The sequence below is a fragment of the Siphateles boraxobius genome, unplaced genomic scaffold (assembly GCF_051911475.1).
Source record: "Siphateles boraxobius isolate OS27281-9 unplaced genomic scaffold, OSU_SipBor_1 8, whole genome shotgun sequence".
NCBI lineage: Eukaryota > Metazoa > Chordata > Actinopteri > Cypriniformes > Leuciscidae > Siphateles > Siphateles boraxobius.
In genome coordinates, this window is record NW_027509208.1 from 38,229,867 (window position 1) to 38,374,045 (window position 144,179).

Sequence of the window (144,179 nt, forward strand, 5' to 3'; positions counted from 1 at the left end):
ACATGAGGGTTTTTTAGTCCGATCGAGCCGTCAATCCATTATAAGTGTCCATGTGTCAATCATGGTGTCAACTCAACGTGGTCCGGAGAGGGTGTGTGAAACGGATAAAGAAATGAATGAACCATAGCAAGACTCATGTTTATGTTGTACTGTTCTATGGTTATTATGTTATTATGTTTTATAATTTATTTTATGTAGCCTACATTTTGTTCAAAATGTTTTCAATACCCTTTTGCACATTTTATTTATGTTCAGTAGCTCTTTCTAGCTCAAGCAAATCCACAATTAAATTATTGTTTATAAGGTCGTCTGTTGACTGTATGTATATATATATATATATATATATATATATATATATATATATATATATATATATATATATATATCCCCTTCAATATAGTTGTTGTTACCTCAGGGGAGGAGGGGAGTCAGCAAAAAAAAAAAAAAAAAAAAAAAAATTAATAACAAGAGTACCGGCACCTCTTTTGGGCCACTTAAAGCACTGTCTATGATTGATCCCTATCAACTTTTCTACCCCAGTTTCTCTTTTTGAAGTGTTTGTCTGGTTGGTTAGGTTACATTAACTCAACCATAAACACCATCATAGATGTTTTTTTCTACCCATGGTTCAGAAAAAAAAACGTTCTCTCATTATAACAATGAGACTATTTGAACCAAACTTGTCTGATATTAATGTTTTCCCTGAATTTCATGTGATCTGACCTCACATAAATAAAGAACAGTGTATAATACTATCTTTTATCAGTGAAAAATATCAAAACAGTGGCCTATAAAAAAATGCAGCCTTTTGAAAAAAAGCAAAAGCAAAAGCAGTCCATCCATCTTTGTTCAGTGCATTTTGAAGCAGACGTGACTATTTTAAACACAAACATATTGTACATAAATACTAGGTCAAAAAACGGCCTACTCGTTTAGTAGGCCTGTATGAGCGAAAATTAGTAAATCCTCACACATTTATGAACAGTATCTGTATAGAGTGCTGCAGTATATGTATTTGTTCCCTCAACAAAAACCCAATAGGACTTTTTTCCCTTGGCTTTTAAATCATTGCAGATAATAAGCTCTGTGGCTAAACAAAGGTTTATGATACTGTAGGATTACAAATTTATTAAAATGTTTTAATTTAGGTTCCAATACAATAGTATATAAACTGAGGCAGTTTCGTATACTGAATTCAGCATTTAAGGTTATGATGATGATGATGATGATGATGATGATGATGATGATGATGATGATGATGACATTTGCTGTGAAACAGTTTTCCAGCAAGAGAGTCCGGCAAAACCTGTTTTCTGTATCTGGCAGAATACTGCTCTCCCTATCTAACCGGCTATTCCTGTCTCTCTCTATTGTAAACAGATTACTGAAACTTTGGTAGTCTCACTGTTTGAATAGTTATGCTGATTGGATTGGAATTGGTAACACTTTCAGTATAGAACAGGCTCCTAAACCTGTATGCCTCATTTACATGGTTTTGTTTCAGAGTGTCTCACCCTTTATGTAACTCCTCCCCCTTAAAGGGTACATGAACTACTTTATACTGCTTTTAGTTGGACTTGGGTAAGATTTTGGATGAAGCAGACTACAGCAAATAAAGAATCCTGCTTAAAAGATACAACCCTGAGTCCCTGGTTTTCGCTTCTGAGTATCTACACTTAAGAAGAACAAGGTTTACAACAGATGGTGCCGTGACCCGGATGGAGAAACTGAAACTCAACAAAGAATTAACTTTTCAAAGCTCAAAGATCTCAACAAAGCTAACTGAGTTCCAGAACTGAATCTCAACAAAGATCTCAACAAAGCTGACTGAGTTCCAGAACTGAATCTCAACAAAGATCTCAACAAAGCTGACTGAGTTCCAGAACTGAATCTCAACAAAGATCTCAACAAAGCTAACTGAGTTCCAGAACTGAATCTCAACAAAGATCTCAACAAAGCTAACTGAGCTCCAGAACTGAATCTCAACAAAGATCTCAACAAAGCTGACTGAGTTCCAGAACCAAGCCCAACAAAGATCTCTGACTGAGTTTCCAGTCGGAATTTTTCCATACAACGAACGATTTGCTTCCTCCAGATTGAAAACTTCAAGCTGAACCAAGATTTCCAGGCGGAATCTTTCTATACAACAAAAATTTAGTGAGTTTCACTCCATTCAAAGAACCGTTAGTTCACCCAAAAATGAAAATTCTGTCAGTATTTATTCACCCTCATGTTGTTTCAACCCCTTAAGACCTTCGTTCATCTTCGGAACACGAATTAAGATATTTTTTGATGAAATCTGAGAGCTGGATCACTCCTCCATACTAGTCCATAGGCTTCTTCAGCGATTGAAACTTGCCAGCCCCGAAAAGTTATTAAAAACATCGTTAAAATAGTCCAAGTGACTAGAGTGGTTCAATCTTAAGTTTATCAAGCGACGAGAATACTTTTTGTGCGCAAAAACAAACAAAAATAACGACTTTATTTCAACTATTCATTTCCTTCTCTTTGGGCCTCTAGTCAGTTAACTTAGTGTGATTCTGTAGAGCTACGTCACACGTAGGCTCACTATTGGCCGACGCTGATCATGTGGGTGATGCGTGTGACGCATAAATGAATAGTTGAAATAAAGTAGTTCCCTTTCAAGGGAACTCGAGCTGCGTTGAGACGCGGTGGGAACGCTCTGCGTGATTGCGTCGTGAAGCACGTGTATAATCAGTCCAATGGAAGAACGAGACGTCACCGGCGGTGACGTCATAGACCAGGAAGCTATAAAGCACACCAGAAATCAGACCGCGACAGCTTCTGTTGCCTTCAGCAAGCGCTCTCTGTATACTGTCCTTGTCTATTTATTGTTGTCTGTCACAAGCACATTATCTATCTATCTATATATATATATATATATATATATATATATATATATATATATATATATATATTATGGCGAAACAAGAATTCAAGCGTTGTGTTGTCCCTTGCCCTCGTTTCATCACGGGTGGGGACACACATCAGCTTTGTGTTGCTTGTTTGGGAGTGGAGCATGCCCAGTCAGTTCTCGAGGGAGCTGACTGTGAGCATTGCGAGAAGCTGTCCGTGAGGACGCTCCGCTCTCGCCGGGCGTTCTTTGAGGAGGACGGTTCGGTTCGCGCTCCCCGGGGTGCGGGTCCCGCTGCTGCCGAGGCACAGCGAAGGCTTTCATCTTGGGGTTCGCATATGGATCTAGTAGCGGGGCTTGAGACGGGCCCAGCCCTTTCTCAACCCTTACCTGCTGGATCCAGTGCCTCTGCCCAGGAAGGAGCCCGCGCTGCGGCTTCTCCTTCCCAGGTTGGGGCACCATTGTTGCGGCTATCCAGTTCTGAGGATCTGGATGTCGTCAGTGTTGATATGGGGGATGTTGAGTTTTCGCCAGCTCATGCCTCCGATAATGATGAGGAGAGGTTTTATCTCGTGCTGTAGCTAGATTAAATATTGAATGGCCAGCCGATGATTCTTTGAGTGTTACTAGAAAAAGTTTATTAGATGAAAGATTTTTACCATCTAAAACACAGCCTCCACGTCGGGGACTCCCGTTTTTTCCCGATCTCCACAATGAGGTTTCGAGATCGTGGAATAAACCGGCGTCATTCAGACTATTTAACCCACAAACTTCCTGTTACAGTAATGTTTTGGGTGCATCTGATTATGGTTATGTTAAGGTGCCTCGGGCTGAAGAGACGCTCGCGAGCTATCTCTCTCCCGAGTCATCGTCATCATTAAAAACCCCGACGTTACCCACCAAGCCATTAAAATCTACATCTTCGCTGGTGGGTAAAGCTTATTCGGCAGCAGGTCAGGCTGCGTCATGTCTGCACACTATGTCTATACTGCAGGCATACCAGGCTGATCTGCTGAAGGATATCGATGAACGTGAGGAAGTCAGCGCTGACGCAATTCGAGAATTGCGTCGCGCAACAGACCTGTCTCTCCGGGCCACCAAGGAGACGGCCAAATCAGTGGGCCGTTCTATGGCAGCCCTGGTGGCCACGGAGCGGCATCTTTGGTTAAATCTGTCTGATATAAAGGATAAAGATAGGTCTGTTCTTCTGGACGCGCCACTGTCACCTTCAAGTTTGTTCGGCGACGCTATCAACTGTGTCGTCGATAGGTTTCAAGAAACGAAAAAACAATCGGCTGCGTTCCAGAGGTTTCTTCCTCGACGTTTCAATATCCCCGAGACTGCTGGGCGAAAAATGATTATTAAATCCGAGCAGTCTCATCCGAGTACAAGCTCCTCACAGCACAGAGTGCATCAAAAACAGAGCATCGCCACTCGGGCTCCTCCACAATCTGGGGAATCTGGGTGGCGGTCGCAGTCCAGGCCAGCTAGGGGTAGGCAAGATCTGAGGACTGTCATTCGAGGACTGCAACAGACCTGTCTCTCCGGGCCCAAGGCGTCAGGCTTCTGAGGGTGGTCCCCTCCGAGGAGGGACGATTTCGAGAAATCGTTCATCCTCGGCACCCTCTGGGGGGCGATTCTCTGAGGAGAGTCGCAGCGCTGCCACATCGGTTGTTCCCTGCCGGTTCGCCGCTTCAGGGCACCGAGGTGTCAGGGTCCCCATACGATTCTCCGAGGAGGATCGTAGAACGGTCAGTTCGGTTGTTCCCTGCCGGTTCGCCGCTTCAGGGCACCGAAATGTCCGTACAACCGAATCCCGAGGCCAGTCTCGAGAGACTGGTCCCCTTAGTAGAATTTCTGCAAACGTGGAAACTACTGCCAAATATTTCTGCATATTTCTGCATACTTCCTGCATATAATAGAAAAGGGTTACAGAATTCAGTTCGGTTCTCGTCCGCCCAGATTTCAAGGGGTCCTTCCCACAGTGGTGGACCCAAGGCAGGCTCGGGTCATGGAACTAGAAGTACTGACGCTTCTGCAAAAAGGGGCTATAGAAAGGGTTTCTCCTCCCAGCAGAGAGTCAGGGTTTTACAGCCGTTACTTCATCGTTTCCAAGAAGGATGGGGGGTTGCGTCCTATTCTAGATCTGCGTCAGTTAAACAGCAGAGTTCAGAAACTCAAGTTCAAGATGCTTACACTCAAACAGATTGTATCACAGATTCAGTCCGAGGACTGGTTTGTCACAATAGACTTGAAGGACGCTTACTTTCATGTATCCATTCATCCTCATCACAGGAAGTTCCTGAGGTTTGCTTTCGGGGGCGAAGCATACCAATATCGGGTCCTTCCATTCGGCCTAGGTTTATCACCCCGCACCTTTACGAAATGCGTGGATGCAGCGCTGGCTCCTCTGAGACTCCAGGGCATTCGCGTATTAAACTATATCGACGACTGGTTGATCCTCGCTCGTTCCGAGCAGTTGGCAGTTCGGCATCGAGATGTCGTTCTGTCTCACTTAAAAAGGTTGGGGTTGCGGCTAAACACCAAGAAGAGTGTGCTCCTCCCAGCCCAGAGGACCACTTTTTTAGGGGTGATGTGGGATTCGACAACTATGCAAGCACGATTGTCTCCAGCTCGTATTTCTGCGATTCTCACAGCCGTAAATATGGTAAAACTAGGCCAGTCACTCACTGTGAAACAGTTCCAGAGACTGGTGGGTCTCATGGCAGCTGCGTCCAACGTAGTTACTTTTGGCCTTCTGCACATGAGACCCCTGCAGTGGTGGCTCAGGACCAAGGGGTTTTCTCCGAGGGGAAATCCGTTTCGCACGATCAAGGTCACGCGGCTATGCCTACGTGCCTTGGTCATGTGGAAGAAACCTTGGTTCCTCGCCCAAGGCCCAGTATTGGGGGCTTCTTGTCGACGCGTAACGCTATCGACGGATGCTTCCCTCACAGGCTGGGGGTCGGTCATGAGTGGCCACTCGGCGACAGGTGTCTGGCAGGACCATCAGCTTTCGTGGCATATAAACCGACTAGAGATGATGGCGGTATTTCAGGCTCTCAAATACTTCCTGCCAGACCTGAGAGGCCATCATGTGCTCGTCCGCACAGACAACACATCGGTGGTCTCTTACATCAACCATCAGGGGGGTCTGGGTCCCTATTATTATGCAAACTGGCTCATCAGATCCTCCTATGGGCCCAGGGAAAATTACTGTCACTCAGGGCAGTTTATATTCCAGGGTATTTGAATGTGGGAGCAGATATCCTGTCAAGACAGGGGCTGAGGCCCGGGGAGTGGAGACTTCACCCCGAGGTGGTGGAGCTCCTATGGGAGAACTATGGTCAAGCTCAGATAGATCTTTTCGCATCTTACGATACAACCCATTGTCCGCTTTGGTTCTCCCTCACATATCCAGCTCCTCTCGGACTGGACGCTATGGTGCAGGAGTGGCCGAGGCTGCACCTGTACGCATTCCCCCCGATATCATTGCTTCCGGGAGTTCTGGAGAGGGTTCGCCGGGAGGGGGCTCATCTATTATTAGTAGCCCCGCACTGGCCGACCCGAGTGTGGTTCTCGGACCTAGTGTCCCTTCTGCACGGCTCTCCCATGGAGATTCCTGTCAGGGGGGACTTGTTATCTCAAGCAGGGGGCACGATATTTCACCCTCGCCCTGAGTTGTGGAAACTGTGGGCTTGGCCTCTGAGGGGGCCCAGCTCTTAGAATCCGGTCTCTCGACTGAGGTCGTTGAGACCATCCTTCAATCCAGAGCTCCTTCCACGAGAAAACTATATTCATTGAAATGGAAATTGTTCTCTATATGGTGTGGAGAACGTTTTTTAAATCCTGCTAACTGCCCGGTTGGTACAGTTCTCGATTTCCTTCAAGACCGTTTCTCTGCTGGATTATCTCCCTCCACCTTAAAGGTGTACGTAGCGGCTATATCTGCTTATCGCTCCCCTTTGGGGGCTTCTTCTCTTGGGAGAGATCCTCTTATTACTCGTTTTCTCCGTGGTACACTGAGGCTTAGGCCTGCATTGCACTCTAGAGCACCGGCTTGGGATTTGGCCATTGTACTTGAGGGTCTGGCCCTGGCTCCCTTCGAGCCTATTGGAGAGGTTTCAGAGAAGTTCCTTACACTAAAAACTCTATTTCTTCTCGCTATTTCTTCTATCAAGAGAATTGGAGATCTGCAAGCCCTGTCGGTGGCTCCTTCATGTTTGGAATTTGCACCTGGTATGGTGAAAGCATTTTTACACCCTAGGCCGGGTTACATTCCTAAGGTCCCCACTAATGTGGCGGGCCCTATTGTGCTGCAGGCTTTTTGCCCTCCACCTTTCGTTACCCCAGATCAGAAAGGTCTCAATCTGTTATGTCCCGTTAGGGCTTTGGATGCCTACGTTCACAGAGCTGGCCTGTGGCGTAGATCAGAGCAGTTATTTGTCTGCTTCGGTTCAACCAAGAAAGGTTGCCCTGCATCTAGACAGGTAATGAGCAAGTGGGTAGTTGAGGCTATCTCACTTGCTTATGAAGCGGCCGGACAGCTCTCACCTATGGCTGTCCGCGCCCATTCTACTAGGAGTATGGCTGCCTCTAAGGCTTTAATTTCAGGGGTTTCCCTGCAGGACGTTTGTAATGCGGCAGGCTGGTCCTCACCGCATACATTTGTCAGATTCTACGACCTAGACCTCTCCACTCCCGGGGCTAGGCTGCTTGTTTCTTAGTGTGCGCAAGGACTCCACACAGAACGGGCATTTCTCATTATGGCGTAGTGGACATGGGGTTCCCACCGCGTCTCAACGCAGCTCGAGTTCCCTTGAAAGGGAACGTCTCAGGTTACGTATGTAACCCTGGTTCCCTGAGAGGGAACGAGACACTGCGTTCTCCTGCCATACTTCCTGCATGCCCTGATCGACTTGCTTCAGGCCTTTTCAGAAGCTGTCGCGGTCTGATTTCTGGTGTGCTTTATAGCTTCCTGGTCTATGACGTCACCGCCGGTGACGTCTCGTTCTTCCATTGGACTGATTATACACGTGCTTCACGACGCAATCACGCAGAGCGTTCCCACCGCGTCTCAACGCAGCGTCTCGTTCCCTCTCAGGGAACCAGGGTTACATACGTAACCTGAGACGTTATTTTTGTTTTTTTGCGCACAAAAAAAATAAACTTGCGCATGATAAACTTAAGTTTGAGCCACTGTAGTCACTTGGACTATTTTAAAGATGTCTTTAATAACTTTTCGAGGCCGGCAAGTTCAATCCCTGAAGAAGCCTATGGAGGAGTATGGAGGAGTGATCCAGCTCTCAGATTTCATCAAAAATATCTTAATTCATGTTCTGAAGATGAACGAAGGTCTAACGGGGTTGGAACAACATGAGGGTGAGTAAATACTGATAGAATTTTCATTTTTGGGTGAACTATCCCTTTAATTGTGTTCTTGAGTACTGTGGGTGGCCACCTCTCTTATGTCAATTCCTTTATAAACAACAAGGGCTAGCTGCTGGGATTGGGAGAATTCACTTTATTTATTTATATTTTTGTTTGTTTATTGGGTGGGTTGTGATTTCGGTTATACATTTGTATGAAGGTGTGAATTGAGGTTTGTTTGAATTTGATTTATTTGGGGGTTGTTTTCTTTTCTTTTTTCTTTTTTTCTTTCTCCTTCCCAAATGCTGGCTTATCCTATGGGATATTGATATTGACTGTTCAAGATCCGATTTTTCTGGTGATCCCTTTTTCAGGATTCCTTTCTTTTTGTGTGAATGTTCTTGTATTTGTAACTTTGTAATAAATCGTATTTGTATTTTTTCTTAAAATGTTTGATTTGTATAATTATACTTTTACATCGCTTTGAGTGTCAAATAAAGATTGTACACATCTCTGCCTGTTCTTTCCATTTGTCTGGGAACCCTGTAGTTGGGAGCATTTATAAAACATATTCTACATCTTAGGTGTCATTGGCCTCCGCCCACATTCTGAATGTTATATTTTATTCTGGTGCGCTTAATGTTATCGCTACTGTGTAATAGTAGCCTATTCACCAACTAAACATATCATATTCAATGCGTTCACATTCTCTTTCACGGCCATCATTTGTACCCTTTTCACAAACTGATTGCTCAAGCGTAGCGTTTTTTGTATGTCATTATGTCAGTATCAGTATTTGCTTTCTACCATGCACAAATAAGTCACTGAACTTTAGCTGTGTAATTGTAACGATGATCACTCCAACACACCAAACCAACTAAAAACACAAACAAAAACTAATTTTGCACTAGTCTAAAAAAATTAATGCACTCGGCCGCCGCATGATTAACATTGCGCAACAACATCAGCAACACACGTGCACACGGAATGCACATGTAGGAAACCTCGTGAATTACGTCCGTTACACGTGGGCGAGAATGAAACGCCCCTTTCTTCAGAGCTGTCAGCCGAAGATCAAACTGTTCCGTCATAAGTTCTTCCTCGGTTCTGCTCAGCAGAATAAGAGTCCTCCGTTGCTGCAGCTGATGTGTGGATTCTTAACTCGTTTATTGCAACTACATTTCATATTTTGGTCTGCACACGCAAGGTCTCTCGCTCGCTTACCTCTGCCGTGCGCGCGGTTTGGAGCACAATATCTTTACTCTAGATTACGGGATATTTAACTAATTTGCGGTATAACTAGTCGATCGCGAGTGGCTCAACAGGTAGATATATAGATAAACTCATCTTTCAGGCATTTTACCTACCGGGTTGACACTTAAGCGTGAGAAATCGGGGGTGTGGCGTGAGAGCGTGAGAATTGGGTCAATTGCGTGTGTCTCACGCTCAATGCGTGAGAGTTGGCAGCCCTGAATCTAAATGTTGTCTTTCAAAAGTAGGCGCGCCAAGAAGGCTATTCGCTGTGTGTAGTCTACGCCAGAAATTTGTTCAAGGAGACAGAGACGTGCAAAAGCAGCGCATCATGTTGTTTTCTTTATTTTTCAAATGCATGACATTTTGTAGCCTAGTCATTTTGAATGTTCACAAATAAAAATATACATTTTACTGTTTTGAATGACAGAGTATTAAACGAGTATTAGCGCTCAACACATCATCAGTTCACTTCTGGTTCTGGCATTGCTGAATTGACATCGCAGCCTGTTCATAATTAAAATAAAACAGTCAACCAAACATATACAGTAGGTGAACAACCAGAATGCCTATTACCGCCGCGGCAAGCAGTCGCATTTCAAAGTCGTTCGCGAAATGACCACCAGGTGGCGCAAAGAGACATTTAGCGAATGCAAAACGTAATTATGTAAAAGTAGCCTATATTTAAAATAGAATATAGCAAACTTTTAGAGAAGAACATTTTATGAATCAAAAGTTAAAATAGGCCTATCTCGCAGTCAGTGAAAATAAATTGGGTGCACTCAATGACGCTAAACTATTGATGAATGAGAAGATTGAAGAGCGCTTCTCTCGCGCACGAGCACACTGACTGCTGAACAACCGAACTTCTGGGCATTTCTCAGTGAGAAAAGTTGTGGTCGAGTGGTAGAACTTAGGTTTCAATCATTTGGATGACACTGTTTAAAATCCCGAATAAACATGGTATTTATAAAATTACCATGCATTTCCATTTTACACTAAGGAACAAATCTCATCCAACAGATTGACTGAATTTACGTCTTCAAAAGTAGTTCAGTTAAAAAATAGAAAATAAAACTTCATGGGGTTCCATGCAGAAAGAATTTCTAAAAAACATAACTGCAAGGTGCGAATTGCCGGTGGGGGATTTCCCCCCTCCACAGTAATCAATGCTATCCCAGATAGCAATGAGTCGGCGGCGCTCCGGATGCAGTAGAAGCGTCAGAATGGCGTAATGGCAAACAGGTTTGACGGCGCACCGCCGGCGGCAGCCGCTTTTTAAAAGCGGCAGCCGCCTTCCTACCGCCTTCGTTCCGCGGCCGGCCCGCAGGCCAGCCGCCGTTCCGCCGCCGTTATACCGAAGGCAGACCTTCCGCGGCCCGTCGGAGGCAAACGCTATTTTCGAGCGAGCTGTCCCGCCGCTTATTGCACTTATATATATTTTTAATATTTATAGCATGCAGTTTATCAAGAATAATGATTGATCAAACCAGACAAATTTCCATTTGGCATTTTAATTCCACATTTCAAAGTACTGTAACCGTCATTAAAACAAGATGTCAGATCACTGAAATATAACAGAAAAATACAAATACATATATACATACACACACACACACACACACTAACATGCAGGTTTCCAATTAAATTTTGGTAAAAAAAAAACACTTGTAAAAAAACACAATTTTAACAATTACAATACTTGCTAATAATATAGGGGGTCAGCTCTGGGATGAAAAGAATTACCAGTAAACACAAGTAATGAGGATATTTGGTACCAAAGAAAGTGAAGGACACCAAATAATTTGAGGTATAACATCATATTTACAAGTGATTTCTAACAATAGGATAAGTGGTAATAATTTAGAGTAAAGCTCTGGAGTAGAATATACCATTATAACTGCAATGCTGACCTGTGGCACAAGTATTTACAAGCTATATTTAACAATAGAATAACAGTTAAGCACTGTGACGGAATGAAGTAGAATATTTGGTACCAGGTAATGTGCAATATCAAGTATCAGAGGTATGAAATAGTATTCCAAGCTTTTTTTAATAGAATAACAGTTAAGCACACTGATGGAATGAAGGTAGAATTTTTGGTACTAGTTAATGTGCAATATAAAATATCAGGCACGAAATAGGATTTACAAACTATAATAGAATCGTTAAGCACTGAGGGAATGAAATAAGCCAATACTGAAGTCACGGCAAGTAAAATATTTGATACCAAATAATGTGCAGATATCAAGTATTAGATGTATAATCTAGGATTTACAAGCTATATTTAAAAATAGAATAGTTAAGCACTGTAACAAGTCTTTTTTAGAGGTCTTGATGTTACTGACTGCAGGATAAAAAAAGGGTTCCAGTTGTCAGTGATGCTGGGGTGTCAGCCTAGGTTTAAGGGGTCAGCTGTGGGTCCCTCTCAGCTGTGCGGCGCCTTTTTCCACCTTCACGGTCAGATGCTCCATTCAGGTAACGCGTATCGTTAACCTGGATCGCTTCAACAGTGGCATCCTGGGTCGCCGGGTTCTTCCGGATGGCTCCTGTAGAAAATAAAGATCTGTCATTCCATTTGAATGGCATAAGGTCATACACATCTACTTAAATATAAAAAAAATATCCAACTTACTTTGAACAATGGCCTTCAGGAAAAGGTCTCTAAAACATGCTTTATCCCCTACACCAGTCCAGGTTGTATTGATGGAAAGGTGATTAGAGAAGATACTCTGAAGCATTCGCCACACGGTTTCTTTAGGTCCCTCCCACATGCGATTTTCAAAAACCGAAGCTGAAAATACAAAAAAACAAAAGTGTAACAAATTACATTTCTCTGAAGCTTCTCATAAATTTAAAATGTAACAGGCTGTGGATTCAGACTGTAGAATATGCAGTGTAGAATCTTAATTTTTAGAAGAAAAAAAAATGACTCTTTTTTTTTTTTTTACTGTGGCGTTATAAACGAAATCAGCACACTTACAAATTGTTCCTGGAGCTCTTTATCCTGCCTCATACTGTTGTCAAGTAACGCCAAATCTTCCTGGGTGTCCAGGGGGAGTAACAGATCCCCTGGCAGGGATAACTCTCCAACAGACACATTGGCACTGAAAATGTTGCAGCATAGTGTCCATTTTGTTGTCCATGTTGTCCACAACATCACCACACTCTCCAAGACGTTGCAGCATTGGGGTCTGATCTGCACCTACAGGGGTTCCCAGAATAAAAGAATAAAGTAGTCAGTCCTGGTCCCTCAATTACTAAACTATGACAGTTATATCTAGGTCTACTACATGTACAGGTGACCCCAGTGGGAATTAAACCAACAACCAACGCCTGCGTTGTTTGCAAGTTGTACCTGATTGCCCAGTGCGAGCAAACGTCTTCAACATTGTCCCAACTTGCTTAACCTGCTCTCGAAGTGAGCCGCTGTCATCTGAAGCTACAAAATGAAAGGCATATGGTAATTTTGGACCTACATCACACACAAAAAAAGTTAAATTTAAGAAAGTGTGCATGTTCTCACCTGCTGGTGCATTGCTTTCCCTCAGGGCTTGTTTTTCCATTCTGGAGTCTCTGGAAATCTACATTTAAAAAAATATACAACTAAAGGCACTATTTTCAATACTGTTAAAACACTGGACACTAAGACATAGGCCTAGAATATACCTTCATAGCAGAAAACTTCATGCTGTACACGAGGTGCCAGGGGGGTCCAAGGGCCAATAACTGAGCGATGACTTTCTCCTATTGTTTAATCAGGCACCCAATGAAGTTTTCAAATGGGAAGAATGAGATGTTATCAAGGACACCATACTTTTTGGCATCTTGTCTGAGGTGCACCAAACCAATCCATGCATGTTGTATGTCACATGTTCTATTCCATAAAGCTTGCTGCAGTGATCAAAGAGAACCAATATTAACCACTGTTGCTACATTGTGAACTGAACTAGCAGCATACTTGTTCGGACAAACAAAATAATTTACACAACTTATATACATTATTATGTTATGTTTTGTTAGAAAAAAACACAAGTTATACGTAGTCTTTCTAGATGTAAAGCTTTGGCTAACTACTGTAAGTAGCGAATTACATTTCTACATGTAACGTTACTAGCAACATTGCTTAACCTCAGTGTGTACAGTAACAAAGGCAAAACAGCATGTGTTAGCTAACACTTGCTAACGTTAGCTACTGGACTAGCAGCATACTGCAAGAACAAAGATTACTAACTTAGATATTTTAAAAAGATAAACTAAAAACAATGTAAACATAATACTGCGTTACACAAAAGGAAACATATACTTACTTAAACGATGGTAGTCGATAACTTTGCTAGCTAGCAAACTGTAGGCTGTAGTAACTTCGGCAATCTTCTTCTTCTCTTGATTAATGGCGGATTGTAAGTTGTAACCAACTTTTAGGTGCATACCGCCACCTACCGTACAGGAGTTTGTAACACCGTGCTATTTAAGTGTTCTAATCTAACTGCGGCAAACTGATGCAATGTGCTCTAGTCATATCCTTAGGAGAGGGGCCAGCCTGGGGGCCAAGATGGCGTCGTGGTTGGTGGAAGTGTAAAGTTGAGCTCTGGCGGTTGCGGTAGAAATGTGATCGATCAATCATTTTTATTCTCCATTTATATTTTGTGGTCTTCTATTTGAACTTTTTTTGTGTGTTGGCATTCGTTAAATGGGCAGAAGGAGACGAATTCTTCCGAAAGCTATGGATGTCGAGGTTGGCGCCGAAGTTGAGCTAATCTCTGATGCAGCTTGCCTGAGTAATAGGTTCGCTGTGCTCTCTGATCCTCCTGTGTCGGGTGATACTAAACAGGATTTAAATTTTTGTTTGGCAGCACCCTTTCCAGCGTCTCCTGCAAAAAGTCCTCCTTCTAAAAAATTGAAAAAGAAGTCGGAAACAAGCGGGGATTTCGTTGACATTTTGAATGCTATTCAAGCTTTGTCTGCGAAACAAGACGCTACCATTCAAGCATTGTCTGCAAAACAAGATGCTACTTTCCAAAAGCTAATCTCCATTGAGAACTCGACTGATGCTACGTCGAAAGCCGTTGACAACTTGTCTGTGGTAGTGCAGAAGCTTGCCTCTGATGTTAATGAGCACTCGGAGAAGTTGTGTAAAGTGGCCAGAGATATTACAGAGCTTCAATCTTCAGACAAGGATGCCCAATCACGGATTGAGCAGCTTGAGCGATATAGTCGGCGTTGGTGTTTAAAGTTGCACGGGGTTCCTGAAACCAAGAGTGAGGATATACGGTCGGTTGTTAAGAGCATTATCGAACACGTGGCACCTGACATCGCTGGTAAGCTTAACGACGCTCTTGACGTGATGCACCGAGTCGGGAGACGGGATCAGGATGACGCTCATCGAAACATCATCATACGATTTTCTACACGGTCATTCCGAGACCTCGTCTGGAAAGCGGCGAAGGATAACCCATACCTGAGGGAGTCTCGTCTGCGCATTTCGGAAGCTCTGATTCCTGCAGATGCTGCTGCGAGAGCAAAGTTATGGCCGCTTGTTAAAAAAGCAAGAGAGGAGGGTAAGAAGGCATCCTTTTCGGGGCCCTTTGCGTTCATTGATGGTCGGAAAATTGTGGCCTAACATTCTTCTGAGAAAAGGAGGGGAGAAAAAGGAAGGAAAAATGGAGAGGGAGAAGAGAAAAGAAAAGGGAAATTTAATTTGATTATTATTATTACTTTTTTTTTTTTTTTCTTTGTGTGTGTAATCAGATCTTCTGAGTCGAACTACTTTTATTATTATTATTCATAAAAACTATTTTTTTACGTGTCTCTTTCGCAATAATGCACCTTGAATGTTCTTTTGGTGCCATATAGAAGACATTTCTGATCGATCACCACCTACCCTGTTCAAGGGAAAGAAGTCAACTTCTTTAGCCAAAGTAAGTTAGGTTCTTGTGTTTACCAGTTGTTTAGCTGGTTTTGTTGCACTGCATTTGTTTTAATCTGTGTTCATGCATTCTTTTGAGTTTTCTTCTTTTAATTTAGTCTCTCTTAATGTTAGAGGTTTAAGAGATCATTCGAAAAGGAAAGCGTTATTTCTGTATTGTAAACGCTGTAATGCCGATTTTATTTTTGTTCAAGAAAGTCATTCTTGTGAATCAGACAACAATTTTTGGAAAACTCAGTGGGGAAATTCAATCTTTATGAGTCACGGGTCCAATCGTTCTGCTGGTACTCTAATTTTGATGCATAAATTTAGGGGAGACATTTTAGAAACTTTTTCATCCGATGAGGGTAGATGGATCATTTTGGTATGCAAGATCGAAAATGTGGTATTTATTTTATGTAATGTCTATGGGCACAATTCCCGAAATGCTAATGCATCCATGTTTAAAGAATTGGGAGCTAAGCTTACAAGTATACAAAATCGTTTTATTAATGCTTATTTTATTATAGCCGGAGATTTTAATGAAACCCCTGACGACACGCAAGATAGATTTCCTATAAGAACTAGGCCTACTTCTAATTCACCTGATAATATTATTTTATGGTTGTGTGAAAATCTTTCAGTGGCGGATGCTTGGCGTTTCTTTAACGATGGCTGTAGAGGCTTTACTTGGTCCAACAAAGCTGGATCGCTTAAAGCTAGAATTGATCTTTTTCTAATTTCTCACGCTATTTTGAAAGATGTACATTCTGTTAATCATCAATTTGCCCCGTTTACTGACCACATGTTAATTTCTTTGAATCTTGCTCAAGGCAGTAAGTTAAACAGAACAAGGGGTTTCTGGAAATTTAACTGTTGTCTTTTGGAAGATGACAAATTTAATGAAAGTGTAATTCAGCTAGCTAACGCTATGTTTAGTAATAATGAAAGCGACCCTGGCTCTAGCTGGGAGTTTTTTAAATTTAGGGTTAGAGCCATTGCTGTTAATAGAAGTAAGCAAATTAAAAGAGAAAAAAACATTAAAGAATTAGAACTGATTCAAAGATTAAGTGTGTTAATGCAGAAGGAAAAGCCCAGTGAAGAGGATGAGGTAGAATTGAGCACATGTCAGTTGCAAATTGAAGATATGTACACAGAGATTGTTAAAGGGGCTTTTATAAGCTCTAGAGCAAAATGGATCGAGAAGGGTGAAAAAAACACTAATTACTTTTTTGCTCTTGAAAAAAGAAATCGTAAAAAGACATCCCTCTCTGCCTTAAACATTGATAGTGTTGTATGTACAGATCCAGGATTGATTTCAACCTTTGTATATTCCTTTTATAAAAAATTGTATACTTCTCAGTTTTCTTACCTGAAATCGGACGACTTCCTTTTGAGTATTCATAAGATTTCGGGTATTAAGGAAGATTTTAAGCAACTTTGTGATTCTGATATTTCTATTGTTGAAATGGAGGATGCACTGAAATCTATGAAGAGGGGGAAATCTCCAGGTACTGATGGCTTGTCTGTTGAATTTTATTTACATTTCTGGGACATTTTAAAGCATCCTCTACATAGTTTGTTTAAAGACTGTATTAAAAAAGGAGAGATGACTCCCTCAATGAAGCAGGGTCTTATTTCCTTGATCCCCAAAACGGATAAGGACCCACTTTTAATTGAAAACTGGAGACCTATATCACTGTTAAATGTTGATTATAAATTACTTGCTTTAATTTTGGCAGTTCGCTTAAAATCTGGCCTTAATAGTATAATTGGCGAAACACAAAATGGATTTATGAAAAATAGGCATATTAGCTCCAACATAAGATTAGTTCTTGATCTTATTGATTATTCAGAGAATATTGATTCCGAAGCTATTATAATGTTTTTGGATTTTTATAAAGCATTTGACTCTTTAGAGCACCAATTTTTGCTTAAATCTCTTAGCCTTTTTGGTTTTGGAAGTAACTTTACCAACATGGTGAGCATGCTTTATAATGACATTAACTCTTCAGTGCTGGTTGGCTTTCAAACTACTAAACGTTTTAATTGCAATAGAGGAGTGCGCCAAGGTTGCCCCATTTCTCCATTTCTTTTTCTGTTAGCTGTTGAACTGTTATCAATTGTAATTTTACAAAATCCCAGTTTAGAAGGTATTTCTTTATTTGGTAAAGAATTTAAAATATCTCAATTGGCTGATGATACAACCATATTTCTTAAAGATCAAAGTCAAATTCCCTTGTGTATCAATATTATTCATTCTTTTTCTGCTGCCTCAGGCTTATATTTAAATGTTTCAAAGTGTGAATTATTCTGTCTTTACGACACTCAACAACCATTGATGCATGATATTCCGGTAAAAGACTGTGTCAAGTACCTGGGGATTTTCCTAACTAAAGATAGATTGCTCCGCCAACAACTTAATTTCTCACATAAAATACAGAAAACTAGAACCATATTTAATTGTTGGCTGCAACGAGATCTGTCAATCTATGGGAGAGTACTTATTTCTAAAGCAGAGGGTTTGTCTCGTTGTGTTTACCCTTCTTTATCTTTATTTGTTAGTGACAAAATCTGTGATGATATTGACAAAATCTTATTGAATTTTATTTGGAAGAACAGACTTCACAAATTTTGTCTAATAGACGTTCTGAGGGTGGACTGGAAGTTTTAAACTTTAAAGAATTAGTCAGCTCTTTTAGAATTAGTTGGTTGAAAAAATGTCTTTGCAGTAATGGCTCGATTTGGTACTATATCCCCAATGCCATATTTCGTAGATCAGGTGGTCTAGAATTTCTGTTGAAATGTAATTTCGCCCCTTCTAAATTACCCGTTTCTTTCTCCAAATTTCACCAACAGGCTTTACTTGCTTGGAAATTGTGTTATGTGCACAACTTTTCTCCCCATAAGGAAATTCTGTGGAATAATTTGAACATTTTAATCCGAAACAAATCATTTTTTATTGATAAGTGGTATGATAGAGGTATTGTTTTTGTTTTGGATTTATTTAAAAATGATGGCAGTATACTGGAATATGAAGAATTTATGACTTTGTATAATTTTCCTCTCCCTGCTAGAACTTTCAACTCTGTCATCAAAGCTTTGTCTCCGAGTTATGTGCATTTATTTAAAACACACCTTTTCTTTGATGAGAGAAAAACAATTATGCCCAAGCTTTTATTGGATGGAGTTAGTTTTATTGATAAAAAATGTAATGGTAAACTTATAAAACTATTTTTACATTACAAAGTTTACACATCCCCTCGATGTAAATTTTTCTGGAATAATTTGTTTGACAGTATTCAATGGAAAAGGGCGTGGTTACTCCCAGAGAAATATTGTATGTCTAATAAAATTAGAGAGGTTCAATTTAAGATTCTTCATAATGTTTACCCAACCAACTCACAAATTGCCTCTTTTGTTGATATCTCTGACCTGTGTGTATTTTGTAAGGTTGAGAAAGAAACTTTGCTTCATTTATTCTACCACTGCAATGTGATTAAACCTCTTTGGGAGCGCTTGGGTTGTTATCTTTCTTATTTTATCAAACGTGATTTAAACTTTTCATTGAAAGATATATTTTTTTATTTTTCTGGGAGTGACTATGCCATTGATAATGTTGTTAATTTCTTTGCGTTGCATTGTAAATTTTTTATTCACAAAAACAAATTTCTCAAGACTTTGCCTAGATTTGATGTATTTGTTGCTGAGATTTCCATTATAGTTAAATCTCTTAAACTCATTGATAACAGCAAGAACAATACGTTCCTTAAGAACTATGTACGTTTTTTTCTTACTTGTTGATGAACCTCTTTTTTTGTTTGTTTTACTAGTTTCTTTCTTAATAAATTTTTTTTTTTTTTTTTTTTTTGTTAATGTAATGCAGTGCTTTGTATCGTTTAAAAAAAAAAAAAGAGAGGGGCCAGCCTCAGTGGCTCCAGTGCGTCATCGAGCCACCGTTTTAGCCCCGCCCAAAAAATCCTGAACACAGCAATGGTGCAAAACTGTACGGTCTAACTCCACAATTCAGTACTTCACAGTTCACAGTCTTTGTAATGTGTTTTAGTAATACATTTTTAACATTTATATGTTATGTGTTTAGATTTTTTTAATTGCCTTTAAAAAAATAATCTGCTAAATTGTTCATACCATTAATTAAATATCTATTTTAAAACCTAATGAGAAAGATATTTTTTGCCAAGTAAGTTTTATTGCCAAATTATTTTTGGTTTATTGGTGCATGTCTCAAATGTGCATCAATCAAAGAAATGTAAATAATTTGTACCTGCATAAAATAATTAAATATATTTTACTGTATAATCTTCAGAGTTTCAAAGTAATTTAAATGTCATTTCCTAAACCTTATCATGGAATCAAGAGTCAAGAATCTGTTATAGCCTAAACCCTAATGGCTTTGGAGCAACAAAAAAAAAAAAAAAATAGCCATGGCTGGTCGATTTTGAGAGTAGAAATCCTTGTATTTCAAAGCGGCTTGCCGCCAGCCGGCCGCGGTCCATTAGACGGAGGCAACCGCCAGAGAAAATGTAGCAGTCGGCCCGCCAGCTATTCGCCGGCGGCATCTCGCAAAAAATGGGAGTGACGAATTCGGCGGCAAACGTTTCATCCCCGCCAGCGAGACGCACCTATAGCCGACAGCTTAGGGCCGGCGGCAAAAAGAAGCCGTGCGGATATTTTTTGCTATCTGGGATAATTAGCCTAAATAGACCATGTCAAATATATATATATATTTTTAAATATGCAACACGCACATTTAAACAACAATAAAATCTGAACCAGCGCTTCTGCTCCTGTATTGAGAAATAACATACAGCGCGTTTCAGTTACGATCCTGGTTCCAGTGGCCTTAATACATTGATTCGCGGCTTTTTAAAATGTCACATAGTGTTTTGAGGTGGTTTTGAACGAAATTTGAAGTTTATAATTAAATATTTTGACACACCACGCCGAGTGCGTATTCTAAAATCGGGTTTTATTCTGGCATTGAATTAGTGTTCGACAAACGCGGCGGCGCGTTCACTTGAATTAATTTTTCTCATAACAGCTAAAATAAAATCATCTTTTAAAACTGTAAAAGGTCTACTTTTTTCATGTAAACTAGGCCTACACTCACAATAGGCTAACGACAAAACGTTTTCTCGCTCATGTGAGCGAACACACACTCAAAAAACAAACGTTTGGGCATTTCTCAGTGAGTTAAGGCATGGCCGAGTGGTAGAACTTACGATTCGAACATCAAGATGACGAGGGTTCAAAGCCCGATCAAACATGGACTACTCTACTGTATTCAAATTTATATTAATGCAGAGAGATTTGTCTAGTTCTTAAACTCTGTTACACCATTTAGTTTTTTACTTATATTTATAAAATAAAATTACCATGCATTTCCATTTTACACTAAGGAACAAATAGTATCCAACAGAACGACTTTACATCTGTATAATAATAACAAGCTTAATTTCAAAAGCAGTTCTGTAAAAAAATTAAAAAAATAATAGCCTAATAATTGTTATGAACTGCTCACAGACAAGAAGTGTGAGGATCCAAATGCAGTTTATTAAAATTAATCTAAATCGTAATCAGAATCCAGGCAAAGGTCATACAAAGGCAGGCAATCCAAACAAACAGACAAATCCAGAGGGTGAGGCAGGAATGGGAAAACCAGGACACGGGCAGAGATCAAAAACCAGGAACAAAGAAAACAAAGGAAACGCTCAGAAATGCAGTGGGATAACGTACAAGACTTAGCAGGGAATGATGAGGTGAACCAGGCTTATATGGGGTGAACTAAACAATATAATGAGACACAGGTGAATGTGATAATCAGAGATGAGTCCAGGCAGTGAATTATGGGAAATGTAGTTGTGAGTGAACAATGATAGTCTGATGTGGAGTGCCCTCAGCTGGCTCTCAAGGGCACTCCAGCTGATAACCGTTACATAGCCCCCCCTCAAAGGAGCAGCTTCCAGATGCTCCTAAAATTCTCCAAGGGGGAGGTGGAGCGGAGGCGGACCCTGGGATGGTGGGCCAGGCCCATGGAGGGGAAGAGAACCTGGAGACGGCGGCAGGACGGAAGGCCAGGGTTGGAGCAGGATGTGCAGGCGACCAGGGTGGAGCAGACGACCCATCGGGCGGCCAGGGCGGAGCAGACGACCCATCGGGCGGCCAGGGCGGAGCAGACGACCCATCGGGCGGCCAGGGCGGAGCAGACGACCCATCGGGCGGCCAGGGCGGAGCAGACGACCCATCGGGCGGCCCCGGCGGAGCAGACGACCCATCGGGCGGCCAGGGCGAAGCAGACGACCCATCGGGCGACACCGGCTCAGGAACCGTAGACACCGGCTCAGGAACCGCAGACACCGGCTCAGGAACCGCAGGCTCCGGCTCAGGAACCGCAGGCTCCGGCTCAGGAACCGCAGGCTCCGGCTCAGGAACCGCAGGCTCCGGCTCAGGAACCGCAGGCTCCGGCTCAGGAACCGCAGGCTCCGGCTCAGGAACCGCAGACACCGGCTCCGGCTCAGGAACAGCAGACACCGGCTCCGGCTCAGGAACAGCAGACACCGGCTCCGGCTCAGGAACAGCAGACACCGGCTCGGGAACAGCAGACACCGGCTCAGGAACAGCAGACACCGGCTCAGGAACAGCAGACACCGGCTCCGGCTCAGGAACCGCAGGCTCCGGCTCAGGAACCGCAGGCTCCGGCTCAGGAACCGCAGGCTCCGGCTCAGGAACCGCAGGCTCCGGCTCAGGAACCGCAGGCTCCGGCTCAGGAACCGCAGGCTCCGGCTCAGGAACCGCAGACACCGGCTCCGGCTCAGGAACAGCAGACACCGGCTCCGGCTCAGGAACAGCAGACACCGGCTCGGGAACAGCAGACACCGGCTCAGGAACAGCAGACACCGGCTCAGGAACAGCAGACACCGGCTCAGGAACAGCAGACACCGGCTCCGGCTCAGGAACAGCAGACACCGGCTCCGGCTCAGGAACAGCAGACACCGGCTCAGGAACAGCAGACACCGGCTCCGGCTCAGGAACAGCAGACACCGGCTCCGGCTCAGGAACAGCAGACACCGGCTCCGGCTCAGGAACAGCAGACACCGGCTCAGGAACAGCAGACACCGGCTCCGGCTCAGGAACAGCAGACACCGGCTCCGGCTCAGGAACAGCAGACACCGGCTCCGGCTCAGGAACAGCAGACACCGGCTCCGGCTCAGGAACAGCAGACACCGGCTCCGGCTCAGGAACAGCAGACACCGGCTCCGGCTAAGGAACAGCAGACACTAGAACAGTAACGGCCACAAGGACAGACACAAACACAGGAACAAACATTGACTCATGAGCAGATACCGGCTCAGGAACAGATACCGGCTCCGCTGAGCGCTCAGGCGTGACTTGAACAGTCTCTGGATCGACAGGCGTGGCTTGAACAGACTCTGGATCGGTAGACGTGACTTGAACAGTCTCTGGGTCGGCAGACGTGACATGAAAGGAACCGCGGCGAGGGCTCTGGGCTGGACGGGAACAGAGGCGAGGGCTCTGGGCTGGAAGGGAACAGAGGCGAGGGCTCTGGGCTGGAAGGGAACAGAGGCGAGGGCTCTGGGCTGTACGGGAACAGAGGCGAGGGCTCTGGGCTGGACGGGAACAGAGGCGAGGGCTCTGGGCTGGACGGGAACAGCGGCGAGGGCTCTGGGCTGGACGGGAACTGCGGCGAGGGCTCTGGGCTGGCCGGGAACAGCGGCGAGGGCTCTGGGCTGGACGGGAACAGCGGTGAGGGCTCTGGGCTGGACGGGAACAGCGGTGAGGGCTCTGAGCCCTCTGCTGAGACGTGGCGAGGCTCTGGCTTGATGTGAAGAACAGAGCTTAACCGAATGCCAATATCAAGATATTGAGCTAGAGTGTAGTGAGGGGTATTGTCAGGCATGAGGAAGTTAAGAAGTTCATTAAGTCCATGACGAAGAATGTCCTTTAAGACAGCATCTTTAAAGTTCACCCCATGGCTAAGCTCACAAAACTCAGACAAAATCCTCAATAGAACGGTTACCTTGGCGGAGGTGGAAGAGACAAACTGCTGGATCCATGTAGGCGAAGTCTTCGGTTATGAACTGCTCACAGACAAGAAGTTTGAGGATCCAAATGCAGTTTATTAAAGTTAATCCAAATCGTAATCAGAATCCAGGCAAAGGTCATACACAGGCAGGCAATCCAAACAAACAGACAAATCCAGAGGGTGAGGCAGGAATGGGAAAACAAGGACACAGGCAGAGATCAAAAACCAGGAACAAAGAAAACAAAAGAAACGCTCAGAAATGCAGTGGGATAACGTACAAGACTTCACAGGGAATGATGAGGTGAACCAGGCTTATATGGGGTGAACTAAACAATATAATGAGACACAGGTGAGTGTGATAATCAGAGATGATGAGTCCAGGCAGTGCATTATGGTAAATGTAGTTGTGCGGAACAATGATAGTCTGATGTGGAGTGCCCTCAGCTGGCTCTCAAGGGTACTCCAGCTGATAACCGTTACAATAATAATAATAATATATTATTATTGGAAACCATACTACACAGCATAATTTACTAATGGGCTTCCAGTAGCGCTATAAGGTATGTCCCACAATGTTGGGACTCACCTCCGAGGAGGCCTGTTTAAGGCCTACTACCCATCAGTGAGTCAACTGCCCGAACCACCAAGGCCAACCACGTAAAGTGAGCTGGCCTACAGTGCCCTCTGTGGGGCTGTCCAATCAAGGAGGCCTGCTGAGGCCTACTACCTAATGGCGCAGCCTTCGTTGGCAGAAAAACTGTTTACACAGCGCCTACAGCATCCTGGTGCCTAATCACATTGCCCATGGCAGTGTACTCCGCAAGAAAGCTAGCACCCTTAAAACAAGGGGAGTACAACATACGCCACTCTGCCTCAACGGAGGCCCCAATTAGTCAGGGGCCTACCATCTATGCATGGGCGTCAGCTCAGGGCAATGCTCTGGCTTCAGGGGAGCGTACTTCGACCAAAGAAGAAGTGAAGCTTACTTCATACTCGACCCGAGCCATAGTGGTGCGAGGTAGGATAAAACAGAACTGGGAGTGAAGTGCTCAGACCTACCCTGTATCACAGGGGAATACTCACACCTCACCCTGAGGTTACCAGGGTGCGGGCCTGCCAGCGGCTCTAGGGGTGACAGAAATGTATCTGTGCCCAACCTAGGGGAGTGGGGCTTGAATGAAAGCCAACCACCTACAACCTAGCGCTCGAGCAGTAGCTCAGTGAGGTGAGTGAAGCCTAAACTGGCGGCCTAAATCCGTAGGCCAGTTCTGCATGGCAGGGTCGGGCAGGAAACCCAGTCTTCTTCGTGAAGCGAAAGACGGCCTAACCCTGCTCAATAAAGACATATATACCACGGAGGCCTGTTTGAGGCCTACCATGTCCTTACAAACCATCCTCTGCACCACGCTGCATTACTCTAGTCACCCCAGAATGCAGAGAAGGGGGCGGGCCTTGGCCTAACGACTCCCACGGGAGGAGGCTGTTTATACAGGGATGCTAGAAACCAACATTCACAAAGTGAAGGGTCAGAGGAAGAAATGCTAAATTTTTTAGCAGAGCGCCTCTATTATCCCTGGCACAGCCTAGGCCAGCTACAGAGGTGGCCCTGGTGAGGGCCAGCCTGCAAGCATAGATCAATCTGAGGGCTCGGAGGAGCCACAGCCTTACTAAAGAATATAGTCTGTATTATTCCATACAAAGGGCTGCAGAATCGCTCAGCCTAATGAAACCCAAACAGAGCTCAAGGGGCGAAATACTCAGGAAGAAGTCAACGGACCCGTGGGCCGGACATAAGATCTGAAGCTCTAGCGTCAGTCAACACTCTAAGTAAAAAATTCTAAGAGAGAGACCAACTACTCTACCCTGAGGTGGCTAAAAGCCCGAAGGCTAACATAGTTATCGTTCTGGCCACCTAACGGGGAACTTCAGGGCCCTAATGATCCAGGAAACTTCTCTTACCTTATTACCTTGACATGACCCCATAGCTCTATACAGGGAACGAGGTCTGTAGAGAGATACATCTCGGAATTTTAATTCACAAAAAATTACTCTTAAAAGACCAGTCAGCTCACCTACGGCGTGCGGAGTGAAGACTCGCCAGATAGTTCTTTATGACCCTGGGGTCCACCACTTTACATGCCTGAAAGAGGCGTTTCTACTAGCCAAGCCTAGGCGGGCCATTGGAACATCGTTCTTATCATAGGCCCAGCCCCAGGCCTGATGTAATGAACGTCTGGGGAGTCAGAAGAGAGGAGAGGGCTGGATTTCTTTTTAATGAAGCCCTCCGGGGATATTATCCATCAGCGACACTGTGTGCGCTTGTGCTGGATAACCTCCCTCAGATCCCTCTTCTTGCGGGAGTCACGCCTCTTCTGCGCCCTGTTCCTCCACGGAGGGGGCGCACGAGAGGCGACACTGGCTCTCTGGCCCTGTCTACGGTCCTCGGACCGTGAAGGGCCAGGCCCTCCCGCCTGCCTGGGTGTGGAACCGGATCTCAGCGGTATGCAGGATCCTGCAGCAGGTCGGCCTGGTATGCCTGCAGCACCGCCATAGTGTGCAGGGAAGCACCAGCCTGAACCGCTGTCGTGTATGCTCTGCCATTCAAACGTGCTGTTGACTTTAGCGGTTTGGATGGCAGGGTTGGAGCTCTCAGTGTCGACGCCTGCCCAGACACGAGATAGTTCGCAAACGACTCGTCAGATGGGCGGCATCGACACATACCCATGCTCTATGATCCCCTCAACATCAGTGAAATTAACCCGCTGATGTCGGTGAATACGGGCAGAGTATGGGCTCTTCCATGCCCTCTCGATCTCCGTGTGAAGATCAGGAAGGAATGGAAGGCTCACCTGAGCTGGTGGTGTATGGCAGGGGAGAAACCGATCGCCAATTGCCTACCGCGAGCGGTCTCTCCTCTAGCGCGTCGCCATGGCAGCTACAGCCTGTTGGCGGCGCGCTCCACAACATCCACCAGGTCTGCATACACGGGGCAGGGTGGCTGAGAGGGTTCAGGATCTACCTGATTATAAACCTCCTCAGCCATCTCCTGCTCGTCCTGAAGAGCAGCAACTGCAGGAAACCATTGGCACCTGCAGTTCGCCCTCGTCAGCCGTCGAATCGTTTGAGAGGTTTACAGGACTCTCAAGATGATCAATGAGCTCTATCTGGAAGCCCATGATGCAAGTCGCCGCTCTGCCTCGGCACGAGCGGGACCACGCGGACCAGACGTTGAACCCCCTTCACTCGAGAAGAGGGCCAGACGAGAGCGGACCGTTTTAAGAGAAAAACGCTCACAGTTCACACAGAGGATTCCCTCGAGAACCTCTCGTGCGCGCTCTTCTCCCAGGCAGGAAAAAACACACTCGTGTGCTGTACATTTCATTTTCTTACCGTTTCATTGAGTAGCGTTTTCAAACAGACAGTCCCTGAAGACGATGAGATGATTTGTCATGTTTGCAAGGCGCCCTTTTATACTTCCAGGTCGCACGTTAATCATTCACGCTAATGATTCACGGGCTGTCGCCGGTCAATATGATTGACGTGATTTGATAGTGATTTCAGACACCTGTCACGCCTGAGGCGTTCCCCATAACGTCGTTGACGTATTGTTGAGTTCCCTTCGAAAGGGAACACTGTAATGTCTGGACGAGGAAGAGTAAGAGCAAGGGGCCCAGGGAGAAGAGCAGGAGCAGTGAGAGGTGCAGTGAGAGATGCAGTGAGAGATGCAGTGAGAGGTGCAGTGAGAGGTGCAGTGAGGTTCAGTGAGAGGTGCAGTGAGAGATGCAGTGAGAAATGCAGTGAGAGGTGCAGTGAGAGATGCAGTGAGAGATGCAGTGAGAGATGCAGTGAGAGGTGCATTGAGAGATGCAGTGAGAGGTGCAGGTGCAGTGAGAGGTGCAGTGAGAGGTGCAGTGAGAGATGCAGTGAGAGATGCAGTAAGAGGTGCAGTGAGAGATGCAGTGAGAGGTGCAGTGAGAGATGCAGTGAGAGGAGCAGGTGCAGTGAGAGGTGCAGTGAGAGGTGTAGTGAGAGGAGCATGTGCAGTGAGAGATGCAGTGAGAGGTCCAGGTGCAGTGAGAGATGCAGTGAGAGGTGCAGTGAGAGGAGCAGGTGCAGTGAGAGGAGCAGGTGCAGTGAGAGGTGCAGGGCCAGGGAGAACAGCAGGCCCAAGGAGAGGGCAAGGTAGAGGTGTAAGAATGCATGGTGGTGGCATTCCAAAGGCTGCAAGAACAGTAGTCAGTGATGAAATTTGTGCCACTATCATTGACCATGTAATCAACCACAGTCTTTCACTAAGAGAGGCTGGTAAACAGTAAAGGGGGAAAAATGATTTGCTTTTTACTGGAATGCTTTTGAATGTGAACATTACTGTACATGTGGACATACAGTTCCCAACCAAGAAATTCAGTGTGAAAACGGTGGATTGCAAGTTTTGCATGCAAATACCTGTAAAACTGAAACACAAACGTCTATGAAGTTTTTGTAATGTCAACAATAGCCAGTATTTTGAAACCTGGTGTACTTTGATTGACTGCATGTACCTTGTGAAGTGAAAACAAGTGTTATTCTTTGACAGAATAATTTCATTCTGAGTCAGATTTCCAGTGTTTTGGTAAAGTTATTGTGTGCAGAGAAAGATGTGTTCTATTTTGAAATGAAGAGTTAGTATATATTTAACAAAATGTGTTTTTGAGAAGAAAACTTTCCATTTGGCCAATTGTGTTTTGTAGGTGTGAGTCTGTGTTAAGAGTTTAGAAAACGTATGTGAAGTATGGGTTAGCGCTGGCTAGTGATTGATAAAAACTGTAATAAACACTTGTTATATGAACAATAAAGATTTTTATTTTAACCCCCAAAAAAATATCAACCAGGTAGTGGACCACACATACAAAACATTAATTTATAATTAACGATTATATCAAAGTTAAACTGGAAAGTAAATAGTACATTAAATAACATGTAATAAAAGTGTTATAAGATAATTCAAGATTTCTTTTGTAAACAAAAAAAGACAACCAGATGATGGACCACACACACAGAAATAAATATTATATATATATATATATATATATATATATATATATATATATATATATATATATATATATATATAATGCTCAATATTACTTTTTTTTTTATCTGGTCAAGCCACTGTTCCTTGTTTAAAGTCTCTGTGTTTGGGCAGTAGATGATGCCTTTGTATTGGCTATGACCTGTTGCTGTTGTTCTGAAATGGCCACATTTCTTGCAGGTGTTTGCCTCAACTCTCCTATTGTACGCACGTGGCTGACCTGTATGGAGTGTTGCAGAGGGTGGAGGAACACTGCTGGCCTGGGGAGTTAAAACAGGGTTTGCTGTGGGCGTAGGGACAACATACACAATGAAAGCAGGGGTTGATTGAGACACACAGGTAGCAGAAGAGCTGAGCCCAGTTGTAAGAACCTGGGCTGGTCCCATAATGCCTTGAGGCATAGGAAGCAGCAGCCTCTGGGATGGTAATTTTGCTCTAACCACCTCAGATGTTTTTTCAGGCTGCATGGAGGTGATACGCCTCTTAAGTGAAGCAGGCCGAACGCTGGCAGATGGGAGAGGCTCAGTGGCAACAGGGAGAGGGGCAGGAAGATTGATGCCCTGCAACAAAACACTCAGGTCTTGCCTTCTTATTTTGTCATTGTGCCACTGGACCAGAGTGGTCTGATTAACCTCCACCAGCTGGAGATTTGTTTTCTGCATAATAGGCCCATTATTGAGGAGCAGTTGCCTGATCGTGCCATAGTCATGTAAGATCAGAGTCCACCTACTAGGTGAGCTCTTCCTCTTCCCTCTGGGACTTCTGTGGATTCTGCACAGTCTGATAAAAATGGCCTCAACAAGCCGACAACAGTCTGGCCACAGAGCGGGTGAAGCCGTGGAGCCTAGAACACAGTGCTTTAGAATGTCCACCCCAGGAGTAAAAACTGCCTTCTTTTTAAATCTCCCTATGGTTAACCTGGTGTCCTGCTGTCTAGCAGCAAACACCACCTGCTCTTTGTCATTATCAAGCAGTTTATGCCAAAGTGCCACAATATCATTGACCTGAAAATGACACAAGACAAACATAGATGAGTTACATGCAATATTGTTCAACAGACCAAACACACTATTGTAAATAAAATAAAATAATGAATTGAATAAAGATATTTTGGTATAACTTTACAATAAGATTTCAATAGTTAACATTAGTTAACTACTTTACCTAACACAAACTAAAAATGATCAATATCCTGTGTTATAGCATTATAGCAATGCTCCTTACAGTATTTATTATTCTTAACGTTAATTTCAATATTTACTAATACATTATTAAAATCAAAAGTTATGTTTGTTAACATTAGTTGATGCACTGTGAACTAACAAGAACAAACAATGAGATTAATAAATACTGTAACAAATGTATTGCTCTTTGTTAGTTCATGTACATTAGATAATGTTAACAAATGAGACTTATTGTAAAGTGTTACTGATCTTTTTTCTTTTATTCCATTATTTTGTAAAAATGGCACACCTGCTGATTGCAGATAGTTAGTCCAGTCTTATCCCGTAGCTGCACTAGATAATCTGCCAGGCTATCCATCCGATCCATGCCTGGCACATTTTTGTCATCCACAGCCTGAGACAAAGGCATAAAGAAAAATAATATAGTATGATTTCAAATATAACCAAAAGCTAAAATGGTAACTTTACATAAAACAAAATTTTAAATAATTTAATTTGACATACCAAATCCCTCTCAGACACTTGAGTAGGGGAATCTGGAGCACTGACATCAGGCTGACCCGTGGATACATCAAAGGATGCAGAGGCTGGCGGGACAAAGGATGCAGCGGCTGGCGGGACTGAGGATGCAGAGGCTGGTGGGACGGAGGATGTAGAGGCTGGCGGGACGGAGGATGCAGAGGCTGGTGGGATGGAGGATGCAGAGGCTGGCGGGACGGAGGATGCAGAGGCGGGTGGGACGGAGGATGCAGAGGCTGGCGGGACGGAGGATGCAGAGGCTGGCGGGACGGAGGATGCAGAGGCTGGTGGGACGGAGGATGCAGAGGCTGGTGGGACGGAGGATGCAGAGGCTGGCGGGACGGAGGATGCAGAGGCTGGCGGGACGGAGGATGCAGAGGCTGGCGGTCACCAGTGGTAGTGAGTTCTTCATAGAATAATGTCATGGTAAGGTCATCAGATAAGTCCTCTTCAAATCCTTCATCTTCCAGCTCTTCCACATTAACATCTTCCAGCAGCTGGTCTGTCTCCTCTGCATCTGGGTTCACTCTTTGAAGTGGTTGTCCTGTCTGACTGAGCAGGTAGTCCACTCCAATAAGCTCTCCTAAAGAAAGTAGAATGCAGAACTTATTTTGATAAGTGGTCATTAAAGGCTTGTGCTCTACGATGAGACTTACCTTTGTACTTAGCAGGGGGTTGGAAGGTAGGAACATATTTCCTACCAATCACCTTCAAACTATTGGTGTTCAAACAGTGCACTACATCGCCTGCACAGGTGAGGAGAGAGGAGGGCTTGGTGACCACAGATGCTGCTGCTCGGTCCTGGTTCCACCTGTTCAGGCCTTCCAGGAGATATAGCTGAAAATTCAAGGTGTTTGCGCTGGATCCTATGGAAAATTAGGCCATTAAAATTAGGTTTTACAAGGAAGCATATCATTAAGTGCAGACTGAATACTTGCAAATAGCATAGTCTTGTTTTAAAGTTTTCTTCTCAGAATGTGTAACGTTATGGGGAAAAAATATAACATTATAAAATATCTAAATGCTGATAAGAGTAAAATGCTAATATGCCACAAACCTGGAATGAACCTGTTCAGGTGGAGGTGGAAAGATTCAAGGGAGGTCGAACCCCTAGCACATCTGTATTTAGTGAGCACTATGCCTCCCTTGGTAGTGGTGGTGCCCATCTCTGTGTAGAGCAACACACCTGGCACATCCTGGATGCACTTCACATGTCTCTTTTGAACATGCCAGATGTGCTCAATCCGCACAATGTCCAGCAGAGGGACACCTAGAAGATCTTTCCCTTTTTCCTCCTTTAACTCATTCAGAAGGTGCTCAATTAGGCAGATAGTAGTCTCTACTCCACGAGTCCTTCGGCGGCAGTAGAGGGACAACTCTTTCTTTGTTATCCGCCTGTTCAACAAGTGCCCGCTGATGAAAAGCAGCCCTTCATCCTCCAGTTGCGCTCTCTTCGCCTGACGTAAAAGAGCAATGTCATGTGGGTCCCACTCAAATATGCATTCAGATAGCCTTGCCATGAAGGTTGGGTAGAGGGGATGGGCATCCGTGTTGCACCCTGTTGCCAGCCGTCGCATAAAGTGCCATATGTCCAGCCTGATGTTAAGTGTAGGCCATTCTCCAAATCGGGTCTGAAGCTTGCTCTGTCCTTTCTCAATACAGCATCCAGTGTCCACATACAGGAGCACCGGAGGATCCACACCTGCCTGCTGGTACCTGCTGATAAGGCCTGAGATCATGGAGTCCAGACCAGGTCCATCCTGGGCAGTCAGAACACTGATGAGGATCTGGCCTGTCTCATTGCCAACAGAGGATAGCCATTGTGCTGTCCCCTTGGCTGTTCCTGCCAGCTTCTTTGTGATCTGGAATCAAAAACAATATGTTGATACAGAACATTAGTAACACATTGTGTGGCACAATCTCAATGCAATACAAAAGTTAACCATAAAGTCAATTAAATTCTACCTTTTTTGTTGAGTCCATTTTTAAAATGGACCCAAAAGTTGAAGTGATGCCGGCCTTAATGTGATCCAGTCGGTTGACAATGTCCTTCCCATAAACAGTCAGTAGCCATTTGCTGGTAGGGACTTCAAAAGGTTCTGGTGGCTCCTGGAAAACAACTGGCAAGAAGCTGGGGCAGTCAACAAAGGCTGCACATTCCCCCATTCCCCCATTGTTCTCCTTTAGTTGTTTAGCCAGTCGGGCAGGGCTATTGCCAAGTGTCCTCTCCCTCAGCAGACGTATGACACGAATGTCACACGCATATCTTTAATTACAAATAGAATTATCTATCTATATAAAACCACATCAGTATGTTTTACATGGAACATCTTTTTCTATCATTAGCTGTTCTTTTGTAAAGAACAATTAGTATGGATGGAGTAAAATATGATTTTGTGTGATGTATTTAAATTCTTACTTGTATCTCAAGATGAGGCGAAACAGTCTTCTGTGTGGCAAGTCCAGTTGGTCCAGGACAGTCTGGCTGGTTGACAAGTAATTGGTTCGACAGACAGTACACCTGAGTGTCTCTGTCACCATGAGGTAATACCGGTCAATGTCGAGGACCTTGCAAGCTCTTTTGTGGATGCCGCAACCAGTTAATTGCTTCCCACAGACAGGACATAGCAGCCTAACCTTCCATTGGTGGTAGGGCATCCACAGCAGCAGCCTATGTGTGAAGAAACGGTCTGGAGATGAAGCCTGGTGGTAGATAAGGGAGGGGACTGGAGGCTCATACCAGAGCTTCAAGTCTGGCCGTAGTCGGCCAGCATGAAAAAGTGTAGATTCTATCCACCTCTTATCTTGTGAGGAGATCGTCTTCCTCATCTCAGCTGGCAGTGCAGGAATGGAAGAATCAGCAGGAGATGAAGATGGTGCAGGAACAGCCATAAAAGTATGACTACCAGAAGCAACAGGATTACCCTAAACACAATTCAGATTTAACTTTTTTTTGTGTGATTTATGTTTGTTTCTGTTAATATGCTATAAAACATTCATTATAAAACGGGTAGCTCCAGTCCTTGATTCTGATTGGCTGAGCCGCGTTCGAAGCCGTTGCAAATTACTCAACAAACATCATCACACAGCTGTGACCACATTACATTAGTGTTACTGTGCAACTGCCGTTTGTGATGTTTTGTTGCTGCATGTGTTGCTTGGCAACCTCTTTGGAACTACATTGCTTGGCGGAGGAATACATGTGTTATAACGTTATATTTCTTTTGTTGCTAGTGTTTATTTTATGAATAAAATAAATATTAAAATAAATATTTTTATGGAGTAACCGTTTTATAAAAGCAATAAGCCCCTTGAAGCCATACATTATAGTGGCTTTAGAACAGCTAATGCGGTTTTAGGCACTGCGGACAACGCCCCTTAGCTGTTCTAAATCCACTGTAAAACACGGCTTCAAGGGGCTTATTGCTTTAATATGCAACTTCCACACACATATATATATTCCATCTATAACAAAGAAGTGATTTACAGATGCAGAAGGGGTGCTTATCAAGGATGGAGATGGAGATGCACTGGCTCTGACAGAGGATGGAGACAGACTAGTTCTCATAGGAGACAAAGAAGGACTAGTTCTCACAGGAGTGGAAGGTGAAGTGCTGGTTGTCACAGTTGTTATAGCAACAGGGCTGTCACTGTGTGATGATGGAACTGATGAAGCAGATGAGGTCTGTTAGGACACATAATGCATATTAACATAGTATATCCAGTCAGACAAAAAAAAAAAAAAAAATTATATATATATATATATACAATAATTTTAAATTAATAAATGAATCCTTCTTGGGATGTTTAAGTTAGGTTCAGCTCTAGGTTTGGAACAATAATTTACATTTAAAATTAGATTAAATGTAATTTTATTGTTATTGTGTGGTTTAAAGCATAATACATACATCTATAAATAAATCATGTGTAAGTCTGATTCACTTCCCACCTGCCTCACTCCATCAAACATCAAACATGTCAATACACAGACCCACTGTCAGGGTTACATCATCCAGATCACCATCTCCGCCCACTCGTTCCCTTTCACCCAACCAGACTTTTCCCCGTTCATTATCCCCTGAGTACTAATCACCGTCACCTGTGTCCCATCAACCATATGGACTATAAAACACTCACCTTCACTGCAGTCACTTGTCTGGTCTCGTCATTCCATGGCTCACAGACTTCCCGATCACTTACCTTCTACTTACCGTCGCTTCACTCATCTTGGATCAACCCATCCGTACCAGCCATCGCCACGCCACCTGCAAGAGAGGGAAAGAAAGAGAGAGACTTAAAACCACAGCTAAGCTTCATTGAACTTTCTATGTTACTTCTTCTCACCTGTTATCTCCGACCGCAATCCTTCTGCAAAATAAACACTGATAACTTACCATCTTGTCTGATTCCTCTGTGATCCGTGACACCCACACAAGGGGTTTGGCATTACCACTGATATGTTAAATGAAGGTCGTCTGGGAGACTTTACAGAGGTTGAGGTAGGAACAGGGCCAGATGTGGGAGCAGGCTGATTACTCGTCACCTAATAAGGTCAAAAGAAAAGACAGATCATTATTGAAAAAAATAATAGCCTACCTTTTCATATGTTTGACATCCTTTTGTACATACCTTTGGAGGATGGAAACCACATAGACAACTCTGTGTTCCACCAAAAAAAGATGCTTGCCCACGGACCTGCCTTGGGCATTTATCTATCTGTTACAGTAAAAACATGTTGTCAGCTGATAAGCAGTATTGTATGTACATTGCACTGGTTTTATGCATGTTGTCCCATTAACATTTGCCAATACGTACCCTCTGAAATAGCTCATACTACTTCTTTGGGCGAGGAGCAGGTCTGTTGCCAGCTTCAGAGGGCCATACCCCTGTGTTGGCAAACCGCCGCAGGCGAGACATCCACTCCTCATCCCCCAAGCCCTTGTGCGATTTTGGCTTTGACATGTCTGCAATGTAAAAAATCTCTTAAAAATAAACACTGGCCAGATCATACTCAAACAGACATTTTTTATATTTTTAAATAAATCTATAATTAACATATATTACTTTATTGCTTTTTTTTTTTTTAAAGCAAATTTGCACACTATACTTGCCGTTTTATATTTGTAATACTTTATAATTCTACAGTTCATCTTTTTCCTTTCATTTTACATCTTTAACTGTTATGAAGAAAAAACATGAATAGAAGGTATTAAAAAAGAGACAATAAAATTGACAATAACTACATAATAATTGCACTATAATTTCACACTGCTCTGAATATATTAAATTTTCTTTCTACAAATCTAATCTCCAAAAATGCTGCTACAAATCACAAACTGACAAATCAATTTACTAACCACTATAATTTATCTTCTTATCATTTTTCTCTTTAAATTATAAATATTTTTCTTCCATTTTCCAGATTGAAGAATAGTAACATTAAAGTAGTAGTAGCTAGTGATAGCTTCATTTTAGCTGATGTTTTATTCATTTTAACGATTACACTCTGATTTAATCACACTAATCACTCTGATTTAGCAAAAATACATAGTTCAGGCCAACTAACCAGAACGAAGATATTTTGAAATTAAAATAAAAAAGACAATAGTTACCACAAATCCGTTGTCTGGTTCGACACTGCATTCACTTCACAAGCTGATGCCTACTGTTGTGCGGAAGATGCTCTGTATCAAATTGCGTGCCACAGTATGAATGCTGATTCGCGATTGGTCATTACATTATTGTGGTATCGTCATTGGCCAAGAAGGATCTGTCAATCTGATTCGTTCTACGATGATTGTGAATCCAAGGTCAATGTCTTTGTGATATATCATATGATAGTGATATTTCACAGGAATTTCAAATGGTTTCATATGTTTATTTTATTAATGTTTTTCTCATTGTATGGATACATGTTTATATTTATTTATTACCCATATGAATATAGAGTTTCTTGAAATGTACTATAGATACATAGGCCTATAATAATAATAATATTATATAGGCCTATAATAATAATAATAATAATAATAATAGTTAAGCTGTGTTTTGCAAAATCAGTGTTTTGACTCAGACTCACAGAATGATTAATGATAAAAAGTTATTACTATATTCATATGTGTTGTTTGTATGTCTGTATATTTGCTTAAGAAAAAATACTCAATTCATTAATACAATCTAATTTAAACATGAAAGAAATTAGAATTGAAAGCACTGCAACAATGTAATTGTCTTCTCTGAGTGGATGTTGGCAATAAATAAAGGCCTTGCTGTTTAAATATATTAAACATTTATTACAAAATATACATCTTAATTATCTCTTTCTGTCTCACACACACAGTAAGCATGGCACAGATAAAAATGAATTGAATAATTAAATATAAAATACAAATTTAAAATAAATAAATAATCCAAATAAAAAAGTAATAAAGGTTGAAGATTCTGGTCAACAGGTAAAAAATATACAAAAGACAAAATCAACACTCACACAAGCAAGGCACACACAAAAAACAGTAATACACAGTGTGTTTTTTCTGTTATGTTAATTATTTTTGAAATGCCAGACCAGACCTATGTGGGATGAATATTGAACAGTTTATTTCTTATCTGCCCTCTTCCTCCGCATCTCCTCCATCCACTGGTCAAGTGGAATACCAGCATTTTGGGGACAGAATATGTACCCATAAAACTGGCTGTGGCCACTTTCTTTGTTGCGGGGCTGTTGGCACTGACTGCATTTATTTTTGTCAACTTTCCGATTGTAAGTCCTCCGGGCAGGTGGTGGGGAGGAAAGGGGGCCAGCAGGAGTAATCTGTTTGGATGCATAGGCTTGTGGGGTCGAAAACACATACACAAGAGGGTTACTGGCAGGGCTGGGGCTGGAGACAGTAGGCAAAGGGGCAGGGGTAGGTGGAGATGTCTGGGAACAACTGCCTCTGAGCTGGCAACCTTGGGCAGACAGACTGCAGAGAATTGGTGTGTTGGACCGGAGCTGCAGACTTCCTCTTGACCACTGCTTGTCCTGCTGTACTTTGAGGCAAGTGGTACTGATGTACACAGAGGGCCAGGCTGTGGTAGTGCAGCAGTGGGGTGTACCTGTACTGGTGGGAGAGGCACGGGAGTAACAGGAATGGAGGCAGGCAAGTTGACCCCTTGCAGTAGAATTTTACATTCCTGCCTCTTCAGCCGCTTGTTGTGCCATTGAATTAGAGTTGTTTGATTAACATCAAACAACTGCAGAGTAGAGCTCTGCATGACTGCATCATTACCCAGGACTAGCTGTCTGATCTTGCTGTAGTCTCTGAGAATTAGAGTCCATCTAGTCAGTGCATATTTACCCTGTTTTTTGGACTTTTATGGATGTCACAGAGTTTTACAAAAATGCACTCTACCAGACGACAACAATCTGGCCACTGGGCAGTGGGTCCTGTCGATCCTAGGACGCAACGTGTCATGCTCTCCACACCTGGCGTAAATTCAAGTTTCTTTTTAGAGCACCTGAAACGCCCTGTTGTCAGGCACGACTTTTTCCTTGGAGAGTACGCCACACGCTGCTGGTCATACGGTAGAAGGTTCTGCCACAGAGCTATGATGGTACTGGCCTGCTGGGAGTTAAGTGTTTGTCCAGTTTCATTCCTCAGTCCCAACAAGTACTATGCCAGGCTGTCCACTCTGTCCTAACCTGGGATACTGCGCTCATCTACAGCCTGGTAAATACAGGTCCTTCTCAAAAAATTAGCATATTGTGATAAAGTTCATTATTTTCCATAATGTAATGATAAAAATTAAACTTTCATATATTTTAGATTCATTGCACACCAACTGAAATATTTCAGGTGTTTTATTGTTTTAATACTGATGATTTTGGCATACAGCTCATGAAAACCCAAAATCCCTGTCTCAAAAAATTAGCATATTTCATCCGACCAATAAAAGAAGTGTTTTTAATACAAAAAAAAAGTCAACCTTCAAATAATTATGTTCAGTTATGCACTCAATACTTGGTCGGGAATCCTTTTGCAGAAATGACTGCTTCAATGCGGCGTGGCATGGAGGCAATCAGCCTGTGGCACTGCTGAGGTGTTATAGAGGCCCAGGATGCTTCGATAGCGGCCTTAAGCTCATCCAGAGTGTTGGGTCTTGCGTCTCTCAACTTTCTCTTCACAATATCCCACAGATTCTCTATGGGGTTCAGGTCAGGAGAGTTGGCAGGCCAATTGAGCACAGTAATACCATGGTCAGTAAACCATTTACCAGTGGTTTTGGCACTGTGAGCAGGTGCCAGGTCGTGCTGAAAAATGAAATCTTCATCTCCATAAAGCTTTTCAGCAGATGGAAGCATGAAGTGCTCCAAAATCTCCTGATAGCTAGCTGCATTGACCCTGCCCTTGATAAAACACAGTGCACTAACACCAGCGGCTGACATGGCACCCCAGACCATCCCTGACTGTGGGTACTTGACACTGGACTTCAGGCATTTTGGCATTTCCTTCTCCCCAGTCTTCCTCCAGACTCTGGCACCTTGATTTCCGAATGACATGCAAAACTGAGCAACAGTCCAGTGCTGCTTCTCTGTAGCCCAGGTCAGGCGCTTCTGCCGCTGTTTCTGGTTCAAAAGTTGCTTGACCTGGGGAATGCGGCACCTGTAGCCCATTTCCTGCACACGCCTGTGCACGGTGGCTCTGGATGTTTCTACTCCTGACTCAGTCCACTGCTTCCGCAGGTCCCCAAGGTCTGGAATCGGTCCTTCTCCACAATCTTCCTCAGGGTCCGGTCACCTCTTCTCGTTGTGCAGCGTTTTTTGCCACACTTTTTCCTTCTCACAGACTTCCCACTGAGGTGCCTTGATACAGCACTCTGGGAACAGCCTATTTGTTCAGAAATTTCTTTCTGTCTTACCCTCTTGCTTGAGGGTGTCAATGAAGGCCTTCTGGACAGCAGTCAGGTCGGCAGTCTTACCCATGATTGCGGTTTTGAGTAATGAAACAGGCTGGGAGTTTTTAAAAGCCTCAGGAATCTTTTGCAGGTGTTTATAATTAATTAGTTGATTCAGATGATTAGGTTAATAGCTTGTTTAGAGACCCTTTTCATGATATGCTAATTTTTTGAGACAGGAATTTTGGTTTTCATGAGCTGTATGCCAAAATCATCAGTATTAAAACAATAAAAGACCTGAAATATTTCAGTTGGTGTGCAATGAATCTAAAATATATGAAAGTTAAATTTTTATCATTACATTATGGAAAATAATTAACTTTATCACAATATGCAATTTTTTTGAGAAGGACCTGTATATGAATATATAAAAATAAAATAACAACAATATCACAGGCAGAAAAATAGCACATCTTTCACACTGTTTACATGTAACAAAAGACCTACCAGCTCTTGCTGTGGTGCTGCTGGTGTCATGGCAGGTGTCCCAGAGTGACTTGTAGTTGTAGCAGTGGGAAGACAGGCTGGGACGATGGGAAAGTACGGAGGAGCAGAGCATAGGCTGGTGGGCACAGCTGTTGGGCCAGAGGGTGCAGTGGTGTCCTCATTTGAAACCTGTTAAATGTAATAATAATAAAAAATAATAATAATAATGAAATAAATATCAAAATAATAAAATTACAACTAAGACAATAACACCACTGATACAACAAGTCACAAAAGACTTGCCAGTTGTTGTGGAGCTGCATGGTTGACGGGTGATGGCAGTGAAGAGGAGGGACTAGCAGCAGAAGAGCCAGTACAAGCATGCACAATCTGGAAAATGGAATACTCTTTTAAAAACACATTATTATAAAATGGATTTATGCTTTTATTCATTTATGTATTCTTCAGATTTCTATTCATTGTCTTACATCTCTGTCTATTTCATGATTGCATTATGTATTTTTTTGTGATTTGAAAATGTTTTTTTAAAAGTGATATACAAATACATTCTAAATATTATTGTACAATAATGATTATTATTATTATTATTATTATTATTACACAACAATAATAACAAATATTGCAATACAATAAAAGTCTGAATTATTAGTACAAGGTATGAAAAAAATAAAATGTTACTAAAAAGGCATAATTACCATTCGTTGCTTTAAGTGCAACGGATGCAGGCCCTGAAGTTCCAGCAGGTCCAGCAGTGGCCTGGAGACAGGTGGGAGTTGGAATGACGGCTGAGCTGGTGGTGGCAGGTGAAGTAACAGAGGATGGGTCCAGTAGCTCAACGGTTGGGTCCAAACCAGCATCTTCAAAGCCCTCATCTTCCAACTCCTCCTCTGTGCCTACATCTTCCAGCATCTGCTCAGTCTCCTCTGAGTCAGGCTGGACATCCTGCAAGGCCGTCCCTGTCTGGCGGTATAGGTAATCTATACCTATTAGCTCCCCTGTGACAGACAAGAAAAAAGAATAGAGGAAAATATACTTTTCATAAAATTCATAAAAAGTAATTCTATTTTATGGATATAGAAAATAGCCTCATGATGGAAAGCTTAAAGTAACCAGTGTAAACAGCAGGTGGCTGAAAAGAGGGGACAAGTTTCCTTCCAAGCACCTTGACACTGTAGTTGTTGACACAGTGAACAATGTCGCCTGAGTAGCTGAGCAGTGATGGAGGCCTGACTGCCAGGGATGCAGCTTCACGGTCCTGATTCCATCTGTTAAGGCCTTCCAGGAGGTACAGCTGGAAATTCAGGCTGTTGGCACTGGTTCCTTAAGACAGTACAAATATGAGCAATATTGTTAGGTTAACTTGTTGTGTTTGGTTCATTGACAGACATTAACTGTGTCAGCATAGCTGTGAGTAGCGATAGTTACCTAAAGGCACCGGGGTGGCGGTGTCGCCGGCTTTGGCCCTTCATCGCATATATATATATATATATATATATATATATATATATATAAGAAGCCGGTGACACCGCCACCCTGGTGCCTTTAGGCTTATTGTGCACGACGTACAAAAACGTAGCCCTGCTTTGACTGTCGAAAAGAAGTGTGCTGTAGAGCTTGAATCAGTGTGGACTCTGCAAAAGTGCGCATAGAGGGCACATATCAACCAGAAAGTATGCGTGAGCAACCTTCTGAAACCTAAAATGACAAATGAGACACCCTACAGACGGTCTCATGGATTTTACGGACACATGAAATAATTACACAAGACTGAAAATTCATATGAAGTGTGCCATGTGGGACAGGGCCTATGATCGTGAACCACAATAGCCACTTATATTGATTTTGCCCGGCCATCATTTCCCATGTTTGATTTCTGTATTTGACCGATTATTTACCGTTGCTGACTACATTGTGCCTGGTCCAATCTGGATTGTTTATTGGACTCTGATTCTTGCTGCATGCCTCGGCCCTTTGCCTGTCAACCTGGTTTGTCTCTGCCTTTTCTGTTCTGCCCTGTTTGCCATTGCTCACCCTTTCTGTCTTGACCATTCTTGATAAAAAGCTGCAAATGGATCCCCCTGGCCTGACCCTGCCTCGTTACAACACATATGCTGCATCTGCTCGCTATCTGCCGAAGGCTCTGGTAGTTCCGCTTCAGCACTGATGATGTTGTAGGAATAGTGCGCTCTGTTTGGTCTGGATTATTTGAGATTTTTTATTTTATACAGAAATAAGTTTTAAGTTTTAACTTAAATTATATTTAAGTTATAATTCAGATGAGAAAAAAGTTAGTGTTGATTAAAATGAAGGAAAACTTTGATTGTATTGATCTGAAATATAGCACATTAATTTTAAATTCATTTATGTTCAATTACCAAATATACAATCTTAATTTAATTTAAAGCAAACAATACATTTAAATACATTTAAATACATATATGGGTTATATTAATATTTTGGAAAAAAAAATGTTTATATATTATTAAAAATAATAATATATATTAAAGTTTGATACATCTGGCAATTTTTCATCCTCAATGTATTGACTTCGCGGCCATCAGGGTCGGGCTGCAGATGGTACCCGGGCGTGGCAGGGGGGCTAGACAGCGCCCCCTGGAACGGGCTCCGAAAACTTGGTCCATAAATCAAACACGCTTGCATGTAAGAATATGAAACTCGGTACACATATAGATCTCATCGGCTGGCGGCTGGGGCTATTACCCAAGGTCCTCTCCCTCAGAAAACGAATCACCCGCATGTCACAAGCCTATCTGTATTAAGAAACAAAGTGAAAAAGTGGCAAACATTAAAACAAGCTAATTTCTAGTGTGTTTGAATGACAAACATTTGTGACACAGGCTAAATCATTTCAGTATACTCACCTTCGTGTCAATCAGTCGGAACTCCATTTTGTGTGCCAAATCCAGCTGGTCCAAGATGGTCTTGCTACTGCAAATGTAACTTGTCTTACAACCAGCGGCACTGCACCAGAGGGTCTCCGTGATCATCAGGTAGTACCTATCGACATCCAAAACCTGGCGGGCTCGCTTGCGGGCTCCATAACCTGTGAGCTGTTTTCCACACACAGGACAGCACACCCTGACCTTCCAAAGGTGGTATGGCTTCCACAAGAGAAGCCGGTGTGTGAAAAAATGCTCTGGAGTGGGGGCCTGATGATAAATAAGCGCTGGCTCCGGTGGATCATACCACAGCTTCAGGTCAGTGCGCAGCCGGAGGTTCCTCCACAGAGCAGATGAAATCCACTTCTGATCCTGAGGTTGTATGGTCCCTATCAGCTTGACAGGCACCCAGCCAGGCTCTGGACCAGGAGCAGTCTCAATGTCAGCAGTGGGGTGAGCCAACCACAGATGGAGCAAAAAAGGGGTGGCAGTGTTAGATCCAGAGGGTGCAGTGGCAAGAGGAGCAAAGGAGGTACCAGGGGAGGAGGTGGCAGCTGACACTTCCTTTATAAATAAAAAAGGCAAATAATGATGGATGATTATTTGAAGTTAAGTGTCATTGTGAAGAAAAACACTTAATTTAAGAGTTTCTCACAGCTCTAGCAGCTACCGATGGTATCTAAGATGTGGTTTTGGACACAGGAGAGGGAGGCAGAGACAGAGGAGAGACAGTCTGAATGTACATCCTGGGACTGCAGGCAGACAATGGTGTCCTTCTTGTCATGGCACTTGTAACAGTGCTGGACATGGCAGAAGAGTCGGAAGTGCAACTGATGGGCTGAGAGAATATAACCACAGTTTACAACATTATATACAATATTAATCTGCCCTTATTAGGAATTACAGCAATGACAACATCAATTGAACATATCTTTATGGATTGAAATTAACAGTAGCCTCAAGAATACCCAGGCATAACAATAATTAGAGTGCATATTATATGATTGCATTATACGATTGATTATATGATTGTAAAATCAAAATCAAATTCAAACTGTCATTCTCTTTACATTACCTTGGTTGCATGCTTCCTGCCCAAATCTAAGTTTGGCTTTAAAGCGGCACCGTGGGACCCACCGAACCGTGGCTTTACGAACTGAAAAAAGTTTTATAAAAAGTAATCTTAAGTGGAGCCTTGTAAATTAAAATGCATATGTCACGGTGGGTAAATCCTATGTCTCATTCATGTCTCGTGTTTCTGTTGTTACATATGTGTGTGTGCTGATTAGAGGGGCGTGGCTGCTCATCAGAGCTCATTCAGTAATCACTCATCACCAGCTGCAGTCTATCATCCCGGTCTATTTAATCTCACCCATTTCTCATCTCCATTGTCAGATCGTTGTTTGTGATGTCCGGTGTTTGATCCCTCTACGTTCCAGTATCCTTCGTTGTTCCTGTCTGTTCCCTGTGGATGTTCTGGATTCGTCTTGTTGATCGTCACCTCACTTCACCTGCACTGTATCCATCTGACCATCGAGTCCCTGCGCCACTTACCTGCCCGTCTGTGAATCGTGTACTGAGTTTTCAACCTTGCCTGTCTGTGGACTGTGTTCTGAGCTTTCCAATAAATATTGTTACTTGCAATTGCTTCCGTAGTTCTTACGTTACAGAACGATCTGACCAGAAATGGAAGCAGCGAGTGACAATCCTGAGACGTTGGAGGATTTCGTCAATAACAGCAGACGGCGGATGGAGAATCAAGAGAGAAATATCAACGACACCGCTCGTGCTGTTCAGGCGTTAGTGGCGCAGGTGTCCGGGCTCACCCAGCAAGTCCAACAGCTGCGTATTCCCGCTGCGCCGGTCCCACCGCCGATTCCCCAAATACCACCAGTGGACCCCTCCCAGTCGGAACCACGATTACCAGCCCCAGAGACATACTCAGGTGAACCCAATTTTTGTCGAGCTTTCCTAACTAGATGCTCCATGCATTTCTCTCTCCAGCCCAGAACCTTCCGGGAGGAAAGAACTAAAGTGGCTTTCGTGCTAACGCTGCTGACTGGGAGAGCGGCACTATGGGGAACGGCGGTGTGGGAAAACCAGGAAGACTGCTGCACCTCGTTCCAGGCGCTTTCCGACGAGATGAAACGGGTCTTCGACCGTACCTTGGGAGGCAGAGAAGCGGCCAGATTGCTGGCCGAGTTACGTCAAGGACATCGATCCGTGTCGGACTACTCGATCGAGTTTCGGACCCTGGCGGCGGAGAGCCAATGGAACGAGGAGGCGCAGTGGGATATGTTCCTGCATGGGTTGGCTGACCGCGTCCAAAAGGAGATTTATGCCATGGACTTACCACCGAAACTCAACGATTTAATCGCGCTAGCACTGAGAGTGGACGCCAGACTGTCTCGTGTGGAGCGAAGAGGACCCAACTACCGTTCTTCGGCGGAATCGGAGGGTCACCGTGCTGGAGCTTGGGACGCGGTCAGCCCCGTTTACGATCCCGAGCCCATGCAGGTAGGTCGAGCCCGGCTTTCCTGGGAGGAGGGGGAGAGGCGGAGATCCCAGGGCCTTTGCTTGTACTGTGGAGGAGCGGGACACTTTGCCTACAACTGCCCGTTAAAAGGCCCAGCCCGGTAGTAAGTATGAGGCTACTATCGGGTGGGATCTCCGCCGAGAAGATCTCATCGACATCGACTCTCCTTCCGGTTAGACTCCGATGGTCCAACCACCGTCACGATTGTCATGCACTTCTGGACTCGGGCGCCGAAGGTAACTTCATGGAACACAACTTTGCACTCAAGCACCAAGTTCCCCTCAAACCACTCACCCATCAGATTGCAGTGCACGCCCTCAACGGTCAGAAACTCCCCACCATATCTCTGGTTACTGAAGATATCATCCTCACCACATCAGGCAATCACTCAGAAACCATCTCATTCTACATCCTGGACACTCAGCTTGCACCCATAGTTCTTGGTCACCCATGGCTCACTCGTCACAATCCCAAAATAGACTGGCAACTCAAATCCGTAGCGGCTTGGAGCAGTTTTTGTCATAAGTCCTGTCTTGTCTCTGCTTGTCCGTCTGTGTCTGTTCATGTGTTACAGGAGGAGACAGTGGATTTATCTAACGTGCCCACGGAGTATCGGGATCTGAAGGAGGTGTTCAGTAAGTCTCGGGCTGATTCTCTCCCTCCACATCGTCCCTATGACTGTGCTATAGAATTATTGCCAGGTACGTCTCCGCCTAAGGGCAAATTATATTCACTCTCTGTCCCAGAGAGAGAGGTCATGGAGAAATACATTTCTGATTCTCTAGCAACAGGGTTCATCCGCCCTTCCTCTTCTCCTGCGGGGGCGGGGTTATTTTTTGTGGGGAAAAAGGATGGATCGTTGCGACCTTGTATTGATTACCGGGGGCTGAACAACATCACGGTAAAGAATACATATCCTTTGCCATTGATGTCTTCAGCTTTCGAGAGGTTGCAAGGAGCATCCGTCTTCACGAAATTGGATTTAAGAAATGCTTATCATTTGGTCCGCATTAGGGAGGGGGATGAATGGAAGACCGCATTTAACACCCCTAGGGGGCACTTTGAATATTTGGTCATGCCTTTCGGCTTGTCCAATAGCCCAGCGGTCTTCCAAGCACTTGTCAATGACGTGTTGCGAGACATGATCGATCAATTCATATATGTCTACCTGGATGATATATTGATTTTTTCATCGTCTCTCCAGGAACACGTGCAACACGTACGACAGGTGCTTCAGAGGTTGTTAGAGAATGGGCTTTTTGTCAAGGCGGAGAAATGCGTGTTTCATGCACAGTCTGTTCCTTTCCTAGGTCACATCATCTCGGTTGAGGGAATGCGCATGGATCCTGACAAGGTTAAGGCTGTGGTAAATTGGCCAAGTCCTGATTCCCGTAAGGCCCTACTGAGGTTTCTGGGGTTCGCCAATTTTTACCGGCGTTTTATTCGCAATTTCAGCCGACTAGCCGCGCCTCTGACTGCCTTGACCTCCCCCAGAACGACGTTCAGGTGGTCAGACGGAGCAGAAGCTGCGTTTGCCAAACTGAAGAGCTGCTTCGTTTCAGCTCCCATCCTGATAACCCCTGATCCATCACGTCAGTTCATGGTGGAGGTCGATGCGTCAGAGGTGGGGGTAGGTGCAGTGTTATCCCAGCGCTCTCCTTCAGACGACAAGATGCACCCTTGCGCGTTTTTTTCCCAGCGTTTGTCCCCTGCCGAAAGTAATTATGACATTGGCAACAGAGAGTTGTTGGCAGTCAAGTTAGCATTGGAAGAGTGGCGCCACTGGTTAGAAGGGTCGGGGGTACCTTTTATCGTCTGGACCGATCACAAGAATTTGGAATACATTCGTACGGCTAAAAGACTCAATTCTAGGCAGGCTCGGTGGTCTTTTTTTTTCGGACGTTTTGACTTTACTCTCTCGTACCGCCCGGGTTCTAAAAACATCAAACCCGATTCTTTATCGCGCATTTTTGACCGTTCCGATCGCCCGTCTACTCCCGAGTGCCTTTTACCTGAGAATCTATTCATCTCTACACTCACATGGGAGGTCGAATCGAAGGTCAAGAAGGCCTTAGAAGGGGTAACGCCTCCGACTCGTTGCCCACCGAACCGGTTGTTTGTGCCGGAGAGTTTACGGTCCAGCGTTATTCAGTGGGGTCACTGTTCCAATGTGGCTTGTCACCCAGGAGTCAATCGTACTATGTTTTTAGTCAAGCAACGATTCTGGTGGCCTCTCATGGCTTGTGATGTTCGCAGTTTTGTATTGGCTTGCTCAGTTTGTGCCACAGGTAAAACTTCCAATCGATCTCCGGACGGGTTACTCCAACCGCTGCCGGTGCCTTCGAGACCCTGGTCCCATATCGCACTAGATTTTATTACCGCCCTCCCACCCTCCCAGGGTCACACGGTAGTTTTGACCGTGGTGGACCGGTTCTCGAAGGCGGCCCATTTCATTCCCTTGCCCAAATTACCCTCAGCCAAGGAGACAGCGGTCATTGTCGTTGACCACGTCTTTCGGATTCATGGCCTCCCGACAGACGTGGTTTCTGACAGAGGACCCCAATTTGTATCCAAATTTTGGAGAGAGTTTTGTAAACTTCTGGGGGCGACTGTGAGTCTGTCCTCTGGGTTCCATCCCCAGAGCAATGGTCAAACTGAGCGAGCCAACCAGGATTTGGAACGAACGTTGCGATGTTTAGTGTCCAAGAATCCTTCCTCGTGGAATCAGCAACTTTCTATGGTGGAGTACGCCCACAATACGTTGCCAGTGTCATCCACGGGCCTATCACCATTTGAGTGTAGCGTAGGTTACCAGCCACCAATTTTTCCTAGTCTGGAATCCGAAGTCGCGGTCCCCTCCGCCCACGCCTTCGTCCAGAGGTGTCATCGCACTTGGACGAGAGCCCGTGAGACTCTACTCCAAGTGGGGGTGCGCACCAAGGCCAAAGCCGATCGCCACCGGCGGAAGCCTCCCGTATACGTCGTCGGTTCTAAAGTGTGGCTTGCTACCAAGGATATTCCTCTCCGTTCCGTTTCGAATAAACTTGCACCTAAATTCATTGGCCCGTTTGCTGTCACCAAAATCATTAGTCCGGTGACAGTCCGCCTGAATCTTTCTCCAGTGTACAGGAGAATCCATCCCGTCTTTCATGTTTCCAAAATTAAACCCGTCTTTTATGCTCGCATTAATCCGCCAGTCCCGGTTCATTCAGCTCATTCAGTAATCACTCATCACCAGCTGCAGTCTATCATCCCGGTCTATTTAATCTCACCCATTTCTCATCTCCATTGTCAGATCGTTGTTTGTGATGTCCGGTGTTTGATCCCTCTACGTTCCAGTATCCTTCGTTGTTCCTGTCTGTTCCCTGTGGATGTTCTGGATTCGTCTTGTTGATCGTCACCTCACTTCACCTGCACTGTATCCATCTGACCATCGAGTCCCTGCGCCACTTACCTGCCTGTCTGTGAATCGTGTACTGAGTTTTCAACCTTGCCTGTCTGTGGACTGTGTTCTGAGCTTTCCAATAAATATTGTTACTTGCAATTGCTTCCGTAGTTCTTACGTTACAGCATATATTTGAATATGCTAAAAATGTAAATATCAGTATCAGTAAATACTCATTACTTACTGATGCCATAGTCAAAGTTGGTTTGCGGGGTGTTAGAGCAGGTGTTGCCATCTGCCCAGATGTTGCCGTGAGAGCAGGTGTTGCCATGTGCCCAGATTTTGCCGTGAGAGCAGGTGTTGCCATGTGCCCAGATTTCGCCGTGAGGGCAGGTGTTGCCATCTGCCCAGATATTACAGTGAGAGCAGGTGTTGCCATGTGCCCAGATATTGCCGTGAGAGCAGGTGTTGCCATCTACCCAGATGTTGCCGTGAGAGTAGGTGTTGCCGTCTGCCCCGGTGTAGCGGCAGATGATGCAGATGAGCGACCTGGTGTCATTGAAAAGGACACTGACATGGAAGGCTACAGGTTAAGAGAAAAGAAAATGAAATATAATAATAGAGAACAACACCAACACTTCATAATTTTAGGAAAAGATTGTTGATACCTTTGCTATATGAAATCCACAAATACAAGTCTGTGTCCCTCCAAACAAAGGCATTTGTACCCTAAACTGCACTGGACATTTTTCAATCTGTAATATTGTTTGGCAGTGAATCATAAGAATTTGACCCCTTTCAATATGACATAGCTTTATGTTTTATGATTGTACACATAGCACTTTATCTAAATTTACCTTCAGATACAGGTCATGCCACTTTCTCTGGCGGGGTGACAGCCTGTTTCCGGCCTCAGAAGGCCAGACCCCTACAGTAGCAAACCTTCGAAGGCGCGACTTCCACTTCTCTTCGGTCAGAGCCCTGTGCTTTTTGTGGTTGGATACCATCTTCCATTACTAGAGTAAATAAAATTGTAACCAAATCGTGGGTAGTTTTAACCCTACTAAAAAACTCCTGTATGTAGATAGCATTAGATAGTACCTCAGTGTATTATATATTAATACATAGTACCTCAGTGTATAATTTATTAATACATAGTACCTCAGTGTATAATATATTAATACATAGTACCTCAGTGTATACTATATTGATACATAGAAGTAGCAGATATAGAAGTAATTTAGTATCATATTAAGATTATTATCAGTTGGTAAACACAAAGTATCCTGTTATAACAGGTGCAACACCTGAATACAACACAAAACTCATTCATTCATTCAAATTAAATCATTGTGGGTTTTAAAAGTGAACACAATATCAGGTGTTGTACCAACGTTATACCAATTATAACAAAGTAACTTAAACCATTCGTTTCTCTCTGTCGAAAATACGCTTCACAAAGTTACTCCATTCATTCATTTATTCATTTATTCTTAGCAATGTTAGTTAGCAGACTAAACAAAGCAACAATGTCGACGTCTTACCTAACACAATGTAAACATTTATTTAAGAAAAACCAATTCATTAAAGCTAGTTAATTAAATAGAGAAACCTTACCTCGGTGTCACCGTCAACTTCTTAACGTTACCTAACGCAATTTAAAAGTTTATTTAAGAAAAAACTATTAAAGATAGTTAATTACATAGAGAAATCTTACTTCGGTGTCACCGTCAACGTCTTAAGTTAACTTACCTAAAACAATGTAACGTTAAAAGTTTATTTAAAAAAATGAAAAAACTAGGAATTAAAGCTAGTTAATTAAATAGAGTAATCTTACCTCGTGGATTAAATTAATTCCCAAGTCGCTAAATTCAAATACGGACTTCAGACTTCACGCGGCTTTCACAAAAATATTATTTATTGATTCGCTGAATCGCTGTGAGCGATAGGAGGTGGACTTACTGTGCATGCCCCGGCAATGATGGAAAGGGCCAATGTGATTGGCTGTCGTAAAATGGAGAATATGGAAATGCTGAGATTCATCTGCTACCAGCTTTCAATCGCTCTGAATGAGCTGCGGCGCGGCGGCAGATTACGCAATAGAGACAATGAACGGATACTATTCAAAGTCTGTGATTGTAGCGCCTCGGTAAAAGGCAGCAAATACACCCCAAATTTTACCGCCGCGGCAGAACGGCGGTGGTAAAAGTGTGATTCTGGTTGTTCAACTACTGTAACAAGTTATTCTGCTTAATTTAATTAGTCTTTTGTACAATATAAAGGCTGTGCTGGTCAGTCATAACTTGTTGTTATTCCAAACTCATTTTTTATATTGAAGATGCTGATTTAGCCTGTGCCTATATTAGGACTTGACTGAAGTAAGAAGCCCTCTTTACATTAATAGTTAGCATCCAAATGTTGCAAATATGGAAATTTTGGACTGAATGAGAGAAGAACGAACCCAACGTCGGTACAGTTTCAGTTTCGATTCAAATAAATTCGTTAAGGCTAGGCGTACAAAATAGGCTAAATGTTGTTTGTAATTAAGGGCACAATAGGCTATTTTTATAGGCTATGTCACGGGTGACAAAAACGCTTAGCGAGCGGAACCCCCTTGATGAGTCACGAGTTTCCCGAGGGAACGATTTGTGTGCGACACATCCCACTCCGGTTCCGGGTGTGGCAGAATCGTTGCCCGGCCTGATTAGCGCTAATGCACTACAGGTGTGAGAGAGAGAGAGAGGAGCGGTGTTTACACGAGCTGTTTGCTTCATAAGCCATAGATAAAAGGGCTATTGGGAGAGCGTTGTGGGAGGTTGGTCTGTTGTTGGTCCCGTGCAGTTCTGTGTTCTGTGGTTCTGTGTTTCTCGGAGCAGTGGTGGGCACAAGCTTATTCTGGGAAGTTGCCCATTGAAGTCTGCTGGATTGGAGTTCGTCTGTGGGAATCTGCTGGACTGAGTTCTCAATTGGATCTGCGCTGCGAAGAGAGAGAGAGAGAAAGATAAGTGAATTGGTTTCATCTTACGAATATTTGAAAAGCTCAAGGAGGATGCAGTGAATGTAAATCCGACTGTTGGAGAAGCTATGTGTTTCAGAGTGTGCTGAGGAGGAACTGAAGAGTAAATATCTCCCCCGAGAGTGTAATGAATGGATTGAAGCCTCTGATCAGCCCTATCGTGTGAGTGAATTGCAGTGCTTTTGCCTTATTTATATACATTGATTCATTGCTGTTGGTTTGAAGTGAACACGAGTGTGATGTGTTTTTGCTGAGAAGTGGCCAAACCCCTGCTTACACGAGTGTGGCCAGTCATTATATCTGCTCTCTATCAGAAGTCTAGAGTGATACAGCTGAGCGGACGAAAGTATTCTGTACTGAGAAGAATCCTTACCTTTCTACTTACCGTCTGAGTCTGGAAGTATGCAGCATCGCTGGTGAGGTAAGCTTTTAAACCACTGTTTCACTATTGTACATCGACGAAAGTATTCTGTACTGAGAAGAATCCTTACCTTTCTGCTTACCATCTGAGTCTGGAAGTATGCAGCATCGCTGGTGAGGTAAGCTTTTAAACCACTGTTTCACTATTGTACATCGACGAAAGTATTCTGTACTGAGAAGAATCCTTACCTTTCTGCTTACCATCTGAGTCTGGAAGTATGCAGCATCGCTGGTGAAGCAAGCTCTCAAAAACCACTGTCTCACTATTGTGCACCAACGAAAGTGTCCTGTACTGAGAAGAATCCCTACCTTTCTACTTACCGTCTGGAAGTATGCAGCATCGCTGGTGAATCTGAGTCTGGAAGTGTGCAGCATCGTTGGTGAAGTAAGCTTTTAAACCACGGTTTCACTATTGTGCACCGACGAAAGCATCCTGTACTGAGACGAATCCCTACCTTTCTACTTACCGTCTGGAAGTATGCAGCATCGCTGGTGAATCTGAGTCTGGAAGTGTGCAGCATCGCTGGTGAAGTAAGCTCTCAAACCACTGTCCCACTATTGTGCACCAACGAAAGTGTCCTGTACTGCGAAGAATCCTTACCTTTCTACTAACCGTCTGAGTCTGGAAGTCTGCAGCATCGTTGAAGTAAGCTTTTAAATCACTGCTTCACTATTGTACACCAACGAAAGTATCCTGTACTGAGAACAATCCTTACCTTTCTACTTACTGTCTGAGTCTGGAAGTATGCAGCATCGCTGGTGAAGTAAGCTTTTAAACCACTGTTTCACTATTGTAGAACGACGAAAGTATCCTGTAATGAGAAGAATCCTTACCTTCCTACTTACCGTCTGAGTCCTGAAGGGAGCTGTATTATGGGTGAAGTTGCCGTCAGGGCGAAACTGTGACAAGTAATCAGTATCTATCCGTAGCTGAAGACCTGGAAGACACGGAGGTCTATTACGTCAATGCTCATTGATATATTGTGTTCAATAAAGATTGTTATTCCTTTGAAATTACCTCTGGTCTCGTCATCCATCTGTTGCGTGCCCGTGGTGTCGGCTCCTCACGGTGGTGTGCAAGTCAGGGGCGGCTGGTCATCCGGGGGTCCTCTCCGGTGACAGCCATGTATATTTTTATTATACATGGAGGCTGCTTTTTTCATTTTTGTTGTTTTCTGAATAGGTTACCATTCATTTAAGGATTTGACATGGGGGAAGTAAAATATGCATAGCCTATATGTTATTAATAGTGTTTATACTGTTTATTTTGTATTTTATTTACCGGTCTTTTACACTATTTCTGAAAAGGCTAATAATAAAATGCAGTTTTTACAATGATGTGAGTGTTTCAGGCTACTCTCAACATGACCCGGTGCGCCGCGCACAAGCGCTCATCCTTTAGATATAAATTATAGGCTAATACGTTTTAATAAAACACAAGGTCTACATCACAAAATTTAGAAGAGTAGCCTATGTATTTTGTTCTCTGTTCTCCGGTTCTTCAGTCAGAATGACAGTTCATGCGTGAACGTTAGGCCTATTATATAGGCTAGTCATCGATGCATTATTCTTTCCTTTTTTGTATTAGTGTTTAAAATATTTAAATTACAATTAATTATATTGATTTGTCTTTTTTATATATTTATATGTATATTTACCCTGCAATACCAAACTGATGGAAAGCATAGATTAATTTATATCTACACAGAAGAAAGCCCTGTAGGCTCTTCCCTGGTACGGGTTGTGTCGAGCCATTCGTTAGTCTGATTGTTTGATAAGAAAAAGATGATGTAGTTGCAATAAACGAGTTAAGAATCCGCACATCAATTGCAGCAGCGGATGACTCTTATTCTGCTGAGCTGAACCAAGGAAGAACTGATGACGACACAATTTGATCTTCGGCTGACAAATCAGAGGAAAGGGGTGTTTCATTCTCGCGTAGAAATCGAATATTCAAGCTGTTTATTTTTTTCTACCTCAGAACGAAAAACGAAAAATCAAGTTGAATTTGTGTTTCGTTTTTTTTGGGAAAAAATTAAAAAATGAAAAGAACTGTTTTCTCATTTTTCTACCCGTTTCTGAAAGGAAAATCAAATGACCAAAAGATACACGGACCCCAAAAGATACACGTACAGAAATGACGTCCAATTTTCTAATACTATTATTTGAGGACAAAATACATTTGGAAAACAAAATACAGCCATTTCTGCTTTTTTTCTTTTAAACAAAAACCAAGCTGCACCCTTTTTTAAAAGAGTTGCTAATGAAATAACCTGTGCTCTGAACGGATTCGAGAGCACTTTAGGAATATAACCATGCCTTGGCTTAAGGACGACTCTGGAGTCGTTAGGCCCAAACTCAAGGCAGGAAGCGCTTACTGACAGCCCACTCTCTTGACTGAGGCGAGCGCCAGTAAGAGAGCGTTTTTTAGCGAGAGATACTTCAGGTCGGCAGACCGCAGCGGCTCGAATAGGGCACCTTTCAGTGCTTCCAGGACCGAGGAGAGGTCCCAGATAGGCACAGAAGGAGGTCACGGAGGGTTCAGCCTCCTTGCCCCTTTAAGCAAGCGTACAACGAAGTTGTTTCTTCCTAGCGATTGGCTGGACACAAGAGTGTGAGAAGCTGTTATGGCCGCCACATACACTTTCAGCGTGGAGTGGGTATGACCCACGTCCAAAAGCCCTTGTAAGAAGGCGAGTACACTCGATACTTAACACGAATAGAGGCCCAGGCTCCGTGCAATGCACCAGCCAGAAAATACTCCCCATTTCTGAGCATAGAGGCTGCCTCAGCCAACAGCACTGTGAAAATACAGGAAATAAACAACTTCATACATGAATAGTCGAATAATCCCACCTCACAGAAATGCAAGGAAAAATTGTGAGAAATACTGACATACATGACAGTTATTAACTCATCTGAACCCCTTTATCCAAGGTTACAAAAAGAAAATGTCACAAGTAAACAGAATTTTTTTCATAAACCCCCGGGAATATACATTTTACAGGAGAAGTTTCCATTTTATAAGAACAAAACACAACAATATTAGTCAACGAAACAGTCAACACAAACCAATTAGAACATGGCACGGTGTCATATTAATTCAGTGACTTAGAAAACAAAATACACAAACCCCATTAACCCGCTCACTTTAAGTCTAGCAGGTCTGTGTGAAATGGATTGGACCATCCCCGGTCGCCCAACCCGAGGCGATCCTGGGGGCGAGTCTAGTTCGTAATTTTCAGCCATCCTCTAGTTTGTTTTTTTCCTCAGAAACAGTTCTCCTTTTCGCTCTTGTCAGGACACGTGATGTGAAATGAACGAAAAACTGTGACCAACAGTCTTGTGCGTCACTTCAAAAATGTCCAATACAGCAAAAATGCAAAATAAATGTTCGTTGTTGTTCTTTAAAAAAAAAAAATAATAATGTTAATCTTCCAAGTGTCCTTTTCCTTCTTATTTCTCTTTTGTCAATGTTTCGTAGGTAATACAACAATACACTGTCCGTCCAGTCGGGGAAAAAAACAATCCAAACTAAACGAAACAAAAAAATCAAATGTCACCTGCACTCCTTGTACTTGCAAATCCGATCGAGCTCGAACAAATCTTCTTCTTTTTTATTTATTTTTTATTTATTTTTAAACAGCAAGAAATCCACGAATTGCAATCACAGATCCATCCAACGGACGCCGCACGGCCAGCACGGTTACGATGCCAGTTGACTTGATACACCATGGTAGCACGAACACGTCAGACGATAACCCGTCGGGAGAGAAGAGAAAATTAGATAACCTTGGTAGATCCACACTGTTCGGGAGCCACTTTGTAACGCAAAGTTGAGATGTTGCCCAGAGAGAAAAACATTAGATGTCGGATGAAAAGATGCACGAGAGACGAGAGTTGTCGTATTTTCCCCGCGTTTAATGAAACCACTCAAACGTCACACTTGTCCGCATACATGGGGATCGAGCGAGAAAAAGTAGGGTACACAAAAACAAACATCCAACTCTGGTCACAATAGAAAAAAAGGAAATAAAAGAAAGAATACAAAGACAGTCGGCAGAGCGGTTATCTCCTCTCCTCACTCACTTGTCAAAATCGAACTGACACTCTACGCACATGCGCAGTTCTCAGTTTAACTCAGACTGCCATAAAACACAAAGTGACCGTTACAATGGTGTGCAAGTTACTTGACCTGAGACCGCCCTAGCAGTCCATACTTTTAAGTATGGGAGAACAGCTTTCAGCGACAGAGCGACTGCTCTCATCTCTAGACAGTTTATATGTAGATGCCTCTCCGGGCTTGACCATAGGCCAGAGAAGGGCCTGCCCTCGTAAAGGGCCCCCCAACCAAGAATGGAGACATCTGTCGAGATCACTTTTCTCCTCATAACCACACCCATACTCACTCCTGGAGAGGACGCAGGTGCAGTAGTCCGAGCTGGAGTATGCTGAAGCCATAAGACTCAACATTCTCTGAAATCTCTTGAGAGCCGCGCACGCGCCTGCTCTGAAAGATGCTGCTAGGCGCTGAATAGTGAGCGCGCAATCTGATGTGAGTCACACTTTCATTTGCATAGAGTTTATCACTGTACCCAGGAAAGAGATACTCTGGCTGGGAGACGGTGTGCTCTTGGAAACATTGATCCTGAGTCCCAGGCTTTCTATATGGCTGAAGAGCCAGGATCTGTGAGTTATCAATTGTTCCTCTGATTGGGCTATAACCAGCCAATCGTCGAGGTAGTTTAACACTCACACTCCCCGCTGTTTCAGGGGGTAAGTGCTGCGTCTATGCACTCCGTAAAAGTGCGAGGTGCCAGTGATAAGCCTGCCCCTCGAAGCCGAATCTGAGAAATGGCCTGTGATGGGGCGATATCTGGATGTGAAAATAAGCATCCATCAGATCCACTGAGATAAACCAATCCCGTGGGCGAATTTGCACAAGGATTTGTTTGGTTGTCAGCATTCTGAACGGTCGCATCATAAGCACTTTGTTCAGGTGTCTGAGGTCTAGAATGGGTCTGAGGCCACCATCCTTCTTTGGGACGAGGAAGTAACGACTGTAAAAACCCGACTCGCTTTGTGATAATGGGACTATTTCCACAGCTCCCTTCTCTAACAGTTTCGACACTTCAGTGCGAAGGACGTGAGCCAAGTCTCTTCTCACTGTCATCTCGACCAGGGCTGAAAAGCCTGGGGGTTTGTGAGCAAACAGTAGCAAGTAGCCTCGTTTTAGTATGTTCACCACCAATTATATATACCGGGGATGGCCTGCCAGGCCTCAGCCCGCATAGCTAGGGGTTGAATGAAAACTGGGGACGGGCCGCTGTGTTATAGGGACTAGGCTACCCAGCTGTTTAGTGTTCGCACTCCTATTTGAGCGGTGCTCATGTTCGGGGGCGCGCGCTTTACAGCGGGTGCATCTTTTATCACTGAATAAACAGTTTCCACATGTGGGGGTGCATACTTCACAGTTGGCACACAACTCAAGTTTATTACATTTTTGCAGGAGCTGGGGGGAGAATTGACATTATGGTGGCGTGGTTTATGTGTAGGGGTTCACACTTCGTAGTGGGCACGCACACTACGTTCATTACACTTTTAGCTGGAGAACTTGATACTGTGTGAACAGTGCTTGTGTCTATGAGTGCGTACTTCATAGTGGGCACATGATCTACATTTAATGCGTTCCCTGCGTGAGCTGGGGGAGAATTTGAGGGTGCATACTTCATAGTGGGCACGCACACTACATTCATTATGCTCCCGGTATGAGCTGAAGGAAAACTTGATACTGTGTGAATAGTCTTTGCGTGTATGAGTGAGCACTTCGTAGTGGGCACATGACCTACATTTAATGCATTTCCAGCATGAATCGAGGGAGTATTTAAGACCGTGGAAACAGTGCTTGTGTGTAGGGGTGCATACTTTACAGTAGACACGTGACCTCCAAATGACACAGCCAGAAAATAGCTCTTTTTGTGCTTTTTTTTTTGTCACCATAAAAACGGTGTATGTTTGCACATGTGCATGTTTTATAACAGCCCCAATTACTGCAATGTTGGTATTTCCAGTCATCTGAAAAGAGGGGACTGGGAAATGTGTGAGAAGCTTTTAATCTGGGGCCGAACCACTTCATGATAGGGACCCGGCCGCCCAGCTGTTTTCATGCTTGTGTTGCTATTGAGACAGTGGAACAGCGTATGTTTGCAGGGGAGCATACATTACAGTGGGCTCATAACCTGCATTTTGGATACCTCTAGCTTGAGCTAGAGAGGACTGCTGTCCATGCTTAGTCCAATCGCACTTATGCTGCGCTTAGATGGGGGGTGGGGTCAAAGTTGAGCCTGACCAATCCCCGTCTTCGGATTCTACAAAAGAGAGTGAGTCACGCGGGGCGGGGCCGGCGTGGGCTCGTTTGCTTTGGTGAAAAGATTCAGCTGGGAGACACGGAGCCGGGATTTGAACTTGGGTCTCTGGCGCGAAAGTCTTATAGTCCACCATTGAGCCACAGGGTGGAGTGAGCAAAAATGGAGAAAACTCTCAATTAGCAGAGATTAAGTCAGGCGGGAGCAAGGCCGGCGTGGGCTCATCCATTTGGTGCATAAACACAGGAGAAAAAGGTAGAGCCCTGCACGGGCCTCAAATCTAGGCCCGAGCCCGTCTTTTTTTCATTACACAGCGACAGCCTGCCCTATTTGCAGCCATTCAAATAGGTCAGTTTTGTTAGTTATGTTTCTCTTCATTTATTTATTAAGTTAATTTAGACAGCAGCCAAGCAGCCGAGCCGACAGCGAGTAAAACATGTTTGATCAATTTAGCCTCTCAAATCAAAGCTAATACTTTACTTGGCTACAATAAAATCCATAGATAAAAAAACACTTCAAGCATATCAAGCAGACACTTAGTTTAATAAATGTTTATTTTTTAAACCACAGTGAGTAAAACAACATTTTTTTAAATACTACTGAGGCAGGCTCAGGCTGCTCGTGTAACGGAGGCCAGCTACTAGTCGCTGTGCGAGTAAACCTCACTCCTCTGATCTCAAAAGGCTCTCTAGCAACAGATGCTAGAGGCTGCAGTCTTTAGCCTCCTTGTTAGAGCGCCTGACTCTCATGCTCGTGTAACGGAGGCCAGCTAGTAGTCGCTGTGCGAGTAAACCTCAATCCTCTGATCTCAAAAGACTCTCTAGCGACAGATGCTAGAGCCGGGCTATTCAATTGGCGGCCCGCGGGGCAGGTCCGGCCCGCCAATCATCTCCATCCGGCCCGAGGGCACCCCAACCTCCCTCCTCCTCTTTTCCTGGCGGTGCGGCTAAATTTGGTTAGATATGCGCGTGGCCACATTGGCGCCTGCAGCTGTAGCTATCCGCACTGTGTGTGTACCATGACTGACCTGAGAAACGTTTTCAGTCCGAATGTTTAAGCAATTATGTGTGTGTCCCATATTTCTGTCGACTGAACCAGCGATATCAATCATTCGTGAATTAATCATTGGTTCGATTATTTCCTTTCCATGAATTGGCCAAACGCGCTTGCAAAACGCTCTGAAACGATTCGGATTCGTTCGGACTGTTCTGTCACTGAATCATCTGAAGCTGTTTCTCGGTCAGTAAGAACAAATAGCGCTGTTTTCAGTTGTTTCACTAGTTTACTTCGAACTACACAGCACGGCCCAGTGGATAACGGAACGCAAGCTTAAAGGAGTTGCGTTTACTCCCAGTCCCGGACACTATTATTAAATAGTGTTGCGACATCCAGTGAGAAGCGTTTCAATCTGACACAATTCTCTGTTACAAACCTCAAATCACTCAATGATTTTAACTACATTTAAATCGGATGAAACAGCCTCAACATTCCTAACACGACTGATGAGGTAAATAGCAGAAACATTGTGCCATGAACGAAGTTAGAAGATTATAAATCCCTAATCACCAGCCTTACAAACATTTACCATGAATGTAGCCTACTGTAGTAATTTACCATAGTTTAGGCAGAAATGTGGAATATTTATATTGAATACAATGTTATAGTCATTTATATTGAATTAGATTTATTAGGGGGCTAGATAAATAATTAATTTTGTGTATAGTTTTTCTGAATCACTGTCTCTAAGTCTCACTGTCAGAATGTTTTAATTTAAGCCTATAATAATTATTAATTAAATAATTCTTACCAATAGCTACGATCTTGTATAATTCATATATTTGTACATACCAGTAAATAAGTTATTTATGGTCTGTTAAACCTGCATACTGTTGGGTACCACATTTCCAAGTAAATACAATACTTTTATGTTTACTTTAGCTTACTTATTGATACTGTTATGTTTCAATAAATAAGCTAAACCCACCGGCCCACCTCAACTTTTCGATTTAATAATCCGGCACTCTAATGAAGCTAATTGAATAGCTCTGTGCTAGAGGATGCAGTCTTTAGCCTCCTTGTTAGAGCGCCTGACTCTCATGCTGATCAAGAGCTTAGGACGTTCCAATTCAGCCCATTGCAGTTTCCGAGAGACGGAGGGAGTTAGCGAGTGAAGGGCATGACAATTTTGGACTGGAATGCAGCAAAGGATCCATTTATGTATCCTTCCTTTCACGGGGAAACGAAGGGTGCATTTGGCGTCGCTTTTGAATCAGGGTAGCCTTAGTCGCACCGCGATGACGCAACCGGCCTTTGAATACGGCCTTCGAAGGGTGGAGAATTGAATTGGGACAGTCTTCATCGTGCCGCTGTGACGCAATCCGCTGTGTGTGTGTGTGTGTGTGTGTGTGTGTGTGTGTGTGTGTGTGTGTGTGTGTGTGTGTGTGTGTGTGTGTGTGTGTGTGTGTGTGTGTGTGTGTGTGTGTGTGTGTGTGTGTGTGTGTGTGTGTGTGTGTGTGTGTGAGGTTTAGATTAGGCCAGGATAAGCCTTATATACCTCATGAACTAAAAAAAATACTATGGAAGTCAATGGGGACCATCAACTGTTTGGTTACCAACATTCTTCAAAATGTCTTCTTTTGTGTTCTTCAGAAGAAAGAAATTAATTCAGGTTTTGAATAACTTGAGGGTGAATAAATGATTACCGAAGTTTAATTTTTGGGTGAACTATCCCTTTAAAGCATTGTCTGTGAAACGGGGGATTTAATTTCAATTGCAATTTTACTTTTTTTTTAATCAACATGACACAATATAATATTGATACATAAAAAAAGAATAGAAAATAGAAAGTGCTTGTATAATAGTTGTAGTTGCAAACTCTCATGACTATATGAACGCTCACAATTTTTGGTCACTCCCATAAACGACACTTGTCATTTGTCTTATATAAGCAAACTGGCAGTGAAACCATCTTTAGGAGTTTGGATCTGCAGTCATATCACATGGGCATTGAAGTTTAAAGCAGTGAAGACTTTCTCCATGGAATATATTGAGCATCACTGCTTTCCCTTCCGGAATACAAGCTGCTCTCTGGACTTTCATTTGAATTATGTCAATGTATTGTTTTTCTTGTACATATCTACAATCTCTGTGCTGACGGTGTGTGGAAACCTACTTGTCATCATCTCTATAACAGTTTTCAAGCAGCTTCACACACCGACCAACCTCCTCATCCTCTCACTGGCCGTATCTGACTTCTTGGTGGGAATTTGTGTGATGCCGGTTGAAAGCGTCAGGAGAATTAACTCGTGTTTTTATATGGGAAAGTCGCACTGTCGTATCTTTAATATAATTATTTCCATTCTTGTGTCTGTGTCCCTCATCAACATCATTCTTGTGGCTATTGATCGTTATTTTGCTGTGTGTGATCCACTCCTGTATATGTCCAAAATGACAATGAAAAAAACACTGATCTGCATAAGTTTAGGATGGACTGGATCCATCTTTTATAATCTTGTACCAGTGAGTTTTGGAAACTTAACCCTGACAGAGACAACTGTGTTCTGTTTTAGAGAATGTGCAGTGGCTGTCAGCAACGCCTGGGGTTCAGCCGACTTGATAGTGAACTTCATTGCTCCGTGTTTAGTGATGTTTATCCTGTATGTAAGAATTCTTGCAGTGGCTTTGAGACAAGCAAAATCCATCTCCAAATTTGCAAAGAAAAGAGTCTCTCAGAAAAATCTAAAATCCTCCAGGAAATCAGAAGTGAAGGCAACAAAAACATTAAGCACAATTGTATTTGTGTATTTCATTTGCTGGGTTCCCTGGTATTTAGGTATGCTTAATGTCAAACAATTTCAAAAGTCATCTGTAAGCGTCTCTGTTGTACTGTGTTTATTTTACACTAATTCATGCATTAATCCATTTATATATGCAATATCTTACCGCTGGTTCAAAAGGTCAGTGAAGCTTATTGTTAGCCTAAAGATACTGCAGACAGCAACTAACCAGTTTAACTTGTTTCCTGAAGATTGTTAATATGAAAATGCATGTATTTGTTACAAAAATATGTTTGTTCTGGATATCTTCTTAGCCTTTTGTTTAAAAAATTATCTTCAATCTTTATACACCCTTCATTCTCTTTGCTTAGAATGACAATTTACAAAAATAAAACACAGTAAGACTATATTTTACAGTGTCCTTGTTACATGTTACATGTACCTACCATAGTAATAACACTAAATTATGCATAATTACATGCAACTAACCCTCAACCAAATCCTAATCCTAACCCTTTAGCAAGTAGCCAATGTAGTTGCTTAATATTACTCAGTACTTAAATATATAATTACACTGTAACAATGACACCTTAAAATAAAGTGTAAAAAGACATTATAATTAGGAGATTAGAGTGTGAAGATTGCTGTAACTGTTTTTGTGAATTTTAATTAGGCTCTTCATTATTAACAGAAGTGGAAATAACATGAAGTCTGCTTCATATTTACTAACAAAATAAACAAAAGAACAGTAATTATTTATTTATTTTTTTACTAAGGCAATATTTTGAGAGTTAGTCTTGCATGCCAGACCTTCAGACTGACAGCAGAAGGTCTGGACTGCATCGCAGCTTTCATTGGCCATGGACCGCCCAATAGGCCATCTGACCAACATGGAAAGCAACCGATCACAGTTTGTTTTGTTCTGCATCATGTTTAGGGGTGTGAAAATGCAAAGTCAATAAGCTGTGTCCCAAAGTGAAGGTTGGATCCTTCGAAGGTCGCGGACTTCGAAGGATGCAGCCTATGCGTAATATTACGCATATGCAGCCTATGCATAATATTATTACACAAATAATATTTAGATCATACAAAATTATTATTCTAAATAAGCATTACTAAAAGACGGACAATTGTGTCTTTAAAAATCATTTGCTGTGTAGTGACCTTTAATTTGAAATGGAAACAGGTGGAGTGACTTTATGCATCAGACATGTCACTTTGCTCACAGCTGATTGGTCCAAGTTCGGTTTAGAAGCTCTTACCTGGAACATAACCTGCCCCAGACCAGGTTAGCCGTGGAGAGTAAGTTACTATGGCGATGAACACTGCTATAAGCCAAACCACTTTCATGGTGCCTAAAACTCAGGGTTGGCGCAAATTAAACTTAAACATATCGGGCTAGCCACCTAAACCGGCTTCATGCAGGCCCCTGGTTTGCTGCGTCCCAATTCAGAGGCTGCATCCTGACTACTGAATTTTCGGATTACACTTTAAACTGTTCAAGTATTGGGTGTTAACTTACGTAAATAATGTAATGAAATATGAAAAGAAAAGAAAACATGCATAGGCATATATATATATATATATATATATATATATATATATATATATATATATATATATATATATATATATATATATATACAGGTCCTTCTCAAAAAATTTGCATATTGTGATAAAGTTCATTATTTTCCATAATGTAATGATAAAAATTAAACTTTCATATATTTTAGATTCATTGCACACCAACTGAAATATTTCAGGTCTTTTATTGTTTTAATACTGATGATTTTGGCATACAGCTCATGAAAACCCAAAAATCTCAAAAAATCTCAAAAAATTAGCATATTTCATCCGACCAATAAAATAAGTGTTTTTAATACAAAAAAAGTCAACCTTCAAATAATTATGTTCAGTTATGCACTCAATACTTGGTCGGGAATCCTTTTGCAGAAATGACTGCTTCAATGCGGCGTGGCATGGAGGCAATCACCCTGTGGCACTGCTGAGGTGTTATGGAGACCCAGGATGCTTCGATAGCGGCCTTAAGCTCATCCAGAGTGTTGGGCCTTGCGTCTCTCAACTTTCTCTTCACAATATCCCACAGAGTATCTATGGGGTTCAGGTCAGGAGAGTTGGCAGGCCAATTGAGCACAGTAATACCATGGTCAGTAAACCATTTACCAGTGGTTTTGGCACTGTGAGCAGGTGCCAGGTCGTGCTGAAAAATGAAATCTTCATCTCCATTAAGCTTTTCAGCAGATGGAAGCATGAAGTGCTCCAAAATCTCCTGATAGCTAGCTGCATTGCTGCCCTTGATAAAACACAGTGGACCAACACCAGCAGCTGACATGGCACCCCAGACCATCACTGACTGTGGGTACTTGACACTGGACTTAAGGCATTTTGGCATTTCCTTCTCCCCAGTCTTCCTCCAGACTCTGGCACCTTGATTTCCGAATGACATGCAAAATTTGCTTTCATCCGAAAAAAGTACTTTGGACCACTGAGCAACAGTCCAGTGCTGCTTCTCTGTAGCCCAGGTCAGGCGCTTCTGCCGCTGTTTCTGGTTCAAAAGTGGCTTGACCTGGGGAATGCGGCACCTGTAGCCCATTTCCTGCACACGCCTGTGCACGGTGGCTCTGGATGTTTCTACTCCAGACTCAGTCCACTGCTTCCGCAGGTCCCCCAAGGTCTGGAATCAGTCCTTCTCCACAATCTTCCTCAGGGTCCGGTCACCTCTTCTCGTTGTGCAGCGTTTTTTGCCACACTTTTTCCTTCACACAGACTTCCCACTGAGGTGCCTTGATGCAGCACTCTGGGAACAGCCGATTTGTTCCGAAATTTCTTTCTGTGTTTTACCCTCTTGCTTGAGGGTGTCTATGATGGCCTTCTGGACAGCACTCAGGTCGGCAGTCTTACCCATGATTGCGTTTTTGAGTAATGAAACAGGCTGGGAGTTTTTAAAAGCCTCAGGAATCTTTTGCAGGTATTTAGAGTTAATTAGTTGATTCAGATGATTAGGTTAATAGCTCGTTTAGAGACCCTTTTCATGATATGCTAATTTTTTGAGATTTTAATTTTGGGTTTTCATGAGCTGTATGCCAAAATCATCAGTATTAAAACAATAAAAGACCTGAAATATTTCAGTTGGTGTGCAATGAATCTAAAATATATGAAAGTTTAATTTTTATCATTACATCATGGAAAATAATGAACTTTATCACAATATGCTAATTTTTTGAGAAGGACCTGTATATATATGTGTATATATATATGTGTATATACATATAAGGATGCGATTTTGTGGGCTAGTGTAGGCCTATTCTTTTTATTATGTACATAAATGGTGAATATATTTACACAGGTTTTCAACCCAGGAAGTCACCTCAAAACAAACTCAGTCAAAAAAAACAATCCATGGCGACGGTTGTGCTATCCGTCCCCTCAGTTTATAAACTGTACTCACAAATTTTTAAACTGTTCCCTTGTTTTAACAATTCGTGCCCACGGATTAATAAACCGTACCCATGAGTTCCTAATCCGCGCTCTCAGATTTGTAAACCGTGCCTTCAGTTTTTGCAATCTGTATCTACAAATTCACAGAGATGTATAGTAATGAAGTAGAACTACTTCACTACTGTACTTAAGATCTGTATCTATACTTTACTAGAGTATTATTTTTTTCTCCTACTTCCACTTTTACTTCAGTACATATTTTCGATGAGTTTAATACTTTTACTCCGATACATTTTTTATGTGCTGCATCGTTACTCGTTACAATAAAAAAAAATGTAATGAATCATTCCAAACCCACATAACTGCCAGACCGGTATATGACTCTGTCACCAGGTTTGATGAAGCTAGCTCATCATTGAGTGACTCAAGCGATCAAGAAGACTGCGTGCTCCCGTACCGTTCTGCCTTTCGCTCTGCTGCCTGCCTCCAGTGAGAACACTTGAGATTTGTTAGTTTGTTTTGAGATGGAAGAACCGGAAACACAACCTTCAACTTCGAATGATCGTGGCGGTGAGGAAGGAGACCCCTAGCTGGCCCTACTTAGAGTCCAGGTTTTCATTTGTCGGAGTGAAAAACAATTCATATAGAATGTGAGAGGACGATTCAGAGAGCACTGAATCGTTCTTTGTTTTTAATAGTTCGAAGTTATGATTAGATTTAATGTTATTACCTTGACAAACTATACATCATTAAAAAGATATAAGAATCAAGTTTCAGTATTTGACCCCTATTTTATTCTGAGAAATTTATAGTGACCGTTATATCTTAATTTGTGTCAGGAGTTATCTAATAAAAAAAATGAGTAGGTGTAGATAGCTTTAATATGAATTATGAGCGTCAGCTGCTCCCATAAAAAAAAAAACTGTCAGATTTCTATAGAGAGGAATAATATGTATTGAATTTATACCCAAAATGGGCCGATGTAATCATTATGAGCGTTGGATACTCTGATATGATGTTTTATTAACGTAGTACGGGAGAAACACGTCAAAATAAGCCACTCAAGTGCCACCTGCTGTCTACAACCAGTAACCAACAAATACGCTAGTATCATCAGCTGTCTTCAGTCAGTAATCAACAAATACTCTAGTATCACCAGCTGTCTACAATCAGTAACGTTAATCAACATATCTACCCAATCAGTACGAAGGCAAACCATATATTATCAATCAAACCCACCTAAGGATTCTACAGTCTTCAGAATCCCTCCACCACCCCTGCATTCGGGGTAATTACCAAGATCAGAGCCCTCTCCCCGGACAGCACACCAAATACGTTTACCAATTTAATCTATCTGATTTATTTGTAAGTGTGAACTTGTGAAATACTGTGTTTTCAATCCATACTGGCAGCCGGGCGCCCTATGCACATTTAGTCCATATATGGAACAAATGAAGAAGAGCCATATCATGTGACATTCCAGTAACTTCCTGACATAAACAAAGCTTCCAGAGATCGCTGCAACATGCAGATAAATACCCAATAGAGAGACTAAGTCCCACCCCTCCACTTCCGGCCCATGGGACCTTATTTCGGAAGAAATCTGTATGGTAGTCAATGGCGAGAGACAACTTATCTTTTTATTCCGTCTGAACTGTGCCATGATTTATACATATAATGTTTGTCAATTTAAAAGATAATTATGAAAGCCAAGAAAGTCACAGTTTGTCATAAAACAGAAGAGTAACATTTAGTTGTATGTGAAAATCGCTCAATGAACTACATCTCTCGTCTCGCACTATGTACGTCACCAAGCTCGTATGTGTGCAGTCTGGTACAAAACACACAGGTATGACAGCATAACGTTACAATTATAAGGTTAGACTATAGAAAAAATGACAGACATTAGCTTCAGTAAGGTTAGCTTCATTCATTGAGAGAAAAGGTATGACGTCCCATGCGTGCCTTTTGGCTTTGTAGTCTTTGTAATTACGTTTTTTTACAGTTTTATACCTCAAAGGATCCATTTATCCATTTTATATCGCACTGCGATGACGCAACCAGCCTTCGAATATGGCCTTTGAAGGGTGGAGAATTGAATTGTGACAGCCTTCATAGCGCTGCGGTGATGCAATCGTCCTTCAAATGCGGCCTTCAAAGAGTGCAGCCTTTGAATTGGGACAGCCTTCGTCACGCCGCTGTGACGCAATCGGCCTTCAAATGCGGCCAATCGGCCTTCAAATACGGCCTTTGGAGGATGCAGCCTTCACATTGGGACATAGCTAGTAGGCTTGTTCGATTTCATACAGCGCTGCGAAGATAGCCTGGCAAGCCAGACCTATCAAGATGTTAGGTCTGGGAACTCACAATTGGCATACCTCAATCCAAGGGGCGGGATAAACGGTTGTCTTTCAAATTCCCTCTGCACGCAGTAGGACAGCGCTACAACCAACCAGAGCAACGGACGGCTGTGGCTGAGTGAGTCCCATGCGCTTTTCCACCAGCGGAGCTAGTTGATATATTAAACTTTTGCCGTATCCGTTAGTCAAAACTCCGAACACATCTTCCTTTTTTAAGAATGACTTAAGTGACGTTCTCTTAACTACAAGTCATCCAGAGTCGCGGCCAAAGCCGATTCGAAAGACCGCTGTTCGCCAGCTGCATCTTCTTTCTTTTCAAGTAACAGGGAAATCACCCTATGGAAATCACGTGGAACCGTCACAACGCTGCCGTCATTATGTTAAGCCCGCCCACCAACTCTATACACGATGTGATTGGCCTGACCAGAGTTTGGTTTTTCCAACTCAAAAGCCTATGGAGAGTTGCTAGACCACCCTTTCTACAAAATAATTTTTGCTGCCACTAGGGTGCGTCTAGATTTCTAGGCTACTGCGAAGACAGATCAGCGGCTGACTTAAATGAGCGCATGCCGGTTAAAAAAGGGGGCCCTTAGAAGACGCCGAGCTGAAGTCAAAATTCCGTCCGTGAGAAAAACACTGATCTGCATAAGTTTAGGATGGACTGTAACCATCTTTTATAATCTTGTACCATTGAATTTTGGAAACGTAACCCTGACAGAGACAACTGTGATCTGTTTTAGAGAATGTGCAGTGGCTGTCAGCAACGCCTGGGGTTCAGCCAACTTGATAGTGAGCTTCATTGCTCCGTGTTTAGTGATGGAAATCCGAAGTGAAGGCAACAAAAACATTGAGCACAATTGTATTTGTGTATTTCATATCCTGGGTTCCCTGGTATATAGGTATACTTAATATCAAACAATTTCAAAAGTCATCTGTGAAACTCTCTGCGTTACTGTGTTTATTTTACGCTAATGCATGCATTAATCCATTTATATATGCAATATCTTACCCCTGGTTCAAAAGGTCGGTGAAGCTTATTGTTAGCCTAAAAATACTGCAGACAGCAACTAACCAGTTGAACTTGTTTCCTGAAGTCGGTTAATATGAAAATGCATGTATTTGTTTTAAAAAAGTGTTTGCATTGTTTATCTTCTTGGCTTTTTGATTAAAAAAATATCTTCAATCTTTATACATTCTTCATTCTCATTGTTTAGAATGAAAATTCGCAAAAACTAAAGACATTATAATTAGGAGATATTAAGAGTGTGAAGAGTGCTGTAACTGTCTTAGTGATTTTTAATGATGAATAGCCAAATGAACACATATGGAAATAATATCATATTAAAGGGTAACTAAACCCCTGGTCAGAGCCTGACTCCACCCACTGGCAATATTTGAAAAATGCTGGAAAAGTGGGCAGAGCCCAGCTGAGGGGGGCGTGCACCTGAGATGCACCTCTTTTTATGGAACCACCGCAAACATCCAATAGGAAAATTCAACTGCAGTAGCCACCGTTCAACCTGAAGAGGGCAGCACTCAGACGTTTTTACACCATATTTTGTAGAATTAAAACACTTTAAACCAAAATGTCAAAAAATTTACTGGAATCAATGAACAGCATTTATGAAGCTCCATTCTTACAGATCATTAACCTAAAAAAGTTGTTTTAGTGTTTAGTTACCCTTCAAAGTCTGCTTCTTATTTGCTAATTAGTTTACCACAAATTACAATAACAAATTATTTATTTTTTAAATAAAGTAAGAGTTATATTTAGAGACAGCTGTCAAATATTTGCGACTTAAAATATTAAGTAGCCTACATGTTCCTGAACGCATGCGGAAGACTGAACAGAAATCACGTGACTCAGGCATCAAGAAATCAGCTGAGGGCTCAGAGTTTCACTCAGGAAATCCAGGTAAACTGAACATCGAAAGTACATATCAATGTAAAAGGCATGTCATTATACATAGTGCAAGTGTGTTGACTTAATTAAGAGTAGTTTTATGGGGATTAAGTCAGTGAAGAGATTAACAAGCGTCGCTGGTTCTTAAATTCATTCAATGTGAAAGTCTTTGACAGCTCGTGATCTGAACATTTATTTAACAATACGACAATTAAATTTTCCTGACCATTCTTAGTGTATGTTTAGTGTGAGTCAGTAAATATAGAAACTGTCTAATTTTATAATAAATGAATGTGTTTGTGAGTTTGGGCGCTGTGATTTCCGCATTCTTTCGTTTTGCAGGTGCGGAGGTCGGTAAACATTACTAGTTAGCCTGCTAACGTATGAACAACACTATTCTAGCTTTTTTCGAATCATTACCAAACTAATAACTGGTATGTCAGTAAAGCAAGGCACGTAGTCACACACTATATGGGGTAAGTTGTCACAATGGGAACCATGAAGTATCACAGGCTTTTCAACAGTAAAATCATTATGATAAAATAGCACACAATTTGTATTCACTTTTCCTGGCATGACATTTGTGAAAAATTCTACATTTCAATTCAAATCTTCATTATACTCTTGTATGAATGTATGCACTATAGCAGATACATTTGAATGTTATTTGAGGACACAATTCACAAAGCAAAACATCTTAAATAAAAATTTTAAAACAATATATGTGAAAAAATATATTATGTAATGTTTTATATATCAATATATAGCTACTATATATTCATACAGAAAAAGAGATAGTATCCCTGGGAGTAAATGTGATTTAACATCTGTAATCTTTCTAGGTTTGGTGACTCATTCTGTGATCTCCATCATGTCTGGGTCAAGCGGAGTTGATGCAAATTTGCTGGCACAGAATATAAGTTCAAATATCCAGAGAATAACACTGCTGAGTGAGTCAATTTTACTCAATACCTCTTTATTTATGTGATGTGTGGACTGTTTGCATAAATGTTACATAAAAAGTGTGAGTTTGAATCACTGGTTTTGCCAAATACATTTAAATAACCATCCATTTTGGCCTAAAACTAACTAGAAAACTGCTGATTCAGTCCTTGCAAGGAACAAGACCATTTTAAACTACTACATTATGTTTAGACTAGTCTTCACATGGGTGTTTAACCCTGCCGGAAAAGTTAATTGTCTGGTTTCTGTTGTCACAACTTCAGTTACTTGTGAAGTTAGCGTGCATTGCACATAAATGTTCGCCATGTATGGTTATGCAGTTTAATGAGAAAATCTACATGTACTAACCACAACTCTAAAATCAAGTATAAGAGGAATCAATATTGGATGGTCATGAAAAACCATAATACACACTTTTACATAACCCAATAGCATGGGAGGTGTGCTTAAAAGTGGTTATCAGTGTTGCCTTTTTTTTTTTCCCCCAGCTAATGAAATCCAGCAGATGATGAGACATTTTGGAACAGCACAAGACACAACTATCCTGCGACAAACATTGTGAGCCGAATAGAAGCAGCCAGTTCCCTTCCCTTTCATTTATCACGCATAAAATAAATAAAACAGTTATATATGTAAATGCAAATATATTTTGCAAATATTTTTGTTTTTATTTGTCAAAACACACAGACAGGAGAAACAGCAGAATGTCAATCATCTTGCTAAAGTGACAGATAAATACATGAAAGATTTCAGCTCTTTACCTGTGACCCCAGAACAGGTACAGAAATCAGACTGTCTATAATCCACTGTATTACCTCATATTCACCACATATACATACAATAATTCCTATGAAAGCACTTAAATAGACTTTTGTATTGTAGAATTTGTATATGGTCGAACATTCAGCATCCAAAACTTTCTGATTTATAAGTAAATCAATTAGCAAACACCATCGCACACCTGCAGGTGATAGGTGCGTGGGAAAAAAAGACCAAATAAGTAGGTCAAAAAATCTACAAAAAACAAGACACGATCAGAACTTGCAGATGAGTATCAAAATTTGATTAGCAATGTTTCGGTCTCACAACCTCAATCAGCCATATACAACTATCCAAACTCAATCCCATTTAAAATAATCACATGACCAATCAACGTAAAGATCCATTTGTAACCAATAAAGCTCAATGACTGAATACATAATTAACACCACATCATCATAAACAGTTACAAACATAATTGTTAATAATTTCAAAGTTAAAAAAAATACTAAAAAAAAACTTTTATAACATCACATTAAATAATTGAATCATTCATACCTCTAGGTGATAAAGTCTGAAGGGTAAAAATCCAAAACAGTTCACGTCTCTGTAAGAGCAATTCAATATCACCCCCTCTAGGTGGCACACTTACTTTTTTTCAATCCCACAAAAACGTAAGGAGGAAACATTGTGATTCGAAGATAGAAAATGAGCCGCAACTGGATAATTGACATCTTTTCTTCCGATAGAATTCTTATGTTCATTAATTCTTTGTTTTAATTGACGTGACGTTTTTCCCACATAACCTAAACCACAAGGACAACGGATCAAATAAACAACATGAGTAGAAACACAAGTAATCACAATTTATTATATATTTTTTATCAGTTCTTGAGTGACAAAAAAATTATGTTTCAGAATAACAAATTCTCCTCAATCCGACAAAACAGTCGGATGAAAACTGGTAGTGTGCAAAAGTGTGTTGCGATCAGTCTGTTTCGTAAACAAAGTTGTAATCTAATTGCCTTTATTCTTCTGTACCCACATATCTAGGAAGTATACTCTGAAAGAGTTGACTTCCGAGGTAAATTCCAAGTCGTCAACCAAGTTATTTAATTTATAAGTAAAGAAATAAAAATATTCAGTGTTGGGATAGAACTTACACATTGACATATGACAGTATTAACTTAAAGGGACAGTGCACCCCAAAATTGAAAATTCTGTCATCATTTATTCACCCTCATGTTGTTCCAAACCTTTTGACTTTATTTATTCTGTGGAAAACAAAAGAATATATTTTGAAGAATGTTGATAACTAAATGGATTAACTAAAACTATACCAGTACAGTTCAAATGTGACGTTCCTCTCTTCTTACACAGCGGCAAAGAAGAATCCACCGAGAGCGTCTCATCACTGAATTCTCCAACGCTCTGGGTGTTTTCCAGAAAGTTCAGCGCGAGGTAGCAAAGAAAGAGAAAGAGTTTGTGGAACGTGTTCGTGCGAGCTCAAGAGTTTCAGTAAGTTTCATCTTTCAATTGTAATGAAGGAATTACATTAATAAATTGATATTATCCACCCAACTGAGAGCAAAATGCTTTGTTGATTTATACAGACACAAATATCTAATGTGTAAGGGTCAGTTTCTATAGTCCATTTCTTTGATAGTTATACACACTACTTAAATCCAAATGTTTCCCCAGTTAAGATGCATCTAGTCTTGTGTAGCCAGACCTTCAGACTGCCAGCATAAGGTCTGGACTGCATCGCAGCTTTTATTGGCCAAGGACCACCCAAGAGGCCATCTGACATGTAAAGCAACCAATCACAGTTCGTTTTGTTCCGCATCATGTTTAGGGACGTGAAAATGTAAAGTAAATGTCCTTACAATACAGACCGTAGTGCATCCATTAAATTATTCATTCAAGAATATTGTGCAAGTTTACTGCAACAATGGAGCCACGAACTTTACATATTTAGATCCAGAATTTTCAGAAAATCCAGAGTTTAGTTGACACTGTTAAGCGCTTATTGTCACAGTTGTAAACTTGGCGGCTTTCTTCTACCATGAGGAGGTTTGGCATCATGACTGCTTTCCAAGCGGACCGTCAAAGAATGCGCCGCACATCTAATTCAACCAATCTGATGATGACTTTGATACTACCGAAGTGTTTCCCATTTTGTGTGCTTTAGCCAACGGTCCATTGGCGTGATGTTTGAAGCTGAGACTAGGATGCATCTAATATAGTATGATTGAGAATCACAATTTAGTTGCAGTATCATTCTATACTGCAGATGATAATTGGCTTGAAGTATAATGATGTTTTTTTGATGATGAATTATCTTTCTTCCTACAGGCTGGTGATCTAAATGATGACTTTGGAGGAATTGCGTCACCCTTTAATAGGTTAGACACTGACTTTAAGATGCCCCTATTATTCTTTTCGGATGTTACCTTTTAATGTAATTCAGGGGTGCACAATGCTGTTCCTGGAGATCTACCTTCCTGCTAAGTTCAGCTCAAAAGACAGAATAAAAAGAAAGTTTAGCTCCCAAAAGAAAGAATTGAGTAATTCCAGTCTTTCTGCACGAACCTACGTAGGTTTGTAATAAATTTGCATAATACCAGCCTATGGTCTTCGTTGGCTACCCGCAAACGTTTACTTTGACTTGCCCTCAAATGCTGTAGTTGTAGCTGAGGCCTAGAAGAATTTGATTCTTGTTGTCGACATCTCGAGAAGACACTATTTTCTGCGCTGTAAAAGCTAATTTCACTTTGCATGCACTTTCAAAGGATGAGGACCCACGCTCAAATTGATACGGCAAAACCCAATCATTACTGTCCTTAAATGGTTAGTTCACCCAAAAATGAAAATTACCCCATGATTTACTCACCATCAAATCATCCTATGTGTATATGACATTCTTCTTTCAGACGAATTCAATCTGAGTAATATTAAAAAATGCCCTGGCTCTTCCAAGCTTTATAATGGCAGTTTACGTTTTGAAGTCCATCAAAGTGCATCCATCCATCATAAAAGTGCTCCACACGGCTCTGCTGGGGTTAATAAAGGCCTTCTGAAGTGAATAGATGTGTTAGTGTAAGAAAAATATCCATATTCAAAACTCTGATTGTATTCGTCTGAAAGAAGAAAGTCATATACACCTAGGACGACTTGAGGGTGAGTCAATCATGGGGTAATTTAAATTTTTGGGTTAACTAACCCTTTTACATTGTGTTTAAAAGTGCTGAGGAAGCCTCTGGAACTGAAATTCAGATATGGTAATGGCCGTTTCGTTTTCAACACGCACTGTAAACGATCGACCAGTCACAACAGACTGAGCCATCTGACCAATCAGAGTAGAGCAGGTTGTCGGAAAGGAGGGGTTTAGAGAGACTGAATCCTTTATCAAACCGTTTCAGACACTGTGAGAAAATAACAGATGTTGCAATGTATATTATGAGAAAATTGATTTTTGAGCAGAGCGGATGCATGTAAACCTATTGTAGTTGAACTCAAAAACAAAATGAAGAACCTTTAAAATGGCATAATAGGGGAACTTTAAATGCATCTCTGCTGTCCTGTCACATTTATGCATAAAAAAAATTGAATGTATGTCTTCAACTGTTCTCTGTGTGTGTTTTTAGTGAGATTCAGGCTCAAACTCAAAGCTATGAGGAGAACTTCACAGAAGAAGATCTCCAGCTCATTCAGGAGAGAGAATCAGCAATCAGACAGCTGGAGGTGAGACTCATTCAAACCCCAACTCATCAAAGAACTACTAATCTTACAAGTGACAAGCACACTCTCTTGTTTTTCAGTCGGACATTACAAATATTAATGACATCTTCAGAGATCTGGGCATGATGGTGCATGAACAGGGAGACATGATTGGTAAGATCTCAAGAGAGATATAACTAGTTTTTTACACTTTTTACACCACTCAAAACTGAGTGGCAACCACGCAAAACTCTTCCCACATGATGCTTGGATATACAGGAAGGTTGCCAGGCCAATGCTAAATGGTTGCTGACCCAAGTCAAAATAGTTGACTCCCAAATATATATTAGGCCTATATTGCGTTCTTCAAAACAGTGAGTCCAAATAAACTGTTTCAAAACTTTGCTGGTGGACACTTGAGTTTGGAAGACACAGTGCGAGTCCTCCCTATACGCTAAGTACGCAAGTTGCGTAGGGCCCCCAAACCACCAGGGGGCCTCCTTGCTTTAAAAAAAATTTAAGACTAGGGCTGTGAGATTAATAGAAATGTAATCAGTTTCGTTTTTGATTTTGGCTTCTGAAGATTATAAAAAAGCGTTGTGCAGTGGTGTGCTGTTGCCCTTCCTATGTCCATCCTAACATCCAAATCAGTTAAATCATGTAACGTCACTGCCGTGATATACAGTCTCCTGCCCGACATGCATGATGCTAAAAAAGTTGCAAATGAGACACTACTCCCCAGGCGGCTTACAACTCACTGTTATTGGTTGACAGTTAAACTGCTCTGAAAGAACAGATTAAACAGATGGGGGTCATTTTGTTGTTGTTTTTAACGCACTGACAGAGACCCCCTCTCACAGTTTTGCTTAGGGCCTCCAGAAGTCTAAGACCGGCTCTGGGAAGACAGCATTCACTAAACAAACTGAACACTGATGTCTAGCCAACTTGGGTCTCTCCAAATGCTTTAATGTGCTGATGTGTACTTTAATTGTTGAAAAGTAAACACATGTATGCTGTCCTGTGACTAATGGGCCACAATCTTGTGGACAGTAAATAAATCTCTCCTTCTGTCAGGGTTAGTGTTATTTTTAGATCTGTCTATTAACTGGATGCTGCATACGATTTTAGGAAATTCTTTTTTATAACAATATTTTAGCTTTTTTTCCTGTATAATTGCTTCGAACACAGAGCAACATATACAAGTATAAATCTTGTTTAATAATTATATTAACGTTTTGTTTTTTTTAAATCTGTGGGGTTTTTTTAAGACTTGGCTCTGAGGGAGTGTGTGTTTAGTGATGAAACTCTTAGACAGGAAAGTGCAATTAAAGGTGTTAAAGGGAAAAGCAGATGTTGATAATGAAGACCTGCGAGGCTTCACACACACCAGCTCAGTGGGGACTGTTTGTTCAAACACTAAACTTTTAATGACATGAGCTATTAGCAAGAACCTATTGGTGTTGTTTACATATGTGATATTTCATCCAATTTACGACAGTTTGCATCATTGTTTGTGCTACCCACTAAAACTTTGAGATGCATAACTGAATGAATGATGAAATATTGCTCACTAAGGGATTTTGAATGAAGTTCTGAGGGACTGTGCATTATCCTTAAACAACATTTTTGTTTTAAATGGAGAATAATAATTTTTTGATGCAAATAACGGAGTCAGATTATTTTAGCAGTTCTCACTGTAGAAAAGAAATTCATTCTGTTTAACCCTGAGATGTTTTATCTCCCTCTCGTTTTGCAGACAGTATAGAGGCCAATGTGTCGAGCACAGAGATCCATGTGCAGTCAGCAACACAAAATCTGAATAGAGCAGCAAGTTACCAGGTACATCATTTACTCACCCTCATGTTATTTCGAAGCCGTATGGCTTTATTTCTTCTGTGGAGCACAAAAGGAGAAATTTATCCAAATGAAAGTAGATGGACACTGTCGAGCTCCAAAAAGCACAAAAATGCACCATGAAAATAGCCTTTATGACTTCTGCTCTATATTCCAATTCTTCACAATAGCTTCCAAATCATACAATAGCTTTGTTTGAGAAACAGATGTAAATTTAAGTTGTAATTTGCTTGAAAGTTTCCCTTGCACTCAATGTGTTTGAGTTCTTGTACTTGTACCGCCTACATTATAATACTCGTATACTACTGTTTTACTGTTATATTGTATATTGCAGCTGTAGTATATTGCAATTTTATCTTTTAATTAAATTACTATTTAATTTAAATGCTAAATTGACAACCATTATTATGATTATTATACTAGTGACTAATTTCTTCTGCTCCCTGTAGACGTCATTCCGCAAGAAGATGTTCATCTTAATCGCTGTTCTGGTTGTGGTGGCTGTCATTATTGGTTTGATCATCTGGGCCTCTCAGAAATAATGAGTGTGCCAACTCCATCTGATGCCCTACAGCATTTACACTGGCATGTTGTTAATGACTTGCAGAGGTTTGTCACCTAGAGAAGCTGCCTTGACTTTTAGCTGCAGTTAAGATATCGTCATTAATGGAATATTTAATAACAGTTTAACTCTATGAAGGGCATCTTTGGCATGCTATCTATTAACACAGAGAATTATTTTTTTAGTTTTTAAAGCAAAAAACAATGCATTGAGTTACAACATTCCACAGAGACTGTACATAAAGCTTAAAGGGATAGTTCACCCAAAAATGAAAATTCTGTCATCATTCAGCCTACTCAAGTTGTTCCTAACCTATATGAGATATATTTTGAAGAATATTGGTAACCTGACAGTTGACGGCACCCATTGACTTCCATAGTATGTTTTTTTCCATTCTATGGAAGTCAATGGGGCCCATCAACTGCCTGGTTACCAACTGGCATGAACACTCAGTTATCTTTGTTATCTTATTTATTTCCATGGACTTTTAGTCTGTCACTTTGCCTTTATCTTTGTGGATTACCTGAATTTGTTGTCATTAAAGGACCCTTTTTGTTTATTGAACCATTTGTGGACTTCATCCTCATCTTTTTCATCTTGTGACACTAATATTCTTCAAAACATCTTATTTTGTGTTCAACATCTGTGTACAGATTTGGAACAACTTGAGGGTGAATAGATGAGAAAATTTTCATTTTTGGGCGAACTATCCATTTAACTTGTTTAACCTAGAAAATGATTTTAACATTGCCACTGTTAACCAATAATGATGCCATTGCCAGCTTCCACCCATTTGAATTGTTCTAGAAGCAAGCATACCTTATAGTAAAATTTTCAATGGTTGAAAATGGCACAAATTTATGTTTTTTTTTTTTTTATCTCTGTCAGTCAGTATAAAACTGCTGCTATAAAGATGTTTAAGGGCACTTGACCTTTAAAATGTTCTCAAACACTTTATTTGAAGAAAGACACTGTGAATACACTGCCAGTCAAAACATTAGATACTTGAAACCATTTCTCATCATCTTAACTTTTTGAACTGAAGACTTTTGCTTAAATGTTCAAAATTAATTTTGTAGACTATAATTACTTTAATTATATATCACTTTACTATTCATCTAAAATATATAAAATATTCATAAAGATTGAGTAGATGTGAATAAAAATTTGACTGGTAGTGTCAGATTCGTTCAGGTCCACTGTGTAAGTACATATATGCAAATGAAAAGGTTGCACTCTATTTTAAAAATTTTGTATTTTTAAATCCAATTTTGTTGTTTTTAAAATGAGTAATAATTATAGATATATGTGAATCTCAAGCACAAAGCCAGTACAATTTTATGGATTACAGAAATGTTCAGCTCATTATATTACCCTGAAAAGTCTCTCATATCCAGGAGAAATTAAAGTTTAATGCGTGATATGTAGATGAATTCTTGATGCACGTCGTGTTTCCCAATTCCTTATTAATCATCATGAATCATGTATCCTGTCTCACTGTGCCAAAACTTCTTTGTAAAATTACTGAAATGGATGCCTCAATGATTTACAATTTACAATGTTACTACATTTTTGTCTGTCTCTATGATGTTGTTTTACACAAATGTTATATAACCTAAAAAGAGAACAAAGTGTTGAACAGGTAGTCAATTATGCAAGCTAAATCATGTCTACCCAGTTGACTCATTGTGAAGGGAAATAACCACTAGATGGAGATAATATCAAATGTGGAGTTGCATATTCAGCTCAGCTCTAATGGCAAACGGTTCACCTTTAACCTGCTCACACAAAGAGTTGCTTTCCATAACTTATTAAAATGAGTAACAAATGCAAAATGCTTGCTAAAGAGCTGCCTGATTAATTTATTATGTTAGGTAATCATATATCTTTTTTGTCATTAGATATATCTCATATATATATATACATTTACCAAATGATGGCAAATTCAAGTTTAAATGTGGTTAATCCAGAGGTGTATTTCTTTTAATTCTGAAATTAATAAAACTTAATTTGGGTTAATTTAAAGTAAATGTTCTCTGAGTTAAGTAGGCTATTGCAAAGATTAATATTCAAAAAGAGACAATTCATGTCCATAACATTAACACAAACTTATTACACAGCTCTCTGGAATAACTATATATTTGTGTCACTTTCATAATAATAATAATTCATTACATGTATATAGCGCTTTTCTCTGCACTCAAACGCTTTACATAGAAGGGGGAATCTCTTCAACCATCACCAATGTGCAGCATCCACCTGGATGATGCGATGGCTGCCATATTGTGCCAGAACGCCCACCACACACCAGCTTCATGTCTTTTACATCACTCTGGTTCTCCCTTCTCAAATCTTTCCAAATGGCTTTGGATGAAAGTGCCACATTACATAAAAATAAGTTTGGTGACTTAAGTTCGACAAGGATCCGATTAAAACTGTAAAAAGTGTCCTCCAAACTGTGGAAACTACATAGTGAAAAGTTTTTTGTTTTGTTTTTTGTAAGTGGGAAACACTTGTACATTGAGTTTTAAATAATGAAAAAAAAGTAATAGTGATTATGTATAAAAAATTTGCAGAACATGTTTGCCAAAGTTTGTATCATCCACCTCAATGGGAACAATGCAAACCCTTTACACTGAGGATCGACTGAGACTGATTCTGTTGGAAATACCAAGACTTGATGTTCAAGTACTTCATATAATCTCACAGCAGTGAACCACACTGATGGCTGTCAGGAATATTCCTGTCCAGAGAGATAGGTAGATATCTAATCAGTTTATCTCCCAACTGTATGTTCTTCTCCCTTGATGCTGTTGGTCTTGGAAAGATTAAAGATGTCAAGTGTATAAAAGATTGTAAAATCTTTTATTGTGGAGCCTCCAGGAGTGACTGTGTTTCAGTGAGGAGCAGTTCAGAACTGCTGGAGAGACAAATAGCATCTTAAGAGATCTTTAGCTGGTTACGCATGTGGTTATATGAAGGAAGTCAGAGGGGAACCACACTATGTTTTGATGATTCTTCCATGTATTTCAGAATGAATCTCACAGCAGTGAACCAAACTGATGACTGTCAGGAATATTCCTGTCCAGAGAGATCCGTTTCTTTCTCTGTCTATGTGATTCTGTACGTGTCCTCAGCAGCTGTGGCTCTTCTGACCGTGTGTGGAAACCTGCTGGTCATCATCTCTGTTAGTCACTTCAAGCAGCTCCACACTCCTGCTAACATCCTCATCCTCTCTTTAGCTGCGTCTGATCTGCTGGTCGGAGTTTTTGTGATGCCGCTTCATTTGTCCTGGCTCATTGAGTCATGTTGGATTTCTGGACAAGAGATGTGCTCGGTTTTCAATTTTGTGACTTTTCAAGCAACAAGCGTTTCTGTTCACACTGTGGCTCTAATAGCAGTTGATCGGTTTCTGGCTTTACATTCTCCTTTTTTTTACTCCGAGAAAATCTCTCCCACTGTGATCTGCATAGCAACTTTATTTAACTGGCTGTTTTCACTCCTTTATAACTTTACTGTTCTTTTCATTAATGGAAACTTCACTGTAATGTGTCCAGGAGAATGTCTTTATATTGTAGATGGGGTTTCATCCCTTATTGATCTCCTGGTTGTGTTTCTTATGCCATGTACACTCATCATAATATTATACACTCATGTTTTTGTCATTGCTAGGAAACATGTGACTGCTATAAGAGCCCTTCAGGTTCACAACAGCAAAGAATCCTCTAAAAACAGAGTCAGTGACAAATCAGAGCGAAAAGCTGCATTAGCTCTCGGGATTCTGGTTTTTGTGTTTCTCCTGTGTTTACTTCCTTATTATATTTTTTCTTTAACAAATTTCTTAAGAGATGATTCATTTTCTAATGTTATCAACAGTGTTTTGATTCTCTTTTACCTTAATTCCTCTATTAATCCGCTTATTTACGCTATGTTATACCCTTGGTTTAAGAAAAGTTTAAAAATAATTCTAACTCTTAAAGTATTTAACACAGACTCCTCTCTAATGAATGTGTTCTCTTTAAGCTCTTAAAAAGGAATAATGTCAAACAAATGTCTTTCCTTTGCTTTTTAGATGTTTATTTAGTTTTTCCTGATGTTCTTTTTCATCATTAGCCTATTGTTAAAATAGTATTATCTTATATTGTGATGAATGAAACCAGGCACGTTATTCAAGAAGCATGCTTATTGTCTGCATTGTTTATAAGTAAAATGTTTGTTGGTTGCTATGTTGTTTGAGAATTTTTGTTATCATATAATACAGATGCTTAATTTTAGATTTATAATTCTAACCTACTTAGCCCATCCGCTCTATTTCTTTTTAACATTTAGCGAGTTTATTAATCTAATTAAAACATGACAATCTGGGGCTCAGGTCAGGAAGCAGACAAACTGGCTAAACCGACCGTCTGCTAGCGGCCTCGCGTCACCAAGGTCAGATAAATCCCATTACATAGAGCCACTTTCATAGATATCATCATATAGAGACTGTTTCTGTTCCCCGAATTTGGAAATCCAAAAAACATAATATTTTCAAAACCACTAAAAAATCTAGTTTTAAATATACTTCTTTTGAAGTGTTGGTGCTTAATGTAAAAATATATAATGTAAACGATAAATCAAGTTTGAGAATTCTGCTGGCAACTGTATACAGGCGCTCGGGGCACCATAAAGATTTTATCAAAGAATTTGCTGACTTTCTATAAAGTCCTAATTGTTGGTGATTTTAATATACATGTAGATAATGGAAAATATGCAATGGGATTGGCATTTAAAGACATTCTTAACTCTATTGGAGTTAGACAACACGTGTCAGGACCTACTCATTGTCGTAATCATACTCTAGATCTAATATTGTCACATGGAATCAATGTTGATGCTGTTGAAATTCTGCAGCAGAGCGACGACATCTCAGATCATTATCTAGTCTCATGTAAATTACATTTAGCCAAGGCTGCAAAGCCAACTCCGTGTTACAAGTATGTTAGACCTATCACTTCTGCCACTAAATATTGCTTTGTCAATAATCTTCCTAATCAGTTTCATCGTCTCAGCATCCCAGATAGCTTAGAAGAACTTGATATTGCAACAGAAACTTTTAACTCTCTCCTTTCCAGCACTTTAGACACAGTTTCTCCGTTGCGCTTAAAGAAGATTAAAGAAAATAGTCCAACGCCGTGGAACAAAGAGCACAACCGGGCCCTTTAGAGAGTGGCCAGAAAAATGGAGCGCAACTGGAAGAAAACAAAACTAGAGGTATTTCGGATTTCATGGAAGGAGAGCTCGATTGCTTACAGAGAGGCTTTAAAAGCTGCTAGATCTGCTTATTTTTCAACCCTATTAAAAGAAAATAAACATAATCCAAGGTATTTATTTGAAAAAGTGGCTACACTAAGACCCTATACTTGAGCGAGCTCTTAACGCATTATAGTCCTTCACGTCTATTGCGATCTCAAAGTTCTGGCCAGTTGATAATACCTAGAATATCCAAATCGACTGCTGGCGGTAGATCCTTTTCTATTTAGCACCAAAACTTTGGAACAATCTTCCTAACATTGTCCGGGAAGAAGACACAGTCTGTCAGTTCAAAGCTAGACTAAAAACACATCTCTTTGACCTAGCATTCACATAACACTCTATAGACTTCTATAATTCAATATTAGGCTGCTTAGATTAGGTCAGCCGGAACTGGGAACACTTCCCTTAAATCCTGATGTACTCGTTACATCATAAAAAGAATGGCATCTACGCTAATTTTAGTGTCTTTGTTTATCCGGAGGTTTTTCCGCAGCCTGCCGGATCCAGGCCGTTTCCAGATCTGACGCAGGACTTTCACCTGGACCTGATGACAATGCAGTGCTGAAGTGCCAACTAGCCTCTCCCTATGGAGGATCCCTATACCACTCTACAGATAAAGCGTTGTGGAATTTTTCGGTTCGCGTACCTACCCAAAGTGATAAGATAAAATACAATTCTGCATCAAATTTATAGGCGAGACAAGTAGTTTGTTTAGGCATGGTTTGTAAGGAATTACAAACCTGCGCACATATATTCAAACGCACATAACTATAGAATCAATTCTTAATGCGCATGTGAACGCCATCAGCGTCTATCACAGGTTCACGTTTAAAGTCTGTTTAGAGAGAACGGTGTCGTCTTAGCGGCCCCTAATTTAATAACAAATGATCATTTAGACGGAAATGAATCAATCAAAACTAACTTTAGCTGGACTTTTTTTTTTTCAAGAACCACTATAAAACCAAACCAATCTCTTACCTTAAATTATATGTTTATCTCTGTAAAGCTGCTTTGAAACAATCTACATTGTTAAAAGCGCTATATAAATGCGGATGACTTGACTTGACTTGACTATTATAATGAGTATCTAATGAATGTCAATTTATTGTGGGGATGGATGAGTGTTACTGTCCTCCTCATGGTGGAGCAGGTCAGATGTGACATCATACTGTTTGGCATTACAAATACAGTTAAACTATATTGCCAAAAGTATCGGGACATCCCTCCAAATCATTAAATTCAGGTGTTCCAATCACTTCCATGGCCACATGCTAAGGTTGTATAAAATCAAGCACATACTGTAGGCATGCAGACTGCTTCTACAAAAATTGTGAAAGAATGGGTCGCTCTCAGGAGCTCACTGAATTCAAGTGTGGTACCGTGATAGGTTGCCACCTGTGCAATAAGCCCATTCGTGAAGGTATACTATATGAAGCCATACATACGTATAATGTGAGATAGAAATAAATATTTAAGTCGTTAAATTCAAGTTCACGTAAACTTTTTCCTCCGCTGCGGCTGTCAGTCATTCTTCATTCACCATTCAAACAGCGCGTCGCGTTCGGTTACGACAGTCAACGATGAAACTCTCTCCAAGATGATTCAATGTTACTATTATTATACTTTATTTGCAGATAAAGTTCTATGTTTTCGCATAAAATGACTATCTTGCTGGACTGTATTGCTGTACCAGTACCTTAATGTTCGTTTCTACCGTGTGTCTGTTAGATCACAACACTGGAGAGCACAATCATGTTTCTTCACGCGCACAGTTACTGAAATGTAATACTGTTAAAAGAAAAGGCTCAATAAACTATTGCATAGATAGATACTGTATAATACACTATGCATCGATATGCCTTTCCTTTGTGCTTTTAACCTTTCTGCGCGCTGTGACTCTGTGTTGCTTCAAGCGCATCATTCTGCGCTCGGGATGCGCATAAGCGCTTTGTGCCGCACTGTACTGTAGCCTATAGGAGTCTTTCATATTCATATCATAATACTTTTGCGCAAAGAAAGATTATTAATAGCCTTTTTTGTTCTGTTCTGTCCTATCTATCATTATGTTGCTGCCTCATTAATCTCTTAATTTTATAGTAGACTATATATATAATAATTGATCTTTCTGATTTTTATCTTGTTTTTCATGAATGTATTTTACAACAATACAAAGAGCAATGTGTAACGTTTTACCAGATTTAGTGCTACACTTATTGTTTCTTTGTTCCCCACTAAATAATGTTTTTTTTACTAAATGTTCAGATTGTATACAATTATTGTTTTTCTAAACTAAATTTTACTGAGTTATCCACTGATCTAGTTTATAATATAATTTTTGTCATAGGTTATGATCATATATATGTTTTGTTTTTTTTTGATTTGTTGTTTTTCTTTATAATGAAGTAGTCTGTATTAAGTAGATTGTGTTTAACACAAAAAGAGGGATTATCAGTTCAACACACAGAGTTATAGAAATTCTACTTGATTTAAAAAAAAACTGCGCTGGTATTGGATCGGTATCGGTTGATACTCAGAATTTTTGGTATCGGATTGGATCGGTTCAGAAAAAATGGTATCGGGACATCCCTAATATTTTCTGGTAGGCTATATCTAAGTTACTCAGGAGCTCTGTTGACATAGGCTTTGCTTGATGAATTGAGTCGTTGAACACAGCAGGAGAGAACGCAACGTTAGTCAGCTAGCTAAAGCTCCGGTGGAAAATTATTAGCTAACGCTACAGAGGACATAATTCTTTTGACTCATGGCTGAAGTTAAGTTTCTCCAGCTCTCCCCAGGTTGGGAAAAAATGCATCTCAAAATGCATCAGATTGATGCTTTAAAATATGGAATATTTAAAATGTTCATGCATGCTTACATTACCAAGTGCAATGCAAAGCGTGGGATGCAGTGGTGTAAAGCACGTCGCCACTGGAATCTAGCGCATTGGAGACGTGTTCTCTGCAGTGACGAATGACGCTTCTCTGTCTGGCAATCTGATGAACAAGTCTGGGTTTAGAGCAGAGACTGCAAGCCAGGCCTTCTTGTCCAACATCAGTGCCTGACCTCACAAATGCGCTTCTAGAAGAATGGTCAAAAATTCCCATAAACGCACTCCTAAACCTTGTGGAAAGCCTTCCTAGAAGAGTTGAAGCTGTTATAGCTGCAAAGGGGGCATGGGCCAACTCCATATTAAACCCTGCGGATTAAGAATGGGATGTCATTAAAGTTCATGTACATGTAAAGGCAGACGTCCCAAAACTTTTGACAATATAGTGTATATTCACATACAGAAATGCATAATTCTGTCTTTCACCTCAAGGCTAAAACAGTCAAACATCTCCATTGTTGATAAGTTGTTCTTGTTTACAAAGAGTATTTATAGTGTGTTTAGAGTGAATAAAAACTTACTTACTGCAGTTTGACGAATTTATGTAAAATGTACATTCTTCTACAGCTCAAACCTTGATCAAACTCGCATACTTGCTTATATTTTCTCGTAACTCTGAATACCTTAATTAACTTTTCGGATGTGTTTGATTAGGCTTGGAATTAAACTCTGGGGCCTAGATTTTAGGAACCCTGGTTTGCATCAAGGTCATGGTATAGTTAGCATGGTCTAGTTATCCCCTGCTGGTAGATGCCGTAACTACACAATCCAGATGCCGAAGAGTGGGTTGGTAAGGTACCCTTTTCACAGAATAATTCCCAGCATAGTCAGGTGTGTAAACATACATTTTTTCTCTACAGTGTTAATTCGGTTTATTTTAAAAGTGATACTACATGCCTATGTTTGTAATTTACATAAAATACATCCAATCCATCTCCATGTAAGGGTTTTTCATATAACCTCACGTCTCTGAGAGCATGCACAGCAAGATCTTTGAGTAAACCAAAGTGGGCCATTTTCAAAGCCAACACGAATTGTAATTTGTTGGCTGTACATGTGTCCATAAGACTGCATTTGTCTTCATGTCATTTTTGTTTGATTTATTTGTAACTCAGAAATGGGTGCTAAGAAATGCTTAGTTATCAATTTATTTCGATTTGGATCTAAATTTAGATAGATTTAGTTTAGCTCTAGTTTCATTTGAAGTCACCATTATGGTGATTCGTGTTTCCTTTAGTTGCGTTATTGGACTTTATATTTAGTTTTTCTCTGCCAGCTGTAACAATGTCTGTGTGCAACACTTTGCAATAGCAAAGAAAGCCAAGACAAAATGTGATCGGATGATGTTGGCTAACTGCTGATGGTAACTATTGATGCTTGTGGCACAGGTCACAAGCAGTCTGCTCCATTATTCCTCGTAGCCTAATTATAATGCCGTGTCAGGTCTGAGGCAGATCTGGGCCGACACAATATTGCTATAAGGGTAATGAATGAGTGTCTTATTTGAAGGACACTTAAAGTTTTTGGGGGAAATTTGGGTGAACTATCCCTTTAAAAGTAGTTGAATCAAAATTTTTTGCAAGTCACATTTGTGGTACATTGCCAATATCAGGTAGGCTAGTTTTCGGGATGTTTTTTTTTTTTTTTTTTTTCATATGCTTAATTTAAGCCCACATATGTCTTTGAATGAGTTCTATATGACACTCTTCATCTATTTTCCTCTAGATTAACAAAATCAGTTGATCTGTATGTCCTTCTCCCTTGACACTGCCAGTCTTGGAAAAATTCAACATATCAAGTGTATTAAGGGCAGCATAGATTGTAAAACGTATTTATTGTGGATCCTCCAGAAGTCAGTGTAAACTGTTTCAGATGATGAATTCAGAATCCATGAATCCTTGCATCCTTGCATATGAGAGAAGTCACAGGCAACAGCACTATGTTTAAGTCTTCCAAGTACTTCATAATGAATCTTACAGCAGTGAACCAAACTGATGACTGTCAGGAATATTCCTGTCCAGAGAGATCTGTTTCTTTCTCTGTCTATGTGATTCTGTACGTGTCCGCAGCAGCTGTGGCTCTTCTGATCGTGTGTGGAAAACCTGCTGGTCATCATCTCTGTTAGTCACTTCAAGCAGCTCCACACTCCTGCTAACATCCTCATCCTCTCTTTGGCTGCGTCTGATCTGCTGGTCGGAGTTTTTGTAATGCCGCTTCATTTGTCTTGCCTCATCGAGTCATGTTGGATTTCTGGACCAGTGATGTGCTCGGTTTTCATTTTTGTGACTTTTCAAGCAACAAGCGTTTCTGTTCACACTGTGACTCTAATAGCAGTTGATCGGTTTCTGGCTTTACATTCTTCTTTTGTTTACTCAGAGCAAATAGCTCTTGGGATTCTGGTTATTGTGTTTACTCCCATATTATATCTGTTCTTTAGTGATTCCATATGACCATGCTGATTTAATTTATGTCAGAGATGTCACTGTAATATTTTTGTTCCTGAACGCCACCATTAATCCCATCATTTACACCTTATTCTATCCCTGGTTTCAGAAAAGCTTAACATTAATTTTCTCATATAAAGTGTTTAATAAAGACTCCTCTTTGATAAATGTGCTGTAAGTCATTGAATGTAAGAGAGAATCAGACTTTTTCCTGTTGTCTATTTTTCAGATGTACTTCTCATTGGTCAATGTGTTTTTATTATTTTTTCATATTAAACATAACAGTGAACACATTGTGTCAGTAAACTGTATAACAATGCAAGTGGGTCCAATAATCTAATGAAATTAATAATTAGAATTATTGAATATAGTGCTTTTTTTATAGCCTATTGTCATGAAACAAAAGGATGCATACTTTACAGGTAAAGTAATCAACAGGTTTATTTGCAGAAGTATGTGATCGCAACAATGGAAGCAGGTGAACTGATGAATATAGTGTTCAGGATGGATATCTGGATAAGTAATGGTCTTATCTGTTGCAGGTTTTGAAATGGAGATCGAGGCAGATGACTGAAGACGGCAGAATGAAGCAGATGACTAAAGACAAATCGTTATGGTAGTTATTGTGCAGGTAAGGAGTCAGGTAAGTGACTCGAAAACGAGATGGTCCATCTCAAGGGGTTATTCCTCCTCAATAAAATAAATGTCAAACTAAGTGTTCTTTGAGGGAACGACAAGACCAGACAAGGGAGTGCAGGAGAAGTGTCTCTTTATAGTAAGTGCTGATGATGAGGTGCAGGTGTTGATGTAATTAGGTGATGGCTGATGGAGTGCAGTTGGGAAACAAGGGATCCTGGGAAGTGCAGTGCGGTACAGGTGACAGAGTTGGTGTGGTGACTGAATACGTGACACCTATACAAAATGGGTTTTCAAAGATAAAGTCTTAACTACAAAAAAAAATGTCTTTAGTGTGTAAAGGTTGCAATCTGACTGCATGTTATGTGAATACCTCAGTGATTTCAAGCCTTTTCATTAACTCACATAATCATTTAGATTTTTTTAATATTTCTTATTACAATACTTTTACGGGAGCCGAATCGTAAGAGTCACAGAGTGCTTCTCAAACTGAATGCTGCATCCTAGTCTGTGTCCTTCTTCAGTCCAGTCATTTAGAGACTTTTAGAATCTTCCTCATCAATAGATGCTAGTACAATACAATGCATGCTTTCTACTAATACAATAGAGTGAATGGCAATCGTCTGTGGTCCACCATTGGCTTACATTATTGGCAGTTTAGTGTTTAGTGTTTAAACAAAAACAAAAGATTACATGTATGCCTTCATCTCCGAAAACATTATTTTTGTCTTACATTTCAAAATTAATTCAGACAAGCTCAGTGCTGACTCGTTTTCCATCAGTTCTTATTCGTGAATTGGAATGTGTGCAAAGGATTGTGGATAATTTACGCAAAGGATTTGATGCATCTTCAAAAGGAGCGGAATGAAGGACTTGAATTGAAGGCTGCCTTCTAAGGATCCTTAAAATTGAGGCGGCCTTCGGAGGCGCTTGATGACATGGCAGCTGAGATAGGCAGCTTTAGGTGTCATGTCTCCGGTCTGATTCACCTGTTCTCTTGTCCTTATGTTCCCTTGTCTGTGTGGTTTGTTGTCCCGGAGCACATGGCTTTGTTTTGACAGTTTGACCTCGTTCATCATCACTGTTCCCTGCATCACGTCCCTGCACCTGTTATTGATTACCTTTCATGTTATTTCCCCTATTTATTCTCCTCGTGTTGTCTGTCTTGTGTCAGATCATTGTGTTTGCTTCCCGCTACACTTCGACCCAGCCTGTTAATATTTAACTGCAGTCGTGTCTTGTTCACTCCTGTTTTGAGGCTCCAGTGCCGTTTGTTTTCTTTTGTGCATCTTCTTCTGTTGATCTCTCCAGGCCTTCTCTCTGCTGCCGGCTGGGTTTCAGCTCACTGGTCCCGTTTTCCTCTCATCAGCGTGCGATCTTGGAGGGGTTGGCACAACCCTTTTTAGTTTGGACTGACCATAAAAACCTTCAATATATTTGCTCGGCCAAGAAGTTTAATTCTCGTCAGGCCCACTGGGCACTCTTTTTTGGCCGGTTTAGCTTCACAGTTTTGTACCAACCAGGATCTAAGAATGTCAAACCTGAAACCCTCTCTTGGCTGTTCGGGGCCCCCGAGGGTGAAACACTGACAGAGACTATCCTCCCTAGAGGAGTGGTGGTGGGGTCCATTACCTGGGGCATCGAGCAGAGAGTGGAGAAGGCCTGTCATTAGCAGGGGGTGCCAAGGGAGTCCTGTCTGTCGACTCTTTGTGCTAGCGGTACTGCGCCTTGAAGTCCTACAGTGGGGACACACATCCAAGCTGACCTGTCACTGTCGCCAGCGGTTTTGGTGGCCCTCCATGGGCCCGGACGTCAGGCAGTTCTTGTTGGTTTGCTCTACTTCGAACCCCCCACCCGTTGGTCTGCTCCTGCCCCTACCCATTCCCTCTCATCCTTGGTCACATTTGGGCCTTGATTTTGTCACTGGCCTTCCACCCTCGAGAGGTAACACTTTGATCCTGACGGGAAACACATTCAAACCATGTTCATAGAAGGGCCTTCCCTACAAACTCACATCTGTCTACTGCATATGAATGTTGTTCCTGCAATAAAAATTGGTGGTGGTGATGGCGCAATGGATAAGACACATGCCTTTGGTGTGAGAGACCCGGGTTCGAATCCACTGTGAGACACCAATGTGTCCCTGAGCAAGACACTTAACCCCTAGTTGCTCCAGAGGCGTGCGACCTCTGACATATATAGCAACTGTAAGTCGCTTTGGATAAAAGCGTCAGCTAAATGAATAAATGTAAATGTAAAAATAAATGTTAGTTATGATTAATTAAAAAATCCATCACATGCCTTAATGAATTACTTCTCCAAAAATAATCATGTTACTGTCCGAGCAGGTAGGCTATGAAGCACTTACTTTGTGACCATAAAAGATGTTTAATAAAGTAGCTATGTTTGTGTGAACACAATCCAGACATATTACATCCGCCATGAATGTCGTATCTTACTCTATACTCATGCTGCTTCTCTCCCATTTATGAATCTTCTCTTGTGGCCTCATGTAATAGCAAAGTGTAGTTAAGATACTTTTCACATATAAAAGGAAAGTAGGCCTATTTGAACGCGGCGATGATTACACATCAAAGATTTGAAGATTAGAAGTTTTTAATTTTATGCAGTGAAAGCCTGTATAAGTCCATCTATGTTTTTGTATCAAACTTTTCTAAATCAGTTGATCTCCCAGCAGAATGTTCTTCTCCCTTGATGGTGATCCAGGTCTTGGAAAGAGTCAACATGTCAAGTGTATAAAAAGGCAACTTAGATTGTATAACGTCATTATTGTGGAGCCTCCAGGAGTGACTGTGTTTCAGTGAGGAGCAGTTCAGAACTGCTGGAGAGACAAATAGCATTTTCATAGATCTGTGGTTATGTACTGAACTTTATATAAATGAAGTAACAGGGAACAACATCTTTGGATGTTTCTTCCAAGTACTTTATAATGGATCTTACAGCAGTGAATCAAACTGATGGCTGTCAGGAATATTCTTGTCCAGAGAGATCTGTTTCTTTCTCTGTCTATGTGATTCTGTATATGTCCGCAGCAGCTGTGGCTCTTCTGACCGTGTGTGGAAACCTGCTGGTCATCATCTCAGTTAGTCACTTCAAGCAGCTCCACACTCCTGCTAACATTCTCATCCTCTCTTTAGCTGCATCTGATCTGCTGATCGGAGTTTTTGTGATGCCACTTTATTTGCCTTGGCTCATTGAGTCATGTTGGATTTCTGGACCAGTGATGTGCTCGGTTTTTAAATTAGTGAATTTTCAAGCAACAAGCGTGTCTGTTCACACTGTGGCTCTAATAGCAGTTGATCGGTTTCTGGCTTTACATTCTCCTTTCTTTTACTCGGAGAAAATCTTTCCCACTGTGATCTGCATAGCAACTTTATTTAACTGGCTGTTTTCACTCCTTTATAACTTCACTATTCTCTTCATTAATGGAAATTTCACTTTCATATGTCCAGGTGAATGTGTTTCTACTATAGATGGGGTTTCATCCTTCATTGATCTCTTAATTGTGTTTCTTATGCCATGTACACTCATCATAATATTATACACTCATGTTTTTGTCATTGCTCGGAAACATGTGACTGCTATAAGAGCCCTTCAAGTTTACAACAGCAAAGAATCCTCTAAAAACAGAGTCAGTGACAAAATAGAGCGAAAAGCTGCGAAACTGCTGGGGATTCTGGTCTTTGTGTTTCTCCTGTGTTTACTGCCATATTATATTTGTTCTTTAGTGGTTTCATATAATGCTGAGTTGTTTTATGTCAGAGATGTTACTGTAACATTTTTCTTACTGAACTCCACCATTAATCCCATAATTTACGCCTTATTCTATCCCTGGTTTCAGAAAAGCTTAAAATTAATTTTCTCATATAAAGTGTTTAATAAAGACTCCTCTCTGATGAATGTGCTGTAAATCATTGAATGTAAGACAGAAACAGACTTTGTACTGTTGTCTATTTTTTCCAGATGTAGCTACTTTGCATAGGTTAAAGTGTTTTTTTTTATTGTTTTTTTTACATTTTGTAAGGGATAATGTACATCCAGCCAGTGGTTCTCTCAAAATAACACCCAACAGAATGAGGGTGGAAGACAGAATGACGCGAAGCGGATGGGTCTTGATCAGCATGAAGGGGGTTATTTTGAGAGAACCACCGGCTGGATGTACATTATCCCACTTATTACATGGCTACTTGCCACATAAGTAAATAATTGGACACGAAATATTGATCTGTGTTGAAATATTTTATTAGGTCTTCAAACGCAAAGCTTCCGCGGGGAGAGCAGTTACAGCGCGGCAAGTTCAAACTAAACGGACATTTTAGAGATATGGTATACGGTCATTATATATCACTTATTAAACAGCATTTAGCCACATAAATAATTATGGGGATAATATATATTGATTTCAGATTAAACTGTTTTAAAAATCGTACCTGTGTTTGTATCTCATAATCCAACAGTGTACAAAACAATAGTCACAAAATGGCAGCAGCTGCGTTTGTATGAAACAAGAGAGAGCAAGTTACTGGATGGCATAATTAAAAAACTGTAGACAAAATATCTATTTGACTGTTTTAATATTTTATTAGCTCACCAAAAGCAAAACTTCCACAAAGTCATCCTCATTTACAGTATATAGCGCTTTTAACAATGTAGATTGTTTCAAAGCAGCTTTACAGAGATAAACATATAATTTAAGGTAACAGAGATTGGTTTGGTTTTATAGTGGTTCTTGAAAAATGTTTTTTCCAGCTAAAGTTAGTTTTGATTGATTCACTTCCGTCTAAATGATCATTTGTTATTAAATTAGGGGCCGCTAAGACGACACCATTCTCTCTAAACAGACTTTAAACGTGAACCTGTGATAGACGCTGATGGCGTTCACATGCGCATTAAGAATTGATTCTATAGTTATGTGTGTTTGAATATATGTGCGCAGGTTTGTAATTCCTTACAAACCATGCCTAAACAAACTACTTGTCTTGTCTATAAATTTTGATGCAGAATTTTATTTTATCTTATCACTTTGGGTAGGTACGCAAACCGAAAAATTCCACAACGCTTTATCTGTAGAGTGGTATAGGGATCCTCCATAGGGAGAGGCTAGTTGGCACTTCAGCACTGCATTGTCATCAGGTCCAGGCAAAAGTCCTTCGTCAGATCTTGAAACGGCCTGGATCCGGCAGGCTGCGGGAAAACCTCGGGATAAACAAAGACACTTAAATTAGCGTAGATGCCATTCTTCGTATGATGTAACGAGTACATCAGGATTTAAGGGAAGTGTTCCCAGTTCCGGCTGACCTAATCTAAGCAGCCTAATATTGAATTATAGAAGTCTATAGAGTGTTATGTGAATGCTAGGTCAAAGAGATGTGTTTTTAGTCTAGCTTTGAACTGACAGACTGTGTCTGCTTCCCGGACAATGTTAGGAAGATTGTTCCAAAATTTTGGTGCTAAATAGGAAAAGGATCTACCGCCAGCAGTCGATTTATATATTCTAGGTATTATCAACTGGCCAGAACTTTGAGATCGCAATAGACGTGAAGGACTATAATGCGTTAAGAGCTCGCTCAAGTACTGGGGAGCTAAACCATTTAGTGCTTTGTAAGTAATCAGCAATATTTTAAAATTTATACGATGTTTAATAGGGAGCCAATGCAGTGTTGACAGAACCGGGCTAATATGGCCGTACTTCCTGGTTCTGTTAAGAACTGTAGCGGCTGCGTTTTGAACTAGCTATAGTTTGTTTATTTAGCGTGCAGGGTAGGGATGGGCATGATTAATCGACGATCGATTATTGATCATTAAGAATTTCGTCGATCACGTTAATTTGTTATCGATTATCATTAAACTAATGCTGCTGCGTTGCGTAGTGTGAGTGGAAAGTGAACGTGTTCCCCGGGCTGGTCAAGTTAGCGCGGAGGTACCTGTGCATCCCGGCAACGTCAGTCCCCTCAGAGCGGGTGTTTTCAGCGGCTGGACTGAAGCCTTGTTAACACTCGACGCGTCCGCACGAGCGCGAAGGTGAGCGCGGCAAAAATGACGTCATTGCGGTATTCGGTGTTTCACAGGCGAGCGCGTCGAGTATAAACGCCTCGTCTGTTTGGGGAGGTGCGCGCGCAGTCTGTGGAGACTCGCGCTGCAGAGCCAGGCGAAAGTGTAAACGAGGCTTGGCGGTCAGGTTGCGGTCGCGTCTGACCTCAGATCATGTCATCAACATGCTTATCTTTCTCAACAAAAATCAGTAGACTGGTGTAGAAGTTGTATGTGAGTTACTAGTTATTTTTTATGAGGCTTTGTTAAGTAGCCTAGCCGAATTGATTGTTACAGTAGGTAGGCTAATCTCTCTCACCCTCTTTCTCGACTCCGTTCTTGGATAGTTCTGAGTTACATTTTGACAAAACCTGTCAGATCTAAGTATTATTATGTTTTTGGTTAAGTTATTGTTTAACATGATTTTTTTTTATTATTTATTATTTTGGAACAAACGAGGGTCTCTGTTTAAGAACGCCAACTCGCAGCTGCAGGTTCCGTTGCTTTCGAGCACCGCAGCGCATATATCTTCAAGTTTAGCCTAACCGAACGCCCAGTTTTACTGCCACAAGTTGATCATCTTGTAATAAAGATCTAATCGAGGAAAAAACGCGCTGTATTTGTGTATTTTCATTGCATTTTTAATTTATAAAAAGTATATAATATAAAAATAAATAATGAATTTGAATATAAAAATATTAATGATTAATCGATAGTCGATCGTTAATTCTCCCGACGATCGACTAAGAAAATTTAATCGAATGCCCATCCCTAGTGCAGGGCAACCACCCAGTAGAGCATTACAATAATCTAGCCTTGATGTCATGAACGCATGAACTAGTTGTTCCGCATTTGTCAATGAGAGCATATGACGTAATTTAGATATATTTTTAAGATGGAAAAGTGCGGTTTTACAGACACTAGACACATGACTTTCAAATGAAAGATTGGTATCAAAGAGCACACCCAGGTTCCTAACTGACGAAGAAGACTTAACAGAGCAGCCATCAAGTGTTAGACGGTATTCTAGGTTATTACGTGTGGAAGTTTTTTGTCCAATAATTAGAATCTCTGTTTTTTCAGAATTTAGTAGTAGGAAATTACTAGTCATCCAATTTTTGATATCAACTATGCATTCCGATAATTTTGTGAATTGGTGAGTTTCGTTAGGTTTGGAAGAAATATAGAGCTGAGTATCATCAGCATAACAGTGAAAGCTAATTCCATGTTTCCTAATGATATCTCCTAAAGGTAGCATGTACAGAGTGAACAGCAGCGGTCCTATTACTGAGCCTTGTTGTACGCCATACTGAACTTGTGATCGATAAGACATCTCTTTATTTACTGCTACAAACTGATAGTGGTCAGATAAATATGATTTAAACCATGCTAATGCAATTCCACTAATGCCAACATAGTTTTCTAATCTATTTAAGAGAATTTTGTGGTCAATGGTGTCAACCGCAGCACTAAGATCAAGTAACACTAATAGTGAGATACAACCACGATCGGATGATAAGAGCAAATCATTTGTGACTCTAATGAGAGCTGTCTCAGTGCTATGGTGCGGTCTAAATCCTGACTGGAAATCCTGGCAGATACCATTTCTTTCAAGAAAGGAACACAGTTGTGAGGATACTGCCTTTTCTAGTATCTTTGACAGAAAAGGTAGATTTGAGATCGGCCTGTAATTGACTAATTCTGTAGGATCAAATTGCGTTTTTTTAACAAGCGGTTTTTGGTACGTATCCTAGAGACAAAGACAAATTAATGATGTTAAGAAGAGGATCTATGACTTCTGGAAGCATCTCTTTCAGTAGTTTAGTCTGTATAGGGCAGGGGTAGGCAAGTTCGGTCCTAGAGAGCCGCTGTCCTGCAGAGTTTGGCTCCAACACTGAAAAAAACCTCTCCTGCCTATAGCCTTAGTAATCCTGAAGACATTGATTAGCTTGTTCAGGTGTGTTTAATTAGGGTTGGAACTAAATTCTGCAGGACAGCGGCTTTCTAGGACCGAACTTGCCTACCCCTGGTATAGGGTCTAACATACATGTTATCGATTTAGATGAATTAACGAGTTTGCAAAATTCTTCCTCTCCTATGGCAACAAATAAATAAAATTTTACCTCAGGGAGACTATAATGCACTCCCTGATGTGATGCTGTAGTAGACGGTTGCATAGTTATAATTTTGTCCCTAATATTATCAATCTTATAAGTGAAGAAGTTCATGAAGTCATTACTGCTGTGTTTCTTGGAAACTTCTGGGCTTGAAGCTTTCTTTTTTGTTAGTGTAGCCACTTTTTCAAATAAATACCTTGGATTATGTTTATTTTCTTTTAATAGGGTTGACAAATAAGCAGATCTAGCAGCTTTTAAAGCCTCTCTGTAAGCAATCGAGCTCTCCTTCCATGAAATCCGAAATACCTCTAGTTTTGTTTTCTTCCAGTTGCGCTCCATTTTTCTGGCTGCTCTCTTAAGGGCCCGGGTGTGCTCGTTGTACCACGGCGTTGGACTATTTTCTTTAATCTTCTTTAAGCGCAACGGAGCAACTGTGTCTAAAGTGCTGGAAAGGAGAGAGTTAAAAGTTTCTGTTGCAATATCAAGTTCTTCTAAGCTATCTGGGATGCTGAGACAATGAAACTGATTAGGAAGATTATTGATAAAGCAATCTTTAGTGGCAGAAGTGATAGGTCTAACATACTTGTAACACGGAGTCGGCTTTGCAGCCTTGGCTAAATGTAATTTACATGAGACTAGATAATGATCTGAGATGTCGTCGCTCTGCTGCAGAATTTCAACAGCATCAACATTGATTCCATGTGATAATATTAGATCTAGAGTATGCTTACGACAATGAGTAGGTCCTGACACGTGTTGTCTAACTCCAGTAGAGTTAAGAATGTCTTTAAATGCCAATCCCATTGCATCTTTTCCATTATCTACATGTATATTAAAATCACCAACAATTAGGACTTTATCTGCAGTCAATACTAATTCTGATAGAAAGTCAACAAATTCTTTGATAAAATCTGTATGGTGCCTTGGTGGCCTGTATACAGTTGCCAGCAGAATTCTCAAACTTGATTTATCGTTTACATTATATATTTTTACATTAAGCACCAACACTTCAAAAGAAGTATATTTAAAACTAGATTTTTTAGTGGTTTTGAAAATATTACTATAAATTACAGCAACACCTCCCCCTTTGCCTTTCAGGCGAGGTTCATGTTTATAACAGTAATCATGGGGGGTGGACTCATTTAAAGTAATGTAATCGTCTGGTTTTAGCCAGGTTTCTGTCATACACAGCACATCTAGGTTATAATCTGAAATCATATCATTAACTCTGAGTGCTTTTGAAGTAAGGGATCGAATATTCAGCAACCCAAGCTTTATTGTTTGCTCATCTGTATTATATCTATTTTTTATTTGTTGAATATCAATTACATTTTTAACCTTAGATCGGTTTGGACGTTTTTTGGATTTCCAAATTCGGCGAACAGACACAGTCTCTATATGATGATATCTAAGTGAAAGAGGCTCTATGTGATGGGATTTATCTGACCTTGGTGACGCGAGGCCGCTAGCAGACGGTCGGTTTAGCCAGTTTGTCTGCTTCCTGACCTGAGCCCCAGATTGTCATGTTTTGTCTCTAAGACTACGAGTCAAATTACTAGAGAGAAGAGCAGCACCATCCAAGGAGGGATGAATACCATCTCTTTTCAACAGGTCAGGTTTGCCCCAAAAACTTTTCCAATTGTCTATGAATTCTATATTATTTTGCGGACACCACTTAGGCAGCCAGCCATTGAGTGATGACAATCTGCTAACTATCTCATCACTCCTTCGAAAAGGAAGGGGGCCAGAGCAAATTACAGTGCCTGACATCGTACTTGCGAGTTCAAACACCTCTTTAATATTAATTTCGGTGATCTCCGACTGGCGGAGTCGAACATCATTGGTGCCGACGTGAATAGCAATCTTAGAGAACTTAGGATTAGCATTAGCCAGCACTTTTAAATTTGCTTTGATGTCAGGCGCTCTGGCTTCTGGCAAACATGTGACTATGTTGGCTGGTGTCCCTATTTTCACGTTCCGTGTAATAGAATCGCCAATTACCAGGGCACAATCAACAGAATTCTCAGTGGGTGTTTCACTGAGTGGGGCAAATCGATTTTTTGTGGTAATCGGAACGGAAGACTGTTTTTTTGATCCGCGACCAGAGCGATCCCTCACTGTCACCCATCTGCCTGGCTGCACAGGCAATAATTCAGCCGGAACCGAATCATGTAAAGAGTTCACTATGCTAGGCGCATCCAAAATAGAACCTAAAACTCTAGCACACTTACTATCCTCAATTAAAGTTTGGATGCGTGTTTCTAATTCTGCAATCTTCTCCGTCAGCCTGACTGTTTCCTTGCAAGGCTATGCTAAACATGTAACATGAAGTGCAGGTGACAATAACAGGACAAGACATTACTCACCGTGTTTGTTGACTGATTCTTTTTATGAACTCAGAGGCGCGGGCGCGCGAGAGAAAAACAAATAAATAACTGAGCGCACGGGTGGCGCGTAAACAGGCTAGCGAGTTACTAGCGTGTTGTGCTAACAATAACTGATGCTAGCGATGTCAGGTTAATCTGAGATGTTGTCTAAGCCGTATTTAGTAGTATAAACAACTAGAAATGGTAGTAAATGATGGTTCAAAACAGAAAGAAATACAAAGCTAATACGAGGCTTAGACGGAGCTTACAGCCTCGAAGCAAACAAAACACAGCAGGCAGCTAGGCAGACAGGAGCAATCGATCAGGAAGAAATAGATGCTATTGACCACAAAGAAAAAACATTCCTAGTAGCCATTGCACCGCTGACTTCAGTGACCCGGATGAGCCTGCGTTAAATCTTTGTTTGTTATCTTGGAATAACTTACCGCTGGATAGAGCTATTGACCAGTCAAAATCAAGTATTCCACAGAGCTGTGTAATAAACATAGTGAACACATGGATAGTGTCAGTAAATTGTATAACAATGGAAGTGGGGAAGTTTCTTTTCTTTTATGTCATAGTCACTTAATGAAATAAATAGAATTTTTGAATATAGTGCTTTATGTATAGACTATGAATACAAAAGTGTTTTCAAAGATAAAGTCTTCAAAGTCTTAACTACAAAATAGTTTATATGTGATGGTTATAGTTTATATGTGATGGTTTATGCACTGCTTATTACGGCGTCTGTTTGTACCAGAATAAAGTTCAACATAACTTTCAGCATGGTACTTTGATGGCATACCTCACAGTCACGTGGCATCTGCCTGTCTCAAGTCAGAAAGACATCATTTCAAACTGGCATGCACTATTTCAAGTCGCCACCGATCGATCTGCGCAGTGCTGTATGAAGTCGAAAAAGTTTTGTTTTGCCCCTCTCCCGCTCCTTGTCCTCTTCCAGAGCCCCCTCCCTTCCTTCTCTGATGTAGGCTACTCTTTACGGCACGAGGCCACGCCTTCCGGGAGGGGGAGATTCTGTTATAGCTATGTTCTGTTTCATTGTGTTTCCACTGTGACCTAGTTTTCCGTGTGTTTGATTTAGTCATTATAGTCACCTGTTGCCCATCAATTAGCTCATTCGTTCGTTTTGTTAGCTCCATGTATTTATACCCTGTGTTCTCCTTCATTCCTTGTACATTCTCTTTTAGGTTGTCATTATAGGTACTTATACGGATGATCCTTTGTCTTCATGCGTTTATACACAACCGACGCCTCACACATTTACACACAAACTTGCAACTAACTGCAACATTCAGATGGCACCTTTCTTTTTTAGCTCAACTGTCACAAGCTGTGTCTTATTTTGAAGGTTGTGTCGTTTGTGTCTCAGTTATCGGCTGTATACGTCACAGTGACTGCCTCATTTCAGTAAAGTAGCCATTACAGTTCAAAGTCATAAGGAAACTGCAACAATTTATGCTTCACAAGGAATAACGGTCAATTATGACATGTGATGACATATGCGGCAGACAAATGCAACCGCCGTAGGACGCAGCCTTCTAAATGGAACACAGCTCCAGAATGAAACGCACGGGATTGTACAATATCATAGCGAAGAATAAATTTATGTTGCCTTCAAAAATCGATCAGATTAAAGTATCTCAGAAAACCGGAAGTGAAGCTAACATTTGATTATCATGTGGATTGATGCCTTCCTACCTTGGAATGCATCCTCCGAAGGCAGCATTTTTTAGCTTTTTTAAGCAGCCACAGCCTTACGTTTGAGAAGCACACATTAGTCTATGATTGTGTATAAAATGGCTGCATTCACTAATAATTTTGTACGCGCAGTAAGTTCAACAAAGTACAAAAAGAATACAACAAAGTTCGCCATTCACAACCCCATAAAAAATATATGTCCAGACACGCGATCATATTTCGAACCTTTAATTTGCTGTCTGTGCATTTATGGCCATACAGGCTGTATTTTAGTCATTTTATATTTTTGTATTTATTTTATTAATTGTTACTCAAGTATAGGCATATTTGAACACCGTGATGATTACATACATCAGGATTTAAAGATTATAAATATTTGATCTTATACATTTAAAGCCTATATAAGCCCATCTACAGTGCTTAACATAAGTGAATACACCCATGCTAAAGTTGACTTGAAAAAAGGAATAAAGAATTCTCTTTTGGAAATTGATCTTAATGATCTTAATTTTGGAAAAATCCAACCTTTAAGGACACCAATTTTCTTTGTGAATGAATAATGTATCGTAAATAAATAAATGTTCTTCCTTAAAATACAGGGGGCATAAGTCAGTACACCCCTATCTTAAATTCCCATAGAGGCAGGCAGATTTTTATTTTAGTCACTTTAATAAGTTAGTCACTTATGCTAGGCACTGTATGATTTTGTATCAAACTTTTCTAAATCAGTTGATCTCCCAGCTGTATGTTCTTCTCCCTTGATGCTGCCGTCTTGGAAAGAGTCAAGATGTCAAGTGTATAAAAAGGCAATATAGATTGTAGAACGTCTTTATTATGGAGCCTCCGGGAGTGACTGTGTTTCATTGAGGAGCAGTTCAGAACTGCTGGAGAGACAAATAGCATCTTCATAGATCTGTGGTTATGTACTGAACTTTATATAAATGAAGTAACAGGGAAAAACATCTTTGGATGTTTCTTCCATGCACTTCAGAATGAATCTTACAGCAGTGAACCAAACTGATGACTGTCAGGAATATTCCTGTCCAGAGAGATCTGTTTCTTTCTCTGTCTATGTGATTCTGTATATGTCCTCAGCAGCTGTGGCTCTTCTGACCGTGTGTGGAAACCTGCTGGTCATCATCTCTGTTAGTCACTTCAAGCAGCTCCACACTCCTGCTAACATCCTCATTCTCTCTTTAGCTGCGTCTGATCTGCTGGTCGGAGTTTTTGTGATGCCGCTTCATTTGTCTTGGCTCGTCGAGTCATGTTGGATTTCTGGACCAGTGATGTGCTCGGTTTACAATTTTGTGACTTTTCAAGCAACAACCGTGTCTGTTCACACGGTGGCTCTAATAGCAGTTGATCGATTTCTGGCTTTACGTTCTCCTTTTGTTTACTCAGAGAAAATCTCACCCACTGTGATCTGCATAGCAACTTTATTTGACTGGCTGTTTTCAATCCTTTATAACTTCACTCTTCTCTTAATTAATGGAAACTTCACTTTCATATGTCCAGGAGAATGTGTTTATATTGTAGATGGGGTTTCATTCTTTATTGATCTCCTGGTTGTGTTTCTTATGCCATGTACACTCATTATAATATTATACACTCATGTTTTTGTCATTGTTAGGAAACATGTAACTGCTATAAGAGCCCTTCAGGTTCACAAAAGCAAAGAATCCTCTAAAAGCAGAGTCAGTGACAAATCAGAGCGAAAAGCTGCGATACTGCTGGGGATTCTGGTCTTTGTGTTTCTCCTATGTTTACTGCCATATTATATTTGTTCTTTAGCGATTCCATATGACAATGCTGACTTCTTTTATGTCAGAGATGTTGCTGCAATATTTTTCTTCCTGAACTCCACCATTAATCCCATAATTTATGCCTTATTTTACCCCTGGTTTCAGAAAAGCTTAAAATTAATTTTCACATTTAAAGTGTTTAATGAAGACTCCTCTCTGATGAATGTGCAGTAAGTCATTGAATGTAAGACAAATTGTTTCTCCTCTTTTTCCTGTTGTTTATTTTTCATATATATACTTTGTCTAGGTTAATGTATAATATTTTGTTATATTAAACACGAGTCTTGACTACAAGACAGCTATTGATCATTTCCTCGAATATTGTCGAAATACAGTTCAGTTATCAGTATCACACATTGATCATTGATCTATGGACCCAGAGTACATGTTGTAACCGCTCAGTCTAATACTGACGGCTACTGAGGTGGTTTAGCCCAGGAGTGCCTTAGTTGACGCGCTGTACCATTGTTATTCTTTGTACAACAAAGTGTAACCATTGTTACACTTTGTTGTTTTGCTATTATTCAGTTTATTTGTTTACCGTGCAGAGGTAAATATCCATTTATCCAGTTTCACCGGCAAACCATAACCATACATATACAATAGACTGTCAACAATAGGTTTGCAGCTCCTATGCGCCACAGCTCCTACACACTCCTACACACGTGATCGCATTTGAACTCTCAAATTGACGGCTGTACATATGCCAATACAGAATGTATTTTATATTGTGTTATTTTTAAATGTTTACAAGGAAATAATGAGTACTGTAGAGCTATTGTATATATAAAAGTTTTGAATCTTTTCCATTTAAAGTCCAGATTCTTTCTTGTTTAGTTTAGGCTATATACATTATAAGAATAAATGTATTTTCAATGTCTAGGCTATATAGTACAGTTTCAATGTGATTTCATAAAATAATATTAAAAGTAAATAACATCTTAAAACGTAATGGCCCAGTTTCACAAACAGGGATAGATTAAGCCAGGATTAGGCCTTAGTTCAATCAGGGCATTTAAATTGCTTTTATAAATTTGCCTTTGGAAAAAACAGTACTGGTGTACATCTTAAGACAAAACAATGGCACTGATATATTTTAAGATATATCAGTGGCAGTTGCTTTCAATTAAAACAGATTAAACTTGTATTTTAGTCTAAGACTAGTGTAAGCCTTGTCTGTAAAACCAGGGGAATATGTTCAAATGCAACTTAAAGACAGAGACACAGAGCCTGCCTATAGAAATGTGCAGGTATCACATTACTTTGTAGGTAAACCGGCAATTTGTATCCCTGATAGCACATGTACATCATGGAGACATTGATGTCTTATTAACATCTGCAAGATGTGTTTTTTAGAGTGTTTGCTCATCAGCAATATGTCTCTTAGACGTTTCCTGTCAGATGTTAAATAGACATTTAGAAAATGTATTTTTAAGATGTTAATGATTTACAATGTACTTAAAACTGCTTAAGATGTTTATCAGATGTTTTCCAGATTTAGTGCTTTTTAGCAGACATCTTAGAGACGTATCTGGGATCCCACCTGTTCCCTTTGACAAAAACCCTACAGGATTTTTTCCACAGGCTTTTGGATTATCGCATAAAACAAGCTCTCTGATCAAAACAACAACAAAAAAGTTTATGTTTAAAAGTTTAAAGATAATTTTCACAGATAAAGACCACTTTTATGAATTTTTCAAGGCACTTAACAGCCTTAACAAACATAACGAGTGGGATAACACTGATGTATTTTATGTCATAGAATAAAACGTGCCTTACAAAATTTACTGCAGTTTTTTAAAAGTAATACTGCAGTTCTACCAGAAAGACTCGGGAGATAAATTGAATAACAAGCGTATTTATTAACAGCTCAGCAAACACAAATTTATAAAGTTCTTTGGCGTAGGCCCCGGCCCTAGCGAGCAATGCGAGGGTAGCCGAGTCTGCATGTCCTGCCTGAAGAAGAAGGCAGGGGCGCAGCCGACCCCCAAAGAAAGGAGGAGGAATAATTCCTCCAGGACGGAGCCCGCCCCCAAAGAACTGTAAGTAAGTATACCCACCAGATCGTGGATCCTGCAGTTCCTGAAACGAGAAGAAAAGAAAATTAAAATAAACGTGATAAAAGCAAATCATTGGATTTTTTTAATTTATTTTTTATTAGTAAATGGTTAAGATGGCCACCAATAGGCACGTCCGCAATGGACCATTAGACCGCGATGGGCCACACATAGACATAGTGTGATAGATGATGAAGAGATGGGTTATATGGACCGCGCAAAGAAGCCATAATAGTGCAAGGTCGAATGACCACATAGAGACGAGGCCACGATGGACCACTTGACCTCAATGGGCCGCAAATGAAAGCCGTTGAGGCGCCGGTCATGACAGACCACATAAACACAAGGTCAGCTTGACCACAGGCCATGATAGGCCACATAAATACAAGGTCAGCTTGACCACCAGGCCGTGATAGACCACATAAACACAAGGTCATGCTTGACCACACGGCCGTAATAGACCACACATAAGCGAGCCCACGATGGACCAACATACCTCAATGGGCACACACAGACAAGCCACGATGGCCACACGGCCATGATAGACCACGCATAAGCAAGGCCATGATGGACGCTAGACCACGATGGGCCACACACACACAGGACAGGCCACGATAGACCGCACGGCCGCTGGACCACATAAAACCAAGGCCGCGATGGACCACAGGCCATGATGGCCGCATATAGGACAAGGCCGCAGTAGGCCACACGGCCATGGGAGACCACAAAGACGAGACCGCTTAGGAGCCACAACGGCCGCTAATGCCACACAAAGACGAAGCCTATAAGACAGGGCTACTAAGCCACACAGAACCAAAGCCACGATGGACCACAGAGCGCGATGGGCCACACATAGGACAAGGCCACATTAGGCCACATGGCCATGATAGACCACACGAAACGAAGGCCGCGATGGACCACAGATCACGAATGGCCACATATAGGACAAGGCTGCAATAGGCCACAGAGCCGCTAAAGGCCACACATAGACGAGCTAAACACAGACACAGCCATAAAGCCACATGAAACCAAGACCTCTAGAGGTCACTAGACCACGATGGGCCTTGGAGGACAAGGCCACAGTAGGCCACACGGCCATGGGAGACCACAAAGACGAGACCGCTTAGGAGCAGGGCAGGATTAAGAGTTCAGAGGCCCCTGGGCACAATGTCTTGTAGGCCCTTAGACGGGCCAAATGTATATTTTGTCCAAGGACATTTTAATATGGCATTTACAGTTTTACTGACTTAAAAGGAACCTTGTTGTACTATGCTGGAGTAAAGTTCATAAATGGTCGTTCTTTCCCATAGGAATTTGTAAAACTATGTTGGGTGGACCTCTGTGCTTCTAGGGGGGTTCGGGGGCATGCTCCCCGCAAGATTTTTTTTTACATTTTAAGGTTAAATGCATCAATCTTGTGCTCTTTGAGAGATCAAAATTAAGAGCTTCAACCCATGAACTGCTCGTTGAACAAAGAAAAAGCATTGATTTGTACCAGGAAAATAAAGAGGGCTCAAACATCTTTTTAGTTATGAGAGTCTCAGTCTACATTACATTATCAATGGTGTTTTGGGATGCCAAACAATTATTATAATAATGTAATAATGATTTATATAATTATTCCTATGATGTAAAATCCATATAGCCTATAAATGTACTATATAAATGAAAATGATCAAAAAATTTCAAAAGTATATTTTAGTATACATTACACTATAATACAGGAAAATTAAATCACTTTTGTCCTAATTTCTTCACTTGCAAGAAATAAACCCTTGAGCTTTTATTTAGGAGAAAACACCAGATAACCATGCTGATCGGGTGAGCAAAGAGCGCACTTTTCTTTAAATCACGCAGGAACGTACAAACAGGATGCCTATTCTTAAAGTCTTGTGCTGTTTTATAAAGGCATAAAGCCATATCATGGTTTCGATTTTAGTTCGTTGGCAAAATATAACGCTAGAGACCTTTATGTTAGGTAAGGTTATACATTTTACATCTCATATGTGTTGGGAAAAGGGAGAAGAGAGAGTTCGGCAAAAGGCGGATTCGTACTCGGGTCGAGCGCATCAAAAGCAGCTTTCTAGCACTTCACGCACTACGACCTGTGCCACTGCGCTATTCCGTGAAGGGCGTCTTTTTGCTAAATACAACCAACACTAAATATACGCTCCGTTATCTAAAATATGTTTCTTCCCCTCGCTTGGGCCACAAGTGCGCATGGCGAACTTGAAATGAATACATTTTATCAGAACGGCCCTCGCGGCCTCGAAACACTAGCGGCCCACCGGGGAAACTCCCGACTCTCCCGATTGCCAGCTGCCACTCCGCCCCTGGTGCCCAGGGCCCCTTAGATGCTCTGGGCCCCTGGGCAAGTGCCCAGTTGCCCTAATGGTTAATCCGCCCCTGTTTAGGAGCCACAACAGCCGCTAATGCCACACGAAAGACAAGTTTCACGAGACAAGGCCACTAGGCCGCACGAACCGGGCCACGATGGACCGCGAGGACAAGGATCACACAAAGACGAGAGACAGGCTGAAGACAAGCCACGCGGACAGAACTGCAACACAGAGACATACACAAATATGGCTTATCAGATAATGCGGATTAGAGCTACTTCTCAGTAGTCATAGTACCACCACCAGTATTTGCACGAGGATTTACCTGGATTGTTATTGGAGAGCTTGCTGGGCTTCGAGGATGATTTTGAATCAGTTCTTATATAGGATTCAAAAGCTGAGGAAGACTATCTGCCCATGATCTTAATAGACCTATTTCGGCTGCTATAGTGGCTGCCCCAATTCTGAAGGAGTGGCAGGTATAGAGAGAGGGGGATAGACAGTAGCTTTTGATAACAGTAGTTAAAGGCAGAGCCGATCAGCCCTATACGCTCACTACGCAAGCTGCGTAGGGCCCCACAAATTACTTAAGGCCCCGCCTCCCCCTCGTGTCATGGCGCGTCAATTAATGTTTACAACATCCATGACAAAATGAAGCGAAACTATTCTTCTGGTCACGAAAAAAGGAAAAGAAAAAAAACATGAGTGAATTGCGGGAAAACAATCAGGTAAACTTGTGTTCTCTCCTCTCCAAGTTTGATGTCAGCAAGGTAAAGTTAAGTTTATGTGCATTTCTATTGTGTTTTTTCGGTCTTGCTAACCTAGCTGGGCAGGCAGGCAGTGCATTTCTTGCATCACTTTGTGCCTGACAAAAGTGAGAGTAAAATACAATTATTTATTACCTTTGTTTTTGATAAACGACAAAGTGCAACGGTGTTGTCGGGAAGTGATTGGTAAATAACATATCGGTAAATGCCGAAGCAATAACGAATTCATAGAGGGGCATGTAACGAGTTGAATTAGGTAGGCTACTGCTCCTTTAAGGTGGAACGCACTCTCTCACTGGCGAGTGAGCAGACGTTATGAGGAGCGCGACCTGTGAATATGGCATATGTATAAAAAGAGAGTTTAAAATTCTGTTACTCTTAAACTTATTTTATTTCAATTAAGTTATGCAGTTGTTAGTGAGTATTTTGCAGAACTGCGCGTGGGATCGGCAAAGCTGATATAATTTGATTACCACTGCATTGTGGAATATCAGAAACGCTAATCTTTGCTTACGCTTGTTACAAACATTAAGGCGAGCTATCCGGCCCTGCTGTTTAAAGCGTTGCAGTATGTTGCGTTGCAGTCTGCAGATCAGCAATTATTAGGAACATACCACGTCACTGCAGTCACCGATTTGAACTACGCCGCTGGTGTAGGAAGCAGCAGAGAAGCCAAGTTAGATACTTACCTGAATGAAGTTTATAGGGGACATATTTACAGTGGCTGGTGAAAGTGCCTACCAAGCTTGAAAACCAACTTGAAAGCCTTGGAAGTGGAGTTTGCACTTGAAAACCAGTGTGAGAAGATCGCCTCTCGTGAATTGCAGAGTTGTTGATTCATGGCGGTGGGATCGGCAGCGAAGTTCTTTTTGCTGGACAAGTTGAGGATAATTTAACAGTTCTCTTCCTGCCGGATTATTTTGGCTGAGCTGACAATGTTGAGGCTTTTGATGTCGTGGGATTGGAAACTGATGGGTTACCCAGGGTGTTTTGGGCCGAAAAGGAGCAGGACTTCTCTTGATGGGCCTTGCTGATCAAACTCTCCGATAGTACAATCGAGTAAAAATTGTTTTGCAAGAACACTCTTATTTTGTCTTGTGTTCTGATGACTCGTGCACATCCATTTTATTTATAACATATGATAGTTAAGTAACATAACACGACTAAGGGCTGTTCTATAATATCACGATTGCAAATGTTGAATTTGAAAATTGAATTCATAGTTTAATAAACAAGTAGTCTAGTTTATATGTAGTAACTTACATTTTAGATGCAATATTAACTGGTTTTGTTCTATTTCACCGACGAAAACAGTTACAAAAGAAAAGCAACACTATTGCGCTGTGTTTTGTTACTGAATGATTCATTATTTTGAACGAATCGTTTTAATGAATGACTCGATTCATTTATTAAGACGGTCACTTGTCACCATCTATTGATTTATTGTTTAAAGGTTTTATGTATTTACTCTGATTTCAATGCATAGAAATAGGCAGAACTTTGTGTCGTGTTAGAACATTGTGCTCCACTATGAATGTGTGCTAAGTCAGCGGATTGACATATGTACTTGTGTGGGTGCGACCCTTGTTCAGTAAACAGAAGCATCTTAAACGTTACTGCGAGTCTGTGTTTCTTAAGAGTTATGTTAAGTGAATAAACATAACAAACTGGCGACGAGCCTTAAGAAGAACCCGCGAAATACATCGGATGAATAAGACCGGTGTAAAGTTTTGAATGGACTTGGTTTTGTGGACGGAAGCTTCGTCTGCTCACCCCGCAGTTCTGCTGTGGACGAGCTAGCTGGAGGTGGGGACGTTTGTTCATCAAGACCAAGGTAAAAGTGATTGGACGCCAAGAAGCAAAAATGGCTGGAATATTGGGACATATGGACAGTTTTGATAGTTCGGTGGAGGACTGGACAACATATGTGGAAAGAGTTGAGCAGTACAGAAGTAGCAGTCCTACTGAGTGTTATGGGCGCGAAAACTTACAACCTACTCCGCAGCCTTGTTGCTCCAGCTAAATCGGCAGACAAAACTTTTGATGAAATAACGCGAACGCTGAAAAGTCACCTAAACCCAGCGCCATTAGTGATCGCTGAGCGTTTTAGATTTCACAAGAGAAACCAGTCAAAAAGTGAGTCCGTGTCAGAATACATCGCTGAGCTGAGGCAACTAGCCGAGCATTGCCATTTTAGAGATTGACTTTCTGACGCTTTGAGGGACCAGTTTGTGTGCGGGCTGCACAACGAGAGCATTCAAAAACTGCTTTTGACGGAGGACAAGCTTACTTTACAACGAGCAGTGGAAATTGCGGTTTCAGTGGAGACAGCAGCAAGGAATGCAACAGAACTGCAAGGTAAAAACCCAACGACATTTTCTGTATTCAAAATGCACTCCAAGCTGTGCAATACCAAAGCAAAGCCCTGCTTCAGATGCGGTAAGTGTCACATGACCCCACGGAGTGTTGGTTCAAAGATAAAGACTGCCGTCAATGTAATAAGAGGGGGCACATACAGAAAATGTGTAAATCAAAGTACAGCAACTCTAAAGATAAATTAAATGTAAAAAGAGGGCAGAGGCTTTACAAAGTAGCACAAACAGACTCTGACAGTTCTAGTGAAGAAGAATTGGCCTGTTTAGGGTTTTATGCTAAAGAAAAGGATGACAGTGATGTGATATGGCTGACACCAAAAGTCAATGGAGTGCCATTAAAAATGGAACTGGACACAGGGTCAGTGCTGTCAATCATATCTTCCAAGGACTACAAGGCAAAATTCCCAGACGCAAAACTGTCACGCACTAGAGTAGTGTTGAAAACATACACGGGTGAAAAAGTTACACCACTGGGAAAACTCAAAGTGAAAGTGAAATATAAAAACCAAACCTGCAATCTTGAGCTGTTTGTTCTGAAGGATGGAGGGGTGCCACTGTTTGGTCGCAGATGGCTAAGACAGATCAGGCTCAACTGGCACGAAATAAAGACTTTGCGTATTGCCTCCAAACAGCTCACTGAGAAAAAGTTATCTGAAATACTTGACAAGCATGCACAATTCTTCAGTGAAGGCATTGGAACCATGAAGCACATCAAAGCGCGGCTTGAGCTGCAAGATGCAAAACCAAAGTTTCACAAAGCACGCCCAGTTCCATATGCTCTACGGCCAAAAGTGGAAGCTGAGCTGCAACATCTCATGGATCAACAGATATTATCCCAGGTGAACTGGTCTGAATGGGCTACACCAATTGTGCCTGTGGCTAAAAAGTCTTCAGACAAGTTGCGTATTTGTGGTGACTTTAAAGTAACCCTGTTAACCCTGTACTTCACGCAGACCAGTATCCGCTACCTCGCATTGATGACATTTTTGCATCAATAGCAAATGGTGAACACTTCACAAAGATTTACCTTGCACAGGCTTATCTACAAATGGAGAAGGATGAAAGTTCACGCAAGTACCTCACCATCAACACCCACAAAGGACTCTACCAAAACAACCGGCTCGTGTTTGGCATCACAAGTGCTCCAGCAATCTGGCAATGTGCTATGGACCAGGTGCTACAAGGAATCCCAGGTAATCAATGTTACTTGGATGACATTATTGCGACAGGCTCAGACAAAAACTAACACTCGGTCAATTTTGATGCAGTTTTGACAAAACTGGAGGAATATGGACTTAAGGCAAATAGGAAGAAATGCAAGTTCTTCAAGGAGTCCATTGAGTATTGTGGACACAAAATAGACAAACAGGGACTTCACAAAACTCAGGAAAAAAATGTAGGCCATTGTGAAATCAGCACAACCAGAAAACATAAGTCACTGTGCTGCACCCACTCAATGCACTGCTGCATCAAAACACAAAGTGGGATTGGACTAGAGACTGTGAGCAGGCGTTTAAAAAGGCAAAGAAACTCATATTTTCAGACAAAGTGCTGACTCATTATGACCCAAAGTTGCATCTGCACCTAGCATGGGACGCTTCGCCTTACGGTATTGGGGTGGTTCTGTCACACAAAATGAGTGATGGCTCTGAACGCCCCATAGCTTTTGCATCATGCTCTCTGTCACCTGCAGAACGTAACTACGCACAGATAGACAGAGAAGCTTTAAGTTTAGTGTGGGGAGTGAAAAAGTTTAACCAGTATCTATATGGCAAGCATTTCACGCTGATTACAGATCACCAACCACTAGTTTCCATTTTCAGTCCACACAAAGGTGTTCCCGCAATGGCTGCGGCTCGTTTACAGCGTTGGGCTCTCTTCCTGGGAGCGCACACCTACACCATTGAATACAAAGGGACAAAACTACATGGAAATGCAGATGGACTGTCTCGCCTTCCTCAGTCATTATCAGGGAAGGTTTTTTGATCCTGCTTTAACCCTTCACACGTTGCAAATGGAACCGCTCCCTGTGACAAGTGCACAAATAAGCAAAGAAACAAGAAACGACCCATTGCTTTCCAGAGTGTATGATTTAACTGTGAATGGTTGGCCAGCACACGCAGATACAGAACGTTCGGACTATTCCACCAGAAAAGACCAACTTACCGTGTGTCAAGGATGTGTCATGTGGGGGTCACGTGTAATTGTACCCCCCAAACTGCGACCCAAAGTTCTTAACTCACTGCATGATGGACACATGGGTGTGGTGAAAATGAAAAGTCTCGCTAGAAGTTATGTGTGGTGGCCTGGCCTTGACAACCAAATTGAAACTCTGGTCAAAACATGCACAGGTTGCCACCACACTCAGCGCCAACCTCAGATTGCACCCGTTCACACTTGGAAATGGCCAGTTGCCCCATGGCAACGCCTTAACACCGACTACGCTGGACCTTTCTTGGATCACATGTTCCTTATTGTGGTCGACGCTCATTCCAAGTGGCCCGAAGTTTTCACTGTGAAGAAAGCAACTACAGCAGTAACAGTGAACTATCTACAGATGCTTTTTGCTCGCACGGGATACCCGCTACAATTTGTAAGTGACAATGGTACCCAGTTTACCAGTGAGGAGTTCCAAACTTTCCTGAAAAACAACGGGATTAAACACTTAACATCTTCTCCTCACCACCCGGCAACTAATGGACTAGCTGAACGCTTTGTACAAACCTTTAAACAGTCAATGAAAGCAAGTAGAAAGGAGGAAGTGCCACTGAGGCAGAAAATTGCCAACTTTCTGCTGGCGTACAGAAATATTCCACACGCTACTACTGGACAGTCACCGGCAATGTTGTTTATGGGAAGAAACTTGAGATCTCGTTTGGATCTATTGAAAACCGGACATTCAAAAACATGTGTCAAACAAACAATGTTCACCCATTCAACAAAAAAGGAAACTGAAATCATTTGACGTTGGACAAAAAGTACTGGCAAGAGACTATCGCAGCCAGAGTGACAAATGGCACCAAGCAGAAATTTTGTCACAAACTGGACCGCTCTCATACACTGTGAGTGTGGAGCCCAATGTCGTCTGGCGCAGACATGTTAATCAACTTTTGGATGCTTCACCTGGAAAGGTGACTGGTCAAGCTGTGACATCTACTGTACTACCGAATCTAGGGGACAGTACTACAACACCGGACATGACAACTGTGGTCAAAATATGCTCACACCAGAGACAGTGAACATACCTCAACCAATGACAAACCTGTCTGATCCCCTGGGACGCAGATATCCTGAGAGGGTGCGCAACCCTCCGGACAGACTTGATTTATAACATTAAGAAATAAAGTAAAGGAAGAGAATGTGTTCTTTTTAAACGTTAAAAAAAAAGTTATTGAATTGTTGTGAAATTTGAATTGTCTCTAAATTGGATATTGGTGTTGAGTCGAGTTCAGCCAATGTAATTTTTGTTTGATTTATAAGTGCATCAAAGCTGGAAGGGAGGAATTGTTATGTATTTACTCTGATTTCAATGCATAGAAGCAGGCACTACTTTGTGTCGTGCTAGAACATTGCGCTCCACTATGAATGTGTGCTAAGTCAGCGGATTGACATATGTACTTGTGTGGATGCAACCCTTGTTCAGTAAACAGAAGCATCTTAAACGTTACTGCGAGTCTGTGTTTCTTAAGAGTTATGTTAAGTGAATAAACATAACAAAAGGTATCATTGATTTTATTTTTTATTTTATTATTTGCTTAAACCTCAATCTCATAATATTTTTACAGTAGTAATTTTGCAGTGTAAATTAATTTAATGGATAACAGCCCTTTTTATTAAAAAGTCTCAGGTAACGTATGTAACCCTGGTTCCATGATAGGGAACGAGACGCTGCGTTTGAGACGCGGTGGGAACGCTCTGTGTGATTACGCCGTGAAGCATGTGAAAAATCAGTCCAATGGAAGTCCGCTACGACATAGGTGACGTCATAGACCAGGAAACTATAAAGCAACCCTGAAATCAGACCGCGATAGCTTCTGAAAAATCTGAAGCAAGTCGATCAGGGCATGCAGGAAGTATGGCAGGCAAACACAGCGTCTCGTTCCCTATCAGGGAACCAGGGTTACATATGTAACCTGAGACGTTCCCTTTCAAGGGAACTCGAGCTGCGTTTGAGACGCGGTGGGAACCCCATACTCACTACGCCATGGTGACAAATGCTCGTTCTGTGTGAAGTCCTGCGCACACTGAGAAGCAAGCAACCTCGCCCCAGGAGTGGAGAGGTCAAGGTCATAAAACCTGACAAATGTATATGGAGAGGACCATCCTGCCGCATTACTCACGTCAAGAAGGGAAACTCCCGAAATTAAGGCCATAGAGGCCGCCATGCTCCGAGTAGAATGGGCCCGCACAGCCATAGGTGAAGGCTGTCCGGCCGCTTCATAAGCCAATGAAATAGCCTCACTATCCATTTACTCATAACCTGCTTAGATGCGGGGCATCCTCTCTTGAGTGACCCAAAACAGACAAATAGTTGCTCAGATTTACGCTACAGGGCAGCTCTGTGAACGTAGGCATCTAAAGCCCGGACTGGACATAACAGGTTAAGCTGTTCCTGGTCAGGGGTATGAAAGGGTGGAGGATAAAAGGCCTGCAGCACTATTGGGCCCCCAACATTCAGTGGGACCTTAGGAATATAACCCGGCGTGGGGTAGAGAAATGCCTTCACCATACCAGGTGCAAATTCCAGACATGAAGGAGCAACCGACAGAGCATGTAAATCACCAATTCTCTTGATAGATGAGATAGCAAGGAGAAATAAAGTCTTTAGAGTGAGGAATTTTTCTGAAACCTCCTCGATGGGCTCGAAGGGAGCTAAAGCCAGACCCTCGAGTACAATGGCCAAGTCCCAAGCCGGTGCTCTAGAGTGCTGTGCAGGTCTCAACCTCAATGTACCACGGAGAAAGCAGGTAATTAAAGGGTTTCTCCCGATAGAAGTACCCCCAAGATGGGTGTGGTAGGCAGATATAGCTGCCATGTAAACCTTTAGGGTGGAAGGAGATAACCTGGCCGAGAAACGGTCTTGCAGAAAATCAAGAACTGAAGCAACAGGGCAGTTAACAGGATCCAACTGACATTCAACACACCACGTGGTGAAAAGCTTCCATTTTAGCGCATACAGCCTTCTCGTGGAAGGAGCTCTGGATTGAAGAATGGTTTCTACAACATCGGTCGAAAGACCGGTTTCCCTGAGGCTGGCCCCCTCAGAGGCCACCCCACAGTTTCCACAACTCCGGCCGAGGGTGAAATATCGTGCCCCCGGCCTGGGACAGGAGGCCCACGCTGAGTGGGATCTCCAAAGGGGAGCCGGCCAGCAGAGACACCAAGTCCGAGAACCAAACTCGGGTCGGCCAATAAGGGGCTACTAGTAGCAGACAATCCCCTTCTCGGCGAACCCTCTCCAGAACCCCCGGAAGCATAGATATGGGGGGAAAGGCGTACAGGTGCAGCCTCGGCCACACCTGCACCATCGCATCCAGACCAAGAGGAGCTAGGTGCGTTAGAGAGAACCACATGGGACAATGGGTTGAATCTGATGATGCGAAAAGGTCTACCTGAGCACGACCGAAATCTTCCCACAGGAGCTCCACCACTTCGGGGTGAAGTCTCCACTCCCCGGGCCTCAGCCCCTGTCTCGACAGAATATCTGCTCCCACATTCTGACGCCCCGGAATATATACCGCCTTGAGCGACAATAACTTCCCCTGGGCCCATAGGAGGATCTGATGGGCCAATTTGCAAAGATGACGCGACCTCAGACCCCCCTGATGGTTGATATAGGAGACCACCTAAGTGTTATCTGTGCGGACAAAAACATGATGGCCTCTCAGGTCTGGCAGAAAATATTTGAGTGCTCGAAATACCGCCATCAACTCCAAACGATTTATGTGCCAGGAACATTGATGGTCCTGCCAAAGACCTTGCGCCGAGCGGCTACTCATGACTGCCCCCCATCCCGTGAGGGAAGCATCCGTTGAAAGCGTGACGCGTCGACAAGGAGCCCCCAACACTGGGCCCTGGGCGAGGAACCAAGGTTTCTTCCACATGACCAAGGCACGAAGGCATAGCCGCGTGACCTTGATCCTGCGGAACGGATTTCCCCTCAGAGAAAACCCCTTGGTCCTGAGCCACCACTGCAGGGGTCTCATGTACAGAAGGCCAAAAGTAATAACGTTGGACGCAGCTGCCATGAGACTTTGCGGCTGTGAGAATCGCAGAAATACGAGCAGGAGACAGGCGTACCTGCATTGTGGTTGAATCCCAAATTACACCTAGAAAAGTGGTCCTCTGAACAGGAAGGAGCGCACTCTTTTTGGTGTTGAGCCGCAACCCCAAACCCTTTATATGGGACAGAACAGCATCTCGATGCTGAACTGCCACCTGCTCTGACTAAGCAAAAATCAACCAATCGTCGATGTAATTTAATACGCGGATGCCCTTGAGTCTCAACGGAGCCAGAGCTGCATCCACGCATTTTGTAAAAGTGCGGGGAGATAAACCTAGGCCAAATGGAAGAACCCGATATTGGTATGTTTCGCCCCCGAAAGCGAACCTCAGGAATCTCCTGTGATGAGGATGGATAGATACATGGAAGTACGCGTCCTTCAAGTCTATTGTGACAAACCAGTCCTCGGACTGAATCTGTGATACAATCGTTTGAGTGTAACAGTTTGAGTGTAAGCATTCTGAACTTGAGTTTCTGAACTCTGCTGTTTAACTGGCGCAGATCTAGAATAGGACGAAACCCTCCATCCTTCTTTGGAACACCGAAGTAACGGCTGTAAAACCCTGACTCTCTGCTGGGAGGAGAAACCCTTTCTATAGCTCCTTTTCGAAGAAGTGTCAGTACTTCTTGCTCAATAACCAGAGCCTGCTGTGAGCCCACCACCGTGGGGAGGACCCCTTGAAATCTGGGCGGACGAGAACTGAACTGAATTCTGTAACCCTTATCTATTATGTGCAGGACCCATAGAGAAATATTTGGCAGAAGTTTCCATGCTGCAGAGCCGCAGAGCGGGCTCCTTCCTGGGCAGAGACACCAGATCCAGCAGGTAAGGGCCGGGCCCGTCTCAAGCCCCGCTACTAGATCCATCTGCGAACCCCAAGATGAAAGTCGATGCTGAGCCTCAGCAGCAGCGGGACCCGCACCCCCGGGAACGCGAACCGAACCGCCCTCCTCAAAGAACGATTGGCGGGAGCGGAGCGTCTTTATAGATAGACTCATACAATGCTCACAATCAGCCCCCTCGAGGACTGACTGGGCATGCTCCACTCCCAAACAAGTAACACAAAGCTGATGCGTGTCCCCACCCGTGATATAGCGAGGGCAGGGAACAACACACCGTCTATAATCTTGCTTGCTCGCCATTTTATGATTGATATATGAATATATATTGGGCTTGACAGACAACAATAAATAGACAAGGACAGATATACAGAGAGCGCTTGCTGAAGGTACAGAAGCTATTGCGGTCTGATTTCAGGGTTGCTTTATAGTTTCCTGGTCTATGACGTCACCTATGTCGTAGCGGGCTTCCATTGGACTGATTTTACACGTGCTTCACGACGTAATCACGCAGAGCGTTCCCACCGCATCTCAAACGCAGCTCGAGTTCCCTTGAAAGGGAACTGAATTTGATCAAATGTAAGAATTTGACATAAAACATATTTAGTAAGGTTTAATAAATGGTCCTTTATAAGGTAAATAATGCCCTTGTGACCCCCTAAAACAAATTACTTTGTTAACATGTCACCTTTTTCACCACTTGTGAGTTTGCAGGGCTGTTTAATAGTTCAAAAAGTACAATAAATGTTCAAATATCAATTTTTTAAGAATTGTTGAAAGGTGTCTTTTAATAAATGCAACAGGTTCCCAAAGTCATGTGAAATAATCGTGTTACATAAACGTGATTTCAATAATGACCAAAATAATCGTGATTATGATTTTTTCCATAATCGAGCAGCCCTAATATGAGTGTTAGCACCTGATTGAAGTGAGGTAATACGTGACGCGCTGATTGAGTCTTCCTGACAGAACTTATGATAAAGCTTTCATTTTTTGTTACATGTAGAAAATGCAGTTCCCTTTCGTTGTCACTCCGAGTTACGTCGGATGACGACGAATGGGGTTTCGCTTAGAAAGCCTATCAACTTCGAGTATTACAAAACGAGCCAATGGCAAAGAAATGCCATGGGTCTGCGGAATTTGCATGGCGTAACTCCGCCCCACCTCGTGGGTATAAAAGGAGGAAGCCGGCAGCAAGCAGATATGTTTTCGCTTCGGAGCCAAGTGTATTCTTCTCTCCACAAGCCATCTCTGAATTGTCAGCTTTACAAACGAGTACCTCGAGTGTTGGTGTGACGGCGATCTACGGCGAGAGCGTGCTTCCTGCTGATCTGTTGCAGTGGTCTGCCAGTCGGTGCGTTTCTCCCCGGGTGCTTCAACACTTGAGTTTTCTCTCACTAAAAGAGCTTACACGTGGCACGTCTTTTTAAAGACGGCTCGCCCGTGCATTTCTGGTTGCAGCGGACGGGTATCGGACTCTGATGGGCACGAGCGCTGTCTAGTGTGTTTGGGCTTTGATCATGCTTGAACAGCGCTCGTGGGTGACTCATGTTCTCGCCGGGAACGTGATCATCGCGTCATATATAGGTCGAGACTCGGTGAACTCGCAAGAGTGAGAGTCCCCTCATCCACCCCCCGATCTTCGGCTGGTGGCCAGGGTGACCTGAGGGTTACGGTCTGGATCTAGGCGCCGACTATGTGTCCGTGTCCCCAGCCCCCCTCTTCAATGACGGTGCCCTCTAGTGAACTGCTGATTCCCGCGAGTCTACCCTCGGTGGCCCGCGTGTTTCAGTTGAAGCTACAGAGGAAGATGCCATGTCTGTTGCAGCATCACTAGGTGGGTTTGAGTCTTCTGGAAGTGAGGGCTCGTCACAGCTGCCACCTTCCGGTGTGCATACGGCTGTGCCTGAGTCTGATCCGGAGATGACGACCATGCTTTCCTGGGACGATGGGTTTTGGGTAAGGCCGCCGACCCTCGTCCACGGCAAACCCCAATACCTCTCTTCCCGGACGTGCATGATGAGATCTCGAAGTCCAAGAAGACCCCCTTGTCTTCTCGGGACCGCTCGCTGATCTCATCCGCCTTTCCTCCCCTCGATGGGGCCGCTGCCCATGGGTACACTGGGGTTCCCCCGGCTGAACGCTCTGTTGCGATGCTATGTGTCCTCAGAGTGCTTCTTCTCGGTGCAATCCTAAGCACCCGCCCGTGGCCTGTAGTTTTTCGTCTACGCTTGTGGCGAGATCCTATAGCGCCACGGGACTGGCAGCCGCCTCACTGCATGCCATGGTCATTCTGCTGGTCCACCTGACCCAGATGCTCATGGACCTGCACGAGGGCGGGACTGACCCAGGGCTCTTCACTGAGCTGCGCGCCGCCACTGACCTTGCTCTCTGAGCGACGAAAGTGGCCGTACGCTCCCTGGGTCAGGTGATGCTCACCAGTCTGTGGCTGAACCTGTCTGATGTGCTGGATGTCGCGCGGACCCGTCTGTCCGACATTCCCATATCCCAGGTCGGCCTCTTCGGCGGTGCGGTTGAGGGCTTGCCCAACAGCTCTCAGCCGCCCATGAGCAGAGTGAGGTTGATTCTGTCCCGACGGCCCCGCCGTCCGCTCAGATCCCTCGTCTGCCCACCGCCGAAGGCGCCCTCCCGCGGCTCCCACCCCGCCCGTTCACGGGCCGGCTTCATGGGGCCGCGGGCGGACGCCACAGCCCTCTCCAGCCCCGCCCCCCGCTACACGCCGGGTTAAGCGGCGCTCGTGAGACGGGCACCTCGGCGATGGAGCAGACTGAGGTTGATTCTGTCCCGACGGCCCCGCCGTCCGCTCAGATCCCTCGGTCTGCCCACTGCCGAGGGCGCCCCCCGCGGCTCCCACCCCGCCCGTTCACCCGGGTCGGCTCTGGAGGCCGCGGTCGGACGCCACAGTCCTCTCCAGCCCCGCACCCCGCTACACGCCGGGTTAAGCGGCGCTCTTGAGTTGGGCTCCTCAGAGATGGGACTCAGTTCTTTCCAGGAGTTGGTAGCAGGACCACTCCTTTCCCCGGGGAGGGCCGGGGAAGAATCCTTATTCTCCAAAGAGCTGATTCTCCCGTCTCTGAGCACAGAGTTCTCGGACGTCACAGAGCGCCGCCCACAAGCCGTGCTCTCCTCGTCCCCCTCTGTCCCAGAGGTGGTTGACATGGCGTGCCGTCCACGGACCGCTTCGCCGCTGTCCCCCTCTGTCGCCAGACCCCTGGCAGAGCAGGCCCCAGCGGGACGACCAGCCTGGTCCTCCCCTGGCCCCCTCTGCCAGGGCGCGGTTGCTAACTGTGCCCCCTCTCCGGGCCGCTATGCCGTCCACATCTGGGCCAGTTACTCCGCTTCGCTGCCCCTCCGGGGGGACGCCTGTGGCTCGCATGATCCCGTTGGTTCAGTTCCTGGGAGCCTGGCTAGAGCTTCCCCGTCTGTCCCACTGGATCGTGCGTACCGTCAGGCTCGGCTATGCGATTCAGTTCGCACGGTCTCCTCCCCGCTTCAGGGGAGTCCGCTCCACTTTGGTCGGTGGCAATGCCCCTATCATGAGAGCAGAGATTGCCACCCTGCTGGCGAAGGGTGCAATCGAGACTGTCCCTCCAGCCGAGATGAGGTCCGGCTTCTACAGCCCCTACTTCATTGTCCCCAAGAAGACCGGTGGGTTACGGCCAATCCTGGACTTGCGCGTGCTGTACCGCTCCCTTCACCGGATGCCGTTCAAGATGCTCACCGCCAAACGCGTTTTCGAATGCATACGGCCCCAGGATTGGTTTGCAGCGATCGACCTGAAGGACGCCTACTTTCATGTCTCCATTCTTCCTCGACACAGACCGTTCCTCCGGTTTGCTTTCGAGGGGCAGGCATACCGGTACGCGGTTCTCCCTTTCGGGCTAGCCCTGTCTCCTCGCATCTTCATGAAGGTCGTCGAGGCGGCCCTTGTTCCCTTTCGAGAACAAGGGGTTCGCATCCTGAGTTATATCGACGACTGGCTGATCCTAGCTCACTCTCGAGATCAGGTTTGCGAACACAGGGACCTAGTGCTTCGGCACCTAGCCCGTCTGGGCCTTCGGGTCAACTGGGAGAAGAGCAGACTTTGCCCCGTGCAGAGGATCTCTTTTCTCGGTATGGACATCGACTCGGTCGCCATGTCCGCGCAGCTTACGAGCGAGCGCGCGCAGTCACTGCTGACTTGCCTAAGACAATTCGAGGGCAAGAGTGCGGTTCCACTGAAACTTTTTCAGAGGCTCCTGGGGCATATGGCATCTGCAGCCGCGGTCACGCCGCTCGGATTGCTTCATATGAGACCGCTTCAGCTTTGGCTTCGCGACCGAGTCCCGAGGTGGGCATGGCAACACGGCACGTTCCGAGTACCAGTTACTCCGACCTGCCGTCAGTTCTTCACCCCGTGGGCGAACCTCGGTTTTCTCAGGGCCGGTGTCCCCCTGGCACGAGCTTCCCGGCATGTTGTTGTCTCAACAGATGCCTCCACCACGGGCTGGGGCGCCATGTGCAATGGACATGCTGCTGCGGGCTCCTGGACAGGACCCCAGCGGCTGTGGCATGTCAATTGCCTCGAGTTGTTGGCAGTACGCCTTGCCCTGCACCGCTTCCGGGCGTTGCTCAGGGGTCAACACGTACTAGTCCGTTCAGACAATACCGCCACTGTGGCGTACATCAACCATCAAGGTGGTCTACGCTCCCGCCGTATGTCACAACTCGCTCGCCACCTCCTCCTATGGAGTCAGAAGCATCTGAGGTCGCTTCGAGCCATCTTCATTCCCGGAGCGCTGAACTGTGCAGCCGACGAGCTCTCACGGCTTCAGCCCCTCCCTGGAGAATGGCGACTCCATCCCCAGTCGGTTCAGCTGATTTGGGACCAGTTCGGGGACGCGCAGATAGATCTGTTTGCCTCTCACGACTCGACCCTTTGCGCCCAGTTCTATTCCCTGACCGTGGGCACGCTCGGCACGGATGCTCTGGCGCACAGCTGGCCGCAGGGCCGCAAGTATGCGTTTCCCCCAGTGAGCCTTCTTGCGCACACTTTGCGCAAGGTCAGGGAGGACGAGGAGCAGGTCATTCTGGTTGCCCCTTACTGGCAACCGGACCTGGTTCCCCGAACTAGTACTCCTCGCGACAGCACCTCCCTGGCCGATCCCTCTGAGGAAGAACCTTCTTTCTCAGGGACGGGGCACCCTATGGCACCCTCGTCCCGATCTTTGGAACCTCCACGTGTGGCTCCTGGATGGGACGAGGCAGGTTTGAGTACCCTACCACCAGCGGTGGTGGCTACCATCACTTCCGCTAGAGCGTCGTCCACGAGACACGTCTATGCGTTGAAGTGGAACCTCTTCGTCAACTGGTGCTCTTCTCACCGAGAAGACCCCCGGAGATGCTCGATCAGTGTTTTGCTTTCCTTCCTTCAACAGGGGCTGGAGCGAAGGCTGTCTCCCTCCACCCTGAAGGTCTATGTTGCCGCCATTGCCGCACATCATGACCTCATCGAAGGTAAGTCGGTAGGGAAGCACGACCTGATCATCAGGTTCCTGAGAGGAGCGAGGAGACTAAATCCTCCTCGTCCTCCTCTCGTTCCCTCTTGGGACCTCTCAGTGGTTCTAACTGCCCTGAAGAGTGCTCCCTTTGAGCCCCTGCAATCAGTCGAGCTTAAGTTCCTGTCTATGAAGACAGCGCTCCTGGTTGCACTGGCCTCCATCAAGAGGGTTGGGGACCTGCACGCATTCTCCGTTGACGAAGCGTGCCTGGAATTTGGGCCGGCTTCCTCTCACGTGATCCTGAGACCCCGGCCTGGATATGTGCCCAAGGTTCCTACCACTCCCTTTCGGGACCAGGTGGTGAACCTGCAAGCGCTGCCCTCGGAGGAGGCAGACCCAGCCTTGGCACTGCTCTGTCCAGTACGCGCTCTCCGCGCCTATGTAGACAGAACGCAGTGTTTCAGGACCTCAGACCAGCTCTTTGTCTGTTATGGTGGGAAGCTGAAGGGAAAAGGCTCTCTCCAAGCAAAGGTTGTCTCACTGGATAGTGGACGCCATTGCTTTGGCTTACCAGCAGCAAGGTCGACCGTGCCCCCTTGGTGTGACTGCCCACTCCACCCGGAGTGTGGCGTCCTCTTGGGCTCTAGCGCATGGCGCCTCGCTAACAGACATCTGCAGAGCTGCAGGCTGGGCGACACCTACACATTCGCCAGATTCTATAATCTCCGAGTGGAGCCTGTGTCCTCTCGTGTACTCGCTTCAACCAGCTAGTACCGGACCCGCTCAGGTGTCTTCGCTTGCTCGCCATTCCACTCCACGGACTGGATACGTGCGATATTTTTCTCAGGTGAGCTTCTCCGAAAGCCCTGAGCTCCTCCAGCACTCCTGACGTCGGCGCCAGTGTCTATTGCCTGTGCGTCGGCTAGGTGCCTCCCGTGTGCATGGTCCCTCCTCTGAGCGACCCCCACATGTGTATTTCCACTGTAAGCCTCTCTGAGCGTGTGTCTTTCCCTTGGCAAGCCACCTTGCCACCCCTGGGGTTGAAATATTCCACCTGCGGCTGGACACCCCAGTGTTTCCCATATGCTTCCTTCGGGTCATATGTGTGTTCTCTAAGTCCCCCCCCCCTCCGGGCTGGCATTAACTGCATACTTCCCCTAAGCTTGGGATATGCTTCCCAGTGTACCATGGTATTCCTGTCATAAATGGAGTCCTTTGTCCAGGCTGACAGGGATCTCGATTTACGCAGGGCACTGGAAGACAGCTGAGAAGGTGGCGTGATTAGACTGGTAACCCCATTCGTCGTCATCCGACGTAACTCGGAGTGACAATGAAAGGGAACGTCTACGGTTACGTATGTAACCCTCGTTCCCTGAGTAGGGAACGGAGACGTTACGTCTGCCTGCCACTTTCCGCTGTACCACGTTCGATCGCCTGAGCTCAGTCTTGGCTCCTCAGCGAAGAAACATATCTGCTTGCTGCCGGCTTCCTCCTTTTATACCCACGAGGTGGGGCGGAGTTACGCCATGCAAATTCCGCAGACCCATGGCATTTCTTTGCCATTGGCTCGTTTTGTAATACTCGAAGTTGATAGGCTTTCTAAGCGAAACCCCATTCGTCGTCATCCGACGTAACGTCTCCGTTCCCTACTCAGGGAACGAGGGTTACATACGTAACCGTAGACGTTTTTTGGACATGAAAAAACTGCAATATTGCAGTATAGCTGGAGTACAACTTCAGTTTTACTGCAATACAACTGAAGTAGTACTACAAAAATACTGCAATATAACTGAAGTAGTACTACAATAATACTGCAATATAACTGTGGTAGTACTGCAATACATAATACAATTAAAGTACAATACAATTGAAATACAACCAGAATATCCAGAATAAGTTTTATTTTCACACATCTGCAATATAATAAATTAAGGTACAAAACAACAGTGAATGTCTCAAACTGCAATGCAACAAATAATGTGATTTTACTTCTTTCTTTTTTTTTTCTTCTAATAACAGGCTGAGAGTTAGACAATGTATTAAAAGTGTTTATTTACAAATCATGCATATATCTTCCCCCAAATTATTCAGAAAGGTTGCGTTTTTTGAAGAGCTTATTCTCATTATTCCACTTGGTTCTTTTAACTGCCTTCATCTCAGATGTGGAAACACTATGTTGGATGCCAGGCGAGAGGGCTGTGATGCCGGCTCGTTGGCTGCTAAAAACGCTGCTGCAGTAGCCTTCTCTGAGGGGACTGACAGGACGAGATACTTTGATGGTGGTCTGCCCACAGCGGGACTCAGCCGTCTTTTCCTCCTTGTTGTTGCTAGGAGAACTTCGCACGCTCGGGTTTCAGCGATACTCTAGGCCGAGGCCCTCCTGGGGTAGGCGGCCTGTGACGGCTGGATGAGCGCGACCTAGGGCGGCCACCCTGTCATCGCTGCAGAGGAGGAGGAGGCTGGGCTGGACGTTAGATTGTGCTTTGCGCAGGAGGCTGGTCATGCGAGCGGCCTGCAGCTGAGCTAGCGCGTCGAGGCAGGAAGAGGTTTATGGCTTGTGAGGTCTTTTGCGCTTTCGGGGAAATGATCAACAATCCCGTTAAACGCTGAGCCGAAGAGACCTGTAGGGGAGAGCGGCGCGTTAAGAAACACGGCGGGCTCAGACTCCCGTCATGTCAGCAAGCGTCAGCCAGAGGTGTCTCTCTGTGACGGTGAGCGAAGCCATGCATCTTCCGATCGCCTGGGCCACGGATTTCGTAGCCTGAAGGGAAAGGTCCGTCGCGCTTCTCAAATCCGTGACGGCGGCTTGGTTCCTGCCTTTCCCGTCCCATTCACGGAGGAGATCGGCTTGAAGGATCTGAAGCACAGCCATAGAGTGCAGGGCGGAGGCAGCTTGTCCGACGGCTGAAAATGCGCAGCCGACAAGAGCTGACGTGGTCCTGCAGGCTTTACAGGAGGGCAGACATTGAACGCCATCCCGCAGAGGGCGGACAAAGGTGCGCTGCTACCACCTCCTTCACTGGGGGAATAGAGTTGTACCCCTTCTCGGCGGCGCCGTCCACTTGAGAGAGCGCCGAGGAGACGTGAGAGTGGAGCCTCGCAGTGAACGGGACATTCCACGATTTAGCGCCACGATTTAATGTGTGGAGCCGGATTCCTGGGCCGAGGAAGAGGCAGTCCTCAAGTCCTTACTGTCCGAGGCCAGGAGAGAGCAGCTGTCACCTGTGGCGTCGCCTTCCGCTTCATCCCCTGAAGCGGCGGCAGGGAGGGCGGGAGCTGACATCTGCGCGTCCGGGAGGGGGGGCGCAGAAGGCGAGGGAGAAGCTAGAGGGAGAGGCTACAGCGAGCGCTTAACCGCCACATCAATCTCCGGTTGCCTCTGGGAACGGCGCTTCTTCTTGCGCAGTTTCACAATGGGCGGAGAGACAGCTTCAACATTGAAAACTTTGTGTCGAGCCCGCAGGGTCGACGTCGGAAGTTCCTCACAATGGACGCAGCCCTCCGACGAGAGCACAAGGGCTGCGTGTTCTGCAGTGGTTGTTCCGCATATGGTTTGCAAGGGCGAACACGCACAGTATAGCAAAGGATACTGTAGCCGGATAGCGTAGCAGGGACGGATGGCTGAAGGTGGCGAAGTCGACCGGTTTCTTCAGGCGCTTTCCTCTGCTTGCAGTTGCTGGATTCAACGGCGACGGCTTCTCTAGGGATCAAGCGATGAGAACAGCTTCGCCGAAGAGATGAAAATCAGAGAAGCAGCCTCTGAGCCTGACTTATATACGCTAAGCCACCCCAATTCTGGTGGGCTGTGACGTGTAGAGGGCGCGACGTCACGCCAGGCTCAGTGGTAGGCTGCTTCAGTAGCCGCAGAGCAGCCAATGAGATCGCTAGATAGCCTGCTCTAGGTCTGCTAGCTGCTGCACTGCTTTGACAATAAATACAAAATTAAGGATCATTTTTGGCTTCATATCTCGAGAAAAGATTCCTTTAATCGTAGCATAAGCAACTCACGCAATACGAGAGAACCTCTCGTAAGAGAACCACATTAGCACTTAGTAGCACTTTAGGACTTTGAGGTTTTTGCATTTAAAGTCTTCATATGCATTTCAGTGTATCACTGAACTGCAGTTATTGTATCTATAGGCTACTTCATTATACTGCAAATCTACAGTTGTACTGCAGTTTTACTTCACTATTCTGAAGTTGTACTTATTGTACTGCAGTTTTACTTCAATGTACTGCAGTTATATTGTATCTATACTTCGTTATACTGCAAATCTACAGTTGTACTTCATTGTACTGCAGTGATACTGCGTTGAACTGCAGTCAGTTTTACTGCAGTTGTACTTCATTGTACTGCAGTTGAGCTTGTGTTCACCACAGACCTTATTTCAGCCATTTAACCAATTCCATTGAAACACATTCAAAAAAAACTCTGGCTTTGGGACAATGGAACCGGAAGTGCTAAAATGCTAACACTTTTCTGCGGTTTGGCCAACAAATTTACATCATACCTGTACCACTCTATAGATGTCCTGTGTTTTTGTTATTTGTCCACCTCCAGTTTAGCTCAATAGGCGGCTGCATATATGAAAAAAAAAACACCTAACCCTAAAAAAATTCTAACAAAAGGTTTCTCAGCTGTTTTTTGTTGTATTGGGTGTCCTAAATAACATACTGAAAGTTTACCAAAGTTTGACCACTAGAAAGGCGTAATTTTCAAGATGGCGTCCAAGATGGGCAGGAAGCCCTTAAAATATCCTAACTCCTTCATTATTTGACCTAGCGAAGTAATATTGGTGTCTAACCCCATGTTTTCTGGGTCTATGAATCCATTGGACTTGTCTAAATTGCACTGAGATGATTACAAACTTATGGAATACATGATTTTGTGAGATTACTGTAAGGTTTTATCTTAGTTTGGGGTGAACCAGATATGTAAACGAATTAGCCTATGTCATGTAACTCCTACTCAGCAAGTGTTTTTGGACACGTACCCTTTTTTTGCTAAAACACAGACTTGGCATTCAATGTAAAAGTTATTGAGCCCAAAAGTAACTTAAATTGGATTTGTATAACTTAGATCATAAAAAACTCTGAATTAGCCCGAACAGAGGCCTGTGTGTGAACCCTCTAAAATGGTCACTCATTTCAATTTGAATAAGGTAATACATATGTAATGCATCCTCTATAGATGTTTTCGAGTATAAAGGGGGCATTATACTAAACCCAACAAAACTAAATTCACAATTTTCAGCAATTGACATTGTTGAATTAGCTTGAGGAAAATGTACACTCCTAATGCAATTTTGACCATGAGTCATGTTGTTGTAAACCAAGAAACTTGCCCCATTTGCTGTAAAAACTTAAGAGATGGCTCTGATGTGGTTGAGGTTCATCAGAAGGGAGCTGATGGAATCAACAATGCAAGTGTACAAAGAGGCGATGACATACACATTTCCGCTGGTGAAATACTACACTCAAAATGTCGACAGAAGTACATAAATAAAAAAGATATTAAAATCCAACAAGAGAATAAAGCTGAGCCACCAAAAAGAAGTGCCAGAGTAGCAACTGGTCCTTTCAACAGCCAAACCGATTGTCTTTTCTGTGGGACTACGATAACACATGGAAGTAAAGACACAAGTAGTGTTAAGACTGATACGCTCCGCAGAGTCCATTCTTGAGTGTTGTGACAATCGTGCGGATCAATGGGCTTTCACTATGAAAGGCAGGATTGAGTATTATGGCCGGGATCTACATGCTGCAGACTGTGTTTACCACCACTTATGCAGTAGTAGTTTTCGTAACGGATATAACATACCGATACAGTTCCAGAAAGACCCAGAGGCAAAGCGCAGAAAGTCTGGCCGGCCCAAAAATGAAGATCAGGACCAGGCATTCATGAAAGTTTGCTCTTACCTCAAGAGTAATGATGAGGAACAGTTGACAATTACATATCTTTGTGAAAAAATGAAGGAATCTCTGACAAACCCGGATTCTGAACCATATGGAAATCAATACCTCAAGAGAAAATTGAGGGAACAGTACCAGGACAATGTACATTTCACTGAAGGGGAAGGCCTCCATGACATAGTGACAATGAGAGAGAAGACATCACAAATACTACGATCTTATTTCAGCGAACAAGAAAAGGATGAGGAATCCCAGAAACAAGCGATCATTCAAACAGCTGCGCGATTGATCAAAAGTGTATCAAGTCCAATGTCCCATCCGTTACGGATCAGTATCCGAGCACAAAGTCACTTGAGCTTGACTCTGCCCTTTCGTTTGTTCCTGAGACTCTCCGTACACTTTTGAATGGTCTATTTGTGGGTAAGGAGACCCGCCGAAAGGTTGCAGGAATTGGACAGGCAATTGTCCAGGCAGCACGACCACGTGCTGTGGTAGCTCCATTACAACTTGGCGTTGCAGTGCAGGCACATCATATGTATCGGTCACAATTCCTGGTGGATACCCTTCATGGAATGGGATTTGCTTCATCATACAAGGAAGTTTTGCGTTTTGAAAAGAATGCTGCAGATTCAGTAGCCCCAGATATGTTAGCGGATGACATAGATGTGCTGGACATGGCACTTCTTTTTGCTGGGGACAATGTTGACCACAACTTCCTTACTATTGATGGTAAGGGGACCTTTCACGGAATGGGAATCATTGCAGCAATCACTCCAGGGCGAAGAAAGGACTGTATCATACCAAGGAGACACATTACCAACCACATTACCACATTACCAACACATTACCAAGAACGTCTGCCTCCAACTGAGTCCTCAACCAAATACCACTGCCAAAGAGTTTACTTCCAGATCATGGTTTGGATTGGAAAGGATGGTGACATGAACACAGTGGATTGGGGATGAAAACTGGTGGACAACCGGTTCCTGCCAGTTATGACCAGTAAGACTGCTGCCCCACAAAGCCTCCTGCAGATGATCCACTGTAATTGCACAACTGCCTGCCAAACACAACGGTGCAGTTGCAGGGCATATGGACTACCATGCATGCCTGCTTGTGGACCATGTCAAGTTGGGAATTGTGAGAATCACTATAATCAACCTCTATGGGAGGAAGAGTGTGACGACTAATGGTAAATCTAGTGAAGGTCACAATACAAAAAAGTATATAAAAAAAAATAAACCAGAATAAAAGGAAACAACTGAATAAAACAGAAAAGTATTAAAAAAATACAAAAAACAAAAGGCAAAAAAAAACATTATAAAAAAAATAAAACACAAAAAAATAAAAGGGGTTAGCGGTACTGAGCCTTCACGTGGCAGCCCTGTTTTGACTAATTTTACAGTGCCACACAGTTCTAATGAATTTATTCATTATTGGAATCAAAAGAATGGTTATGAACCACATGAACCACAGAAACCACCAACACTAGGCAAAACGATATGAGAAAGGAGAAATATGCAATTACTTAAGGGAAATTGTACTTATTTTTCACATAAATATGCTTGTAACCAATTGCTTTAATATATATTTGTGCTTGAAATCACTTATCTACAATGCAAATATGCTATTTATAATATTACATGGCCAAAACATGTATCAGGCACCAGTATTCCTGGTCTAGGAGGAATACAAAGGAGTAATGGTCATTTTAAGGACCTGACAGCCGCCATTTTGAAAATAGGGCCTTTCTTGGAGTCAAACTTTGGTAAACTTTCAGTATGTTTTTAAGTACATCTGATAATACTGTAAACCACTGAGAAACCTTTTGTTAGAATTTTTTTGGGGTCAAGCCATATTTGCAGCTGACTACAAGGTGAAGGTTTGGTGTTTAGTGAGGCTCTGTCAGCCCCTGCTGGTAGATGCAATAATTACAGCATTCCTGGGGCCAAAGATCATCTTCCTCTAATGAAGGCCATTGAAAACTAGCTGTGTGTTCAGACGGAGATTTGTTTGCAAGCAAAATAGCAGAATTAACTCCCAGCTGTTCTTCTCCCATGATGCTGCCAGTCTCGGAAAGAGTCAACATGTCAAGTGTATAAAGGGGTGTGTGGGTTGTAGCCCATATTTATCTGGTATTATGGAGCCTCAAGGAGTCACTTGAGTTTCGGTGAGGAGCAGTTCAGAGCTGTTGGAAAGACAAATAGCATCTTCAGAGATCTTTATCTGTGGTTACTAATTTTTTATATGAAGAAAGTTGGATGTTTTTTCTAGAATGAATCTTACAGCAGCGAACCAAACTGATGACTGTCAGGAATATTACTTTCCAGAGAGATCTGTTTCTTTCTCTGTCTATGTGATTCTGTATGTGTCCGCAGCAGCTGTGGCTCTTCTGACCGTGTGTGGAAACCTGCTGGTCATCATCTCTGTTAGTCACTTCAAGCAGCTCCACACTCCTGCTAACATCCTCATCCTCTCTTTAGCTGCGTCTGATCTGCTTACAGGAGTTTTTGGGATTCCATTTCATTTGTCTTGGCTCATCGAGTCATGTTGGATTTCTGGACCAGTGATGTGCTCGGTTTTCAATTTTGTGACTTTTCAAGCAACAAGCGTGTCTGTTCACACTGTGGCTCTAATAGCAGTTGATCGGTTTCTGGCTTTACATTCTCCTTTTTTTTACTCAGAGAAAATCTCTCCCACTGTGATCTGCATAGCAACTTTATTTAACTGGCTGTTTTCACTCCTTTATAACTTCACTATTCTCTTCATTAATGGAAACTTCACTTTCATATGTCCAGGAGAATGTGTTTATATTGTAGATGGGGTTTCATCCTTCATTGATCTCCTGGTTGTGTTTCTTATGCCATGTACACTCATCATAATATTATACACTCATGTTTTTGTCATTGTTAGGAAACATGTGACTGCTATAAGAGCCCTTCAGGTTCACAAAAGCAAAGAATCCTCTAAAAACAGAGTCAGTGACAAATCAGAGCGAAAAGCTGCGATACTGCTGGGGATTCTGGTCTGTGTGTTTCTCCTGTGTTTACTGCCATATTATATCTGTTCTTTAGTGATTCCGTACAGTAATGATAACTTGTTTAATGTCAGAAATGTTACTGTAACGGTTTTCTTCCTGAACTCCACCATTAATCCCATAATTTATGCCTTATTTTACCCCTGGTTTCAGAAAAGCTTAAAATTAATTTTCACATTTAAAGTGTTTAATGAAGACTCCTCTCTGATGAATGTGCAGTAAGTCATTGAATGTAAGACAAATTGTTTCTCCTCTTTTTCCTGTTGTTTATTTTCCATATATACTTTGTCTCGGTTAATTTATAATATTTTGTTATATTAAACATGAGTCTTGACTACAAAACAGCTATTGATAATTTCCTCAAATATTGTCGAAATACAGTTCAGTTATCAGTATCACACAGTGATCATTGATCTATGGACCCAGACTACACGTGATCGCATTTTAACTCTCAATTGCCGGCTGTACATATGCCAATACAGACTGCATTTTATATCGTGTTGTTTTTAAATGTTTACACGGAAACAGGGCTGGACTGGGACTAAAAATCGGCCCGGGCATTTTGGCCCAGACTGGCCCACCACTACATATAATCATAAACATCCGATCTTTTCACGCCCCTGAATATGTATACTAACTCCTATTAAAACCACTAATGCCATGTAATGGGTAGGAGTGAGTAAGAGTTAATAGATGAAATCACTACTGTCGAACTACTCCACAATGATGAATCCTAAAACAAGCTATAAGCTGCACTGGCATAGCAATACCAGTGTTTGACAGGATTTTTGGTAAATCTGTGGTGGGTGGACCTCCACCCCCCGTAAGAAAAATGTGTGCTTTTTAATTTTAAATTCATCAATCTGTTGCACTTTGTGAGTTAAAAATTAAGAGCTCCAACCCATAATCAGTGTGCAAATTGAACAAAGAAAAACTCAACTCTTTTAGCTGTGATATAGTGTCTGTCTGCATTACACTACTACATAATAATAGTTATAATATTAATCCCATGACAGTAATAGCCATATATTGTAAAACAAATGCACTGAAAAATAAAAGCAACTTTCATAATTAGTTTTGTACTAATTTCTATGCATGAAAGAGATAAACACATGATCTTTTATTTTGGCGGAAAACATGGTTTACAAACGCGTCTCATTACAATTCTAGTAAAATGCGGCTAATAGACAACTATGCAGATGTGTAAATAATGCGTAACTGGGTAATGGGTTCCTCACCCATAGCCTAAGTGTTCTGAAAGTAGCCTAGTTCTGCTTACCACAGTTCTCTACACTAACTCATTCTCTCCTGATCCTCCTCAATATCCTCATCAGACACTTGAAGGGCATGTTTCTTTTTTTCACGCCATTTCTCTGCACATTCCTTGCGTTTCTTCTCCATCTCTGACTATTTTGACAGATACACACTGACACTGCACGCTCGCTCAGAGCCCAAATGGGGAGGAGTTTAAAGATGTGATTGGACCAGCCCAGTGTTAATCAAGAAAAGAACCAATGGGCCGCTGATCTACGTATTTCATGGGCCGGTCTGTGAAAAAAAAAAAAACTACGCTGACTTTTTTGTCCAATGCATTACACCGGCACAAAGATCCCAGCGCCGCCAATTAAGCAAAACTAAACGAATGGGCCGCCGTCGCCCGCTGATGTAAGAGTATTATGGGCCTTTCAGACAAAAATATTTTTAAATTTTTTTTTTTTAAAAGAATGATCTGTATCGGCCCAAAAAGCACGTCGGCCCACTGGGAAAGTGCCCGGTATACCTGATGGCCAGTCCAGCCCTGCAAGGAAATAATGAATACTGACAGAGCAGCGGTTTTCAATAGGTGAGGCGCGCCTCCCCTGGGGGGGAACCAAAGAGCCACAGGGGACGCGCGACCGTCTATGGGCGCGGCAGGCGAAGAAAAAATAGCTCTGTATGCAGCTCTATTAATATCGCAGGGCTTAAAGTATTCCGGCAACGCATAGGTTACATTTTTGTATATGATCACGCTCTTTTTTACGCAAATACTTTTAAACCATTCATTCGCGAAAAGACAAAAGAGAACGCGCTGGCAGTGAATGTCCTCCTGACGGTACTGATCCACTTGTCCGTGCGACACTTCAGTCGCGCCGCACTCCGCTTTATTCCTATGGGTGACGTCACGCGACTTTAACGCCACCGCAAAGCATCCCGGGAAGGCAGCGCTTCATTTGGAAAAATGCTGCGCGTCAAAAAGCTGGCCGATGCCCATCTTTATGCAAATGAATCCGTCAAACGCGACGCGTCTATCCAATAGAATTAGTCTCTCGAGGGGCCTTTGTTCTAGACTGGCCGCTGGGTCAAAACCACGCCCATAGCGGTAAACTTGAGGAACGCCCATCAACTTACAAATGTGGAGAGGCGTGCGACAACACGCTTCAGTCGTGTCGCAAAAGTGGATCAGTACCGTGACACACACACACACAAGCATGACGCACAGAAAGACGCGCGCCAGTATCGAGTTCTCTTTCGTGCCTGAACGAACAATAACCCACACATGTATGCCAAAATGTCCGTTTTGTCGAGTATCCTCACAAGAACAGTCTTAAATGAGTTAAATGAAATCTTAAATGGGACATATCATGCTTTTAAATCATTCCTTTTTTACATATAAATCATACATTTGTGGTCTATATAAAGCGGTCTATATAAATTCTTGGGTCTGAATTCCTCATTATTATAGCTCCACAGGCCCCTTTTCTAGCCCTTTCTGATGTACGTCTGAGAGCAACTCGTTTTGGTGCGGTCTCTTTTTAATGCAAATGAGACACTTCATACCCCGCCCCCTCTCCAGGTTGCAGAGGTGACACTCGTTTCAACTCCACCCCGTTCGGCCATTTTTGTAGTTTGATAGCAGAGATACGATTATCTAGTGGCACAGAAACTTTTTATTCACACGTTATTAACAAAATGTCAACAACGGAAGACTTGTCCATCAAGCCTTACATGTTCGAGCCAGAGCCGGACCCAGACGAGATGAAAATATAGACGACGAACCTGCAGAACAACGTCTTCATATGGATGTATCGCAATGGTATGTTACTGTATTTACAGTAACTTCTCCATCCATGCCCACTACCACAATACAATAAAGCAGTTGAGTGTTCCTGATAGGACTTATAACTACGGTTGCGCAGCTAAGGTGTCAGGTATCATGATGTAATGAGAGGTGTTCTCAGGTGTACTTGTTGGATGGGTAGTTACCATGTTTCCTATGGTAAGTGTAGCTAAGTTGTCAAGCTAGTTTCTGAAGTTAGTTTCTACCTGTGGGGGAAGACATATTTGTTGAATGTTTTGCACGGTAGAGGTGGATAACTTCTGTATGTTTGTGAGTATGTTTGGGGTGTTGTGTAGTGCATGTATGTATGTAAGTATGTATGGTCAGATCTGTTTCAGTCTGTTTTGCTCCCCCCCTTTGCTTGATGGCTTAGCTCTGATGAGCTTGTTGCATCTTTGCCTTGGAAAAGTATGGCAGACATTGGGAGGTAGTTTGGCAAGTATGTGTGAAGATGTAGTGCGAAACTTGGTCTCCGTTGTTGCATTCCACTGATGATACCTTCTGGTTGTGACAGACTTTCTGACCTTCTATGCTTACTGTTGTTGCTGTAGCACACACATGGTTCTTGAGTTTGGAGCTCATTTGGTGGTTTCTTTATGAGTGATGGGTAGCCAGGATGGTGGTTTCTGGTACTTCTGGGTGTTTGTCAGTGGTTGACTGTGAGAGACCACTTTGTTCTGTGTTGTTGTAGAACAAGTGGTCGTCATCTTCATTATGAAGGTGTATCAGATGAATCTGTGGTCTTCCGTTCCATCGCCATCCTGTTCGTCATCCATGTTTAACTCATTTCCGATAAAAACTTTCAGTTGCCTCATTAGTTGCTCCATGTCTTCTGAGGGTAAACTGCCATGGTTCTTGGGCATACTCGGTGCTGTGTTTAACTGAGTGGTGCCAAGGTGGGTCTCGTTGTTGAGTACCCACATGGAGTGCTTCTGGATGCGTTGGTTGGTGGCCTTTGGATGTCCAGTTAGGTTTCCAGTGGTTTCCTTCGTGTGGGTTACTTGAGAAGCGTGGCTGGTCCCATGACTTCTCCATGCGGTTGGTGTGGTATCTGTCAGCGGCATGGGAGTCACATTCTCTGTGCTTCTTACGAAGAACTGTGTTGTCATGCCACTGGTTGTCTTCCAGTGCAAGACTTGTGTCTTGGCTGAAGGAGTTTGAAACTGTGGATGTTTTCAAACCTTTCTTTGAGGACATCTTTTGTTTGATGTAGGCCTTGTGTGTCAGGTCACGTAGCTGTTGGATTGTCATTGTGTCTGCGCTGGCCATGACACCAAGATGTTAACTCAATCCCAGGTGCAGGTTTCTCAGGAAGAGGGTTTTGAAGTTCACATCCTCTTCATGTTCAGGTGTGTTATGTGCACCAAAGTAAGCTTGTTGAAAGCAGTGGTAGTAGGCTTGGGGAGTCTCTTGTCGACCTTGTTTGGTTTCCAAGGCGATTAACACACCATGTTCCGACTCTGGGCCTGTGAATTCTTTAATCAGTGTCTCACATAGCAGCTGGTAGTTTGACTTGACATGAGCAGGTTGTCGGTCTAGGAAACTTCGTACCTCTGGACTGGATGTGGATCTGAGGAGGTAGAACCTGTCTCTATCAGTCACATGTGGTCTCACCTCTAGGTGGAAGTTGATATCTCGGATGTAGGTCTGGATGTCGGGACCCTCCGTGGAGTTCGGGTTGAACTGAGTGTTATTCTTAACCAGCTGGTTAAGATCTTTAAAGGTCATCCCGTGTGCAGCTTTGGAGTCTGCCTGGATGAGCTCTTGTTGCTTGTTGGCAGTGAACAGTTCAGTGGTGAAGGCCTGTGACGTTTTGGGTTGTGGCCATTCACTTCTTTCACTGTATGTCAGTTCTTGGATGGAGGACACTGTTCTGCTCAGCAGGGGTGATGCTGAGGGAGGTCTCTTTCTTGGCTCTGGTTTCTGTTGGAAAATGTGCTGGAGTTCATCTCTGACCGTGTAGAGCTTGTTGTTGGCGTCATCTCGCTGCTGGGTCAGATGGTCCATTTCAGCGCTGCACCTTTCCAGGTGGTCTTTCAGCGCATTAATTTCAGAGTTCTTATCTTTAATTTCAGCTTTGGCTTTCTCTAGCTGATGTTCAGCAGACTGGAGTTGGTTTACCAGGTGCTTCTGAACAGTCTTTAATTCTTGTTTGTCACGTTCAGTGACTGTAAGGGCTTCTTGGAGCTTGTCGAGTTGATTCTTTGTTTCTTGCTCCACTTCATCAGGCACTTTGAGTTTGTCTTGAGCTTTTGCTTTGAGCTGGTCTGTGCAGTGTTGAGTGTGCATCAGCTCTCTCAGGAACTCACTGGTCTGGCACTTGAAGTCATCCTGGACTTTCACTTCCAGCTTGTCTATGCGGCTCTGGGCACATGTCAGCTCCTCCTGAAGGTGGGTGATGTGCTTGTCGCTTAGTTTCAGCTGGGCTGTGAAGGCATTGCTTAAGGAACAGGTGATCTTGGTTAGTTCCACATGGTTGTGGTTCTGGCTTGAATAATGTGTCAGGAATCTTCTCAGAATTATGATTATTATTAAAAATAATAATAGTTCAATTGTCTTTGGTGTGAGGCAGTCTGTAATGCCTCTGAGCCAGGCGTCTGCGTCGTCCCTTTGGGCAGTGGGGTTCGTTGTCCACGACATGTTGGTACGCTGGGGTGAAGAGACTGACACAGACCTGTGTGGAATGTAAGCCTATATGTGGTTGAACAGCTAAGTGTCGTTTCAGTGACGGTACACCAATAGTGAAATGTTGTAATGTCTACGAGTTGGTCTCAGTGTAGACAGGTAGGCTAGCGATGGGGAAACTTCGTCACTCAACTGAGTGAGGGGAAAGAGAACAACAAAGGTTAAAACAAATCTCAATTGTAAGGTTTTTTTTTTCAATGGGAGAAATATTTTTTAATAAATATTTTCTATCAATGAAAAGCTGGTTTCAACTCGTGATGTGAGGACTATGTCACTCAACTGAGTAAGGGAAAAAGAGAGAGAGAGGTTAAAAACCAATTAAAAAAAAAACAAGAAAGAAAATTCTTAACTAGGAGAAATATTATTTTTCTCGTAGATGCTTCCTATCAAAGAGAATCTGTTTCCAGAAAGGTACACAATATTATTGTTTATGTTTACAACAAAAATTAATATAACAATAATGCTGATACCTCTTTTCTGAGTTTGACAGGATTGACACAACACACCGTCAGTTGGACCGCTTACAGCAGGGATGCTTTGAAGGCGATGGTGGCTCGACACTTGTCTCTGTTAATTGATCTTGGATAAGATGTCAAATTGTAAATTGCATTTTCAAATGCAGGGAGAGTATGGAGAACAAGAGAGGGTTTGATTAAAAATCAAATACCTAATGATTTCTTTGGAAAGATCTTTCTCTTTCTTTTGAATCAATTGATGGTTCTCCCAGGTATGTTCCCTACAAGTGCGAAGAACGGGATTGAATAAAGCAGGACGGCACAGGAAAGATGTGAGAAGAGAAGGAGGGAAGGAGATTGGATCCACAAATGGCTCCTGGAGCCTTTGTCAAACTACGAGTATAGAATTGACAGTTGCCAAACAACTAAACATTCACAAATAAAACTTTGTAAGAGAGGGTTATCTCTGATTTATTTGAAGCTCGTAGTGAGATACCAATGTCTCCTATTGAGGCTCAGGTGTGTTACTCCCAAGCTAAAGTAAAAAAAGGTAAGGAAAAGGTAATAAAGATGAAAGAAAGTAATAATGATAATGGATAAAATAAGAAAAAGGGAAATTAAATAAAGAGGTCAATGAATAAGTAAAATAGAATGGTTAAGTTTATAACCACAACTGAAAGAAATGAGGACAGGAGGATACAACACAATAACAATAAGGAGCAAGTATGAGTCTAACAATATTTTGTAATAGGGAAAATGTTGGTGGAATAAGTTCTTAACTTTCAAAGTTTAAGACTTATTCGCTTGAAGTGATTAGATCTAAAAGAGAAATTTAGAAATTATGAAATTAGATTTATTAAAAATAAATCGAGAAATCATTTTAAATTACCTGTTTAGGAAAATAAAATTTTCATTTTCATTTAATATTTCCTCTTTTAACTCAAATTCAAATTTGACAATTAATAATCATAAACCAGTATTTTCTTTTTCAAGTAAAATGCAGGTAAAGGAATTAATAATTGCAAACGACTGCCCTTTCACGGAAAATATGGGTTAAGATATGAGAAAGGTAAATAAGAAAGAAGAAAAGACCAACAGCTGTAGAGTCAAGGTGTTTAAATGGTTAAATCCCTTTAACTTTGTTCCCACAGACACTGTGTATACCACTGAGGTTTGTACTGCTGATAACCGTAAATAATGCTTAAGGCTTTAGCATATAGGCCTCACTGTAACACCTGCTTAGGTTAGCTTAGCAAAGGTGTAGCTATAGCTTAGCCACCAAAGGGTTTGTTTACACAGTGGCCAGATCATGCGAGAGGTCAGAGTTCCCCCGGAAGCGTTGGTTAAGACTTCCGTGTCACGATCGTAACTAGGGCGACCAAACAAATACTAGTGGGCAAACATATGAATTGCAACAGTTTGTAAACAGTTACGCATAACATGAAATGTCCGCGCATTTCAACAATGTTTAAAGAATATGCACGTACAGACTGTTACGAATTTGCGTGGAAGCAAAGGCAGTAGGCGGATCTAAATGCAGCAGTAGACTTTAATTACAGATTCAGAACAGACAAGATACTCGTGGTACGCACATTAAAACATACATTCAATAACTGACCACGAACAAAAGAGCAGACAGGATTTAAATACACAGACGGGATGAGGGAACAAGACACAGCTGGGGCAAATCAGAACACCGAGCGGGACCATACAACCTAACAAGACAACACACCTGAAACAAGGGACCTAATAATGACATGACTAGGATAACAGACTACAATTAACAAGGCACAAACTGAATAAAAGACCAAAGACAGAGAAACCACAAACCAGAAACATGACAAAATGAATAAACACCGTAACATTATCCCCCCCTTCCATAAGGCGCGACCCCGCGCCGAATGAACATCAAATAGGGGCGGGAGGGTGGGCGCCCTGGAGGCTGACGAGGGCGTGGCTTGCCCGGAACAGGAAGCCTCCAGGGCGGAGCAGGACGTGACGGCGGCCAGGGCGGAGCAGGATGAGGCGAAGGCCAGGGCGGAGCAGGACAAGGCGAAGGCCAGGGCGGAGCATGGCGTGGCAAAGGCCAGGGCGGAGCATGGCGTGGCAAAGGCCAGGGTGGAGCATGGCGTGGCAAAGGCCAGGGTGGAGCATGGCGTGGTAAAGGCCAGGGTGGAGCATGGCGTGGCAAAGGCCAGGGTGGAGCATGGCGTGGCAAAGGCCAGGGCGGAGCACGATGAGATGGTGGCCAGGTCGGAGCAGACTCAGACGAGGATGAGGACCATGTCGACGTCGTCTCCATGGCCCTCACGGAGTACCTTCTGCCCCCCCCCAAAAAAATACTTGGGGAAATCCTCGGGAGGAACCACCAGGTGGTAGATGGGTTCCGGGCAGGCCTCCCGGAGCTTGAAGGGCGCAGGCAGGACGAGGCGCAGAGGCGGGGCCGGCAGGGCGAGGCGCAGAGGCGGGGCCGGCAGGGCGAGGCGCAGAGGCGGGGCCGGCAGGCCGAGGCGCCGAGGCGGGCCCGGCAGGGCGAGGAGTCTGGGAACGCCCTCCATAGCCTGGCGAAGCAAACGAGTCCTCCTCCTCCTTCTGCGATGACGCTTCACTGGGCTTGATTCACTACTGGACGTACTAGACTCGCTTGACTCGGCAGACTCGCTTGACTCGGCAGACTCGCTTGACTCGGCAGACTCGCTGGACTCGGCAGACTCGCTTGACTCGGCAGACTCGCTTGACTCGGCACTTGAAAGTGAAAGTGAAAGTGACACGTTATGGCCAAGTATGGTAACCCATACTTGGAATTTGACCTCTGCATTTTACCCATCCAAGTAAGTGCACACACATTAGGAGCAGAGTAGTGAGTAGTGAACACACACACACTGCAAACGTGGATACACACACCCGGAGCAGCGGGCAGCCTTGAGTGGCGCCCGGGGAGCGATTGGGGGTTAGGTGCCTTGCTCAAGGACACCTCAGTCATATTCCTGCCGGTACTGGAATCGAACCAGCAACCTTTGGGTCACCAGTCCAACTCTGTTACCATTAGGCCATGACTGCCCATGACTGATTCACTTGACTCGGCACTTGATTCACTTGACTCGGCACTTGATTCACTTGACTCGGCACTTGATTCACTTGACTCGGCACTTGATTCACTTGACTCGGCACTTGATTCACTTGACTCGGCACTTGATTCACTTGACTCGGCACTTGATTCACTTGACTCGGCACTTGATTCACTTGACTCGGCACTTGATTCACTTGACTTGGCACTTGATTCACTTGACTTGGCACTTGATTCACTTGACTCGGAACTTGACTCACTTGACTCGGAACTTGACTCACTTGACTCGGAACTTGACTCACTTGACTCGGAACTTGACTCAGAACTTGATTCACTTGACTCGGAACTTGATTCACTTGACTCGGCGGCGCTTGACTCGGCGGCAATTGACTCGCTTGAGTCGGGAAGCGCGGTCTCACTTGACTCGGCGGCACTTGACTCACTTGACTCGGGTTCGTCGAGGCTGAAGCAACGTGCGGGTTCGGAAGACAGAAGCTCAGCCACAGGCATGTCGATCTCGGCAGGAAGAAGCTCAGGCATGTCGGTCTCGGCAGGAAGAAGCTCAGGCATGTCGTGGAAAGCGGGCTCGACTCGGTTCACGTGAAGCGCAGGCTCGTGGAGCGTGGTCTCGGCTGAGCAGCTGAAGTGAAGCGCGGGCGCGACCGGGCTGACGTTAAGCGCAGGCTCTCGCAGCTTCTCCTCCACGCCCACAGTAAACGGGAAACTGCTCCACAACAGGGCCAGGTCAACGTACCATTCTAAAGATCCGTGAGGACCAGGTTCGGGCATCAGAGACCGGAGTGGTTCCGATAATCCTCCGCGGAAGAAGATCTTCAAGCCGTGGGTGTTCATTTGCGCGAGATATGCCAGCTCGAGGAATTCTGCGACATAATCCTCGATGGCGCGATTCTCCTGGCGAAGACGGAGGATCTGGACATCAGGACTCCAGGTAGGCATGGCTGCTAGATCCTAGGGGGTCAGTTATTCTGTTACGAATTTGCGTGGAAGCAAAGGCAGTAGGCGGATCTAAATGCAGCAGTAGACTTTAATTACAGATTCAGAACAGACAAGATACTCGTGGTACGCACATTAAAACATACATTCAATAACTGACCACGAACAAAAGAGCAGACAGGATTTAAATACACAGACGGGATGAGGGAACAAGACACAGCTGGGGCAAATCAGAACACCGAGCGGGACCATACAACCTAACAAGACAACACACCTGAAACAAGGGACCTAATAATGACATGACTAGGATAACAGACTACAATTAACAAGGCACAAACTGAATAAAAGACCAAAGACAGAGAAACCACAAACCAGAAACATGACAAAATGAATAAACACCGTAACACAGACGATCATATCACGTGAAATGTCGGCGCATTTCAAACTGTACAAATATGGGACACCACTCGTAGCTGTTCTTACGACGTGGGGCTTCACTCAGTTTTTTAAGAGTGAGTTTAACTTTAAAGGACAGCTTTGCGCTGCAATATAGATGGGGAAATAGCGATCTCGGGTGGATCGTCTCTGTGCAATGTTATCTGAGCCCACAAAACAATAGGGTTATTCACTGTTGATTAGTTTCAACGTCAAGCTTTACTTGAACACAATAAAAATAACTCTTATTCAACTACACTCGGACACACGCAGTGTTTGCACGATAATTCATTGAACAGACAACCATACAAGCACACATAGACAAACAGCTGTTTATTACTGGCATTGCAATGGAACACGCATTGACAATCAGATAAATATAACTGCTTCTATGTTTATCACGGATCGCAGTGGAACACACACTGTGAATCGGATAAAAATATATAACGTTAGATGAGGAACACGCTCATCGCTCTGTGAGGAGGAGAATGTTCGTTCTTATATGGTTATTTTAATTACTGCAGTATAATTTCGTTAAGCTCTCTGGCTGATACACACACATATATAGCTTTGAAAGACGCTGGAACACGCAGACGTCAGTAAGCTATAATCAAGGTATTTCAGAAATTGAGGAACACGCTCAATTCTTACCTTATTGTTGTGTGATATTTTATATCTTGGGTTATTTTACTGCAGTTGAAAATAAAAACAAATATGGAGGCATACAGACTACACACTAAAAACTCATGGGTCGAAAATAACCCATAATGGGTTAATTTTGACCCAAATCCTGGTTTAAAAAGGGACCAACTAATTTCTGGGTTATTTCAACCAAGAAAATTGGGTTCTTCTTTTTGACCCACATTCTGGGTTTAAAAAACCCAACATAGTAATTAACTATAACCCAACTTCTGGGTCAAAAGAACAACCCCAATATCTGGGTTGAAATAAACTAGTTATTATGACAGTAGTTACTATGACAGTACTCTTTATTTCAGAAAATAAAACTTTGTTTTACATTATATCTGTCACGGTGTGGTGCAGGCAGAAGAAGAAGAGAAGGAGTCCAAAGTTCCAATTCAAATGTTTTATTAAAAGTACCTCCAAAAAGTAGACAGGCAGGATGTACACACACTAAACAAGACTACAAAGTAGAACAGCTGATGATGATGGTAATTAACTAAACAGAACACAAACATTGGTCATGTCATTTACTGCAGCTTAACACAATTAAACAGTTCTGCAATTAAGCAAGGCAGTATTAAGAAATTTGATTGGATTTGATTCAGATCCCTCAATCTGATACACAACTTGCTGCAGAAACTCCCATGCGGGAGCACACTGGTTGGGGTAGTTGATATCAAGAACATAATATGCCTTGAAGCACACGTCAACTGCTCCAAGCAGTGTGCTCTAAGGGAGTGCCTGACCAGCTAATATAACAAATGCCTGAGA

At 42.7% G+C, this 144,179-nt stretch overlaps 7 protein-coding genes, 2 long non-coding RNA genes and 1 pseudogene across 11 annotated transcripts; 7 read left to right on the top strand and 3 right to left on the bottom strand.

The window, feature by feature from the left end:
- Positions 1-12,664: 12,664 nt before the first annotated feature.
- On the bottom strand, positions 12,665-13,236 carry LOC143728606 (uncharacterized). 2 transcript variants are annotated; one of them, XR_013199844.1, is made up of 4 exons: positions 13,166-13,236; positions 13,023-13,080; positions 12,855-12,938; positions 12,665-12,701 (listed from the first exon to the last, which is right to left on the bottom strand). It is a non-coding gene; the product is annotated as an uncharacterized LOC143728606 (long non-coding RNA). The 2 variants fall into 2 exon arrangements; XR_013199843.1 differs by lacking the exon at positions 12,665-12,701 and having other exon boundaries at positions 12,798-12,938.
- A 26,655-nt stretch (positions 13,237-39,891) lies between these two features.
- Positions 39,892-41,673, bottom strand: LOC143728992 (uncharacterized). The gene is made up of 4 exons (XM_077219972.1): positions 41,520-41,673; positions 40,735-40,944; positions 40,320-40,619; positions 39,892-40,010 (listed from the first exon to the last, which is right to left on the bottom strand). The coding sequence occupies exons 1-4, from the start codon at positions 41,671-41,673 to the stop codon at positions 39,892-39,894; spliced, it is 783 nt and encodes a 260-aa protein (XP_077076087.1).
- Positions 41,674-48,914: 7,241 nt separating this feature from the next.
- Positions 48,915-49,472, bottom strand: LOC143728857 (uncharacterized). Its single transcript, XR_013199908.1, has 3 exons — positions 49,303-49,472; positions 49,114-49,200; positions 48,915-49,028 (listed from the first exon to the last, which is right to left on the bottom strand). It is a non-coding gene; the product is annotated as an uncharacterized LOC143728857 (long non-coding RNA).
- An 11,810-nt stretch (positions 49,473-61,282) lies between these two features.
- Positions 61,283-62,281, top strand: taar15 (trace amine associated receptor 15). The gene has a single exon (XM_077219549.1). The coding sequence runs from the start codon at positions 61,283-61,285 to the stop codon at positions 62,279-62,281; it is 999 nt and encodes a 332-aa protein (XP_077075664.1).
- Positions 62,282-69,375: 7,094 nt separating this feature from the next.
- stx7l (syntaxin 7-like) lies at positions 69,376-79,437 on the top strand. Of its 2 annotated transcripts, XM_077220742.1 has the most exons (11): positions 69,687-69,756; positions 70,087-70,220; positions 70,587-70,694; positions 71,196-71,265; positions 71,395-71,485; positions 72,847-72,984; positions 73,822-73,871; positions 75,114-75,210; positions 75,288-75,360; positions 76,943-77,025; positions 77,490-79,437. In XM_077220742.1, exons 3-11 carry the CDS (start codon positions 70,616-70,618, stop codon positions 77,580-77,582), a joined length of 774 nt encoding a protein of 257 aa, XP_077076857.1. In that variant the 5' UTR covers positions 69,687-69,756; positions 70,087-70,220; positions 70,587-70,615; the 3' UTR covers positions 77,583-79,437. The 2 variants fall into 2 exon arrangements, with proteins under 2 accessions (XP_077076856.1, XP_077076857.1); XM_077220741.1 differs by lacking the exon at positions 70,087-70,220 and having other exon boundaries at positions 69,376-69,756.
- A 1,002-nt stretch (positions 79,438-80,439) lies between these two features.
- Positions 80,440-81,689, top strand: LOC143729462 (trace amine-associated receptor 13c-like). The gene has a single exon (XM_077220740.1). It carries the CDS (start codon positions 80,568-80,570, stop codon positions 81,630-81,632), a length of 1,065 nt encoding a protein of 354 aa, XP_077076855.1. The 5' UTR covers positions 80,440-80,567; the 3' UTR covers positions 81,633-81,689.
- A 5,979-nt stretch (positions 81,690-87,668) lies between these two features.
- On the top strand, positions 87,669-88,406 carry LOC143728993 (trace amine-associated receptor 2-like; annotated as a pseudogene).
- A 3,408-nt stretch (positions 88,407-91,814) lies between these two features.
- Positions 91,815-92,795, top strand: LOC143728746 (trace amine-associated receptor 13c-like). The gene has a single exon (XM_077219584.1). It carries the CDS (start codon positions 91,815-91,817, stop codon positions 92,793-92,795), a length of 981 nt encoding a protein of 326 aa, XP_077075699.1.
- A 9,314-nt stretch (positions 92,796-102,109) lies between these two features.
- On the top strand, positions 102,110-103,093 carry LOC143729752 (trace amine-associated receptor 13c-like). Its single transcript, XM_077221148.1, has one exon. The coding sequence runs from the start codon at positions 102,110-102,112 to the stop codon at positions 103,091-103,093; it is 984 nt and encodes a 327-aa protein (XP_077077263.1).
- A 28,176-nt stretch (positions 103,094-131,269) lies between these two features.
- LOC143728743 (trace amine-associated receptor 13c-like) lies at positions 131,270-132,253 on the top strand. Its single transcript, XM_077219582.1, has one exon. It carries the CDS (start codon positions 131,270-131,272, stop codon positions 132,251-132,253), a length of 984 nt encoding a protein of 327 aa, XP_077075697.1.
- The last annotated feature ends 11,926 nt before the right edge of the window (positions 132,254-144,179 follow it).

Bases quoted from the DNA above. Each gene is read 5' to 3' on its own strand.
- LOC143728992 (XM_077219972.1), bottom strand. From the start codon at position 41,673: ATGGTCAAGACAGAAAGGGTGAGCAATGGCAAACAGGGCAGAACAGAA. The intron at 40,620-40,734 runs GTTACTTTAAGC...TGTCTGTCACAG, and splicing joins GCCACCTGCTGTTTACACTG to GGGAGCTAATAGGTATAGAT. The intron at 40,011-40,319 runs GTAATTATGCCT...TGTTTTTAAAAG, and splicing joins TGCACTTAAAGCAACGAATG to AGTATTCCATTTTCCAGATT.
- taar15 (XM_077219549.1), top strand. From the start codon at position 61,283: ATGGAATATATTGAGCATCACTGCTTTCCCTTCCGGAATACAAGCTGC.
- stx7l (XM_077220741.1), top strand. From the start codon at position 69,675: ATGCGGAAGACTGAACAGAAATCACGTGACTCAGGCATCAAGAAATCA. The intron at 75,211-75,287 runs GTGAGACTCATT...CTTGTTTTTCAG, and splicing joins CAGCAATCAGACAGCTGGAG to TCGGACATTACAAATATTAA. The intron at 75,361-76,942 runs GTAAGATCTCAA...CTCGTTTTGCAG, and splicing joins TGAACAGGGAGACATGATTG to ACAGTATAGAGGCCAATGTG.
- LOC143729462 (XM_077220740.1), top strand. From the start codon at position 80,568: ATGTGGTTATATGAAGGAAGTCAGAGGGGAACCACACTATGTTTTGAT.
- LOC143728746 (XM_077219584.1), top strand. From the start codon at position 91,815: ATGGATCTTACAGCAGTGAATCAAACTGATGGCTGTCAGGAATATTCT.
- LOC143729752 (XM_077221148.1), top strand. From the start codon at position 102,110: ATGAATCTTACAGCAGTGAACCAAACTGATGACTGTCAGGAATATTCC.
- LOC143728743 (XM_077219582.1), top strand. From the start codon at position 131,270: ATGAATCTTACAGCAGCGAACCAAACTGATGACTGTCAGGAATATTAC.